We start from the raw sequence: 144,179 nt of genomic DNA on the forward strand, positions 1-144,179 counted from the left end.
TTACGGAACTGCATTTTAAACCATCAGCTCTTTCGGTCACTTAGAGAACCATCGCGCAATAACTTCAGATGAGATAGCAATTCAACTTTCTCTTCATGAGGATGTTCGAAACATCTAAGAAATAGATGTATTGCTTTTCTATCTGTTATTGTCTTTTCTTGCTGTGATGATGGTCTGAATGGACGAAACCGGTAGAGAACAAAGGTTTATTTGTACAGCTGATCATTAAAAATGCAGTTCTGTACGTTTATATTTGATGATCCTTGTATTGATCGATTGCTCGGCCTTCCCAACATAGACTTTCCCACAGGTACACGGTATCCGCTATCCTCCCGAGATTGTGAGTTGGGCTGTCTGTCCTTTGCCGATCTGAGACACTCTCTGATCTCCCTGGTCTGTTTTTATATCGCTTTTACGCCGTATTTTGGCATTATACAACCGATTATGTCCATGGTATCTATGGTAGAATGGTTTTACCCTAAATTTTTTCTCGTGATGTGTCATTTCGTCCGCTGTCAGATTTCGTGGCGCTTCTTTTATAGCTGGAGGAGTACCCATCGTTCCTCAGAACGTTTTCCATACAACACTTAACGAGCTAAACTTACAACTGGGTCGTGCATTTGGCCGTCCTCCTTTTATCGACCGACGTGTCTAGGTAACGGATTAGCTGAGCTTGGCTGTACTAAGTGGTTTGGTATGATGGGGAGATCGTTCAAGCATTACCATGAGGCAGAGAACATTGAAGATCTGTCTTAAGGCGGTCACCCGCAATCGACAACACCATCCAGTGACCGCTGTCTACAGATACTACTGATAAGTACCATGAGACGTATGCCACAGAACTGCCACCTTTTCGAAGATAACAGAGAACGTAAAAAAAGTGAGTAGGAGGAGATATGGAACGTCAACTCGATCAATGACATCGGTTTCACCTACGAATGCAGGATTTTTAAGATAGAAGATCGTTATAAAAGAATTCGGAGCCCGTCAGCTCCTATGTACGTCTCTCATACAGTTTTCGTTTTCTGGGCCGGTATTATATTCTGACAGCGAACGTTCTCGTCGTTTTTCCGACTATCTGAAGGCTGCGCAGTATTGAGGCTGAATCTCGCAGTCGAATGTGATGGCCTAGTGATAACGCGTGTGCCTGTAACTAGAAAGGCTGTGACATCGAATCCCAGAGCATCAAATGGCTCTTAGCACGATGGGACTCAACATCTGAGGTCATGGCTCTGAGCACTATGTGACTTAACATCTGAGGTCATCAGTCCCCTAGAACTTAGGACCACTTAAACCCAACTAACCCAAGGACATCACACACATCCATGCCCGAGGCAGGATTCCAACCTGCGACCTGAAGCGCCTAGAACCACTCGGCCACCACGGCCGGCTCCCACAGCATCAAATGGTAATGTACCTTCACACCGAAAACCAACTCCAACTGTTGAAAATTGTAGAAAAATGTTGACAGCAGCTTCAAACTCTTGAAAAACACCCGTTCGGAGTTTTTATATTTTGTTACGGAAAAGCAATGGAAATGGATTCTAACTGTGAAGATTTTCCATTTGTTATGGTGGGAGATGATGCTTTTGCTCTTTCAGAGTACATGACGAAACCATATACAGCCGGTCGGAGTGGCCGTGCGGTTCTAGACGCTACAGTCTGGAGCCGAGTGACCGCTACGGTCGCAGGTTCGAATCCTGCCTCGGGCATGGATGTGTGTGATGTCCTTCGGTTAGTTAAGTTTAAGTAGTTCTAAGTTCTAGGCGACTGATGCCCTCAGAAGTTATGTCGCATAGTGCTCAGAGCCATTTGAACCAAAACCATATACAGGATGGCAAGAGAAAGGCAGCCAGGAAAGAATGCTTGATTACCGAATATCTCACGCTAGAAGAATTGTAAAGAATTTTTCTGGAATAAAGTAATCAGTTCTTAGAACAACAATGCATTAAGTCTTCCAAAAGCAACATTTGTGACTTCTGTAACTGTCTCTTTGCACAGTCTTCTAAGAAGAAATAAAGGAAGTGCTACAGTTTATTCACCACCTGGCAGTTTTGGTGTGGAAGACCGAGAAACAGGCAGGGTTTCGGATGACAAAATAAATGTCTTCAGAGAGAGGGAAACAACGCAGGAAGAACCGCAAAGAATATATGAGATGAATTTCCAGTCCACTTTGTATCGGAAGTTGGTAAAGTGAAATGGTGAGAGCAGTATGAATAACTAAATATTGAGTGAAAAGACAAATGTAATTAAAAACTCCAAACAAAACCCTTATAGCTTTAGTTATTAACAATGTAGGCCATTAATTTTCAAACCACTTTGTATCAGATGTTGACAAAATGGTATGACAAGAGAAATAAATAAATTTCCGGTCAAAATACAGTTGTAATTACAAAATTTCCGACCAAAAGTCTTCCAGCTTCAGTTACGCTAGGACATTTTACTTAAGACTGTAGATATATTTTTCTCCCTGGCTTGTTCATGCCCTCCAAATACTTCATATGCTCGTAAAATATCCATTTCGGAACGTAGATCTCAGTTGTCCCGGACCCACTTTTTGTTTTGACCATTTTACAGTGCTCGCGATTGTATCGTGTTTTCATATTTGTCCATTTCCTTTCACACTCCACAAGCGGTAAACCAATTTTATCGGAAACTTCTTTCAACAAATCCTTCCTTTTATATCTGTCTTTGTATGCAGAATCAGAAGGATCCTAAAGAGGGTTTCTTCATTTCAATTTTAAGTTGGCTATTTAGGTTTTTATGTTGGTATGTAAGTAGGCTGTTTAGGTTTTTATGTTGGTAACGCCACGTAGCGCTCTGTATGAAAATCACTGACTGTGCTGTGTGCAGTCTGTGGCTGGTCAGCATTGTTGGAATATTCGCTATTGTAGAGTTGGGCAGTTGGATGTGAACAGCGCATAGTAGAGTTGGGCAATACGATTCTTTTTCCCGATTCGATTCCTACGATTCAACCTCACATTGCGAATCGATTACTACGATTCATTCACGATTCTTTCACGATTCATTCTAGTCTGCGATGGCACGATTCTTACGGAATGCAAAATGTTCTACATCTTACTCACAGATGGCTGGACATGTTTTGAAATTGTCAATGGGGTTAGAATCGAACTGTGTCATGATAAGATATGCCAGAAATAGTTTATTTATGAGTAAACATGCATATGACGTTACAAGTGTGATTCTCGATTTATACGAGTAATGCCTTAATTGATGAAAGGTCACGTTTGATTTGATTGCATCTATTGTTTTATATCAGTATGCCAGGAAAGAGGATTCGATTTGTGCGAAAGGTGATGCAAAATTACGTGGTATGCCAGTTTGGTTGTGTGGCTTGAACGTATCAAACTACAGACGTCTGTTTTATAGTAACAAAATCTAGCAGTGAGGCAGACGTGGTTTGGCTCACATCATCCTACGTTTTTCTATGCTAAGATGTCTTTCCAAGTCCACATCACCCTTGTAATTCATAACGCAGCTGACAGCCCTCCCACACAGCAAATTTAGCTTAGCTTTCATTTCTTCTAAATACAAAGAATAGCACGATAACAGTCGAAAACTCGAACTCGAAAATATTAATTAAAAAGCTTTTGTTTAAAGACGGTATTACACGCCGATCCGCCAAGAAAGGTATATAAAATTGCATTTTTACGAATGGAACTATGTAGGATATATATATTGTAAAATTGACTTCTTACGAAAGAATGGAACTACACTCCTGGAAATTGAAATAAGAACACCGTGAATTCATTGTCCCAGGAAGCGGAAACTTTATTGACACATTCCTGGGGTCAGATACATCACATGATCACACTGACAGAACCACAGGCACATAGACACAGGCAACAGAGCATGCACAATGTCGGCACTAGTACAGTGTATATCCACCTTTCGCAGCAATGCAGGCTGCTATTCTCCCATGGAGACGATCGTAGAGATGGTGGATGTAGTCTTGTGGAACGGCTTGCCATGCCATTTCCACCTGGCGCCTCAGTTGGACCAGCGTTCGTGCTGGACGTGCAGACCGCGTGAGACGACGCTTCATCCAGTCCCAAACATGCTCAATGGGGGACAGATCCGGAGATCTTGCTGGCCAGGGTAGTTGACGTACACCTTCTAGAGCACGTTGGGTGGCACGGGATACATGCGGACGTGCATTGTCCTGTTGGAACAGCAAGTTCCCTTGCCGGTCTAGGAATGATAGAACGATGGGTTCGATGACGGTTTGGATGTACCGTGCACTATTCAGTGTCCCCTCGACGATCACCAGTGGTGTACGGCCAGTGTAGGAGATCGCTCCCCACACCATGATGCCGGGTGTTGGCCCTGTGTGCCTCGGTCGTATGCAGTCCTGATTGTGGCGCTCACCTGCACGGTGCCAAACACGCATACGACCATCATTGGCACCAAGGCAGAAGCGACTCTCATCGCTGAAGACGACACGTCTCCATTCGTCCCTCCATTCACGCCTGTCGCGACACCACTGGAGGCGGGCTGCACGATGTTGGGGCGTGAGCGGAAGACGGCCTAACGGTGTGCCGGACCGTAGCCCAGCTTCATGGAGACGGTTGCGAATGGTCCTCGCCGATACCCCAGGAGCAACAGTGTCCCTAATTTGCTGGGAAGTGGCGGTGCGGTCCCCTACGGCACTGCGTAGGATCCTACGGTCTTGGCGTGCATCCGTGCGTCGCTGCGGTCCGGTCCCAGGTCGACGGGCACGTGCACCTTCCGCCGACCACTGGCGACAACATCGATGTACTGTGGAGACCTCACGCCCCACGTGTTGAGCAATTCGGCGGTACGTCCACCCGGCCTCCCGCATGCCCACCATACGCCCTCGCTCAAAGTCCGTCAACTGCACATACGATTCACGTCCACGCTGTCGCGGCATGCTACCAGTGTTAAAGACTGCGATGGAGCTCCGTATGCCACGGCAAACTGGCTGACACTGACGGCGGCGGTGCACAAATGCTGCGCAGCTAGCGCCATTCGACGGCCAACACCGCGGTTCCTGGTGTGTCCGCTGTGCCGTGCGTGTGATCATTGCTTGTACAGCCCTCTCGCAGTGTCCGGAGCAAGTATGGTGGGTCTGACACACCGGTGTCAATGTGTTCTTTTTTCCATTTCCAGGAGTGTATGTAGGTGAACTCAAAAAGCAAAAACCAGTCTAAATACAAAATTTCATCCTAATCGTTAGGACCGTTTTCGAGATACGCGAAATATAATACATAATCCAAGTGCTATTGCTCGTGTGTAAAGAAGGTGTGTGTGTTTTGCATTGCATCTGCAACAAATAAGAGGTACGTATTTATTCATCATACTTGCATTTCTTGATTTTAATCGTGTGTATTGGGAGCTGTGTACTCGCTGTATATCGTTTCTGTAATCACTAGTTCGTGTGTTACTCGCGCAAACTAAGCTGACGTCTGCGCGGTGGCTGATGGTAACGATAGTAAGTGGGGAAGTGCCTTTACGCTCGTTCCCGTCAGCTACCGCCAAGTGTCAGCTTGGTTTTCACGAGTAATATTACGGCCCACGAACTTCGTTTGTTCGTTCCGAGCTTCCTTTCTTCACACGCATCCTCCACTTGACTGCTATCTGGCGGTCGTAATCATTCGGCACGACTCGGCATGATTCGGAAGTTGCCTTCGAAGCATAGCGTACTAAGAATCGATGAATCGTTGGAACTTGGAATCGTCACAACTCGGAAACACGCAATCGTTCTTACGATTCTTTTGAACGACGATTCGTCCGTATCACGATTCGATTCTTACGATTCTTTATTTAGAGTCGTTCAAATGAACGACTCATTCACGAATCGCCACAACTCTATCGCATAGCGTTGCGCAGTTGGAGGTGAGCCGCCAGCAGTGGTGGATGTGAGGAGAGAGATGGCAGAATTTTAAGAGCGGACGATTTGGACATGTGTCCGCCAGAAAGAGTAAATTTGTAATACTGGATATCATGAACTGATATATATATATATATATATATATATATATATATATATATATATATATATATATATATATATATATATATAATGACTTTTGAACATTATTAAGGTAAATACATTGTTTGTTCTATAACAAAATCTTTCATTTGCTGACTATACCTATCAGTAGTTAGTGGCTTCAGTAGTTAGAATCTTTTATTTAGCTGGCAGTAGTGGCGCTCGCTGTATTGCAGTAGTTCGAGTAACGGCGATTCTTGTGAGGTAAGTGATTCATGAAAGGTATAGGTTATTGTTAGGCAGGTCCATTCTTTTGTCGGGATTTTTGAAAGTCAGATTACGTTGCACTAAAAACATTGTGTGTCAGTTTAGTGTTGATCAGAATATGTAAAGAGAGTAAAGTCTGAGTACGTTGAGTTTTGCTCAGCTGTTTGAAAAAAAATTCATTAATTTTTCAAAGGAGATGTTTCAAAATTTGTGTCAAAAGCTGAATTGTTGGACCTGTTGGCGACTCGTGAGTTTCCATTGCCGAAAGAAACACAGCAGACGACAAGGCAAAAGCGCAAACGCAAGTCAAACAACTCTGCTGTATTTTTGCTCGCTGACAATAAAATAATACAGACTCGAGACAAAACTTCGCTCAACCAGTTGTTCAGACTCGTGACTTCAAACAACTGTCGACAACAGTTGAAAACTAAGTCAAACTTCGAAGAAAAAACATTTGTCAACTGAGTTTGTTGGAGTTGGTTTTCAGTGTGAAGGTACCTTTACAGTGTATTTAGATGTGTAAAGATTCGTCATGAACGACGTGTGGTTAAAATTCCACTTTAAAATTAGGTTACCTATCCCAGATAAATTTACTAAGTTAGATTAGGACACCAAAATCATCGTAGCGGCATCCAAACGAAGGAAGTGTACCAATAACTATTTTTATTATTTACCAGAATCTAATGTTAACATCTCCTGGAGCCTGTAAATTGGAGACATGTTCTGGAAGCTTTGAGTGGCAAAGTCAGAACAGAAGGTTCCGGCTCGCTCGCCTGTCGCTTTAGAGGTGTGCACGTCTGAAGGGGGCATTCTCTGCAGAGAACGGCTGAGAATACTTTGCGGCGTCACCAGTATACAGCGTGTCTCTGTTCCACGCCTCACGCATCAGCTGTTGCCTGTCCTGGTAAGTGGAAACGCTGAGCTGGGAGCTGCTTCTACGTCTGACCCTATCTTAAACAACTTATATCTTCGGGAAAACATCGCTACCGCTTTTTAGCCTAATACGATGGGCGTTCAATAAGTAATACAACACATCTTTTTCTGAGAGCGGGATGGTTTTATCCTGTTTTCCAATACACCATATTATTCCGCATTCTTTTAGCTACAAATCTAAGTAATCTCGTTCAATCCGACGCCATTACGCCACCTTACTAGGAGGGTATGTATGCCCGCACGCTGCGACTCCACTGGTCGACGTCAGAGTCAACGTCTTGTTGCATCAGTAACCTCATCAGCATCCACATACTGCTTCCTGCGGAGAGCATCCTTCACGGGGCCAAACAGATGAAGGAAGGTGCGAGAACCGGGCTGTAGGGCGAATGATGAATAACAAAATGGTTCAAATGGCTCTGAGCACTATGGGACTTAACATCTGAAGTCATCAGTCCCCTAGAACTGAGAACTACTTAAACCTAACTAACCTAAGGACATCACACACATCCATGCCCAAGGAAGGATTCGAACCTGCGACCGTAGCGGTCGCGCGGTTCCAGACTGAAGCACCTAGAACCGCTCGGCCACACCGGCCGGCGACGGAGAGCATCACATTGAATAATTACTTCAGAGTCCCAGAGGTCCGACCCCAGGCTTCGCGGGCAGAGGGTGCGGCTTTAAACCTTTTCTTCATTGGAGAGGTGGTGTGGCGCCACTCCATGGATTGCCGGTTTGTTTCCTGTTCGAACTGGTGAACCCACTGTTCATCGCCTGTGACGTTATTCGACCAAATATTATCACGTTCAGTCTCTTAACGAGCAAGTAATTCCGTACAAATGGTCCTTCTATGCTTCTATTTCAAATGGTTCAAATGGTTCTGAGCACTATGGGACTTAACATCTATGGTCATCAGCCCCCTAGAACTTAGAACTACTTAAACCTAACTAACCTAAGGACATCACACAACACCCAGTCATCACGAGGCAGAGAAAATCCCTGACCCCGCCGGGAATCGAACCCGGGAACCCGGGCGTGGGAAGCGAGAACGCTACCACACGACCTATGCTTCTATTTGGCGGGGAGGAACCCAGCGGACACACGCCTTTGAGTACCCCAACTGGTGGACGAGTGTGTCAACGCTACAAACAGAGACATCCAGATGTATAGCGAGGTATTTGTTTGTGATCACGTCGAATTAGAGTGTCCGCACGTTCCAACATTAAAAGAGTCACAGATGTGTGCGGCCGGCCGTCACGCGAGCGATCGGATGGTTTGGCGCTATCTAGTTGTGATGATGACAGATGCCTCGCCCAATGACTCACCGTGCTTTTGTTCGCTGCCAGCTCTCCGAAAACATTCTGCAAGCTCCTATGAACGCGTTGTACTGGTTCTCCGGCAAAAGAAACTCAATTACAGCTCTCTGCTTTGAACGCATCTTCGATGCAGATGCCATTTTGAAGGCTACGTATAGGGCCGGCACCGATCGGAAAAAGAAGAGTTGCGTTATTTATTGGACACCCGTCGCACTTGTCGTATTTGCTTTATGCCACCTATAAGGAAAACGACAGTGGCTAAGAGACGCCACCAAACCTAAACTAACGCGAATATCAGTGCTAAATGTTCTACGCGCATTCAGAAGCGCATGCTACAGGCAAACGTTGCAGGATGACGCCGTTGGCTGGAGCGTCACATGGTTCACTGGTGCTTGCCAATGCGCATTGCCCCACTTCCCTCCTTGTTATGTGCACATCTTCAGTAATAAAGAAACATAGCTCACACACAAGTGCCGCCGAATAATGTCGGGCAGCCTGTCTCGGCCATCAGAAACTGGGGCTTGGCACATTTCTTTGTTCCATGAAGGCCGCCTGCGGTCGCTGCGGCAACTCCGTATCATTTTTTACCATCGAATGAAGACAACTCCTCTTGCACCTGCTGCTCCCAAAATAGTGTGCTCCGAGGAAATCAAGTTACTTTAAGAATTCAAGCAGTTCTCTGCGACCGGCAAAGGCAGAGGCAATCGCAGGGTATAGAATTGTCGACAACAAAGAGATAGAGAGCTGCATGCAGAGCGAATGGCGGTACTTGAAGGACACCTTTGGCAAGTGAAATGTAGCTCCCTCAGAGGGGAAACCCTGAATTAATGTAGCAATCTGTACATCCATAGTTTCTTTTTCTAAAGTTAGCCTTCTCAGGAATTTGGCACTTTTATATGCATTTCATTAAACAGTTGAATTTTTGGATATTGCCTTGCTTTCAGTTATTTTTCATGGTGTATATGCAAGTGTACAACGTCAGAGGGAAATTCGCAAATTTTACGAAAAGTTTGACTAACTTATAAAAGCTGAAATTTACTATGATCTTTTACATGAAAATCTACTGTATACATGGGGGCCAGTGTTTAAGCCTATTAGAGTTATAAAAACTAAAATGTCGAACACAATGGAAGGTAAGGAACAGAAAAAAACTATGTATGTTAGTGAAAAGGAAATTGTATAAAATATTATTATATTAATAATTCTAGACAAATATATTACCGATATTTGTTGCAGGAAGTTTTCTTTAAAATTATCAGTTTACGATAAAATTAGTTTTGACTGAATTTTGTAACGAAGGGAAAGAACATTCACTGCTGAAAAATTATAAGTGCTATCGTAACTGAGGCCTCATGGCTCACTATTGTACCGATGGTAGTCTGGTTCACCCACAGTTTTGATATTTGACATTGCTTTGGTTGGGTGGATATTATCAAAGAAGCCATGTATATGAAAAAAAGTGTCTCAATTAAATTGAAACACCTGTGGATCATCGCAGCGATTTTATTTTAAACCTTAAGTTGGTTGGTTGGTTTGTGGGATTAAAGGGACCAGACTGCGATGGTCATCGGTCCCTTAAACCTTAAGTAATACTATTTTTTCACTGTTATATGCAATAAATGTGACGTCTAAGTTTTTGCGAATTTAGCGAATTATAAGCAGCAAACAATAATAAGATTAAGTTTCGTTTGAAAAATGCATGTTTTGTTAATGACAGTAAAAGGTGCTTTATCAAACGAAACTATACCTGGGTTTCAGGAAGGCTCCTCCGTTTCCTGAGGTGCTATTCCAGCACTGTTGGAGAACCTCTGCAATGCCGTTCGAGTTTATGCAGAATGCTGAGTGAGCTGAGGCGTGAAGAGGAATTTGGATGACGAGAGGGGCGTGCTAGGGTGCAGTTGTGCAAAACCACGTTGCCACTCTCGTAAACATACTTGCCTAGTGAGCAGGAGACCTTGGTTCGAATCCCAGATTTATAACGACTTAGCTTTCGTCGCTTCAGTCTGCATATATACTCTACAGTGGCACGTCTATTCACTCGTACACATCTAAGCAACTGTCGTTCACCCCTATCATCTAAGGCCTATGGTGCACCACAGTTACCTCGGTGCCAGTTTTGGATAGCGTCATTTTGCCATGCACGGTATACGTCAACTGTGGCGGCACGGAAACACTTTACAGACTTAGCCATTTTGGACACGTTTCCGCCCCTGGCCCGATAGCTAATAATCGTGCTCTGTTGGAAGTTAGATAAATCGCCGTTTTCGCATTAGGACAACGACTCCACTGTTTTCCGTCGCCCCCCCCCCCCTCTCCACCCCCACACGCTTTGTATATATCTTCCACTGCTAGTACTGACACCTACATTCAGTGAGTGGTCATTGTGGTTACTACACGTTGACGTCGAAACAGGTGGTGGTCATATTAATGTAACTGGAAGGTGTGAAAGTCTTTGTATGTAATAGTGTGTATGTGCTATTTTACACCAAAGAGCGAAAGAAACTGGTAGACCTGCCTAATACCGTGTAGGACCTCTGTGAGCACGCAGAAGTGCCGCAGCACGACGAGGCATGGGCTAGGCTAATGTCTGAAGTAGTGCTGGAGGGAATTGACACCAGGAATCATGCAGGGCTGTCCATAAATCCGTAAGAGTACGAGGTGGTGGAGGTCTCTTCTGAACAGCACGTTGCAAGACGTCCCAGATAGGCTCAATAATGTTCATGTCTGAGGAGTTTGGCGGCTATCGGAAGTGTTTAAACTGAGAAGAGTGTTCCTGGAGCCACTATGTGGCAATTCTAGACATGTGGAATGTCGCATTGTCCTGCCGGAATTGCCCAAACCCGTGGGAATGCACAATGGACGTGAATGGGTGCAGGTGATCAGACAGGACGCTTATGTACATATCAACTGTCATAGTCGCAACTATACGCAGGGGTTCCATATCACTCCAGTTGCACACACTCTACACCATTACAGAGCATCCACCAGCTTGAACAGTCCCCTGATTACATGCAGGGTCCATGGATTCATGAGGTTGTCTCCGTACCCCGTACACGTCCATCCGCTCGGTACAATTTGAAACGAGACTCGTACGACCAGGCAAGATGTTTCCAGTCATCAACAGTCCAATGTCGGTGTTGACGACGCCAGGCAAGGGGTAAAGCTTTGTGTCGTGCAGTCATCAAGGATACACGAATGGGCCTTCGGATCGAAATCCCATATTGGTGATTTTTGGTTGAATGGTGCGCACGCTGACACTTGTTGATGACCCAGCATTGAAATCTGCAGCAATTTGCGGAAGGGTTGCACTTCCGTCACGTTGAATGATTCTCTTCAGTCGTCTTTGGTCCTATTCTTGCGGGATCTTTTTCTGGCAGCAGCGATTTCGGAGCTTTGATGTTTTACCGATTTCTTGATATTCACGATATACTCGTGAAATGATCGTATGGAATAATCCCCGCTTTACCGCTACCTAGGAGATGTTGCGTCACATCGCTCGTGCGCCGTTTGTAACACCAAACTCACTTAAATCTTGATAACCTGCCATAGCAGTAACAATAACCGATCTAACAAGCCGTATTCTGCCTGTTTACATATCTCTGTATTTGAATATGCATGCCCATACCCGTTTCTTTGGCGCTTCAGTGTATAAGAATTTAAGCCGTCGAGGAAGTTGCGTAAGAAGATAAACGGTCTTAAGTTTTGGCACCGCGTCATCCTTGTGAGAATCTTTCGATAAGATGCTTAGATCTTCTTGCAGGTGCTGTTTCTGGAACTAAGTGTCACACATCTAGATGCGGCAATAAAACCTAAAAAGTTTGATACTTTTAGCCTCACCCTTTATACTGTTGTCGTTTCGGGTTTGAACGCTAAGATAGATTTGCTGCAGTTTTCAATTCTGTTACAGAGAAATGCGTTGGTCAGGGAAAGATAGGGAAGTGGTTTTTTATTGCCTGCCTCATCACAGTAGTGCAGCTGCCAAAAGACATCTCGATCTCACTAGCGGTACCAACTCAATTGCCACGCCAAACTCCTTGATTTCCACCAGTTGTAACTACTGAAGGATCCTTCCTCTAAGAAGCAGGTTTTCTGTTCCCGATCCCTAACAGAGAGGGGTGCGACAACTTTTCTTTAAGTGGTACTGAAGTGCTCCTGACTCCTGATGAATAAGTTAAATTTTATCGCGAGTTTCCGTCTTAATTCATTTAGAACATATAGTGCTGTGGATTGAGATTACTCTTTTCGAAACACCTTGTACGTTAGATGTAACTAAACAGGCATTGTGTATTCCACCGGCAGATGTCAATTTGAAAAGTCATCTGTTAAACTGACCGCAAATTTCCAAACATCTTTAGGACGCTGAAATGCAATAATTCATCCAGTTATGATGTTATTCCACTAAAAGCACTGCTACCTTTTTCTACTTGATAGCACCTCCTTGAATTAGTTTTTTAATTAGTCGCACTCAGACTCTAAACTGCAATACACAGAAGTATCATCCAATTAAAAAAGTGGATATAGGAAGGTCTCATCCTTTCCTGGTTCTCAAGAAATTTTAAGAGGATAGCTTTTAACATAATGTTAAACCACTTTTCCGACAATAACCTATTTTAATAGCCCAGTTTGGCTTTTGTAAAATCTTCTCTGCAAGAAAGCAATATATGAACTCAGTAGCTCAGTTACAGTAGAAAATTGCCCCCTTCGCAATTTTTGCGTTCTTACCAATATCTTGTGGCGATAATAAAATTATAGCGGGGAATATGTTATGGCGGTCAGGCATCTACTACCACGAGTCGAGTCATAGAAAATAGGATCTAACATTACCAAATGGTTCAACACGTTAAAACTACATTCAGAGTTGAGAAATATTAGATATTGTGCCTTACAAGGTTCGGTACTTGGTATTCTCTTGTTCTTAGCCTACATGCACTATTTACCTAAGACAGTGAGGACTCTTCAGAAAGTGTGTGTTTGTTTGAATTTACAGCGGCTAAAACACATTCTGATCAGATACAGCCAGGAGAGCAGCGAAAATGGCTTACAATCAGTTCACAGCAAGAAGCGTAACTGTTAATATTACAACAACAAAAAACTCCTTTTCGCAATTCCAAACCAATAAAAATGGCTTACAGGTACTAAAAACGGACATGAATGGGTACGCGATGGACTAGGTTCTAGGTCTGAATCTCTTAGGCATTCAGATGGTTAGTAAACTGAGATGGCAGAAATAAATGTACAGCCGGCCGTTGTGGCCGAGCGGTTCTAGGCGCTTCAGTCTGGAACCGCGCGACCGCTATGGTCGCAGGTTCGAATCCTGCCTCGGGCATGGGTGTGTGTGATGTCATTAGGTTAGTTAGGTTTAAGTCGTTCTAAGTTCTAGGGGACTGATGACCTCAGATGTTAAGTCCCATAGCGCTCAGAGCCATTTGAACCCAAGCCAATAAATGTACAAGTTAACCAAACAGCTGAGTTCTGTCTGCTTGTATTGAAAAATCTATCTCGTTCATCTGATCTGCAGACAGGATCGTTGCATACTTTCTGTACTTTCAATCCCCCAAAATGTCTTATAACTAGAGAAAGGATTTTAGGGTGCATACTATGAACAGAAAAGGGAGGAAAAAGATTCTGAAAATACATAAAAAGGTGCAAATTGTGCTTATGAAATACGTTATTTGCGTTTAAACAGTCTACGTTAACTTTCTTTGCACCATTTACAATTTTCCGTTTTACAGGATTACACACTTCATTTTAATGTTTTTGTCACTAAGTCGCTGGCCCTTTGAGCTCAATATCTCCTTGAACATGAAGAAACTCGTTTCAACAGCTACAGAAACCAATGGAGCATATCTTGTCTGCATCCGTAAAGGATCCTTAAGTTTTTTTTTTTTCGAACTTGTCTTTAGCAGTTCCGTCAAGGATGTCCCTTACATTCACCAACTTCTTCCACTGTGCCTCCTTCTCCATACCTTCTTCTTCCAAACTCTGAATCACATCAAGGAAGTACTTGTAGTCATACACTGCAAGAGGTTCCAACTCTACGTCTTTCCTGTTGACAAATGTTGTGCTTGCTTGATGGGTGCTGTGTCCATCGAGTCTAGAGCACATACGCAGTGTTCGATTTAATCAAACTTTTCGTGCTATAGAATTGCGCAGCTTATTCAAATACACCAACTTGTGATGATAGGAAACTGTGGAAGTTGGAGCCCTGTCACCTCTTGATACAAAACTTAAAGACATGGAGCCTTTAGAAAAGCTTCTTCACGACAGCAATGAAGCCATTTATCTTGCAGTAATTCTCCCTGATCCTTTCAAAAAAAGGTGTAGACCATGTGCAATACTTGTCACATGGCTGAGGTTGGGGCACATGCTCTTCAATTGTTGGAAAGCCGAAAGCATGTAGCGTTCTTGATCGGCTATCACAAGCCTGACTTTTTCATATAGTTTACCCCTGGCCACAAGTCCATATATGAGTCGTTGAACGATTGCATTACCGTGTAGGCACTTGTCTTCTCGAGGTTTGTTGTACTGGATGTGCTGGTTTGTTCTGCTTCTTCGATGCTTGTCATTGATTGCAGTATTTAATTCGCATACAGCACATCGCAGAATGAAGCCTTCAGCTTCGATAAAGTGAGTCTTGAATTCTTCTGAAAGTGCACTCAACTTCTTAGCCTTGGACATGATTTTGTTGTGAAAAATCTGTTTTAGCGAAAAACTAACATGGCCAGCAAGACAGTGCACAGTCGAGAGGTAGGAACTGCACTAACTGAATACAGGTTTTAACAGATCCAGCATAACTCTTTAAATTTTATTTGACTTCACAACTGCAAGTTGATCGTTGTTCCTGAGGTTGACTATTGGTGCTGAGATTGGCCATTATTGCTGGGGGCGCAAGAATAGTAGCTCGGGCTTTCCATAAATTATATTTTAAAAATTATTGGACATTTTTCACTTCTGATTGAAGAAAATCTTCAAATAATGTTCAAGAAGATAAAAAATTCTGCCTAATGCCTTAAAAACGCAGATAAAAATGGGTGAAAGATGCTTAAGCACGGAACAGAAGAGAAAGGGTGCAAAATGTGGTAATCTCACAAAAAGGTGCGAAGAACTGTTCTTGTTTTGCTTCCTTTCTTTACTTATAATGTTCTTCGTTACTGCAACTAAAGTCGCAAAAATGTTTATTAAGAGTGAAGCACCTAGGATCCTCTGATTCTCATACTCACGTGCCAACACATTTACTCTCAAACTTAATTAGTGGCTAATAAAACTGGCCTTAGGATGAATTGCGGAATTTGAAAAAAAAAGAAAAAAAAAGAAAGCAAAATTATTTTACTTGTGTACTGAGTACCTGTCAGGCAATTAGAATTAAATGTCATATCTTGGTGCAAAATTCTGTGACAGGTTGCTGCTTGACATCAGGCAGGGAATTATAAATGCCCAGACATGCAAAGACAAAGTGAAAGAGTATCTTGTTAGTCGTACCTTCTCTAATATTTCAATATATTTGGACTCATGAACATAAGTTCCATTTATAAACTCAATGCTTCGTTTGAAGCATTACTTAAAAACAGCTACTGAGTAAAGGTAAGTGGAAGAGTTTTCCTGCTCATATGTCTACTAAGAGTAATGTAGAATATAGTTCCCATTCTTATTAGTGTGGGAAGATTAGCGCTACTCGTAAATAGTTATATGTGGACTTGCAAAAGTTGCCTGCTGTGGCTGCTTGTAATTGTTAATCTAGATCTCGACACTTTTCGCCTCCCTGGAAGCTCTCCTATTTGGTAGGTTTCGTGGAAAAAGATGTGTGAATGAATAAATGAAGAAAATGATTCATTGGATGCCATATTCCACTGAAAGAGCTATCCCAGAACATACTTGGCTTCGCAATTTTCCATTCATTTGATTAAGGACTAGGGTTAGTCTTCTCTAATTGTTACATTTTCCCAGCTAAAATCCCCCCTAAAGAGCTACATAATATGTGCATAATCACTCTTTCTATCTTTGTGTGTGTGTGTGTTTGAGAGCGAGAGAGAGAAAGATATATAGTAGCAGTACGAACTGACACCACCTTCATACCCAACGACCCTGCAGCTGATCAAACAACGCAAACAGCGATGAACGTTGAACGAACTCCAACCTCAATGGCACAACTGCCAGTTTGGATATTGCTGCCTCGTACGTCTTCACCCGCTCGTACGCGGATAACAGCTTCGATTCTCAAGTCATCCGGCTATAATTTTCTGTCCTAAATCTTAGAGACTTCAAACGTTTGGTAGAAAGCGTTTCTTGCTAGGCTTGACCGTTCGCCAGTGTAAGTGATCGCCCAATAGACAGGTTAATGGCTTGTGATGGCTCCACGTTCGTCGCTGGTGATCACAGGCTACACTTCAATTTTTCGCACGTCTGAACACCAGCATGAAGACTGTAATCCATGGTGACAGACTTTTTATGCTTTTCCCTTATGAAGACATTTAAGCCTCATTGCTTTCTTCCGACCGAAATACTCTTGTTGGGCTGGCACTTTTGGTAAATGCTTCCGTCGATCTTCACATAAAATGAACAGCGGTACATAAACTCAATGACACTTGACTCAGAGACGTGTACCTCTGAACGTGCAGCACATCGCCTCGATTTATGGAGTCAACGGCATGCAGAAAATGTTGAGGAGTCATCTTTATCTATGAACACTAAATCACCATCCACAACTAATGGATATTTTGTAACACAACCCCACACTCAAAGCACTTAAAATATCCGACTCTGAAACAAGAAAACTCTTCTGAAATAAAACAGGATTGTATTAGGATTAGTAATGACAGCTTCTTCACTCTCAACCCAATTTTAAACTGTAATCTTTAGTTGTTGAGAAACACTGAGAACCACAACGGAAAGTGAATCGGTGAAAAGGTTCACACGGTCTGAAAGCAATGGAATGTCTAATTCAATCGCTAGTCCACAGTAGACAAACGTTCTGCAATTTATTATTTCCAGAATAATTTACGTAATTTACAAATACACGTGGCTATGTATTTGTGACAGGAATACTGGGGTGATTGATAAAGATTTCCTTACCGATGATAAACTCAGTGGCTTCAATTCTGAAACCGGACTTTGCCTAGTAATTTGGAAAACATCTGATTCTTCTAAAACACGTACTCTCATTATTAAAATGAGGTAATAGAACACGAGACAGTGTCTATGCGTCACAAATCATTACACAAATTTCCATTGCCCAAATTAATCTGAATAATAACACTTTAGCATTTTCGCTTCTCCGAAACTTCTGCTGTAACTCCGTCGTAAGATACGGATGTTATTTGATGGAGTATCACTTGGTTTGTTGATATAAATGGTCTGCTGCCATGTCGGTTTCGTGTTCACTTAAGCAGACATAGTCGACCATAGCTCGCTCCATGGTTTCCTAAGAATACTGAGGAGTGAACTGCATGCAATAGACATTGGGGCGTAGTAACTCTCATTATGTCATTGCTCATATCAGCACATGAAGCTGCACGTCTTCAGTGGCAGAACAACACAGAACATTGGCAGTAACTGGCTAAAGATGTGTAGTGTGGTCCGACGAGTTGCGATTTGGCCGCTTTTCAAATGATAAAAGGTGTAGAGTGTTTTAAGAGTGTCTTTCGTCCCATTTCTTCGGCCCACCCATTTAGGTTGAAATGAGTCAGTAAGTCGCGTTTCGTAAAACACGATTTTGGATGGATGAATGAGTGAGTGAGTTGTTTTGAAACTTACGCTGGGAACCAGAGTCAACAGCATCCCATGTGAGTGCTGCCAACTTAGCTGTTTCAATTGGAGACTAGGATAGCAGGGGAAATGTTAGGCTCGCCGCGGCTATACTTCTCTGTGGCCTCAATATGACAGGTACATCCCCAGTTTCGACCGTTTGGGATGTCTATCGATTTTTGTGGTCGTATCGATATCTGATAAGTGGGAGAAGCTGTATTGGATTTTATTGTTTTAATTGAAGCTCGTATCAGAAGGATTTGTTAAATTACAACGTGTGTTCTGAGAATGTAAGCTGCTTCAGATACTGAGGATCTCTCGAAAATACATCGTTATTATTTTTTTTAACCTTCGCTTACTTTTCTAAAATATTGTAGGACCTTCTTATTAATGCAAGAAAAGTACCTTTCGGGTTGGATGGCAGATTTGGGGGAGGAGACCAAATATGGAGGTCATCGATCCCATCGGATTACGGATGGATGCAACAGGAAGTTGGCCGTGTCCTTTAAAAGGAACCATCTCGGCATTTGCCTGAAGCGATTTAGGGAAATCACGGAAAATCTAAATCATGATGGCTGGACGCGGGTTTGAACCGTCGGCCTCCCAAATGCGAGTCCAGTATGCTAACCACTGCGGCACCTCGGTTTTTTTTTTCTTAAATCTCATTTTCGTTCGTTGTACACCCGTTTCAGTTCGTTGTTGATCCATTAACTCAGTTTTTTTTATTACAGAGGGCAGCTAACCCTCTGACCGAACACGCTGAGTTACCGTGCCGGCGTTCGTTGGGTAAAGTAATACTCGATGTTATGTACAAGTAAGAGCGTTCACCGGAATGAGTTGTAAATAATTTAAAAACTAAGCATGGAAAACGCAAATGCTGGCAAACATTCAAAACAAGTTGATCACCTGGTAATAAAAACTAGGTACCATTCAGAAGCTAATTTAGTCTCAACCGTTTGTAAGGAATAAAAGAATATTTACGAGCTATATAGATATTTTAGCAGACCATTTTCTTAAAAAAATAAGAATATCTTCAGTTAAAGTACACATGTAGACGAAACGCATTCTGGTACCGATACAGGAATGTCCCTATTGCTGTTTTTTTCCCCTTTGTTTCAATTACTTTCAAGCGGAAGTAAAGTAGTTCATTTTTCTCGTAGTGACGTGTAATTTTTCGCATAAATTACAAAGTACTTTACACAATCACCACACTTTAACGTTGGGGGAGTTTATAGCTAGGAATGTTTCGATACATGGGTAAATAACGAGTATGCAATTGGTACGAGCACACTTTCAAACAAAGAAAACACAACAATAGTTTCCAAAATGGCAATGAATGTGCCAATTGAAGATATGAGTTGCTACTTTAACTTGTGTTTAAGAATGTGGCTACCACAGTGACAACAACACTCCGCATTTACAATCAATTTACCATTTCAGAAGCGTTACGGTAACACTACATTTATTATTCTGGTGTACAAAGCACGTACAATTTTGTATATGTAACCAGACATCATTATGTTATGTATATGGTCCTCAAATAGCCTTGGGAAGCCAGCCCTGACAAAACTCTACCACCTGGTGAGCAAGATGTATGAGACAGGTGATATACCTTCAGACTTCAGAAAGAATATAATAATTCCAATCCCAAAGAGAGCAGGTGTTGTCAGGCGTCAAAATTACCGAACTATCAGTTTAATAAGTCACAGCTGCAAAATAGTAACAAGAATTCTCTACAGACGAATGGCAAAGCTGGTAGAAGCCGAACTCGGGGAAGGTCAGTTTGGATTTCGTATAAATGTAGGAACAAGTGAGGCAACACTGACCCTACGACTTAGATTAAGGATAGGTAAACTTATGTTTCTAGCATTTGTAGACTTAGAGAAAGCTTTTAACAATGTTGATTGGAATACTCTCTTTCAAATTCTGAAGGTGGCAGGAGTAAAATACAGGGAGCGGAAGGCTATTTACAATTTGTACAGACATCAGATGGCAGTTGTAAGAGTCGAGGAGCATGAAATAGAAGCAGTGGTAGGGAAGGAAGTGAGACAGGGTTGTAGCTTCTCCCCGATGTTATACAACCTGTATATTGAGCAAGCAGTAAAGGAAACAAAAGAAAAATCTGCAATGGGAATTAAAACCCATGCAGAACAAATAAAAACTTTGAGGTTTGCCGATGACATTGTAATTCTGTCAGAGGAAGCAAAGGACTTGAAAGAGCAGTTGAACGGAATGGGCAGTATCTTGAAACTAGAATGTAAGATGAACATCAACAAAAGCAAAACAAGGATAATGGAATGTAGTCGAATTAAGTCGGATGATGCTCAGGGAATTAGATTAGAAATGAGACACTTGAAGTATTATATGAGTTTTACTATTTGGGGAGCAAAATAACTGATGATGGTTGAAGTAAAGAAGATATAAAATGTAGACTGGTAATGATACGGAAAGCGTTTGTGAAGAAGATAAATTTGTTAACATCGAGTATCGATTTAAGCGTCAGAAAGTCTTTTCTGAAAGTATTTGTATGGAGTGTAGCCAGGTATGGAAGTGAAACATGGACGATAAATAGTTTGGACAAGAAGAGAATAGAAGCTTTCGAAATGTGGTTCTACAGAAGAATGCTGAAGATCAGATTGGCAGATCACGTAACTAATGAGGAGTTACTGAATAGAATTGGGGAGAAGAGGAATTTGTGGCACAACTTGACGAGAAGAAGAGATGGGTTGGTAGGACATTCTGATGCACCAAGGGATCACTAATTTAGTATTGGAGGGCAACGTGGAGGGTAAAAATCGTAGAGGGAGACCAAGAGATAAATACACTAAGCAGATTCAGAAGGATGTAGGCTACAGCAGTTACTTGGAGATGAAGAAACTTGCACAGAGTAGAGTAGCATGGAGAGCTGCATCAAACCAGTCTCTGGACAAGGAAGACCACAACAACAACGTGGTCCCCAAATGAGTAAAGAGATCAAATAAAACAAAGTCAATAAAAAGATCAAATGGAATGAGACTTACCCACCAGTGCGCAACCGATTAATACACTTCTATTTATTAATGCTAATGAGACGCACGCAGTAATTTTGCATTTACAGATAGCATTTCTGAAATGAAAGAAGAAACCTGGTTAACCCATATACTTTCAAGCTTGGGGAAACTACTAGCGAGGATTTGGCTAAGCGGAAGGTACCAGGCCACCCAAAAGAAGACTGCAACTAAAACAAATTTGACTTACCTTCATTTCAAATTTTAACTTAAAAACTCCACAAGTAATACCAAAATAATGAAGCCTTTAATCATTTACAAAAACTTAACCAACTTGACCAAGCTGCCTCGATAACTTGAAATGAGTAATAATAACAGCAAAGTCGTTAGTCTGAATTCTTGTGTAATACTAGTTTTAATAGTTTCGTTATAGCAGTTCGGAACACAGTTCAGTGTTCGCCTCCCCTCATGGGAACAACTGTTAGATAACAGAACTGAAACAGAGAAAAAAATAAAACTGTTAAAGGGTCGCAAGACACAACTTTTAAATGCAAGTGAATATCATTAAAACCATCCTGACGCTAAACTGACTGGCTAAAACAGAGTAATTATTCAAGAAGAAAAATTGTTTCACATAAGGAAACTACTCTAATCCGGATGTCACTGACGATCAAAAGAATTGCTTAAAACATTAGGGTAGTCAAACCATTCAAGTTCACTAGTTAAAATCTTTTACAATGAAACTTATAGAAAAGTAACTGAAATCTTAGCACACAGGACTGTTGCACAAAGCACAACAGGTGGCGTAAAAGCTGGTGACTATACAATATTTCCGTAGCAGATGTGTTAAAAGCATTTACAATAAATTAGCAAAAGTGATAGCTGAGCATACGAAACTGTTTTTCTAAAGCACAATAGGTAGCTTAAAAACTGGTGACTGTTGAAGCATACTTTATCGCCTGTATTTTACAGCAACCGTACGAATGATGTTTCAAGTAAGGGACTCCAAAGACTAGAAATTTACGTAAATATATCGCTCTTATAAGTCGTCGCTCCGAGAAGGCATACTTCTAAAGCGATGGAACGGAACTTCGTTCTGTATGACAGCAGGTTCTTTGTGAAAAATATGAAAATGTTTAACTGTAGTACGCAACTGGCACACGATCGTTTCAACCACTTAACAACACGGTCCAAACTTTTTATGCGGCCGGTAATATCAAATACATCGAACAGATGTCTTTAATGCGAAAAAGGTCCGCCCCCGGTTGCTAAGTAGTCAGCGCGACAGAGTGACAATATTAAGGAACCGGGTTAGATTCTCGGCTGGGTCGGTGATTTTCTCCGCTCGAGGACCGGGTGTTGTGTTTTTCTAATGATCATCATTTCATCCCCATCGACGCGCAAGTCGCTGAAGTGTCGTCAAAACGCAACACTTGCACCCGGTGAACGGTCTACCCGACGGGAGGCCCTAGTCTCACGACATTATTTTGATGTGAGAAAGGGAATGAAATTTTAGATAAATCTCTTAGATCGCATTTGAATTAAATGCTGTTATTAACATGAAGTTGCTTACAAGACACTTACATCCGAACAGTTGCACTTGAAGAGAAAAAAGGGAGACAAATCAACTAATGAAACAAACGATGTGAACTCAAGAAAAGATAAATGATTTACAAAATGTGATACACATTAGCAGCTTCTTTGGCTGTAAGTTTACAGTATTCGTTTTTCCCACATAGTGAGCTGTCGGTACAAGTTATTCTCCTCATACACTGTCTTGTGGGTAGTACTTCTGTTTTATGGAGACAGTACAAAAGAAAAGAAAGACTATCTTGTCCTCGTGAATGACGAAAGTGATGGCCATAAACAATAAGTTATTTTCAAGACGCAGTTACATAGTTTCTGATGCTGACATACTTTTGAGAATGAGAGAGCTGTCGGTGATTACTTCGTATCAATATAGTCTTTGATAAAATAGCATGGTTATGTAATATGTATTGTTTACTTATGAACTACTTGTTTATCGCTCGTATGCTAAATTTGCTTCAGTTTGGATAGCTATTTTGAATTAGTTAGGGTGTTATGGAAGTGTCGATTGTAATTTAATGATACTCGGGATAATATTTAGGAATTTGGTACCTTCCTTTGGGAGGAGGGCACGTATCTTTCTTTGCTACTGTTTATAATTCGTTTCACAAAATTCATAACACAAAGCTGTATTTTATTCTTTTATTGTAGTGCCTGTTTCGGTTACAAAGCACCATCTGGTACCAAACTCGAACAAAAACACCTTGTGAAGGCAAAGGAATGCAGCTATAGAGATATTCCTTGACGAAAATGCGTTAATCAAGTTGAAGTTGAAAAAGAGCATTACACAGAATTAGAAACCGACAAGAAGGGCTGCATACGTGTAGGTGATGTATAACTGCCTAATGGCAGTCTGTTTCTAATACCGTGTAATGTCATGTCTCAACTTGAACCTGATTGACGAATTTTGTCAATGAATGTCTCAATAGCTGCATTCCGGTGTTTCCATATTCGTAATTTGTAAGTAGCTCTTCTTAGAGTTTCGTATCACATTATGGTCTGTAACCGAAACCGGTAGTACAATAAAAGAAAGAAATACAGATTTGTGTTATGAATTTTGAGAAAGATATTTGCACTGGTTGTAGCTGTCTGAAGAAAGTGTTTATAGTTCGTCCATAAAATTCATGAAAGTTCTTCTGTTCAGGTACAAAGTTTTGTATGTCAGGAAATTCATAAAAATATTTACGGTCACGTACAGTATTTTGCAGATCAAGAAATTCCTGAAAGTAATAATGTTCCTACACACAATGTTTTGTAATTTCTTCAAAATGAGTGTTGTTTAAAAGTATATTATTGAAATCCTTTATTGGTGGCTACTGACGTGTGGTATCTGCCGTGGCGAGACGAGGTAGTCCTTTGGCGAGACGTGATGGCTGTAGTCGATCTCAGAACCCTCGGCAGACTGGCATGGATCCGGACGACACCTACGCAGATGGCTGAATACACTGCGGCATACTCCAGGACAGGTTTGTCGAATTTTCATAGGGACATCAAGCAGCTCGCCGACAGTGTACATGAAACACTGGTACAGCAGTATCTGGGAGTATCTGTTATTATATTCATAATTCTACAAAATACATCAAATATTATTGTATGATTGACTGATCATGTACATTGGGGAACTTCGTTTTTCCTCTCCCTGCAGTTGGCAGGCCTACTTATTGCACACCGACTTTCGAAAGTAATATGTCAACGTCACTGTCTTCGCTGTCTGTGGGCTATAGCACAGTCCATTCGGGAATCTTCATGAATTTTAATGTTCATTACACGTGTCTCTGAAGTGGGAGTCATTAATTATCTCATCATTCTTTTTTTAAATTTTGTGGAACGCATACGTTAAGTGTGACGTAGCTGGTATTGTATTGCCCTGCGGGAGCGACCGCTAAGTTTGTTTACTGCGTTCTTGTGATCTTGTGTGAACGGGTTTTCGTGCATCGTACTGCACTCTGAGCTCATCCAAAGCAAAGGCTGTTATTGGATTAATCACCCGACTGCATCGAATGCCGAGCCTGAGTGAGGGAAGCAAATACTTCACTGTTTACTTCCTTATGCTCAAAGTTGGCTACTACATTGACTAGTTCATTTTGTTCCAGATGCCATCTCATCTGTCCACTCAGTAAACACAGGCACTGTCACTTTAGTACTGGGTCGCCGTTGCGCTTATTTCGCGTTTTAATTCTCCTTTCGTATTTTCGTTCCATATGGGAACAAATGTTGTTTATTCTCTCTCCACAGATCTTTTAGTGAAAACATATTTACATTATTTGGAAGACTCTTTGTGAATAAAAAATATTTCCTTTTTTATATCTTCCGATATGTACGGCTGTATTGTCTTATCAACGTATATGACCGCTGGCCTCATACTTACTGATTCGATTGCTGTTCGAAACAGTAGGAACACATGCATTGATACTTAGGGCATTATTGTTTTCATCTCACCAGTAACAAATTCTGACACATCCTAGTACTAACGGAAAGCGATGTGGAAAATCCGAAACACATACACAGAAGGGTGCACCCACAGACTCAAGGAATGCCTGTCACTTGTTTTTCAATTACATAGTACATGATTCTTGTCCCATACAGGTATAGTACTCTAACACAATGAATAAGCTACTGGTAACACCAACAATTACTTAAGTACTACAGTTACAAGAATTATAATCTTTGAACTCACAAATGTAAATTGGTGAAGTGTCACAACTCCAGAGTTGTGTAATTTTTACTTTTAATTCTGTATGTTTTGTGGGGAAACCATGAAAACACAGTTTATTTTTCTTTATGATTCATAGAAACTCATTTGCTGTCCCTATATCATGACACTATCATACCTCACTGCTTCAGGGGTAAATTACGTACACTTAAAGTTCGAATGCTGTGAGGAGTACTTTCCAGGATCTTGGTGCAATTTCTACACTATAGCTAGTTACGTTTTTTGTTCTTAGTTAGTTGTATGTGAATATAAAAACAATAGGCACAGAAATGAAACAAATCTTCCATTTTTTGCTGGTTTCCACTAATTTGTTTGAAACAGTCTGTTGTTTAGGTAAGAAACTAATCATCATGGGACTTAACATCTGAGGTCATCAGTCCCCTAGAACTTAGAACTACTTGAACCTAACTAACCTAAGAACATCACACACATCCATGCCCGAGGCAGGATTCGAAGCTGCGACCTGCGACCATAGCAGTCGCGCGGTTCCGGACTGCAGCGCCTAGAGCCGCTCGGCCACCGGGGCCGGCACTAATCTTCACTTTAATACAATTTCATATGTAGGTTACCAGACTAGAACTAAATTGACTACATTGTGTACAGTGCATTCAATGAATTAAAATAAGCTCATTGTTCTATGTTCTGGGTGCACTGACATTTCATATAAGAAATAGTGTATACAAAAGAATTGTCACTTAAATATATTAAATGACTCTACTTAGCAATTCTAAAATATTTACACACTTAAATGAGAAAACAGATAGTATTATGCAATGAGGCCCCTTGAAGTCATGGTGGGGGTATAGCCCTTAATTTTATTTGAGTCTGGGATAGCGATCAGCTAACTCCCTTCATGGGGCATCTAGACTAGTACGAACTGGGAAAAAAGACTTATGGGGTACAACTGCCGCGTGATTTTCGAAACATCGAATGATTTTTGGCTTACCTGAGAATACAAATTGTATTGCACATCGTCATCCAAACTGAATGGTTGTTGTGCTTGCACAGAATAAGTCGGGTGAATACCTGAATTCAGCAAACTGTTTCTTATAAACTTAGCCCTTGTTGCTTGGCAGATGTTGCCATTTGTTGTCCTAGTGTTTAGTAAATATAAAATCATAAATTCATCACCAGCTGTCAAATAATATTTCCCACATGAAAAATCAATCTCGGTATTCCTTTCACATAAAAAGTCTTGCACATATCGAGATCATTGAAGATCTCATCTTTTATGTCGCTATCCTCATTGTACCTAACATGTGTAAAGATTTTTTACTGTTGATGGCCCCAATCCATCGCACAACCTGGATTACGAGACTGAATGTGGTTTCACTTAATTTAACGATCCATTAGTAATGGGGAGCACTCTTGTGCGACCTGAATTACTCTTATTGCGTCGTTTTGTGGCTGTCAGTTTTGTGTCACATGTAACTACATTATTTATATTTACTGACGTATGGTTCTCATTGTTGGACTCTCACTAATTTGAGTAATGATTTTGCCTTGAATTCCCATGTTTACCGTTGTGGTTTGTGTTATAACCCACATTAAAACGATTATCACATCTTAGCCACTTGTTGATGGGTGGGGAATTTTTACTATTTGGGGGCCAGTCTTTTGTTACATGTCCTTGGTGCAGAGCTTTCCCTTGGCCGCAATAATTATCGTTCCTGCCCTGAGTGTTTGACTGGACGTCCGATAGAGTGGATTGTCTCACTCCATTGCCACGACTGTCTCTCGAATCTCCATGTATTAAGTTTGCCCAGGGTATATGCAGCAGCTTCTCCCTAATATTTGTCTATAGCTCAGCTGTCAATATTCCCAGTACACACTTGTGCAAATTGAGCCCATCCCAATACTACATCTTATTGTGGTGTTGCTGAAAGTATTTACACAAGTTGTCTTGCTTACTTTTATACAGGGTGATTCAAAAAGAATACCACAACTTTAGGAATTTAAAACTCTGCAACGACAAAAGAGAGAGCTAAGCACTATCTGTCGGCGAATTAAGGGAGGTATAAAGTTTCATTTAGTTGTACATTTGCTCGCTTGAGGCGCTGCTGACTAGGCGTCAGCGTCAGTTGATGCTAAGATGGCGACCGCTCAACAGAAAGCTTTTTGTGTTATTGAGTACGGCAGAAGTGAATCGACGACAGTTGTTCAGCGTGCATTTCGAACGAAGTATGGTGTTAAACCTCCTGATAGGTGGAGTATTAAACGTTGGTATAAACAGTTTACAGAGAATGGGTGTTTGTGCAAAGGGAAAAGTTCTGGACGGCCGAGAGCGAGTGATGAAAATGTAGCACGCATCCAGCAAGCATTTGTTCGCAGCCCAGGAAAATCGACTCGCAGAGCTAGCAGAGAGCTGCAAATTCCACAATCAACTGTATGGAGAGTCCTACGAAAAAGGTTAGTTATGAAACCTTATCGTCTGAAATTGGTTCAAGCACTGTCTGAAGCTGATAAGATTAAAAGAATCGATTTCTGTGATTTTATCCTTGCTCAAATGGAAACAGATGAATCTTTCGTTTCAAAGATTGTGTTTAGTGATGAAGCAACTTTCCACACTAACGGGAAAGTCAACCGTCACAATGTCTGTATATGGGGCACTGAGAATCCACGGGAAACAACTCAGTATGAACGTGACTCGCCTAAGGTGAACGTTTTCTGTGCCATTTCAGCCAATAAAGTTTTTGGTCCCTTTTTCTTCGAAGGTGCTACTGTAACTGGACTACAGTATCTGGAGATGTTAGAGAATTGGCTGTTCCCTGAGCTCGAACAAGAAGCACAACAATTCATATTTCAGCAGGAAGGAGCGCCACCACATTGGCACTTATCTGTCCGTAACTATCTGAACGTCAACTACCCGAGGCGATGGATCGGCCGCCAGGCACCCTGTGACAGAGCACTTCATCACTGGCCTCCAAGAAGCCCTGATCTTACCCCCTGCGATTTTTTCTTATGGGGGTATGTTAAGGATATGGTGTTTCGGCCACCTCTCCCAGCCACCATTGATAATTTGAAACGAGAAATAACAGCAGCTATCCAAACTGTTACGCCTGATATGCTACAGAGAGTGTGGAACGAGTTGGAGTATCGGGTTGATATTGCTCGTGTGTCTGGAGGGGGCCATATTGAACATCTCTGAACTTGTTTTTGAGTGAAAAAAAACCTTTTTAAATACTATTAGTAATGATGTATAACAGAAGGTTATATTATGTTTCTTTCATTAAATACCCTTTTTTAAAGTTGTGGTATTCTTTTTGAATCACCCTGTATTATTCAGGGTTAGAAACCTCTTTACAAAGTCATTCCTGAATACAAGGTGAGCAAACTTCCGTCATTTCTCCTTCGATGTAGGCTGCAGTAAATGGAATTTTTTGTTGCTCTGTCCAAGGTTCTGGAAGGACACGTTTAAAGCACTTTATAAATGTGTCAGATGACCCATAGATATTCACCTATGGAGAGTGAAATGAGACATCAGGACGGCAGTAGATTTGTTTAATTAGCTTCTTTATTCCAGCCCTCGACCATAGTACATTAGGAAGTGCTTGGCGAAGGCGTCCGGTCGCCTCTCGCGTGAAACAATAAATATCTGGCATTGCTGACAGCGCAAAGAGCGCCGCGAAGCATGGCATCACTCGAATGCTGCTCTCAGCGACATCTCCGGGTGTGACAGCGTGGCAGTGCAGCTAACAAATCCGCGAAGGCGGCTGTGAACTCCCTCCAGCGAGAAGGTGGCTGTCTGCTCCAGTGGCAGCTGCTCTTGTGTGTCAGGGCGGGCTACCTCGTCCCTTGGTCGAACAGCGGATCCCATACTGCATTCTGGGATATCACTCCAGGTGTCACAGACTCATGATGTGGGCTGTGATACTGAGACGAGAATATTTTAGTTCAAATGGTTCAAATGGCTCTGAGCCCTATGGGACTTAACATCTGAGGTCATTAGTCCCCTAGAACTTAGAACTACTTGAACCTAACTAACCTAAGGACATCACACACACCATGCCCGAGGCAGGATTCGAACCTGCGACCGTAGCGGTCGCGCGGTTCCTGACTGAAGCGCCTAGAACCACTCGGCCTCACCGGCCGGCAGAATATTTTAGTACACAAATGGCTGAGTACTTATACGCTCCGGACTATGTTCGTTTAGAGCTCGAGGCACATATTCTAAACCCTTCCGTGGTGACAAGTGAGGAAAGGCTTCCAGCCTTCCACTAATGTACTGCACCGTCGACCGTTGCTGTACTGCACCCAGATGGCTCTGCTTTGATCTTCCTTCTGCTGCTGCTTGCAGTATCTGGTCCACTGGAATCCGAACGATGGCTGTGTCTGAATTCAGTCTTGTGCTTTATCTTCTATGCACCGAAACAAGGGCTACGTTTAGCAGAACAAGTATCGCTGCAGTGGTTGGTATAACAATAGCCAGTGTTGTCTCTTTCCAGGACTGATTATCCCAATATGTATTTACATCCTGCACTAGGGTTTCCACAGAGATATCTCTCCTGTTGGTTCGGGATGCCTGTTTACAGGCTTCATTAACTGCAGCCCTAGAATTTCATTTAAGCTGGGTAGATTTATGGCAGGTAGCACTTCAATGGGCTCGTCTGGCCAATACAAACGAGGCTGCGAAATATTCAGGTGAATTATCCCTGAAATCGTGGTGGGCAGATGGAAAGTAGATCCCATTATCTCGCTCGTTGTCCCATTTACTAACAAACCACTCCTGTTTAATTCTAGCCTCTTTGTTGAAGTAAGCTGACCCAGCTTGAAACAACTAGCCACCGCTACCATCTTGTCAAAGGTCATGCACCTCTTCCTGCTGAAAGTATAATTCCGGCTTGATCACTTCTTTAGTGCCTTTCTTTACTTTCTTTTGCCCCATTAGCAGTTTCACTGCGCAGAAATCGTGCCCCTCTCTTATTACCACATTCGGACAGATGGAAATAAAAATACAGTGTTGCTAGGGCCTCCTGTCGGGGATACCCTTCGCCTGGTGCAAGTCTTTCGAGATGACGCCACTTCGGCGACTTGCGTGTCGGTGAGAATGAAATGATGATGATAAGGACAACACAACACCCAGTCCCTGAGCGGAGAAAACCTCCGACCCAGCCGGGAATCGAACCCGGGCCGGTATTTATGACACTCCGTCGCGCTGATCACTCAGCGACCAGGGGCGCACTTCGGACACATTGTAATTTCCTTCTACTTTTGCTTCCTCCATTTCTACACATTATCCCTCGTCTTTAGCAATCAATAATAGTCGCTCCATTTTACTCCTACAAAATTCTTCAATGTCCTCCATTTGACAGAAGTCACATAAATTACGTAGCACTTGTAACATGTTTATTTCCTTGCTGGTGGTATAGAAACGGAAATGTAAATTTTCGCTCCATCAGTTCTCACCGGTACTGTGGCTGTCTTGAAATGAAAAGGTAAGTTTTTGTACTTGGGTTCTAAAACCAACTCCAACACCGGTGGTAGTTCCTTCAGTACTTTCCTTGCACTTTCCAAATGCTGCTATGGCGACAATAAGAGTACCTCTAGCTAACCTCATACAGCCTGCTGCATAGCCTCCTGTAGTTCTGTTACTTTCCTTCGCATATCCCAAACACTGTCTTCTACGGACTGCACCCATTTTGTCATTACTGCTTCCCTATCTAAGACTTCTACTTCGGTTCGTAGTTTCCTAATACTCTGATTAACTGTTTCCTCTGTAGTTCTGGCAAAACGCATTCCTTCTCCAGTCGGTTGTCGTAGTAGTCGTGTGTTATTCACTACGTCTTCCTCTAAACTTGCAATCTGTGTAGTATGCCAGTCACTCACGACTTTTGCCCACTGCTTAACCTCTCCTACGGTATCGTTCACCCTTCGAATGTCTTTCTCATGAGCAATCAGCAGCACCAAATACTACTCTCGTAAGTCGACCTCAGCGTCGATCAAACCCTTCTTCCTTTGCGTACGTGGAATAAGCGCCAGTACATGGGTTATTTCACTCCTTAATTTCTCGTGTGCTCCATGTATTCACTGACATACCTTGGCATTGCATTTGAGTATCTCGTGCCTTTCCGTTCCCAGGCGGAATCTGTCGAATGCTTCTTCCAATTTTCTCACCTCGTTACGCATCTCCCAAGCGCTGAATACCACCTGTATCACCCAGCGATGACTGGTGATGACTACGTCTTCCTGCTTGGCGAACGGCACTGCTGCTTCTTCCAGGTGCTGGTTCCGTAACGCTCCCTCCCCGACGAAGATCAGTAGTCCCGTTATGAACCACATCAACTTGCCTTCTCTGGACCTCACCTACGGACAGGAATACGATTACACTATGTGTAGTGTTGGCTCCCATCATGCTAATTGAAATGAAATCAAGCCTCGTTTTGTATGAAAGTAAATTCTTTGTGGAAAACATGAAAATGTTTCACAATACTGCGGGACTGGTGTACGATCATTTTAACCACTAAACAACCCGGTTCCAACTTTTGATATTCCTATAATTTAAAATACATTAAATAGATATCTTTAATGTAATAAGGGAAATGATTTTTAAATAAATCTTTGTGAACACATTTGAATTAAAATGCTGTTCTTATTACCATAAAGTACCTTAAATGACACTCACATCTGAACAGACGATCGCCGAGAGAAAGAAGGAGACAGATCAATTAAAGAAATAAATGATGTATGCTCAAAAAAAGAGAAGTGATTTAAAGAAGATGATATACATTAGCAGCTGCTTTGGCTGCAAGTTAAAATTTTCGGTACAGATTTTTCTGTTTATACACAGTCTTATATGTATTACTTTTGTTTGCTGGAGACAATACAAAAAAATGAACCACTATTCTGATCAAGAGTTCAGTATCAGAAATGCTAAAAACATGTACAATAAACTAGCAAAAACTGACAGGTCAGCTCATAAAACTGTTTTACAAATCACAACAAGTAGGGTTAATATGATGACTGCACAATTGTAATTCCTCCTAACCAACTGCAAGAAAACTCTTGATAATATGACTGATAGTTTAAAACAAAAAGAACATATTACGTTTACGGTAAAACTGAAAATAATTGTATCTAATAGAATCTGGATCAGTTAAAGCATGAACCTTTTATTATATTATTACACGCCAATGCATCGGACACATTCGTTGCTCAGCTTTATCAGTACAGAAAAGTGACTTCTCTAAAAGGCTTAGATTAGCTCGCAAAACCTCTTGCCATCTTCTACGGCCAACGTGTTGCAGATTGTAAATGGCATCAAATCACTGTACACAGAACCGTGTACGCCCTTCGCCGACCGGAATAGTGGTACATCAAAAGACATTTAAAAATGGTGGAGACATGAATCTATACTGTAGTTACAAAAGATTAACCCTCTCATGTCAGTAGTCAGCAGAGCTTTATCATCACATCTGAGAGACTTCTGGTAACCCCAACTAAAATCATCACCACGCAGTTTGTAGACAGTTGGTGTCATTACGGCAGTGTTGAACATATGCTGACCCACAGAATAGCCGTCTTAAATGACTGGGGCGTAGGTGTGCGCTCCTGATGGCCGAGACTGCCAGAGACACCCCTACTCCGGTAACTCGGGACAATAATATGTTGCTAACGCCACGAATGATGGCAGGCGGTAACGTATGGTGGTAATTACAATCGATCAATCATACTCACGACAATAGAAACCTGACTCACCTGGAAATAATCATGTATTCAAAACAGCAACAAGTCACATTATTTCTAAGAATCATTAAGTGACAGCGACAAGGATACCCGGATGTGAGCTTCGTTCCATGAAAGGTTCACCAAGCTCAGACTCGATACGACCATGGAAGTCGATAGACATCCAAAGCGGCCGAAACTGGGCATAGATATGACATAGTGACGTCACGGAGAGCTATCACACACTGAACAAAGGTTAATGTGTTGTCAAACTGACAACGCATGAACCTGTGTTCAGTGTATGCCGCCTTTAGAATCTGAAGATAGTCATTGCGTGGCCGAAACCGGTTATGACAGTGTCATAAGAACGTGATAGCGTCTATAAACAAACAAAAATTTTTACAAAATAATCAATCACTCACTCCATTGGAAAAAGTCGTTTTTTCCTATGATGAGTTTGCAACTATAGTGGAGAATGTGTCGGGCATAACGTCCGACGAAAAGGAGGAGTTGTATAATATTTTAGTTAATAATAAGGAGGTATTTTCGGACAAACCTGACCGTGTACGTGGTTTTGAGTATAAAATTGAGACCATACCCCACGAACCACTTTTTGGACCAGTTTATCAAATACCAATAGCTAGCAGGGAGGCGTTACAAACACAAATAAACCGTATGGAGGATTGGAGTATCATAGAACATTCTAAAAGTCAATATAACAAGCCGCTTGATTTGGTAAATAAAACAGATAAGTGGTAGGATCGTAACAGACGTGCCCAATCTTAACAAGGTTGTGAAGTGTGAGACGGATCGTCCTGACTTTTTAGACGATGTTTTGCAAAAGTTCCGCAACATGCGATGTATGATAAGCCTCATTCTAACTTTTCGCTAGTGGCATATAGCCCTCGACTAAGAATAGCGATAACTGACAGCATCCCTCATTAGTGGGAAATGTTATCACTATAAATTTATCAAATGGTGGTTCAAATGGTTCTGAGCACTATGGGACTTAACTTCTTTGGTCATCAATCCCCCAGAACTTAGAACTACTTAAACCTAACTAACCTAAGGACATCACACACATCCATGCCCGAGGCAGGATTCGAACCTGCGACCGTAGCGGTCGCGCGGTTCCAGACTGTAGCGCCTAGAACCGCTCGGCCACTCCGGCCGGCTATAAATTTATCCCTTTCAGATTGAACACTTCACTGTCGGTGTTCATCCGAGCGCTTGATGTGTACTGGGGAAACAACTTGGCGCCAGAATTACGATCCATGTTGACGATTTGTTAATAGCAACTTCATCATGGGAAGAGCGTTGTGAACTATTAACAGAAGTATTTCAAGCACTGAGGCACGAGGGAATGACACTGAAGTTAAAGAAATGTGATTGTGTGGAAAAGGATGTATAATTTCTAGGCCATATCATAACAACTTTAGGAATAACTAAAGACCCGCGGCAATTAGAGGAGATAAGGAACTGTCCACCGGCAAGAACCAAGAAAAATTGCAGGTTTTCCCTGATCTTTGTCATTTTTATCGAAAATTTGCAGTAGGGCAAGTTTTTAATGACCCAGATTTGTGTGGTTTGTTAAAGAAAAACAGTGTGTTAGTTGGACAGAGAAATGACAGATAGCTTTCGTTAAACTAAAGGATCAACTTATAAAAGACATAGTATTACATCACTCAGATTAGACAGTATCATTTCACGTGAGAACCGACTTATGCCATTATGGTATTGCGGTGCAAATATTTCAAGAAACAGAACAAGAAGGGAAACAAAGAGTGTCGGTCCATTGCTTTTCCTAGTAGAACTCTGACAAAATAGAAGAGAAATTGTACAGTCTCGGAAAAAGACTCTATAGCTATAGTATGGGGATTTAAAAAAATTTAAAGGTGTCTTATGGGGACACGAAGTCATAGTGGATACCGACCACAAGGCCTTGACGTTTTTGAAGAATTGTCGGTTATTGCACGGTAGCTTGAAAAGATGGACATTGTATATACAACAATTTGATTTCGATAAGACATGTGGCGGTGGGGGGGGGGGGGTGTAGACAACTGTGTAGCCGATGCGTTGCCTAGACTGCCTTATGAACCTGGTAAATAATTAACGAGGAGGGTGCAGAAGATATGTTTAAAATAATGTACTTAAAGGATGCTGACATGGAAAGGAAGATAGAAAACGTGTGTAGAAGAACGTCGCTACCAGAACGAGGGCGAATGCTTGAGGTTGGTTAAAACTGAGTTTGATGCAAAGGATGAGAGAGGTGACAAATTGCGGAATATTACAAAATTTATGGTGGTATCCTGTGCCCACGAAAGAATAAAGATACAGAAGAGTGGCGTGTGGAGTGGTCAAGAAAATATGTCCAAGTGTTGATCGATTATTTTCATCTAGCTTTTGGCCACTGTGGAGCGAATAAATGTGTAGATAAGAAAGCTGAATCTGTATGTTTTGACAACAGCAATAGGAAGGTATCTGAAAGAATTCGAACATGTGATATGTGTCTAAAAGTTAGGGTGAAAACCTGAGTAGTCGTAGTCCTGTGCAAAGTATACAACTTAACGATTCTGGCAATGGATCTTTATGGTCTATTACCTAAAACAACTGGTAATTTTGAATACATTCTGGTCGTATTGTATAGGTTCTGGAAATTTGTAAATCTATATACTTTGCGTAAGGCCGCAGCTAAAGTGGTGTTTAGCAAATTTGCAGATAATTACTTCGTGAAAGCAGCAAAATCGAAGATGGTATTATCTGACAATGGACTGCAATTTATATCCAAGATATGGAATGAAGGCATGAAAGAAAGAGTTATAAGTCATTCATATCTCGGCTTACCATCCATCGAGGAATGCGTGAATTGGGTAGATACCAGATAAACTCTCAATCAGTTAAGATATTGGGTGTAGTAGACTTAAAGCTCTATCAGAGCAGAGACAAATAATGTTCTTCTGCCTGTAAATGATTGTAATTGAGGACTAAGAGAGTACATATTTTTATGAATGATAACACAATGTGGATTTCATGATAAAATAACGATGATAATATTTTTGTTTAATTAAATGAATGTTTAATTTGTTATATAACTTTTATTCAGAATATTACTTGTAATTAGTTTTAGGAGATGTATAGTGTATGTAACTGGTGACTTCAGATAAACTCAGGTTTTTATTTAAGTTGCAGATACAAATGTTGCAAAATGGACGCTAATTAATGTGCAGGAAACTAAATTATTACCTGAGAAAGTAAAAAATATTATGAAGTAGGTGCCTATGGACTTGGAGTAGGTGCAGGCACCCACACAAAAATGAATTCTGATGAGGACGTGCACGAGGCAGTGCACCAGTTATCTGTTGCTACTTTCAAGGAGAAGGAGGTTTATACAAGAAATGCTTATGAGTAGGCAGTGGATATGTGAGTAGTGTGGGGCAAAAAATGTAAATAGCAATTCAAATGTTTCTTATGTGGACACAATTAATGTAAATGCTGGGTGAAAAATCAGTACTTATAATGTTTAGTTTACGAGAGTTATGAATTTTATGTGGACACAGATTTTATAAATGCTGTGTGAAAATGTCTTAATCATTTTTAATTAGTGAGTGCTCATAGTGTTTAATTACTGACAATTGCTAATAGGTTAGTGAACAAATGCTTTCGTATTTTACTGTGTGCTTTACAGCATGTTCTTGGACTAAAAAGAATTCCTATATGTTCAATGTTTTTGTGTACATAATTGTTTTTTGTAACAAATTATTTTCTGCTAATCTATAAAATATTAGCGAACACTTTTCAAATGAGTAATGAATAGCATATTTCTGGCAGTGAAAAATAATTTATTAAATTTTAATTCCATTGTACAAAATGTTGGTTTATTTAGGGACTGCTTGTTGGGTCCTAAACGTTTCCTTGAGTCTGTATTTGCCAATATAGATCAGTGAAACGTGGGGCATGTGTAACGCAACAACTCAGTGCCGACATATAAATTTCTTCCTGCTTTATTAACTACAGTCTGGAACCGCAAGACCGCTACGGTCGCAGGTTCGAATCCTGCCTCGGGCATGGATGTTTGTGATGTCCTTAGGTTAGTTCGGTTTAACTAGTTCTAAGTTCTAGGGGACTAATGACCTCAGCAGTTGAGTCCCATAGTGCTCAGAGCCATTTGAACCATTTTGTTGTGTATGTTATTGTGATCTATACATGTCTTAGTAAATCTGCTGCGAGAGGACGCAAAATTTGTTTCATTGCAAGATCCCGCGTACGGTATGTAAATTTTGAAAATATGTCTTTGACGTTTGATCCGCAAAGAAGATTCCAAACCTAGGAGCTGAGATTACATAAAAATAATGCGTGAATGTAAGGCACTCCCTACTATACACTGACGATAGATGACAGACTTCACAGTATGCTGGTAACATTGTTTCCTTGTGTCTTTGTCCACGCCATTGTAACTGTTGTTGTTGTTGCGGTCATCCGTCCGAAGACTGGTTTGATAAAGCTCTTTATTCTAGTCTACCCTGTGCAAGCCTCTTCATCTCGACGTAAGTACTACAGCCTACATTCATTAGAACCTGGTTGTTGTACTCTAACCTCGGTCTCTCTCTGCAAGCTTTACCACCGCTATGTTATGTTGTGTTTGGTGGTGTGCGCGTAGGTGGAGAGTTAGTTTGCGCAGCAATCGGCGACATAGTGTAACTGAGGCGGAATTAGGGGAACCAGCCCGCATTCGCCGAGGCAGATGGAAAACCGCCTAAAAACCATCCACAGACTGGCCGGCTCACCGGAATCCGCCAGGTGGATTCGTGCCGGGAACACACCAATCTAACCTTCAGCATTCTTCAGCAGCATCCCTTTCAAAAGCTTCTATTCTCCTCTTGTCTGAATTACTAGAGTCTGCTGAAAAGTAATGTCTCCGAATCTGCCGCTAGAGGGCTTCCAATTGCAGCGTGTGACACGCCTTGGGTAACGTAAGTATGTCTGTGTGTGAGAAACAGCGAGCTGTAATCGAGTTTCGAGTTCGAAGACTTCGTCCACATATGGTGTACTCTTTATTTCGGCGTGACTATGCCAAACGAGACACGAGTGCTGCGACATCTGCAGTGATTAGACGCCTTCGGTTCAGTGTCATCGACCACCCTCCGGACAGTCGCGACTTGAACCCATCCAACTTTCATTTGTTTCCAAAACATTAAAGAACCCCTTGGAGTGCTTCACATTGGCAGTGATAATGTGGTACAAGCACAGGTGAGGTTGTGGCTCGTTCAACAAAGTCAAACATTCTAAAATTACGGTATCAACAAACTGCTCTGTCGTTGGGAGGAATTTCTTCACCGTCGGGATGACTTTGTTGAGAAATAAATACGCATACATGAAGAATACAGATGCAGAATGAAAATGATCTTTTTATTTTAAAAATTTTACGAGTTGTCACATAAAAAATTCGGAGGCATTACTTTTCGGCATGCCCTCGTATTCACTGTTCACATTTCACTTCCATACACCCTACATAAAACCTTTAGAATGGAGTCTGTAACATTTAAATTTATTGGACATGCATTCCTTGTTATTGCTGGATTGAATTTTATATTCTCTGTACTTTGGCCATCATCAGTCTTTAGCTGCCAAAACAGCAAAACTCGTCTATTATATTTAGCGTCTCTTTCCCTTACCTAATTCCCCCAGCATCGACTGACTTAGACTGCATTCTGTTACCCTCGTTTTACTTTTGTGGACATTCACCTTATAGCCTCTTTTCGAAGCAATGTTTAATTCGTTCAGTTGCTCTTCCAAGGCCCTTTCCCTCTCTGACACAATGTCATAGGTACACTTCACAATTTTTATTTCACAGGGGACTTTAATTCTCTTTTAAAATTTCTCCCTGGTTTCCGTCAGATCTTGCGAACTGTGCAGATTGTGTAACATCGCGGAGGGGTTAAAACCCTGTTCCCCCCTTCTCAACCACTGTTCCCTGTAATTTTCTCCTTAGACAATGACAACTGCAGTCTTGTTCTCGAACAAGTTACACGTGACCTGCTCCTCCCTGCTATTTTATCCCTACTCCCTTCAGAATTTCGAAGATTGTAGTCCAAGAAGAATTTTCAAAAACATTCTTCAAATCTACAGATTCTATTGACTTAGGTATGCTTATCTTCAGTCTGTTTTCTAAGGTAAGTCAGTGTTTCCGCAAGCGTTTCTATACTTCTACGGAACTCAAACTCATCTTCGAGATCGACCTCTATCAGTTTTTCATTCTTCTCCAGAAAATTCGTGTCCCTTTTTGCAACCATGAGTTATTACACTGATAGATTCGTAATATTCACACCAGGCAGCACCTGCCTTTTTCGGAATTGTTGTGAATTACAACTAAGTCAATATTCAGCCAGCCGGCCGAAGTGGCCGTGCGGTTAAAGGCGCTGCAGTCTTGAACCGCAAGACCGCTACGGTCGCAGCTTCGAATCCTGCCTCGGGCATCGATGTGTGTGATGTCCTTAGGTCAGTTAGGTTTAACTAGTTCTAAGTTCTAGGGGACTAATGGCCTCGGCAGTTGAGTCCCATAGTGCTCAGAGCCATTTGAACCATTTGAATATTCAGCCGTGAAATGTTTATATTTATTATCCGTTCTGTGGAGGTACCATCCAGTTTCAAACTGACAGTTTATGAAGGTCACACTGCGCAGTGCCGGACCTGCTCTCTGCCCGCAGCCGCTGCACCTGTTGCTGGCCGGCATTTCCGACCGGAAGCGGTCGCATGCCACAGCACGCAGCCCCCACTGTGCAGCCACCAGCCACGCCCACTTTCCCTGTGACGTGCCGCACTGCCGCACGGTCTGCACCGATTCCCAGAGAAATTATTACTGCTTTACGGCTTCCGTAAAGGGATGTGGAACAGCCGGATGGCAGCCACTCACACGCAACAACTTCCACATGTCTACTGTCTTTTTCCTTCCGCCTTTACGTGGACAGAACGCTGATTCGGAAATGGAGCTGCGAAGTTTCTTTCCGGATAACAGATGCCTTTATTTCCTCGCTAAAGAAAATCTCCAACACAGTGACCAGTGACTTCAGTTCATCGTGGATAATGTGCTGGTACTAAAACTGTCCCGCCATCATCCAAAACATTATACAGTGAACTATTTCGGTGGGAAATGGGTGACGAAGGAATTATCCTGGCAATCAGCTAAAGTGATTTAGCAGGACCACAGAAAATCTCTATAAGGACGATACTTTGGCAATATATCACAAAAGATTACAAATATCTTCGATGACCACAACGTAAAAACTACAGCACAAACTTATATATTGTATAAAGTGTAGCCATCACTCATATTCTGATTCTAGAATATACAAAATAACATGCTAGGAACGCTGCATCTTCTGCCTAGGAGCCGGCTGGAGTGGCCGTGCGGTTCTAGGCGCTACAGTCTGGAGCCGAGCGACCGCTACGGTCGCAGGTTCGAATCCTGCCTCGAGCATGGATCTGTGTGATGTCCTTAGGTTAGTTAGGTTTAATTAGTTCTAAGTCCTAGGTGACTGATAACCTCAGAAGTTAAGTCGCATGGTGCTCAGAGCCATTTGAACCATTTTTCTTCTGCCTAGGACAAATATTCCAAGTTTTTCACGCCAGGTAGACAGACCACATTAAAGCCCACACATTCAATTTCCATAATTTCAAATTGCAACACAAACACACAATTCAGGATACCCATTCAGAAATGTAGAGCAAATGAAGGTCATAAAATGGATTTGTTGAAGTAATTGGGCATATATGCAAGCCACGAAACACGTGAAGACAAAAAATTAAATGAAAAACAGGAAAGTGAATCAGTGAATTTCTTCAGATGCTGTGACATTATCCTTAAATAAGGGAGAGAATTAAAAATAATAATACACAGAAAGAAATCCCTTTGTAAATACATACGTAAGCAAATTATGATCCACACTATCAACAAAAATAACCTCTGCACGAACAAATGTAATATAACACCCTTTGGATAACTTATAGCGTTATCTCTGATGACCTCATGCAGGAATATCTTACTGAATGTTTCATTTTTATATGTTTGCTTTTTTGGATGTGTACTTTGCGAAGAAAATTCTGTGTGACGTTTAATATATGTGCGTTTTTATACAGGTGGACTAAAAGGGTACCCTAAGTAGAAGCATTTTTATTTTCAAATTCTCCTTTAACTCTGTACATAGCTCAATCATGAATCGCAAAATTCTGGGTGTTTATATTTTACATTAAAGGAAAAAGAAAAATGCAGCCCCTCAAACATAGAAAAGTCACGAATATATGACAAATACGGGGAAAACTCTGTCGAAAATGGGAAATCCTTTCTAGAAATGCGCCGTGCAGAAGATAAATAAAACTAAAATCGTGACTCGTAGCAGACAAAGCTATTTTATAAACAAACCCATTGTTTTTACTATCACGGACATCCACAAACATTTTCTAATTGGTATAATCAAAATAAAAAATAAATAAAGCTATATACGATCAGTGTGGTTTTGAAAACAGTAAGAGCTAGGGATCTCTGTACATAGTACTTTGATTTTCATTTTTATTTGAAAAGTTAAGCTTCAGCTACATTTAGTAAAACTTAGCGTTTTGTTAACGAAATAGTGATCATAGTCAGGCCTGCACACTTCCATCTGATCTCTCATATTACTTTCATTTCGAGTGATAAATATACGTAAACACACACTAACGTGCAGTAACGGTCTACTCAGTATCCACAACCACAACCATGCTCGTGCTCATGCCCGAAGCGGGACTCGAACCCACGATCCTAGCTTTTCCTGGTTTTCGTGCAATACCGAAACGAAGTGAGAACTTCTGCGGCATGGATGAAGCGCCTCTGTCACGGTTAAAGCTGTCTTTGTTACGCAGGCGTTATTGACTTAGGCTGAAACGACTTTGCTCGAATCTAGATACTTATAATAAGACCGTTTACTCTGTGGCTTGGAATTGATGAAGTGCCTATGCGTCGCGTCGTGAATATCTGTCTGCGACCAGATGCATGACAATGTCGTATCTAGTCAAGAACAAGTCTTGTTGACATGATGCTAACATTTATTTTCATTTAACATCGTTATTTATTATACACTATTTGATCAAAAGTATCCGGACACCTGGCTGAAAATGACTTACAAGTTCGTGGCGCACTCCATCGGTAATGCTGGAATTCAATATGGTGTTGGCCCACCCTTAGCCTTGATGACAGCTTCCACTCGCGCAGGCATACGTTCAATCAGGTGCTGAAGGTTTCTTGGGGAATGGCAGCCCATTCTTCACGGAGTGCCGCACTGAGGAGAGGTATCAATGCTGGTCGGTGAGACCTGGCAAGAAAGTCGGCGTTCCAAAACATACCGAAGGTGTTCTATAGGATTCAGGTCAGGGCTCTGTGCAGACCAGTCCATTACAGGGATGTTGTTGTAATGTAACCACTCCGCCAAAGGCTGTGCATCATGAACAGGTGCTCGATCGTGTAGAAAGATGCAATCGCCATCCCTGAATTGCTCTCCAATAGTGGGAAGCAAGAAGGTACTTAAAACATCAATGTAGTCCTGTGCTGTGATAGTGCCACGCAAAACAACAAGGTGTGCAAGCGTCCTCCATGAGAAACAAGACCACACCAGAACACCACCGACTCCGAATTTTACTGTTGGCACTACACACGCTGGCAGATGACGTTCACCGGGCTTTCGTCACACCCTGACCCTGCCATCGGATCGCCACATTGTATACCGTGATTCGTCACTCCACACAACGTTTTTCCACTGTTCTATCGTCCAATGTTTACGCTCCCTACAGCAAGCGAGGTGTCGTTTGGCATTTACGAGCGTGATGTGTGGCTTATGAGCAGCCGCTCGATCTTGAAATCCAAGTTTTCTCACCTCCCTCCCAACTGTCATAGTACTTGCAATGGATCCTGATGCAATGTGGAATTCCTGTGTGATGGTCTGGACAGATGTGTGCCTATTACACATTACGACTCTCTTCAACTTTAGGCGGTCACTCAATAGACGAGGTCAGCCTGTACGCTTTTTAGCTGTACGTGTCCCTTCACGTTTCCTCTTCACTATCACATCGGAAACAGTGGGACTAGAGATGTTTAGGAGTGTGGAAATCTCTTGTACAGACGTATGACACAGGTGACACCCAATCACCTGACCACGTTCGAAGTCCATGAGTTCCGCAGAGTGCCCCATCTGCTCTCTCACGATGTCTAATCACTACTAAGGTCACTGATACGGAGTACCTGGCAGAAGGTGGCAGCACAATGCACCTAATATGAAAAACGTATGTTTTTTGGAGTCTCCGGATACTTTTGATCACATAGTGAATGTTGAATAATACACCATAAATACACGCAAGTTGCTTCCACACTAATATGTAGATAGACATACGTATTTGGAATTACTTTCCTTGCAGCGTCTAGACGCACTGAAGTCATACTGTTGCTCTCGACCGACCCAACAGTCTCAATGTCACCAGCCCGTCTTCGATAAGTTCTTTTCGGCGCTCTTGAGGAGGTTGGATTTTAAAATTCATGCAGCCTCTTTCTAAAATTCCCTTCAGTCTCCTAGGCCGAGGGTGAGAAGTCGATAATGGTCTGAATAGGAACCGTTTTCTGGAAAGTAACCGATCTGTGGCATTTGAGAAAACGTGTTCACCAAGTTGCTGCAGCCTCCTATGTTTTCTTAGTCAAATATCAATGGTAACTGGCTGCGACTCTAGTTAGCACAATGTTTACAACCCTCTACCTCAAATAATAAAATTACGCAGTGCTAAAGCAACAGGAGACTTACAATATTCAAATTTCTCATTTATTTCATATCACATACTCTATTATCTGCCTCCAATGCGACATATACAAGAGTGATCAGCTCTTGGTTTTGTTTCCATCAGACAGTTCGTAACAAACGAATATTAACAAGTTTTACGTAAGTTTTCTTTGGTTCTTCCTCATATATGATGTGGAACATAGGATTACATCGACACACAAATTTGTTACATTTTTTGACACGTTGCTTGTAGAACAGCGACCAATACAGTACTGAGAAAATATATGCCAGTGTCAACAATCGTAATTTATTTATTATGCCTGCTGGCTATCAGTTTCGGTAGACAATGTCATCCTCAGGTCGCACTATTATCAAAAAATACGACTATATAGTTAGAATTGTGGCGTAAGAGCAGTTTACAAAATACAAGGTGTTCCAAAAAGAATGACCCGATTTTAAATAGCATTATTTATTAGGAAGAAGGGCTTAACACCAACAAATTGCATACCAAATTACTCAGAAAAGACAGAAGTTTATAAAAATCCATCATAAATGTTCAATATGTCCTCCATTGGCTGCACGGACGACATCTAGCCGATAGCCGAATTCATCCCAAACTAAGCATAAGGTGTCTTCTGTCACTGAAGCTACTGCAGCTGATATTTTGGTTTTTAGTTCATCAATGCCATGAGGTAAGGGAGGAATTTTTAGCATGAAATCGAATATGAAACGCCCGCTGAACTGCGGTCACTGGCTGAGTACGACTAAATTCAATAACACAACACGCCTTCTGTTGCATGGACGCCATATTGTGTGAGACTGGCTGCACGCTCAAGGTCAGAGCTCGTAGCGATATCTAGCGGATTTTTTCTGAAACTCTAGACCATGCCGATTACATCTAGCTTTGTTTCAGCTACCTAGTGACATTTGTCTCAATATCATTTCAAGTTAAAATCGGGTCATTCTTTGTAGGACATCCTGCATCATCTTTTATGACAGCAAACGCGTGGTACTCGTATTTGTGGACATTGAAATGTATAGGCGGCCTCTTACCCCTGGCACACTGTCGTCGCTCTAGCTTCCCAAGTAGGTGTGTCAAACACTAAATCAAAAGGTCAATGTTGAACTTTAAATAGATGTAAATTTCGGTCAGCAGTGATAAGAGTGCCTCCTATGTATGGAGCTTATCTTATTTGTTATTATTATTCTTCTCCTTTTTAGTTTTCAAAAAAGGATTAAAAGATATCTACAAGTAGCATACAATCTGAAAATTAAAATTCTTTTTACTTAACAGAATAGTCACCGCTGTAATAAACGATTAACTGCAAAATCACAAACGTGTTTAGTCAAGTTTACATTTTACAGTTGTAAACAGCTAAACACATTTACAATTTTGCGTTTTATCTTTCGTTACAATGGTGACTATTTTGTAAAGTAATTCTTTATTTTCAGATTTTCAAAAAAAAATGGTTCAAATGGCTCTGAGCACTATGGGACTTAACATCTGTGGTCATCAGTCCCCTAGAACTTAGAACTATTTAAACCTAACTAACCTAAAGACATCACACACATCCATGCCCGAGGCAGGATTCGAACCTGCGACCGTAGCAGTCACGCGGTTCCGGACTGAGCGCCTAGAACCGCTAGACCACCGCGGCCGGCTATTTTCAGATTTTATGCTATTTACAGGTATCTTTTACACGTTTTTAAGAGTTAAAAACAAAAAGTAATAAAAAATACGCTCTGTACATAGAGGGCACTCTTATCAATGCTGGATGCAATTTACATCCACATAAAGCTCAAAGCTGATTTTTTTGTTTTAGTATTTGACACACCTACTTGGGAAGCAGCGTGAGGACTGCGTCACAAGGGTAAAAGGCTAACTATACAGAGGTGCCGAAACATGTTTGGGTAACATGAAGAAAACAGTGTTTCCCATAAAAGGCAGAACCTATATCCAATTATTCCGCTTATCTATGTGTTCGCCCACTCACCTTGCGTTCCTTCCGTAAAGCGCTAAACACCGGTGACATCAGCTTCTTCTGCCTGCATCGCTAGTTCGTAAATATGTGTGTGGCTCTGTCACACTACACTAAGCCATGAGCCATTCCATAGTTTTCCAAAGACGTTACAAAGTACATATAGAGACATCATACCAGTGGGTGTTTCTGCAAAATCGTTCATATTTATCATACTAGCACCAGCTTTAAAAAAGATCCAAAAAAAGTTGAAGAAGGCATTTCCATTCTCGCCAGTTCGTATATTAAAAACATTATCAAGCTTAACACGACGGATTTCTATTTCAAATCCTCAAGCGGGTCAAATTTCTTTCCTTTCCTATCTGCATGTGCCACTTACAAGGCCTGTTCTATACCTTCCATCGGCTTCAGTCTGATAATGCATTTAACATACAAACTGGCGAGTGTTCTTCAGATCTATTTTAAGGCTGGCATTAGTACGGTGAAAAGAACAGTTTTTCACAGATAACTATTTGTGTCAAGTCTGTAGGTTTCCTTTGTAACATGTTTGGAGTGTTAAGGAGCGGCTGATGGCTCAGTGCAATCTGTCAGAGCCGGACACATGCTTTGGAACCTTCGGTGCACCGAGAGGAAAGTAATGTCGCTGGTGTTTACTGCTTTACGGAAGGAATGCTTTGGTGGATGGGTGGTTAGATGGGTAAGCGAAGCAGAGAATCTGGTATTGCCGTTTTTAAAGTAAGAGAGGACGTCATGTCCAAATAATTTTATTTGTTTTTGTATTTTGGCATTACGCTCCTTTGAAGAGCATGTTTATGTAGGATTATCTCAGACAGTCAAATGATGGGAGCCTGACTCCCGAAATGCGTAGCGATGCGTTGTGTTCCTAGTATTGATGGTTGTACCCTGAAATATTTATAACGATTGTTTCAACAACCGCTTCTTCCGGTCCTTAAGATAGGCCATATTATAGTGTAGATCTGTAGTTGTTTTCTTAATGCTATTTTTCATGGAACGGCTGCGTGTTTGAACGGAATGGCGTTCTATTGCCCTGAATAGCTTACCGATTAGCACCGAAGTTCACTTGACACTGGTTGCCAGTCACTAGTCACCACAGTAGAAGAGGATTTCTATGCCCGTCGGCCGTGACAGTAATTGCCAGTTACTTATTTGGAGGCCGTACTTTGAAGAACAAAGACAGCTGTTTACAAGGATACATATGTCGAGGTACGCCAGTAGTGGAGGCGAGAACTGGCCAAGTGCCTCCGCATTTCACAGCGATCAATGCGAGGCGGCTCTACAGCTGACGTTCACGAGGCCGCAGCAGTAATATCAAGTGTGCGCTGCAGTACCCGGTCGCTGTCAGACCGCAGCAAAGAGCGCACTGAGCCCGCGGGAGGTCGCTCATTCGAGCCTTCACGCAGAATTGCTAACAATGTGGCAAGTGGGAGACATGAAAGTCGCCGGTGGAGCAAGAGAGGCAGCGCGTGAATACGAACGGCTCGTCGAACAAATGATCCGCCCCCGGGGTGTCCAACGCTGGGGACTCGTGTTTCCTCGGGCGACGGCTGCCGCGCCCTCGCCAGATCGCATTTCAGCCGCTCCGTTCCGTTCCGGCCAGCGGCAGGCGTTCGTTTCTGCCGCCGCCTGCCCAGATGGTATCGGCGGCCGACCCGCTGGAGACGTGGGAAACGCCGAGAAGGCCGACTGGAGCGAGTTGGCGGCGCTAGGGAGTCCGCGTTGGCCCGTCCCAGCGCTTTCGAGTCTACCGTGCTCGGTGGGTGGCGAAGGCTACCGCTGCGCGCACCCGAGGCGCTCGTCTCTCTCTTAACACATTCGCTGCCACTGTAATTGGCCTTGCGTTGCCACCTAACCAATTTTTTTAATCGAATCTCAAACTGTATTGCTAAAAGTAATATAGGATGTATTTATTTTATAGGTAAAAGATAAAATTTACTCTGGTGAATCAAATTATTTTTGGGGCGCACTAAGACGTCAGTGACATACCAGGCCACATTCTGTAGCGGGTGGCCATGGACGCGCTAGTGCGTCTCGTTTATTTTTCCTGAAAATTGTGATAGTTTAGAGTACAGTGGAAACTCGATTAACCGTCATCTTCGGGACCGTGGTCGTGACGGTTGAGCGAGTAGACGGATAACAGAAACACTGTATTCCTCCAAAACATAACCTCAATCAATTATTTTATGTTTAGACACATATCACTCTCACAGTAATATAATAATATTTCGGAGCGAAAACAAATTAAACACGATTGTAATAGCAAATAAAACTATTTATTACATGATAAAACCCGTACAGTAACTACAAAAGTTGCAAAATACGTAATGTACAGTACTGTACTGTACTATAAACTTACAGGTGAAATAGTTTATCTAACTAGGAAATAGTCAGTCAATTTCTTCTGCCTTTCTGATGTTCGAGCTTCCATCGCGGAAATATTTCGTATTTTTCGGAGCAGTAGTGCCTGCGTTGCATTAGCCTCTTCTTGACTTTCAAACCATTCTAACACACTTGGACAGCATTGTTTCGGCCTCTGAATGACTAATACTTTGGATTCCTTCATGGTTTGAACACTCGTCTTCATCAGCCCCTTCTTCTTCTTCTTCTTCTTCTTTGGTGGCACTTACGCTGGCAACAATTTCGTCATCACTCAAAATTTGAAAACCCCCGTCCACTTTGTCACACTCTAACCACTCTGATACTTCTTCTGACATCAAATTTGTGCTGCTTTGTAAATTATTGCACAAATTGACCATCTCGTCAACTGTCACACACTCAGGTTCCTCCGATTCTTCACCTCTAGGTTGAGGCCAAATTTTATTCCAGCCGTTCTTGAGATTTGACACTGACAAATCACTCCATCCACTGACAACATTGAAAATGGCATCTTTAATACTGTAAGACCTCCAAAACTGTTTTACAGATGTTGATTCATCAGATGAGAGCAAACTTTCGTTAAATATTTTTCTATAATGACGTTTCATGTTTTAGATGATTCCCTGATCCATGGGCTGTATAAGTGAAGTTGTGTTTGCTGGAAGGAAGAGACATGTTTGTTGCCGTCATCACTTTTCATTTCACAAGCAGGGTGCGTTGGGGCATTGTCTAATAGCAATAGCGCTTTCTGTGGCAACTTTTTTTCAGTCAAATGTGCTCTAACTTGAGGTAGAAATTGTTTGTGAAACCAGTCAGAAAAAAATTGATTGATCCATCCAAGCACTCTTTTGGGCGTAGTATTGTGCAGGGAGAGCATTCAAATTCAAATTCTTGAATGCAAGAGCTTTTCTTGATTTCCCAATCACAAGTAGGGGTAGCCTATGATTGCTGGTCGCATTTGCGCAAACCATAGCAGTGATGCGATCTTTTTGTACTTTGAAACCTGGAGCAGCTTTTTCAGAGAGTGATGCTAATGTCTTTTGTGGTAAAGCCTTCCAATTAAGCCCAGTTTCATCACAATTGTAAACTTGCTCCCTAACAAGATTCAATTCAGCCATTTTTTCTTTAAATTGTTCCCGGAACTCAGGAATTACAGGGCTATCCGCGCTGAGTTTTTCTCCACTGATATCAAGTAGGCGAATGCCATGACGAAATTTAAACTTGTCGAGCCATCCGATACTTGCTTTAAAAGACGAGTCACCATTAAGTTTGTTGTTCATTTCAACAGCCTTGGCCATTATTATAGGCCCTGAAAGTGAAATCCCCTGACTTCTTGCTTGTGTAAACCATCGGTACATTGCAGTGTCCAATTCAACATATTTTGCAGGTTTCATTGTCTTTCTTGTTCGCATATCTCCATCCATGCTACGCATTGTTGATACACGTTGTTCTATTTTATCAGCATCACGTTTTATATCTTTAACTGTTGTTCTTCCAATACCATAGATCAGCGCTACACTTGTCGCAGTTTCGCCCTTTCTTAAGCGTTTTATAATTTCAAGTTTTTGATTTAAGTCCTAAAACAACACGTTTACGTTTTTCAGACATTTTATCAAGTCACTGTATCACACACACCTGCACTAAATACGGTCGTGTAAAACATTAGTCAATAAAGCTTATTCAAGTGGAAAACACGTAACACGGCACAGCCCGCTAGATACACTGCGACAATTACAGTCTTCTCGTCACAACTGGAAACCGATCCAGTGGTGATTGTTGACTCACAAGTGAGACAAAGACAAGAAAAGGGGGAGATGTGTTAGCACGTCAACTGAAGGTAATATTTTATGTACCATTCTACGGGGGGCGGGTACATTCACTTCCCACTACAATAGAGTAAATAAACAAAGCGAACGCGTCACTGCACCCTAGAGCATTCTGTTATTACAGTATTATTATGCTGTTACAGCAGTGACGGTTAACAGAAACTGACGGTTTAAAGAGTGTCGGTTAATCGAGTTTTTACTGTACTACATTTTTATTTTATATTAAAAAATAAAACGAAACATCCTACTGACAAACGACATATTTATTGAACAAAAAATATAATAGAAACAGCATTCAAAAACAAACACAAGATCTTGAAGAAACTTCTGAAATACAATGTATGTCAAATCTCAGAAACGATTCAATCAAGAACTTTACCGATTACACTCAAACAAATAAAATAAATACAAAGTTCAAGAATAGTACCTACACATAACTGTGGAAAAATAAGAGAACAACGGAAGTGCTATTTGCCTTTAGAGGTGGTGTATAACACAACAATTCAAACAATACCCTGCTTTATTTGGGCAATCTGGGAACTCGTAAATCGGGTCTGTTCGTTGTCCTTGGCTGGCGCATGATCTGCACTTTTTTCTCTGTGTTTTTGATTTTCCCGTTGATTCTCGTTTTACCACAACATGTTGCGGATTTATGACTGGCCGTTCTACCTGCTTTTGTGTCAATAGTGCTCTTATAATACTGAGTCCCAATTCTTGGAGGGCCAGTTTTGCGCCAGAATATTTATTGTGTAGGGCATGTGCGTTTGTCAGCATCATTTCCATAACGTGGATAAAAAGTTTCTTATACCAGCGTATGGTTTTTCGTTCCGAGAGGTAATATGATATCATCTGATCGTGCCGATCAACTCCCGACATACATTTATTGTAGTTTACAATGGCCAAGTGCTTAGATTTCTTCTCCTTTCTTTTGTTTTCAGCCTCGACCATTTCATTTGTAAATGCATTATAAATGTAGCAAATCTCCCTCTTATCACTCCACTTACGTATCATAACTCCTTCCACAAATCTGGCAATGGTTTCAGCTTTTCGTAATTTTGCCTTTTGCATTTCCTTGGATGTATCTTTCCTATTCGTCCTCAGAGTTCCAGTGCAGTGAGTCTTCTTATTCGGGAGCAACTTAGCCAATGCGAAGCTATTATTGTAATTGTCCGTCTACACGTGGTGACCAGCATTCAAATTTTTATCCAGTAAATGAAGAACAATTTTTTGCGCATGGCCTCTTCCTCCTATATCGTCCAGCACGCCAGTGTATACCGTGAATTTTACGACCTTTCCAATGGTAGTTGCCAAAATATAAAGCTTTATGCTATATTAGTGCTTTTCATTTTTGATGTATTGGCGGAAAAGTAATCTTTCACGCCAAAGGTTCATTGATTCGTCCAGTGACAGTTCCTGTCCAGGGTAGTACACTTGGCGCATCCTTTCATTAAAAATTGATAACTGGACGTATTTTATACAACCTGTCGGATGGTTTTGGTTCGCCCTGTTTTGGATTTTCAGAAAAAATGGAATGCACGTCGTATTAGAAGAAAACGATTTCATGAAATACTATCGACAATTCCTTTCACGTGAAATAAAAGGTCATTTTTCCAATAGCCCTCCAACTTCCTCAGCTTTACATTTCCCATGTACAGGAAAACTCCCAAGCACACTAATAATTCGCCAACCGTAACAGCTTTCCAACAACTTATTCGTGATTGTTGTTTGGTTCCCACAGAAAGGAATAATTCAGTTGCGTTTTGATTTGTTCCTTCTACAACATTCAATAGAAATTCGTCCGTCAGCAAAAGATGAAAATAATCTAAGGGAGTGTTTCCCGTTGGTTGAATTAGCAGTTTAAATGGTTCAAATGGCTCTGAGCACTATGGGACTTAACTACTGAGGTCATCAGTCCCCTAGAACTTAGAACTACTTAAACCTAACTAACCTAAGGACATCACACACATCCATGCCCGAGGCAGGATTCGAACCTGCCACCGTAGCAGTCGCGCGGTTCCAAACTGAAGCGCTTAGAAACGTACGGCCACACCGGCCGGCGAATTAGCAGTCCCTCATTTTTTATAAACGGGCAACTTATTATTCCAACTGGCTCGCTTTCCTGTGCAACACTCGCATCAGCTACGTTACCACTTGTTACCACTCCTGCCCTTCCCTGTCGCTTGGATTCACAGCCGTTTCTACAGTCTCATCTAAAGCAAACTCGGCTCCGTCAGACTCTTTATTGGATTACGACCCGTCTTCCCCACTGGCCAATTTCGTTTCCGAATCACTTTCTTCTAATATTCGTAATAATTCCGTATCCGTTAGTTTTTGTACGTTTATTGTGTCCCGTACTTTACGTTTCTTAGATTCTGAAGGGCCCGCCGTGTCACTATTGTTTTCAATTTTCAGTCCCACAACAGAGAAAAACTGCAGGGAAAAAACGCGAACCACACCCGTAAAAACTGAAAACAATATGTTCTTAGCGTTCCTGCGCAATAAACCACACCGAATGGCTGTGCCCGACTAAACCGCGGTGCCTCGCAACACCTGAGTCTCTCACCGCGCTAACGCGTCCACAGCATGTGCATCAGTATCGGCCGGTCGCGCTGGTGCGCCGGTGGCAGCGAACGTGTTAAGCCGACCTCTCACGGAACGTGAAAACGAACGTGGACGGGGAGCTGGTAACGTCACAGCTTGGAATTCCACTTTCCACTCCTCTGCGGGACGTGAAATGGGGAATCTGGCATATCAGATTCTTTCCTCGTGGGGAGTAACGGGGCTAATGAGAAGTGACAGCGTCTTATGTCACAGGCAGGACCCATGCGCCGTCATATTATGTTGCGTTGAACTACGTATCTGTTGTTTTTTTTTTATCGAACAGTACATGGTATAAATATAAGCTATTTCAAATCATCAGCAAATCGAGGATCTCCCTAAACGCTTCGTTTTAGCAACGAGCTGTTATAATAAAATGACAGAAAACTGCACACTGTACTTCCTATATCTGACGTTTTTAGTGTTGTAGCTTATACGCTATGAAAGTATAACTTTATTGTGCTATACCACAATGATGCTCTATGAAAAACGCGTCGTTTCGATACAGTTTCTCATAGTTCAATATCAAATGACATTTGTAGATAGTTACAGCTTGGCACACTGTATATCATATACGGAGACGTGGCTGCAATGTTGAACCAGTAGCTCAGTTTATGGCGCCGTGAGCCGGGAAGGCCGGCCGTATGGCCGAGCGGTTCTAGGCGCTACAGTCTAGAACCGCACGACCGCTACGGTCGCAGGTTCGAATCCTGCCTCGGGCATGGATGTGTGTGATGTGCTTAGGTTAGTTAGGTTTAAGTAGTTCTAAGTTCTAGGGGACTGATGAGCACAGCAGTTAAATAGTGCTCAGAGCCATTTGAACCATTTGAGCCGGGAAGAGAAAGGTAGTAGACTCGCGTTCAGATCCTTCCAGTCTCTTTTCTCACTTTTTCTTTTCTAAAAGTTTCTGAGTCTTTCTTCTTAATTTAATAGAAATACCATCTGCAACAGTCGATCTTATTTATCACCCAAATACGATATTTGATGCCATTTTTGTTGCATAGGTCAACGACTGGAATGTTTCCCCAGTGGCCAGAGATCTTAATGTAACTACCACTTTATGTCAGAAAGCAAGCATAAGCTACACCATGGAAGTTTTTGCTATTATGAAACTTTGTGTAACATATATATATAACTATCTCTTGGTTTCATGGACTGCCTTATGTTTCTGCCTTTCCGGTAAATATCTATTACAATGACGGCGTGCTGCTTTGAAAAATTCTTCTCTTCCAGTCAAATGAAATCACGAAACGAATGTCGATCTTGAAATGTATGTGATAAAGTACGTTATTTCAGAGTGATGGTAGTCAATGTCACACCGAGAATATGGAGATTATGCATGCGCAAACTGGCATTAGACGCTATAATTTAACTATATTGAATTTAAAACCTAAAATGAGATGAAGATTCAGTTTTCTTAACAAATAACCTCTGCTAATATGTATCTCATATCACTGTACAGCAGCATTCGCTGCTCATGCCACCGATGGGTCCAGAATCTTCTTCGTGATTTCCTCGACTTTCCTAACACAGTTAACACAGCTCTTCCGCGCCCTTTCTTTTTCCTAAAGAAACGGTGTAATTTATACGCCAGATACCGCAGACTTCCAATGGAGCTCTTAGGTCGTAAATCACATCCAGGAGCACGTTTCGTGAGTTGTAGCATGTCGTTTCCAGCGTGCGGCAACCACGACAGACACCACGTCTGGTTGTTTCGTGATGTGAAACACGTCCCGTGTAAGGACGGCATTAGTGCCGTCCTCAGAGAGACATTTTTCTGAACATGAAGCACACCAAACGAGAGGAAGACCCGTGGTGGTGAGGCGCGAATAGAGGAATGTGCTCCTTCGGCTCCTCAGGGACTTTCAACGCCACATCAGTGGAAGCCATATTGCTTGTTGCTCGAATATACATGATACCTGTAACAATTAAGCTTCGCGAGGTAAAACATCTGCTGAAAACTGGCAGGATAGGCACAGTCAGACACCTCTTAGGGTAGGTAACACAGACGTCGAGAGGGCTCCAATCCTGTCGGATTACCCGTAGCACAGTGAGTGGGACAACTGCTGAAACGCCCGTAAGGTATACGCATTATTCCCCAATATATGGGAGCGATTGAGGATACAACACGTCAATCCCAGCAGGGACATGGTTCATTTCTTAACCGCAATTGGACGGCGCCCCACGCATTTACCGCGAATTAAATGTAGGCCAGGTGGCTGATTGTGCCTGTAGAGTGAGAGAGACCCGAGAACTCATACTTCTTTACTGTGCCCGTTAGTCACAGGAAAGACGACTATCACACTTATACGACAACATAACACCATCACTTAGAGTCCAGACCATGTGGACTATCCTAACGACTGTGCAGACACACCATCTAGAGCACTGCCTAAAGAGAACCTAGAGTGACGGGAGTACAGGCTGCAGAGAAGACGAATGACTCCGCACACAATCGTAGCAAGACAGACGAGAGTAGCAGCGGTAGCAAACCACACGACAGTGGGAGAGGTATAGACGGACAAACATTGAATTGTTTGTCGGAGCGTCACCATAACAACTGTTCATCAGACAGCAGTATTATATTGTACGACAAATCTAGCAATAGAGGAAAGCCACGCTGCTGTGTAGAGTAACCTAACCTACATGCAGGATCAGGCCACCTGAAAGGCTCAAAGCACTGCTGAGGCCCTCGCACTTGGATGGAAAGCAGTAATACAATAGATTGGACAGGGCTGCCCAAGAGCGAGAGATTCAGCTTTTTTTTTCTCAGATACACCTTCCTGGACAGCATCAGTGGTGGTATGCCATAAATTTAAACTCTGTCCAATCTTCCTATTTTTTTATCTCCTTAACACATAAAATGTTAAATGAAAAGTTCGCACAATGGATGCACTAACCCTGGTGGTAACTCTGATGAAGAATCCATCATTACGTCTTGTAATGCATTGGGACCTACGGTGTTGGGGTGTCACAACATTGCGGTGATGAAGAGATGGGCTATAGTGAAAAGCCTTCTAAATTTAAGTTCAAAAAGAAGTACTGCTTAGGAACATTGAATTTATATTCTCTTCTGAATATTGAGAAACAGAAGGAATTGAAACTATTTCTACAGAAGACCCATATACAAGAAGAAACGTACACAAGTCTTAGTAGTCCATAGAACGAGGTTCTTAGATGAGAACGTAGTTGATACACAGTATTACAGAATTTATGAAGGAAAACCAGCAGTAAGAATAATGGAAAAGCCGGCCGCGGTGGCCGTGCGGTTCTAGGCGCTTCAGTCCGGAACCGCGCTGCTGCTACGGTCGCAGGTTCGAATCCTGCCTCGGGCATGGATGTGTGTGATGTCCTTAGGTTAGTTAGGTTTAAGTAGTTTGTAAGTAGGCTGTTTATGTTTTCTCTATGTAAGTAGGCTGTTTATGTTTTCTCTATGTAAGTAGGCTGTTTATGTTTTCTTATTGGTAACGTTACGTAGCGCTCAAAATGAAATCACTGGCTGTGCTGTGTGCAGTCTGTGGCTAGTTTGCATTGTTGTAATACTCGCCATTGTAGTGTTAGGCAGCTGGCTGTGAACAGCGGGTAGCGTTGCGCAGTTGGAGGTGAGCCGCCAGCAGTGGTGGATGTGGGGAGAGAGATGGCGGAGTTTTGTAATTTTTCATGAACTGCTTTATTTATATATGATGATATCAAGGTAAATACATTGTTTGTTCTCTATTAATATCTTTCATTTGCTAACTATCCCTATGAGTAGTTAGCGCCTTCCATAGTTTGAATCTTTTATTTAGCTGGCAGTAGTGGCGCTCGCTGTATTGCAGTAGCTTGAGCAGCGAAGATTTTTGTGAGGTAAGTGATTTGTGAAAGATATAGTTTAATGTTTGTCAGGGCCATTCTTTAGTAGGGAATTTTGAAAGTCAGATTGCGTTGCGCTAAAAATATTGTGTGTCAGTTTAAGCACAGTCATTGTAGAATAGTTCAAAGGGGACGTTTCATATGTCGACCCTTAGCCTAGGATACCTCACTGGAATCTTCTGATTTTTTTCTTGTAGTTTGTGTATTTAGTGTAGCTTTTGTTTATTGCTAGCGCGTAATTGTAGAGAGAATCTCCTTTGTAGTTGTAGCCTTTCATTGTTGTACAGTAAAACAGTTGTGGCATGCATATAGATTTGCACCAAGTATTTCGCAGCTGTAATTAACTAGATATTATTTTCAGTGTTATGTTAATGTGTTCTCTTATTTTTGATCTTCAAATTGTGTTTTTCTGTGTTGTCGTGTGAAATACTGTGACAATAATGGCGTGTGAAAAACGTAATACTAGGCTCCAAAGTAAACTGAGAAATGACAGTGAAGACGAAGGCAGTGTGTTAGCGCCGCAGAGTAATGAATTAACTAATGTTCAAAGTAGTAATTTGGTAATTGTGCATAGGGAAATGGAGCGGGCGGCAAACAATGGCGGGGACAGTGAAACAATTAGTGAAGAGGGAAGCATTATCGATCGATCGGTCGGCAATAGCTCGCCTCAGGAAGCCGAAATGACACGACACGATCTCGCAAATACTGTAGATTCAGGTTTTGGATCCTCACCGTTTTCTCAAATAAGTCAAGACACATTTTCCGCTTGTCAAAATGTGAATGTTTCCGGTGTAAATTCACTGCCGAAAAGCACTGAGGAACATGTTTCAGACACCAATGCATTGTTATTACAATTAATACAACAAATGGGACAAACACAGCAAAAGCTTCAAAAGTTAGACACAATGGAACAAAATCAGAGACAAACACAGCAACTGTTAGACACAATGGAACAAAATCAGAGACAAACACAGCAACTGTTAGACACAATGGAACAAAATCAGAGACAAACACAGCAAAAGCTTCAAAAGTTAGACACAATGGAACAAAATCTTAAAAAGTTAGACTCATTGGAGCAAACTCTTGAACGAACACGTGAGGATTTAACTGCTGAGTTACATCACATTGAATCGAAATGTCAAAAAGTCTGTAATGACGTAAAAACACAAATTTGTGAGCATTTCCAACCTATTTTTTCGCGTCATGAAAATGCACTACAGAATCACGAAGCAGCCATAAAAGAACTGCAAACTATTGTTCATGAAGATCATGAGACCTTGCAAGCAAAATTTGACTCAGTTGCATCTACCGATACGGTTATGCAACTTGCAAAAACTCAGGAAAACTTAAAGGTCACAGTAGACACGATTTCAACACAAATGGACACTCTGAAACTTGGTTCAGAAAAACATACAGAGGAAATAATTTCACTATCGAATAAAGTAGCCGAACTTTCAGATCAGTTCACTAACTTATCTACAAAGGTAGATGATGATCTGAATGACACAACACCTGTAGCCTTCACTGACACTGAAGAGTATGAACAAATTAGAAAATTCAAACAAAATCAAAATCAAATCAATACACAGTACAAAAGAGAAATCCGGGAAGTGCAAGATCAGTTGGCACAAGTAGTACAAGAATTACGTATTTTAGAGGACACTCGCGCCCCAATACGGGAAGAGGGACATACAAATACGGAACAGACACAAAATAACAACACAGGGCACTTCGGAAATTGTGAAAGAAGTTGGCAAGGTACGCCGAATTTTGAGATGGAACCGCCGAAACGACGTAACAATGACCGACATGCGACTTGCCGACATGATGATTTTGACTATAAGCTGTTCATTACTACACGTAAATTCAAAACGTTTAAGAATTCTGCCAACGACATTCATCCACAAGCATGGCTCCATCAATTCTCTCATTGTTTTCCTCCCAACTGGTCGTTGGAACACAGATTAGAATTTATGTGTGGCTACTTAGAGAATGAACCAGCTGTAAGAATGCGATCGGTAATTCACGATTGCCACAGTGAAGGAGAGTTTTACCATGCCTTCCTCTCAGCATATTGGTCTCAAGCCACACAAGACCGTGTAAAACATAGTATCATAATGATGAAACATTTCGAACAATCTGAATTCTCCAGTCTTGTGAAATACTTTGAAGACATGTTGCACAAGAATCAGTACCTGTCAAACCCATACAGCCCCTCAGAACTCATCCGCATTTGCTTACTCAAATTGCCTGAACATTTACGGCATATTATTTTAGCAGGACGTTGCAAAGACGACATTGAAGCCTTTCAGGGACTGTTACAAGAACTGGAAATTGACACTGACAATCGCGGAACGCGAAAACAGGAACACAACAATTACAGGTCACATCTGTCACAATTCCGTGACGACAGAAACGATAACTGGACGCGACAAGGCTATTCTCACAACACAAATCGTGACCGAAACAGGCACCACCCGTATTACAACCGTTGGCAGAGTAGTAATAATTACAGGGAAAGATCACCTCTCCGCGTTAATGACTATTACAGAGACAATCAGAGAAACAGACAATATGGGAACCAAAATAATTATTATTACGGGAGACAGAATAACTTTAGACGCAACGGACCAGCGCGCAGTTACGATTCAGGGAGAAATTCTCCACCATGTGACCGACAAGAAAGAAACTATGGAATCTACCGACATGACGACAGACGATATGATCGTAACGACAGACCTGAATTGCATCAGAACTGGCGGGATTCAAACAGAGCAGGGCCCTCTCGTCACGGTGAATTTGTAGAAGTTAGGTCTCCAAATCCCAATAACGACGCTCGCCAACAAAGAGACAATAGGCAATGACTCACACCGCTGGCAGCCACAAAACGTTCTTATGACACTAACGATGCAGCTGCCGTAGCTAGTAATTACGTAAAAATGGAAGACATTAGGGACATCTTACTCCAAGAACACGACGTAAAACATAACAACATTGCATATCCTGTGGTTCACATTACAGTAAATGACATAAAATTTACGGCAGTACTTGACTCTGGCAGTCCCATTTCAGTAATCAGTGAAACAGCTTTTAGAAAATGCAACAAATCGAACGATTGCCCCACACTTCCGTTACGTAAGATTAAATTACAAGGTGCAATCTTTGGAAAAAGTGTAGATGTACGCCAACAAACCAACTTAGAATTCTTTTGTCAAAGCCACAGCTTCTCTACGAACTTTCTCATTGTTCCATTATTGTCGACGGAAATTATATTGGGAGTAGACTTTTTGAATGAATACAAAGCAATCTTAAACTTTCACGATGCTGAAATAACTTTAGAAAAAGAAGGTAAGTCAATAGCTTTGAAATTTGAAGATTGGCTCTCAAACCATGATGAGGAAATTAATCGGCTTTACGTTCTGTTAGACAACAGTTCGGAATTTTCGACGGAACTTGACACTAACAATCACTCTGCAAGTACTGACAGGGGTGATATCGACGGCGCATTTGATACTAATGAGTTAATTCAGAATAAAATTCAAACAATTGAGAATTGTAATGACACTGATAGGCAGGACCTTTTTGAGATTTTACAAGCACATTCCACAGTTTTTACTCACAAAACAGGAACAATCAAGGGATTTCAATACCAATTTCTTGTTCGTGAGCATACTAAATTTTGTGTTAGATCATATGCAATTCCAGCACATTATAGGGACCGTGTTAGAACAGAAATACAATCTATGCTTGACGAGGGCATTATTGAGCCTGCAGTAAGCTCATACAACAATCCGTTACATGTTGTTGAGAAGAAAAATGGATCGATCAGGCTTGTCTTAGATTCGAGACAAATCAATACTATCATTATTCCTGAAACAGACAGGCCGCAGACGATGGAAGAACTTCTTCAAAATTTTAATGGTGTAAAAGTGTTGTCTTCCATTGATCTCAGATCCAGCTTTTATCAGATCGAACTTCATCCAGAATGTAGAAAATACACAGCTTTCCTTTGTTTCGGCGTTTGTTATCAGTTTCGGAAACTTCCTTTTGGTTTGAACATTTCTTCAGCAGCATTCATTCGCGGGCTAAATTCCATATTACCTGAATTCTTAAAACGTCACATCACCTTATATGTAGACGATATTCTGATAGCAGAAGCTTCATGGGAACAACATAATTGCATCCTCAACAGTTTGTTACGTAATTTTGCAGAATCTGGAATTACAGTTAACTTGGAAAAGTCTGAATTCGGTAGGACAAAGGTGAAGTTTTTGGGACATATTATTTCTTCTGAAGGGATTCAGCCGGATCCTGAAAAGTTAGAAGCAATCAGAGCCATTCCAGTGCCATCCACAAAAAGACAAGTCCGCAGTTTTCTAGGTCTCGTAAATTTTTACCGTCGTTTTCTGAATATGCAAATTCTAGCTACACCAGAACTTTGTTCTCTCACTGGAAAAAATACTATTTGGAACTGGGACGAACAAGCACAGTTGGAATTCAATTCGTTGAAAGAAGCGTTACTTCAAGCGTCAATCTTAGCTCATCCAGATCTGTCACAAGATTTCTGCCTTAGCACGGATTCTTCTAAAGTCGGTCTTGGTGCCCATTTATTTCAAGAAGCCATAGAAAATGACACTACCATTCAGAAAACCATTGCTTTTGCTAGCCGAGTGCTAACAAAATCTGAAAAAAATTATTCCGTTACTGAATTAGAAGCTTTAGCTATCGTTTGGGCATTTAACAAATTCCGTTTCTTTCTTTCTGGTAAGCACGTAAAAGTATACAGTGATCATCGTGCATTACAATTTCTTATGTCTTCAAAATTAAATCATGACAGGTTAAAACGTTGGGCATTGTTTCTGCAAGAATTCCGCTTCACAATAGTCTACATTCCCGGTAAGGAGAACATTGTTGCGGACGCACTGTCACGCGCACCGGCTGGGCTTGAGAAAAGTACCACAGAAGGCAACCTCGAGAAAAATTTCAGTATTCTTTACATTCAGAAAGTCGCCTTTGAAAACTTCATCACCACATCTTTAAAGGACATTGCTCATGAACAAGATAAAGATCCGATTTGGAAAGACATCAAGAGCAAATGGCATGAAAAGACTCACACTCAGATTCGGCATTATTACCTGGTTAGAAACAACATACTCTTCAAACGCTGCACTGTTGATGACAAGCTATGGGTACTTTGCATTCCAGACGATTTTGTTAATAAGCTCATTTGGTACATTCATTTCAGCTACGCACATTTTGGTCCACGAAAATGTTATCATATTCTTCGAACGACTTGTTATTTTAACAATATGGAAAAGAGAATTCGAAGAGTCTTGTCTATTTGTAAACTTTGTCAAAAGGCGAAACCATCTACTATCTCACATCGTGCTCCGCTGTTTCCTATCATTCCTTCTAAATTAAAAGAATTTGCTGCTGTTGATCTCTTGGGACCGCTTGTCAGAACATCTAATGGATTTTCGTACGTTCTAGTCGCTGTTGAACTTACTTCAAAATTTGTTTCTTTCACACCGTTACGTAAAGCCACTGGACGGTCTGTATCCAACGCCTTTGTTAAAAACTTCTTACATGAAGTTGGACACGTTAGTAAAGTCATTTCAGATAACGGACCGCAATTTAGATCTGCAGTTTGGTCACGGATGCTTCGCAACCATAAAATCAAACCTGTTTTTATTTCATTGTACTCACCACATTGTAACCCCTCCGAACGGATTATGAAAGAAATCAATAAGCTTTGCAGGCTTTATTGTCACAGAAAGCATCAGCATTGGGACAGATATTTACACTTATTTCAAAACGTGCTGAATGAAATGCCTCATGATTCCACTGCTTTACCACCTACTCTTGTACTGAAGAATGAAGAACCACCGAACAGAATCAGAGAACTTGTACCTTTCCCAAATACACGTAAACTTCGACACAAAGACATAATTGATTTGGCTCTTAAAAATATAAAATCTGCAGCAGACAAAAGGAGAAAACTACACGGTAATGCAAATGCAAAGAAATTGTATATTGGTCAGAAAGTTCTCATTAAAGCTCATTCATTGTCACATAAGAAGAAACACTTGAGCCACAAATTCTTTCTAGTTTACAATGGACCTTACAGAATCCGACGTATACCACATGATAATTGCGTTGAAGTTGAAACTCTGCGTACTAGGAAGAGTAAAGGCTTACACCACATTTCACATGTAAAACCGTTTATTGAAAGATAATCTGCTTTTTAACTTTGTCTTTGCCATAAAACTTTTCACTTCACATTTCTAGTATACTTTGTCAGATTTAGAATCTGTTAACATGTAACAATGTTTGAAGTGAAATATCCAGTCTAGAACCTAGGGAACATTTTTAAACAGAAATTACGAATGCATTGTTATAATGAACAGACGACACAGTGTTGTTAGTTGTACATTCTTGCTTGTTAGTTGCACGATTACGTAACGACTATCAGGCTTACATACTTAGGACACATACTGGTACTGCTAATGAGATTTTAATGCAACATTTTGGTTTACTTGAAAATACATTCTGGGTTTAAAGTACTTTCTGTGAGATACCAGAGGACACAGTGGTTAGTTTATGTGACAACTACACGGTTTTATCACGACGCTACTAACGAGTGACAATTTACAATGTTGCTTTTGCGGTGTATCTGTTTTATATCTGCACAGTTTTCTAAATTCTTCTGGAAAGAAAAACATGTTTTAGTAGTAACTTTTGTGGTATAGCAACAATGAGACAGCCTTTTTCGTGGCACAACATTACGTTACTGTACAGTACTTTCTTCATCACGCCAATAAGCATTATAACTACGATATCTATACGCAAAGCATTTCACTTTTGTTTATCATGAGGTAAGTACATTGGCTTCTGCAGAACTTAGCTTTCGGAGGACGATAACTACGACACTTCCACAGAGATTATGTTGCAACAAGACGCACATTTAGCGCTACAGGACACGCATTTCAGTGATTAATTTTGTACTTAAAACATTTATTTTTAAAGATTTTTGAATTACAAAGAAAGTTTTCCGTGATATATTTCATTCCATTGGTGTAATCTGTAACACCTGAGGGTATAATTACATTAATCCTCGGGGGGGTACACGCTTACTTTGTGTACCATGTGTGTGGCAACCACAAGGAACCCTAGCTAATATGGTATTTGCTTATACAACTTTACACGTCGGTACCATATTTCTCTAACACAGAATTACACAGCTATCTGATTATTTGACAGAGAAACAAACATTCTTTTTACTACGTCAGTGACAGATGTTTACGCAATTACAGTTGGATAACTTCACACTTATGAAACTGTATTTTGTCTGTACTTTGTGAAATGTTCATATTTTTTCGGATTCATTGTGATACTATGAGAGCTTTGAGATATTTGGTATGGGATCATGATTTTAAAGTACGTTTGAGGTAGATGACACTATTGAAATGAGCAGAGAATTTTTTTTACGTTTTGAAATTATTGGAGGAAGTTACGACGATTTTAAGATTTGACTGAAGTGTTATGATGTTATTATTACGACGACGATGTGTACTATGCTGTTGAGGTATGTTTATGATAAATAAGCTGATGCTATATGAGGAATCTGATTATGCTATGTAGCTATTATGATGAAATATTGAAGACGTGTTGATGAATATGAATATGTATATGTGTAATAAGGTAAGGAATAAGGAGTAGGGGTTAGGGACTCTGATTTATGAAAAGGTTGTTGGAAACCAAGAATCGTACTTTAAGAGTTATGAAATGTGTGTGTATATGCATGAATGTATCACAATGCCACTGAAAATTTTTTTGGACACTGTTATATTTATAGGGTTTTGTTTCTACAGATTTGCAACGCTAATTCTTGACCTGTGAAATATTTTTATATGAGACTACCACGGTAGCAGAATCTCCTGTCGTAAATATTTCCGTACGAAAGTTAAGTGACCACCTGCACGTAATGCGTCGCGGGCACCCAGCTGTGTCAGACGCCTGGAGAAAAAGCCATTATTGCGAGCCCTTTTCAGTGGCACCGGTAGCACAAAAAAAAAAGGGGAGGCCATTATCCTTGGAAATATTCTTACATCTGCAAACCTGATAATGACAAGTGTCTTTCTACGAGAATTGAGCGCTACTGACTTACGAAGTGCCACATAGCTATTGAATGATGTTTTTATGCTTTGGTTTGCGTAATTGCTTATTTCATTTGATATCTGGTTTCCAGCTGTGTTGCAGCATTGCTTTTATAAAATGAAATGCATTTGCTAATGTGAACACTTTCTGTCAACAGATCTATTAAATAATTATTTTATGATCCACATTCTTTAAAAAAGGAGCACTTGGACAGGAAAGAACAATAAGAAGGAACTAGTAACTGCATTCATAATTTTCTTTTCAAGTAATTGGTAAATTTTTGGTAGAATAACTTCTTGTGGTGCACCACTTTAATTACATAGACATTAAGATGTGATTATACATTTCCCTTATCTGCATTGTTATCTTTAGTGTACTATTTTTTCTGCTTGAGCTATGTCATGTTTAGATATAAGCTGCTGTTTGCCAGGCATAGTGCTACTGAACTTTAATTTGTGTTACTCTGCTAAGCCAGATTTTTCTTGTTTTGTTTTGTTTGCTGCTCATTGCCTTATATTAGTTGTAATTTATGCTGCTTGCTTTGCCTTTTGTATTTTTTATCATTGCTGTTTGTATTAATTGTTTTGTGCTGCTGCATTGCCTCGTCCCTTAGTTTACTATCTGAGCTCAGTAGATTTAAGTTAGCTTAAGAGGGGGTAGACTATATAAGAAACTGACTATGGAGAATAGGTAAAGAAATGCATTGAGAAAACAGGTTTAGGTAGGATTTTCTTGGAAATAAATGTTGAGGTAAGAAATGTATGAACATATAAATACAGAAAGCATGCTTAGATAGAATTTTTTTTGGGTGGAAACAAAGGATGAAATAAGAGGAAAGATATATGAAGTTTTGGGTTGGACTGCAGTACCACATGTTACACTGAAAACGAACCCTGTCCTTTCCCTTTTGTGTTATCCCACTATATGTTTGTGTACCCTTGTGTATTTGTTTTCTTCCTGTCTCTGTGTAGTTTCATAGAATTTTTTCTTCTTTTAATATTAAGCTACATTCACTATGATGAGGAACACTGTTATCCTCAAATATAATTGGCATTAATAATATGTTATTTACCTTATAAATATGCTTACACATTATTTATTCTGTTTAATGCTCATGTGTGAAGTTGATGTTTCAAAACTTATTCTGATCTTTTATGTATGTACTCATGTCATAATTCCTGTAACACTGACGTATATGTCTATTTCTATTCTTTTGTAAAGCCTGTGTTACTGCAATTGTTATCTATATTGCTATGTTTTTAATGATGTATTTTGTACCTTTGTAATTGTATTCTTATGTTATAAAATTGTAATTGTTACCAGTTCTTCAAATTAAGTTACATTTCACTGCACACGTTTCTGTTGGTCATAGTATGTGGACAATATGTGAGAAGTAGGGACTGTTAGTGTTTGCACGTGTGTTAATGATTCAGCAAGGGACTGGATAACAGCATTGCTGGTTCTAAGGACAATTCCAAAAACTTTGTGAGTGCACAAGTGGTGGTTATGGACTTGCTACATTATCCGCAAGACTCTTCGATGGTGATTGTGCACCTGCACAGTCGCAGCAGATGGCTGCTGGCCATCTCTACAAGGACTACAGTGGGTCTACCTCTTTGATGATCCATCAATACCATTATCTCTACAAGGACTGCAGTGGGTCTGCATCTATGATGACCCACCAACGCCATTATTTCTACAAGGACTACAGTGGGTCTGCATCTTTGATGACCCACCAATACCATTATTTCTACAAGGACTGCAGTGGGTCTGCACCTCTGGTGGCCCACCAATACCGTAATCTCTACCAGGACTACAGTGGGTCTGCTCTGTGATGACCTACCTACCAATATTCTTCAAAACTTCGAATGACTCTGCTGTGGGTTTGCTCCATTGTGGCCCATTACCTGTCAGCATGTAAAGAGTCAGCACTGTCTTTCCGTTGGAAGGACAACACTACTTCTTCAAGACTGCATGGAAATCCACTACTTCCGTGTGCATTTTCTTCTACTGCTCAGACTTTGAGAAAAAACACTGCTATTCTACTGTTATGTACGATTAGGACTGTCTTTATGGACTGTGAGAAAATTTTAGCTTTTGACCAACATTATATCAATAAGTGTGTGCATTTGACATGTTTGTTATTGTAATTATGAAAAATTTTATCAAATCATTATTGGGCACTGCCCAACAAAATTTGTAAAATTTTTTGTGGGGAGCATGGGGGCTATGTAAGTAGGCTGTTTATGTTTTCTCTATGTAAGTAGGCTGTTTATGTTTTCTCTATGTAAGTAGGCTGTTTATGTTTTCTTATTGGTAACGTTACGTAGCGCTCAAAATGAAATCACTGGCTGTGCTGTGTGCAGTCTGTGGCTAGTTTGCATTGTTGTAATACTCGCCATTGTAGTGTTAGGCAGCTGGCTGTGAACAGCGGGTAGCGTTGCGCAGTTGGAGGTGAGCCGCCAGCAGTGGTGGATGTGGGGAGAGAGATGGCGGAGTTTTGTAATTTTTCATGAACTGCTTTATTTATATATGATGATATCAAGGTAAATACATTGTTTGTTCTCTATTAATATCTTTCATTTGCTAACTATCCCTATGAGTAGTTAGCGCCTTCCATAGTTTGAATCTTTTATTTAGCTGGCAGTAGTGGCGCTCGCTGTATTGCAGTAGCTTGAGCAGCGAAGATTTTTGTGAGGTAAGTGATTTGTGAAAGATATAGTTTAATGTTTGTCAGGGCCATTCTTTAGTAGGGAATTTTGAAAGTCAGATTGCGTTGCGCTAAAAATATTGTGTGTCAGTTTAAGCACAGTCATTGTAGAAATGTTCAAAGGGGAAGTTTCATAAGTTCTAAGTTCTAGGGGACTGATGACCTCAGATGTTAAGTCCCATAGTGCTCAGAGCCATTTGAACCATTTGAATAATGGAAAACATGCCAATGTCTGGAACAGAATTTTATGCAAGCAAAAAGACTGTAGACAGTATAGCAGAATTTACGTAGAAATCAAAAAGAATGTGCATGTCAACAGTAAAGTACCAAAATAAAAGTTACAACATTATAAATTGCCAAGCACTTAAAAATGAGGATAACGGAAGAAATCTGCAGAAAGTAAATCAGTTTTTGGAACTTTTAGAAACTGAAATCTCCAACATACATAAAAACAACGTTAAAATACTTTTTGGCCACTTCAATGCCCAGGTTGGGAAAGAAAAGAAATTTAGAATATTGTAAGCGAATATCCAGAATGTGGTAAAAGGCAGATCGATATGTAGAAAATGATGTCCATAAATTTTTGCAAACTGTCAAGAAAATCCAAATCTTCGATATCTCCAAATCCGAACCTAGGAGAGTTGCAACTGTATCAAACAACCATATCCGAAAATCATATCATATAAATTATAAACGTTAAAGTAAACAGAAATGGGGAATTCGATTCAGATGATTATATTTCTAAGATTAAAATACGATCTCCCAGCGAAAACAAAAACAAAAAAAGCGAAGAAATTAATCAGATGCCATTAATGGTAGTATTATAACAGAAAAAAAGAAAAATTTAGAGAAGAAACTGAGACAACAAAATAGGGCGATTGGCATGAACTCTAGGCACAAATTACTAAAGTAGCAGAGAAAACTTTAGGAGTGGCCAAGAATAAAAAAACACATGTGGGGGAATGATGACTGTGAAAAAGCACTGGAATAAAAGGCTCCTAAATGGAGACAATGAAGATGTTCAAAAAAGAACAACACTTAGAAGAATCCATAAAACAAAGAAAAGAAACATCAAAAAATCCGAAAAACAAAAGAACATTTGAAAAAGTCAGTTTATGGAAATACAATAAAATTTTACCAAATTAATACAGAAGTTTTTGCCATACTTCTAAACATGTATTTACAGTTTATCAAGCAGGAAATATTTGTTTCAAAAATGAAATTGGAGAAATAGGATTAAATAATAATGAAAATTTTGAAGTAGTAGCAAAATTTTGATGGGCTTTTAAACTGTCCAGTTCCAACAGTTAAATTGGAATTCTCAGCATTACCACAAAGTCTGGAGGAATATTTCCTACAGATATTTCTCATCAAAAAAGTAAGAAAATAATGGAGCCGTCTGATCAATCTAAAACAACGAAGTGCTGAAGATTCCATTGCAATTATTGAAATGGTCAAAATCAAAGATTATAAATGACCTACAACCGCTTTTTTGAGAACATCTGGAAAGCTGAAAAGGTTCCAGAAGAGTGGAAAACAGCGTTAATCCTCCAGCTACACAAAAAGGGAGATAAACACAATGTCAACAATTACAGAGGAGTGTCACTTCTTCCAGTAGCATGCAAAATATCATCAAACATTCTCTTGGAAAGAGGGCAGAAACTTTAGATAGCGACTGGGAGAATATCAAGGAGGTTTTCGAAAGGGAAGAGCCTGCACAGAACAGATTTTTAACCTAATATCAATAATTCGGCACAGAATGTTAAGTAGCAAACCTATAATAGTACCATTTATTAATTTCAAAAATAATTTGATTTTATGTATGTTTTTGGATAGGGTCCACCTCTAGCAAAACACAATCTTGTTTTTTAACCCAAACATGTTTCACTGCGTTGCAGCATCTTCAATGGGCTTTTATTTTTCGTCTGTTAAAGATGAAGAGTGTCCTTTGCTGTTTGTATACATGTAGCTATTAGTTTTTAAATTGTAATTACAGATATTTGAAAAAAAACACATAAATTATGAATTTTTGCCTTTTTACCACATGGTGTGGTTTTTCTGATGTGTTGTATTTCTACAGTGACCGTTTTGTTCCACAGTTTGTCATCTGCAACCACTTATACCCTACGGTAGATAAACTGTTAAGCCAAAATTACGATTTGAAAACTTGTTATTTCTATGTCTGAAATTATTTACTTCTGTGTGTCTGTGTGTGTGTGTGTGTGTGTGTGCGTGACAAGGGAGCGAGAGAGAGAGAGAGAGAGAGAGAGAGAGAGAGTGACAGTAGGTTTTAGGATTTTGTGTGTGTGTGTGTGTGTGTGTGTGTGTGTGTGTGTGTGTGTGTAGGGGGGGGGATGGGGTGGTGGGGGAGGGAATGAGAGCTCTGTAGGTTGGTCTTGTCTAATAATTCTTTGAGGGCAGGGAACAGAGTGCCATTGTAGACAGCTGTGTATTCATTTATCACTTGTTTGCCTTCCACTATGGCTTTTTGTATCTGATCATTTTCTTCAGTTATTAGTTTTTGTGGGAGGCTGTTGCTCCATTTAAGAATTTTCAAATCCGTATTATGTTTGTTGGGTTATGTTTCTTGTCCATGAGTTGTTCTGCAAATGGGGAATGACAGCTGTTACTTTTTAATGCTCTTCTGTGTTCTGAACACAGAAAACAAATATTTCTGTATTTCTGGTGGAGGAAATCGACAATAGCGTGGATTACAGAAATAACGAAAGATATAGAAAGAAACATCAAAGAATAGCAAATAACAGACAGAAATCTTTCAAGAACAAAATTTTAAATTTAGAAGGCTTTCAGTGCAGAAGGAATAAGAAATTTGGTAAAGCGTGGACAGAAAAAATGAAAAGACAACATGGGGTAAAATGAAAGAGTACTGTAAAAACAGAAAAAAATAAGGAAAGAGGAGGAACTGAAGTTGTTACGTGATAATAGTTGGTCAATAGGAAAATAGAAAAATGAAGAGAAATATTGGGTTAGTGAATAAGTTGGTAGCGTTTTCCATAAGATTTATAAACATAACACATAATAGACACTTTAGTCATCAATAATATATTCTCCTTCACTATTTACAACAGTCTGCCAACACTGGGGCAACTTTCCTATTCTGCGATTGTGGAAATCACGTGGTTTTCCATGTTCGGCGGGCATTTTCATCCGGAAAGGAAGTTACTTGATGGCTGTTCGATAGAGATCGGAAAACGTGTAAATATGAGGCGCAAGATCAGCCGGAGAAGGCGGGAGCGGAATGGCTTCCCACTCTAACTCCTATATAGTCTTTTGTGAGTCTAGCAGAATCCAGTCGAACGTTATTGTGGAGTAGTATCACTTCACACAGTCATCCTTGTAGTTGTTCCTGGATTTCGTCTGCAAGACGACAATAGCGTGGATTACAGAAATAACAATAAATGTCAACAGTGATGGTTACACATCGAGGAAGCAATTTGGAATACACAACAACGTCGCTGTTCGCGTAAGATTATCTTTTGTGTATGCGTGAAGCATTATGTACCGGGAGTTGCTGCTTTGTTTCTGCTCAGCCATTCCTCTCTTTTCCTTATGTTAACATAAATACACTATTTCTCTTCACCAGTAACAATACAGGATAGGAATGGTCAGTGCTGTTCACAAGCCAATTGATGACGTGCAAAGAAGAGGTGCACATATGGCTACCCACTGATTTTTGTGATTTTGGCTGAGAGCATGTGGAGCCCATACACCCGATGTTTGAACCTTTCCCATTGAATGAAAATGCTGCACTAGGGTGGAATGATCACAATTCATCACATTTGCCAGTTCTCGAGCACAATGACGTAGATCATTGTGGATTAATGAATTTAAATTATTCTCATGTTCGCCCCTGGTAGCTCAGTGGTCAGCACGACGGAATATCATACCTAACGGCCCGGGTCGGAGATTTTCTCCGCTCAGGGACTGGGTGTTGTGTTGTCCTTCTCATCATCATTCTATCCCCATCGACACGCAAGTCGCCGAAGTCACGTCAACTCTAAAGACTTGCACCAGGCGAACGGTCTACCCGACGGGAGGCCCTAGCCACACGGCATTTCCATTTAACTATTTTCATCAGACACCAAAGGTCTTCCTGCACATGGATAGTCACTAATGTCAAAAAGATACTCCTTAAACGAGAAAATCATTTTCTTGGTGTGCTCTGTCCAATGGCATTATCACCATACACGCAGTAAACGTTTCTGGCTGTCTCCTCTGCTGGTACCCATCTACTGAACTCACCAGAAGAATATATCGAAAATGTTCTGATTTATCCACCTGGCGCTCCATTTCCTAGCGTCCACAACTCCACTCACTAACTCCAAATGAAAGAAATGACAATATGTAAACTCAAATAGCAACAGTGAACTACATATAAAAAATAACGATCGATAAATAAAGGCATAGCAACCGGAATACCAACACGCACAACAGAAACGCTGCGAACTTATGCACCAACCTAATAAAATAAAACAAACACCAAACGAGGTTTTCATCGTGACTGGTGCATGCTCATAAATGAGCTGGTACACCACACAGAATGTGCTCCTCGATGCAGGGTACAGTCACAGCACTCTCCAGTGGCAGTTGTCGGCTGTATCTGGCGTGCCAGCCACAAAGTTTGTTTACGAAAATGGACGGAAGTAAAATAGCTATTTTAGCTGTGTTAGCGAACGTCGAAGATAAGAGGAGAAAATTGAGAAGAAGATGGTGAGCACTTCGTGAACTAAATAACGAAGTGTTGCCCACGTTCAGAAAGGTTTATTGGCTTTTTTCCAGTCATGAACTTCGGCTAAAGGTATTTACCTTTCCAAAATCGTGGGAAAGTGCCTTCACTGTGTTTCTCCTGACAGTTATGGAAAAGAACGAATATCAATTGTTCTTATCTACATTTCAGGGTGTATCACTTAAAACTCGCACTGCAAATATTGCGGAAATGGAAAGTGATATTGACATGGAGTTTTCACGGAGCTGATTGTAATAATATTTAGAAAGTCTATTTTTTGTGCAAACATGAACTTTTTTAAATAGTACACTGCCTATTTACATTAACAAACTAAAAGTAGGGTAAATTAGAATGACAGTGTTGTTTGTTCCAGGATTCTAGTACGAGTAATTTATGAGATATCTTAATTTGAAAAGTTCCCACACCGACATTTGTTTGTGCTATTCAACCTGCGTAGTTAGTAAGTACTATGTTGTTATTTTTCCTTGTGTCTTCTTTGAGTGCATTGTGACTTGTTAGTCAGTTAGAGCGTGACAGTCCAAGCAGTAGGTCACGATTGAACGATGGGATTTACCAATGCATAAAAAGCCGACATGCTCATGGTGGACGGACAGCGTAGGAAGAGTACTTTTCACCCTTCTATGGTCTATGCAGCAAGATATCTCCATAAATGTCAATCATCTTGGCAGTTATTTATCAACCTGTTCAACGAGTTACACGAAAGTGGTGGAGTAACACCTAGACAACCTAACAGAAAGAAAAAAGTAACGGCAGAAGAGGGGCAGATTAACGTTCTTGCTGCTGTTGCAGTTGATCTAGCTCTCTCGCTATCGCACGAGGAATTTGCTTATGTCAGGCTATTGTCCTAAGTATACTCTATGCACATGGATACCGTCTCTATCACATCTCTCTCCATCAAGAGTTGCATGGAAATGATTATGAGAATCGTCTTAACTTCTGTGCATGAGCATTAAGACAGGATATTCTAGATGTATCGTATATCTTGCTTAGTGATGGAACCACATCACGTTGGCTTCGTTAGGTGCAACGACAGCGTCCACGGAGTGTAAAAATGTGGTGTGGGATAGTGTACCATCGCCCGTTTTTCATAGATGGAAGACTGAACGCGCACATGCATCGTAGCCTGTTAGCAGACATCTTCCACGGATGCTAAAAGACGTTCCTCTGCAGTCTGGGAGGAGCCTATGTTACCAACATGATGGCTGTTCCGTCTATAGTGCACAAAGTACTACAGCGTGTCTTCACGAATTGTTTCCAAGTCGTCGGACTGGACACAGGGGACCTGTACTTCCAATGGTTCAAATGGCTCTGAGCACTATGGGACTTAACTCCTGAGGTCATCAGTCCCCCAGAACTTAGAACTACTTAAACCTAACTAACCTAAGGACATCACGCACATCCATGCCCGAGGCAGACTGTAGCGCCTAGAACCGCTCGGCCACTAGGCCAGGACCTGTAATATTGCCGGCCCGTTCTCATGATTTGGTGTCTGTAGACGTTTTTCTGTGGGGAACGCAGAAACAAGCTGTTTGCAAGGACATACCAACTGCACCCGATGATGTGCAACGACGTCTTATTGCAGCCTCCTCAGACATCTCCGCTGAAACACTAGCACGCGTGAGGCAGTCATTCCGTATCAGAGTGGAAACGTGTATTGCCGCTGCCTGTTGTCATTCTGAACACAACTTGTGACGATCAGTTGTCTCGTTACTGATCAGAAACCGCATAATTAGTGTATGCACTTGTGTTGTTCTTTAGTGTATGCTACCACAGGAACTGTACAAGTGTCGGTGTGGAAAGTACCCAAAATACGATATCTCGTAAATGACCCGCACTTCAGTCCTGCAACAGCACTTCAGTCCTGCAACAAATACCACTGACATTCTAGTTTACCCTACTTTTAGTTCGTGAATGTTAGTAGGAATAGTGCCGATAAAAAAGCGAACGTACACAAAGTCCGGCAACACTTCCAATTATTTATTGCACAAGAACCAAACATTGTAAAAATATCATACATATGTCATTTTGAAGAGAAATCATGAAAGTTTTTTTTATCATGTATACCGCCACAGCGTAGTTTGGTAATTGGCCGATAGTGAGCGCTAGTCGCAAACATGGCGAGTTCAGGTGCGGAGTGAGCTTTCTGTGTGTTGGAGTTCGACAAAAACAAGTGTGCTGCAGCTGTTCAATGGATGTTTAGTACCAAGTACGGTAAGAAGCCACCAACAAGGAAGGCCATTTATCACTGGCACCATAAATTCGTTACGACGGGTAACTTGTGCCCGGCAAAGAGGAGCAGATGTCCCAGTGTGAGTGAAGTGAATATGGAGCGAGTACGAGAGGCATTTATAAGGATTTCACAGAAATCGGTGCGTCGTGCATCCCGTGAAATTGAAATGCTCCAAGGACAACATGGAAAGACCTGCGACAGAACCTGTCTGTGAAACCATTCAAATTCGAGCTAGTGCAGAAGCTCAATGACGACGACAAAGACATGCGTTTTGAGTTGCAACAATTGAATGAGGATGGGGATGGCATTGTTGATCGCTTAATTTTTAGGGGAATGGTTCAAATGGCTCTGAGCGCTATGCGACTTAACATCTGAGGTCATCAGTCATCAGTCCCCTAACTAACCTAAGGACATCACACACATCCATGCCCGAGGCGGGATTCGAACCTGCGACGTAGCAGTAGCACGGATCTGGACTGAAGCGCCTAGAGCCGCTCTGCCACAGCAGCCGGCTAATTTTTTGCGACGAAGCCACTTTTCACATTAATGGGAAAGTTAACAGGCATAATTATCGAATCTGTGGTACAAAGCATCCACACGAATGCATTGAATTTGATCGTGATTCCCCAGAGGTAAATGTTCCTTGTGCCTTGCCACGTCGAAAACTGTATGGGCCATACTTCTTCGCCGAGAGCACTGTCACTGGGTATTCCTATTTGGACATGTTGCAGCAATGGCTGATGCCTCAAATGCAATCGGACTCTCTGTTCATCTTTCAGCAGGATCGGGCTCCACCCCATTTTCACCGTGAAGTTCTTGGGTACCTGAACACGGAACATCTGCATCGATGGATCGGCAGTGCTGCAGAAGGGAACAGCTGTTTCATGAAAAGGCCTCCGCGATCACCAGATCTCACTCCGTGTGACTTCTTTCTGTGGGGACACGTTAAAGATCTGGTGTATGTACCGCCTCTACCACGTGATGTAGCAAAGCTCCGGGAGAGAATACGGGAAGCGACTGCCACAGTCGACGATGCCATGCTGGGACGGGTATAACAAGAATTCGATTACCGTATTGACGTCTGCCGGATCACTCATCACTCATGGTTCGCATACCGAATGTTTATGAAAAAAAAAAGTCTCAGAGTTTCTCTTCAAAATGCTATATGTATGTCATCTGTACAGTGTTTAATTCTTATGCAATAAATAATTGAAAGTATTCCCGGAGTTTATGTACACCCTGTACTTAGTAAGTATTACTACAGTCTGTTGATTGGCTAACAGTATGAGCCCTGTCTACCAGTCCATTCTGTGAAAACCGCTTATGAATAGCACCTTTTCATTTGAGCAATGTTTGCAGTGCAGTGTTTAGGTGATATACGCTGTGTAAATGTAAAGACCTACGTGTTATTTCCCATCATTTGCCATAAAAGATCATACCGAAACCTATGCAAAGAAAGTCTGACTCTGTCTTGCAGACATGGGAATGCTCCGCAGCATGGAATTTCATCTTACGACATCAAAAAACACGACCAGCTCCACGTCCAATTTCCGCTTTCAAAATATTCTACAAACCATTTAGAGTGGCAGTTTTCACACAGATCGTCAACGGCACGGAACCGGACGTCAACGACAAGGGTTCTCGGGAGGAAAGTTTTGACGTTGGCGATTGTGGCAGGGGCCGGCCGCTGTGGAAGAGCGGTTCTAGGCGCTTCAGTCCGGAACTATGCGGCTGCTACGGTCACAGGTTCGAATCCTGATTCGGGCATGGATGTGTGTGATGTTCTTAGGTTAGTTAGGTTTAAGTAGTTCTAAGTCTAGGGGACTGATGACCTCAGATGTTAAGTCCCATAGTGCTCAGAGCCATTTGAACCATTTTGTTTTTTATTATTGTGGCAGGAGAGGGAGAGAGGAGGGGTGTCCTTCTGCTAACATCGGAATTTAACCTATTTTAGGCTCGTCCTCTCACGTTATAGAAATAGATGTTGCACTTTTGTGTCTTCTTAATCTCTATTGTAATGTTTGTTTCGTTTCGTGAAACGTTGCAGAGGCTGCCAGAGAACTTGGAAATGTTTCTCTTCAGAAGTGGCGGCCAAATAGCTGAAATTGAAAAATGATATAGGTTTTATGATAACTGCACAAACAGAAGCCTACACTGAGCATAAACTAAAGCATGAAACGTGGACGTAATTTTCAGTAAAAGAGCTTATTTTAGTACTTGAAACCTTAGCTCGATTTTAGAAGAAAACAAAGCACGTATGATAAAGTAAAATGGTGGTATGAACTGATACAACGTTATGAACCTAGCTTTTGATCTGAAATGTGCCTCTAGGTACTGAATATGACCCATTAATAATGCATCATGAGATCAAAGAGAAATCCATGGAGATGGAAAAGCACAGGCAAAGCGTAAATACAGAGGAAGGTCACTCGAATGTAGCGTAAGTGAGTTTTTAATTACATCTCTGACTGCAAACCTCACGACATTCTGCCTCAGAGTGTATTAAAATTGGGTCCTATGGGCTAGTTTGTGCAGGACAAATATATTTATCTGTTGCCTACACTATCTCATAACTTGCAAATAGGGAGCTCGTGTGGTGGAAGCAAATACGCCGTATCTGCCATCGTACAGTTGCCTCAAGTGGATTGCTGAAAATTTCTTACAGAAAATAAATGCAACCGCTGTAAGCATGTGTAACGTAGCCCAGGAGCAAACTGGAATAGGCTGTAAGTGAATGGAGCACGTTCAGTATAAAACAAAAATAAAAACTACCAACGCCCAGGTATGTACTTATTCCAATCCTCTATTTGTCCATCTCCTCCTTCCCCCTCTCTGTCTGTCTATTTCTTCCCCCCCACCCCCTTCTCTCTGCACGTTATCATCCGTGCCTCACCAGGAGGTTGGTGGTCCTTACCCCCACTGTATTTATTTCAAGATTGTAGCTCTTGCGTGTGCGAAATTTGACTGAAATCTTTCCAGGGGTTTAGGATGAGCTTTTAAACCATGCGTTTTTGTCCCATATGCACATGTTAAATATGTTGCAAACAGAATTCACAGTAGAGAAGTAAAAAATTAGAACGACATAAGTGACGGGGCATCTCAGTATTTGATGTCATATCTTCTGAGCTATGTGTTGTCCAATGACACACATATCAAAAAATTTTTTGCATCACTACGGTTCTCGGAATTCCTGAAGATAGACGTTGCCTGTGAATATTGTATCACAGACACAGTCTCTTTGACTGTTCAGAGATGTCACTAAACCTGCCCAAAGTTGTAAACAACAATGTAAAAATATTGTTCAAATGGCTGTGGGCATTATGGGACTTAACATCTACGGTCATCAGTCCCCTAGCTAGAACTTAGAACTACTTAAACCTAACTAACATAAGGACATCACAACAATGCATGAGCAGCGCCTATTAGACGGAGCGGGTCCGACAGCCGATCAGATCCAGTCATTCTACCAGGAAGGAGGTACACGGCTCGTGTTGTCTGTAGTCCAACCAAGCCTAGACGGCCAATACCGTGGTTCGATCGCGTCCGTATTGTTACGTTGTGCCAGGTAGGGTTCTCAACAAGGGAAGTGTCCAGGCATCTCGGAGTGAACCGAAATAATGTTGTTCGGAGATGGAGGAGATATAGAGAGACAGGAACTATCGATGACATGCCTCACTCAGGCCGCCCACGGGCTACTACTGCAGTGGATGACCGTTACCTACGGATTATGGCTCGGAGGAACCCTGACAACGACGCCACCATGTTGAATAATGCTTTTCGTGCAGCCACAGGACATCGTGTTGCGACTCAAACTGTACGCAATAGGCTGCATGATGCGCAACTTCACTCCCGACGTCCATGGCGAGGTCCATCTTTGCAACCACATCACTGTGCAGCATGGTACAGATAGGCCCAACAACGTGTCGAGCGGACTGCTCAGGATTGGCATCACGTTTTCTTCACCATGAGTGTCGCGTATGTCTTTAACTAGACAATCGTCTGAGACGTGCTTGGAGGCAACTAGATCAGGCTGAACGCCTTAGACACACTGTACAGCGAGTGCAGTTAAGTTGGGGGTTCTCTGCTGTTTTTGGGAGGCATTTTGTGCGGCCGACGTACGCCGCTGGTGGTCACGGAAGGCTCCGTAACGGCTGTACGATACGTGAATGACATCCTCCGACGGATAATGCAACCATATTGGCAGGATATTGGCGAGGCATACGTCTTCATGGACGACAATTTGCGCCCCCATCGCGCACATCTTGTGAATGTCTTCCTTCGGGATAACGACATCGGTCGACTAGAGTGGCCAGAATGAACCCTATCGAACATGCTTGTGATAGATCGAAAAGGGCTGTTTATGGACGACGTGACCCACCAACCACTCTGAGGGATCCACGCCGAATCGCCGTTGAGGAGTGGGACAATCTCTACCAACAATGCCTTGATGAACTTGCGGATAGTATGCCACGACGAATACAGGCATGCATCAATGCAAGGGGACGTGCTACTGGATATTAGAGGTACAGGTATGTACAGCAATCTGAATCACCACCTCTGAAGATCTCGCTGTATGGTGGTACAATTGCAATGTGTGGTTTTCATGAGTAATAGAAAGGGCGGAAATGATGTTTGTGTTGATCTCTATTCCAATTTTCTGTACGGGTTCTAGAATTCTCGGAACCGAGATGATTCAAAACTTTTTTTGATGTGTGCATATTTTTATTGGTACTTTTGGCAGTATGTGTGGATACTATCTACAAAATGTGTTGTGGATAGAGCGTCAGTAGCAAAGAAGTAATAAATCTAAATGTCATGCACGATGCGACACTTTTTCACGCGTCTCAGTGTTTATTTCTTCATATAGCCTGAACTATGTATCGTGCAATGACATATTTTTGCTGGTACATTCCATGCTATTTGTTTACACTGTCTGCAAATGTGTCGCGAATACAGTTAGTAGTAGAGAATTAATAAATTAAAACGTCATGCTTCATGCAGCAGTTTTATTGCATGAACAGCGAAATGTATTAAGCGATAAACTTTTTCCTTTCATCATGTAGTGGTTATTGACAGCTTGAAAAAGCTTTTCAAACGTTTGAAATTATGTTTAATGTTGGTTGCAAGTCTCTAAGTGCTCTCATTCTCAATTTCTGAATGAGTAAGTTGTGGGCATTCGGCGTTCCATCCGGAGTGAATACGACTCACATGATGGTTCCGCTTTGATCCGTACTATTCTGTACTATCCACTATGAATCCGTATTTATTAAGATCACATATTTTGTGGGACCTCTTACCTGATAATATTAAGGATGCCCATACTATTATTTTGCTCTGCACACTACATGGTGAGATTAATCACTGTTTAAAATACGAGCTGTGATAGGAAAGTAATGTGACTGACAACATTGCAAGCGATATGACAACACTCTGTTGTTCTTTCTGGGTAGACTGGTGTGTTCATCCCTCCCAGATGCTCAGTCCGAGTTTCAGCCCCGTACAGCAATCACATGATTTTTCAAAGCGCCATCAGTGAAATTGTGTTTTTGTTGTGTATTACGAAAATGGAACGGCAGAATTTAGATTAACGTTATGCCATCAATTTTTGTGTTAAATTTGGGGAATACGCGAGTGTGGTCTATGGATAGTTGAAACAGGCATATTGGCAACATTCCTTATCAAGGCACAAGTTTTTCGCTGGCATAAATTATTTTTGGAAAGCTGAGAACACAATGAAGATGAACCTCGTTTAGGGAAACCTTCAACTTCAGAAACCGACGAAAACATCGACTGTGTCCATGATCCTGTGAGATTGTTACTCCAGGACAAATTGTCAACCAAATGTCTTACAAAGATGTTCTTGAGAGGTTAGGGAAAAGAGTAAACCGAGTGAACCCGGACATTGCAGGCAACTGGATGCTGCATCATGTCATGACAACGCCCTATGTCACACGGCCACTTCCATTACGGAATTTTTGTCCTCAAAAGGCATTCCTGTTGCCTTTTAGTGCTGCTATTAAGACTGGGAACAAGGGATCCATCGTTGTTCAGCTGCAGGAGGGAACTACTTCGAAGGGGACAACGTTATTGTTAGAAAAAGAAAAGGTAGATTAAGGAATCAGTTTCATTACATTTTTCACACACCTCTTATATCAGCAGTTAGTGGAGGAGGGAGAGGGGGCATCCAGTACCTCTGATATTTCATTTATAACATATACTTCTTCGACTCGTCCGGAAAGCCACGAGTGTTAAATCAACGCCGCTTCCGGGACGGACAGTTACGCCGGCCAGGATCGAATCCACCCGGCTTATTAGTGATAAGGGCCCGTGGGTTGGCCAACTTGGATGTGATTTATAGGCGATTCCCCACATCCGATTAGCGAATGCTGTTATCGAAGTTACGTCTCAGTTACACGATTCGTAAACATTTAGGAAATCTTTTCCACACTTCCGCATCTGTAACATGACACGCAGACATTTTGGATGTACACATACGTCTCGGGGTGTGACGGGATTGCGACAGGAAGGGGAACCGTCCAACCTTCAAATTAACTATGTTTTACATTCGTTAATAACTTGGCGATCCTGCGCAGTTGCGGGAGAATGGCACCAGAAAAATAAGAAGACAACATGCATTTCTTTAAAACAAACACTTACTCCAGTTCAATGAATGGAAGACACAGCAACGATCTGCATCAGAGCAGCACGTCCTTGAACTGCCGGATTTCGTCTGTTACGTGTTGTTGACATGGCATTGTGGGATAGGAAAGTGTGGAAGCAATTCAGGAAAGTTACGTGACTATCAATTAACCATTAACATTGTGTAACACATCTTCATCGAAAAGTGAAGCCACCTCACATAAAATGTCATCAGTTTATTGTATGTTTTACCTCGATTCGCCACAAAGTGAAAAATCTTTGCACAAGGCCATAACGCAATTTTATGATATTATCATATTACAGCTGTTACTGATTAATGAGTCATACGAATATAATCTTCCATGTGAACATTACGATTTTAATGGTATGTGTTATGTTTGAATAACTAGCGAGAATCGGTTACATAAACGCGTCAGAATCTGCTTGTCTTTCGACGGGTAATGGTCCGGTCTTTTTCAGTGATGAACTGTAGCTTAACCGTTTTTCCCATTTTTGTTTCTTCAGTTCACCTCAAGGGGGTGCGATGGTAGTCAAAATTTTCGCATATTTCACAAAAAGACAATTTTTATTCATATAAAACAGATGAGGCAAATTTTGTTATTAAAACTATGTAAGGCTACGTCAGTTTTCATGCGTCCCGCCAAGAATTCCTTTACTGCACTAAGTTCTTTAGCTAAGAGTACCACTTGCTACCTACGTCGTCAAACAAGAACTAACGCTTATTGAGTACGAAGATGGAGAAGGAAGGAAACGAAGGTTGGAACTGGGTGGAACAACGTTAATTAGGGCTGGACGAAAGGATGTATCTCAGAAAATTCAAACTTCGAGGCCGCCAATTAAAATCAAAACATTGAAACAAAAGACTGTCAACAGCGTATCTGAAACGTAAATGTGCAGAGAAATTTTCCTATCTGCCACAGCAACATCGTAACATCCGAAATTCGCCAAGGAAGAACAGTAAACGTAAGTAAACGGATCTGCTGCTGAGTGGGGAAACAGTGTCAGCAAAGCACTGTTTACCTCACTCAGCAGCAGATGCCTGGGTCTAGTACTGTGTGGCCCTAAGTGAACAGTGCTAGCGACGCGTACGTCCACTGAATTTTGGTAGGAAAGGTTGGCGGTAGTGGCGCCCTGGCCGGCCCGTGTGACCGAGCGGTTCTAGGCGCTTCGGTCTGGAACCGCGCGACGGCTACGGTCGCAGGTTCGAATCCTGCCTCGGGCATGGACGTGTCTGATGTCCTTAGTTTAGTTAGGTTTAAGTAGTTCTAAGTTCTAAGGGACTGATGACCTCAGATGTTAAGTCCCATAGTGCTCAGAGCCATATGAACCATTTTTAGTAGCTTCCTGACTGCTAGTCACTGCCCTCCAAGTCAGAAGTACGGAGCTTCCATGGAGTCTGGGGAACGGCTCATCCGCTGTGTCGCTCTACGTCGACTGGTGTGGATATGGAACCGTGAACTGGTGTGGCGGAGCTAGCTGCCCAGACCGGCGTCGGATGCTGGGTGGTCCATAGCGTGATGGACCCAATGTTGTGAAGTGTGTTGCCAGACTGCGCATAACTATGCTAGAATCAGAGGGTATCTATAATGATTAATAGCAAATTTATTGTGCCGATACACTGCTTTCAGGCTCGTTCGAATCAACACCCCTACGTCTTCATGACGTGGAAAGACTCCGCAGACCGGCCCGCGGTCGCATGGCCTTTCTACAGTGTCACGACGATTGCGTGGTTGGCCCGGTCACTTTGCGGTGAACACACAGGTCCGCTTGTGAAACTACATATTAGTGCCTATGTACTACCTGCTTCCCTCACAAATTTAGTGACGGTATTACAGATCATTTGTTTTTGGTCATCAGTCTTCTGGTTTGATGCGACTCGCCACGAGTTCCTCTCTTCTGCCAATCTCTTCATCTCATGTAAGCACTTGCACCCATGGTCCTCAATTACGAGTTGGGTGTATTCCAATCTCGATCTTCCGCTAGACTTTTTAATCTGTAGAGCTCCCTCCAATGCCATAGACGTTATTCTCTGGTGTCTTAACACATATCCTATCATCCAGTCCCTTCTTCTTGTCATCTCCATATGCTCTTTCCCTGGTCGAAATTTCGGAAGACCGCCTATTTTCCTACCTTTTAGTCCACCTATTTTTCAACGTCCTTGCCGGCAGCTGTGGCCGAGCGTTTCTAGGCGCTTCAGTACGGAACCGCCCTGCTGCTACTGTCGCAGGTTCGAATCCTGCCTAGGGTATGGATGTGCGTGATGTCCTTAGGTTAGTTAGGTTTAAGTACAAAACTGGCCATTAAAATTGCTACACCAAGAAGAAATGCAGATGATAAACGAGCATTCATTGCACAAATATATTATACTAGAACTGACATGTGATTACATTTTCACGCAATTTGGGTGCATAGATCCTGAGAAATCAGTATCTAGAACAACCACCTTTCGCCATAATAACGGCCTTGATACGCCTGGGCATTGAGACAAACAGATCCTGGATGGCGTGTACAGGTACATCTGCCCATGCAGCTTCAACACGATACCACAGTTCATCAAGAGTAGTGACTGGCGTATTGAGACGAGCCAGTTGCTCGGCCACCATTGACCAGGCGTTTTCAATTGGTGAGAGATCTGGAGAATGTGCTGGCCAGGGCAGCAGTCGAATATTTTCTGTATCCAGAAAGGCCCGTACAGGACCTGCAACATGCGGTTGTGCATTATCCTGCTGAAATGTAGATTTTCGCAGGGATCGAATGAAGGGTAGAGCCACGGGTCGTAACACATCTGAAATGTAGCTTCCACTGTTCAAAGTGCCGTCAATGCGAACAAGAGGTGACCGAGACATGTAACCAATGGCACCCCATACCATCACTCCGGGTGATACGCCAGTACGGCGATGATGAATACACGCTTCCAATGTTCGTTCACCACGATGTCGCCAAACACGGATGCGACCATCACGATGCTGTAAACAGAACCTGAATTCATCCGAAAAGAATAACGTTTTGCCATTCGTGCACCCAGGTTCGTCGTTGAGTACACCACCTCAGGCGTTCTTGTCTGTGATGCAGCGTCAAGGGTAACCGCAGCCATGGTCGCCGAGCTGATAGTCCATGCTGCTGCAAACGTCGTCGAACTGTTCGTGCAGATGGTTGTAGTCTTACAAACGTCCCCACCTGTTGACTCAGGAATCGAGTCATGGCTTCACGATCCGTTACAGCTATGCGGATAAGATGCCTGTCATCTCGACTGCTAGTGATCGGGCCGGCCGCGGTGGTCTAGCGGTTCTAGGCGCTCAGTCCGGAACCGCGCGACTGCTACGGTCGCAGGTTCGAATCCTGCCTGGGGCATGGATGTGTGTGAGGTCCTTAGGTTAGTTAGGTTTAAGTAGTTCTAAGTTCTAGGGGACTGATGACCACAGATGTTAAGTCCCATAGTGCTCAGAGCCATTTGAGCCATTTTTTTGCTCGTGATCGAGGCCGTTAGGACCCAGCACGGCGTTCCGTATTACCCTCCTGACCCACCGATTCCATATTCTGCTAACAGTCATTGTATCTCGACCAACGTGAGCAGCAATGTCGCGATACGATACACCGCAATCGCGATAGGCTACATCTGATCATTATCAAAGTCGAAAACGTGATGGTACGCATTTCTCCTCCTTACACGAGGCATCACAACAACATTTCACCAGGCAACGCCGGTCAACTTCTGTCTGTGTATGAGAAATCGGTTGGAAACTCTCCTCGTTTCAGCACGTTGTAAGTGTCGCCACGTTATCTTCGTGGTGTAGCAAATTTAATGGCCAGTAGTGTAGTTCTAAGTCGAGAGGACTGATGACCTCAGACGTTAAGTCCCATAGTGCTTAGAGCCATTTGAACCATCAAGTCCTTCTATAGTATCAACTCCCTAACGCTTTGATTCTTTTTTTTTTTTCATTCATACGGTATGCCTTTAATGTAGCGTAAATTGGTTTCTAGGATTTTTTGTACCATTCACTCTATAAACATTGATTTTATTCTGATGTACGCTTACATCTCTTTTGGTTACCATTTTCTAACATCATATACAGGGTGATTCAGTTCCCCTACCTATGGGTTTTAAGCAACCTCCAACGCCTCCAAATACCATACGCAAAATTTTCAGATTCTCTCAATTACTACATCCAAACTCTTAGCCATGCAGTAAAATGAACAGGACCTCTTGGTAGGAAATTTAATTTATTTAAATTTTGTGCTCGGGTATGTTTTCGCTAGAGACCGTAGTTTTCTACACTTAACTACATTAAATTTCCTACAAAAAAATCCCATTAATTTTTCCTGTATGACAAATAGTTCGCCCAAAGTGGACGAGACGATATGAAAATCTCGAGTGCAGTTTTTGAAAGCGCTGCAGGTTACATAAAACTCATAGGTAGGGGCTGCTAAATCACTCCATATAACTACCGGCGTTTTGATAGTGGAAAGAAAAATATTTATTTTGTTAGAAACTAGAAATCAAGTGGTGGCTGCACTGAAACTTTCGTTCAGTAGCCACAACTTATAACATAACTGAAACACACACAAATTCTTTCCATACTGTGGTATAGCACCTTAACAGCTAAAAACCAGTAACTAGTTGTAACGTATTTGTCACTTGTGGGTATTTAGAAGTACCCGAATTGGCATTTCTTGCCTAATGTCATAACAAATGATGTAGCGTGGTTGTTAATATCCTTAGTTTTCAAGATGTAGGTTCTTGTATGCTAGAGATTTTGTAAACGCTTGTCAACTGTTACCTGACGATCGAACAAGATGATAACTGCTAACAGTAATAATCACCTATTAGGGTAACGAAATGCAAATTTTACGCATTTTGCATTTGAAATTATACTACCAACAAGCGACAGAAGAAGTGTCACACTTTAAATAAATTTTGTTACGTGTGAGACAGTTGATGATAACTTCCTTATAATCATGGAATCTGGTCTCATTGTGTCTCGACACAAGCTTTGATCAAAGCTTTGGAGAGAACGAAACGGAAGAGACTCTACCGGCTTAAGCGTATGCATAACTAGGGCAAACAGAGGAGGCCTACATCATGATCTAGTATCCGCGCATGGATGAAGCATCTAGCAGCGTTACTTGCTCCTCATTAGCAGACAATGGGCGGCGAAGAGAAGCGCTGATGTAAATGCAAAGGCAGGGACAGCGCGTGACACCGAAGGACGGGCGTGACGTAAGGACGCTCATAAAGAGGGCCCTAATTACCGCTCCTTATTCCTACCGGACGATTAGGCACGTTTGTGATGAAAGGAAAGAGTAGAATACGTATGGAAAGAATTTAATTGCAGTCTGTACGACGTAATCAGTGACACTCTGGAATGGGACACCATAATAATTGTCTGGTTCAAATCGCTCTGAGTACTATGGGACTTAACATCTATGGTCGTCAGTCCCCTAGAACTTAGAACTACTTAAACCTAACAAACCTAAGGACATCACACAACGCCCAGTCATCACGAGGCAGAGAAAATCCCTGACCCCGACGGGAATCGAACCCGGGATCCCGGGAGTGTGAAGTGAGAACGCTACCGCACGACCACGAGCTGCGGTCTAATGGTCTGGAACAGCTTCCACTTTCTGAGGTTGACTAATAAAAGCGGATGTAAGCATCAACACTACTGATAAGTTATCTAAAACAACAATAAGGAACAACCTCATTATGAACATAAAGTTAAAGAAATTCGACAGCGCACGGAGGCTTACCGGCAATCGTTCTTCCCGCGAACCATTTGCGACTGGAACAGAAAAAAGGAGAAGTGATAGTTGTACACAAGACACCTTCAGCCACACACCTCAACGAAGATTTTGGAGTATAGATGTAGATGTAGATCAGTGCCTGTGATGCGGTGGTAAGAGTGTTAAAATCGCGAAGACAACACAGGATGTCGCAGCAAGAGAAACAAAAAGCCAGTAGTTTAAGCGTTTGGCTTTTTCACTGCACTTGACAACCTGTCTTCAATGATTTGTTTTCAGACAGCTCTGTTTTCATGATACCAGAGCACATGATCGTTGCTTCCCGAATGCGTTGTAGAGTTTCACCACGACAAGGAGCATCATGCTAGGATCGCATCTTTGGTGATCGATGGAGGTGTAGGTTGAAAGTTGTCTGTTAGATTGCAATTTCGAATATTTAATTTGCTGCTTTCACTATTCAATTATTTTCGTGTATTATTTACTGCAGGTTTACACTGCGAACATGTTTCTCTGTACCAAGTTATCGATCACCAATAGCCTGGTTATACAGGATGTTCGGAAATTCACGTTACAAACTTCTAAGACTTGCAGATGAGAGTGAGTGAATAATATATTGAGTTGGAACCCATATCCGGAAACGTGCCCTTTCCGTGCTGCAACGATTTAAAAACATGTTGGCAGTTTAGCCAGTTTAACAATTAATTGATTACCTGTGACTCAGTTCACCACTTGTTTTACAGTTTCACTCTACAACAGCCAAAAAAATTGCTAGTGTACTGGTTGATAGGTTCACTACAATGTGGTTCAGTACGGCCTCTTCCAATTATGGTGTGCGGCTTCCTTGGATCTCTACACACAGCTGCTGGAGGCGAAGATACCACTTCTCGAAGCCGTTGCGTAATTGCGGCGAAACTGGGATGCGAAAGAATCGGATGTTGTGGAGAACGATCTTGACAAAGGCGACTAGCTGCTCTTCCATTACCTTGAGCTCTGCCGTTCAGAAGGATCATGTCGTTGCACTCTGCAGACGTGTACTCAATCACGTTCTTCTAACACTCACAGACACGTGAATGAGGCTCTAACCACATCAGAGAGGTAGGACAACGTCAAATGACATGAGCCTATCCGTCGTAACCACCCCCGCCATGACTACCCTATTGTATACTTACCTCGTAAACATGTTTTCAAAAGGCTGTAGCACGGAAACGGTGTGTTTCCGGACATGGGTTGCTACTCAAAATATTACGTACTCTTTTCCCTCTACAAGTTCTGGAACTTTACAACGGCAATTTCCAAACACCCATGTATGTGGGTGAGCCGGCCGCAATGACCGAGCGGTTCTAGGCTCTTCAGTCCGGAACCGAGCTGCTGCTAAGGGTCGGCCGGAGTGGCCGAGCGGTGCTATGCGCTTCAGTCAGGAACCGTGGCACCGCTACGGTCGCAGGTTCGAATCCTGCCTCAGGCATGGATGTGTGTGATGTCCTTAGGTTAGTTAGGTTTAAGTAGTTCTAAGTCTAGGGGACTGATGACCTCAGATGTTAAGTCCCATAGTGCTTAGAGCTATTTGTATTTGGGTGCGTCTGCGAAGAATTCTGGAAGTATTCCATGAGCACCGGCTGTACCGTCCATTCAACATCCAGACTTACTGAGAAACTTGCGTCATGAGTTCGAAGAAGGCGCTCTTGTGTTCTGCGTGCTGGGGGAGGGACGTGTTTTAAGGTCTGATGCCAATGGTTGCTGTGTTGCTCTACGGTGAGGTAATGATATGTAGCTTTGCTGTGTGCATGAAGTGGCAACTTGAAGCAGCTGCAACTTTCAGTGGTTGGAAGTGTCTTTGTGAGGAGCTTATGTTATGAGGTTTGGTATAGAATCTGTTGGCTGTCAGTAGCCAGAGAATACAATCTGAACGTCTCCATGAAAAGGAGAAAATCAATGGCATTTTTAGGACACCAGACCTTGAAAATTAAGATTGGTATTGAGAGGCAGATCGTAGAGCAAGGCAATACATCACGATATATTACATACAGGACAAATAATGAAATACGAAACAAAAAAAAAATGTCGCGTGACTACGGCCTCCCGTCGGGTAGACCGTACGCCTGGTGCAAGTCTTTCGATTTGACGCCACTTCGGTTACTTGCGGGGCGATGGGGATGAAATGATGATAAGGACAACACAACACCCGGACCCTGAGCGGAGAAAATCTCCGACCCAGCCGGGAATCGAACCCGGGGCCTTAGGATTGACATTCCGTCGCGCTGACCACCCAGCTACCGGGGGCGAACAAATACGAAATAAATTAGATCTATTTAACTATTTAAACATAACTGTACGCAGAACATTGGGAAAGAAAGTCCATAGACATACTCTGCGAAAGTTCTGTAAGGTTATGGCTATGCCAGCACTGCCCAATGAATACGAAAACTGTACGTTCAAGAAGAGAGATGAAATGAGAATAGAAGCATATGAAACGAATTTGCTTACATACGGGGCTGAATATACTTTGATGGATAAAAAGAGAAATGATGACGTCCGAGAAGAACTGAGTGTATAAAATATATGTAACTGACATAATAAAAAAATATCATTTAAGACGGAAAGAAAATATAGACTGTATACCAGATGGAAGAATCGCTAAACCCTACAACAAAATAAACCAAGAGACAGAAGATCTTTAGGAAGACCAATGAAGGGATGGCTTGACAAATTTGAAGGCGACGGAACGGACCAAAAGGTCCAATCCTTGATGTAGATGTAAGTGTGGATCTGCCTTTGAGTGGCAAATTACCCGTTCAATATCCTCATATATTTTTTCCATGTCTTCATCTTCGGCTCACTCTTGCCCCACCTTCCTATTCATAACGAATCCTATCGTCGTTATACGGTTTTCTGCTGCTGTTGATATTATCGTACTCTCATCTGACCAGAAATCATTGTCTTCTTTCCATTTCACTTCACTGGTGCCCCTGTACATCTAGATTAAGCCTTAGAATTTCCCATTTCAGATTTTCTAGCTTCCTTCCTACGTTCAATCTACTGTCATTCCACGCTTCGACTCGTAGAACGTTATTCTTTGGTGGGTATTCAATGTTTTTCTCGTAGTGACCGCCTCCTTGCAAACATTAAAACGTGGTAAACAGCATGGCGCAGAGTGTAGGAGACCCAGCCTTCGGAGTCAAAATCATAATGTCCTTAGTGGGGGAACAGTGTATGAACAAAAAGTCGGGCAACGGAAAACATGCTATGCCATGAAAAAGGACGCGTTCACAGCTAGAGACGCTGTACCAATAGCAACATATCGTCGAGACGCGGAGAAGGAGGCTTGCCAGCAATTCAGTCCATCGCGGAGCCACCCAGGTCAGTCGCAGCAACCACCTATGCACCGTACACGCGGAGCGGGGCGACATAGCATAGTATACGGCGCATGCGTCGCCGGCGCGAAGAGCGACATCGTGACGTGGGACGAGGTTTACTACGTATCGTCTCTCTTGCATGTTTATCTTCAGGCATTTTTTGGTTTGTGATCTATTTTTCTTACAGCGTACTCGGTTGGGCCACCGCGGCAAGTGCAATGTAATTTGCTCTTGCTAGTGGGTCTATATAGAATTCCCATACATTGTATCGGCTTGCTTTGCTACCCTGATTTTATCGAAACCGATGTAACGAAGCTCCAACTGTCATAGAACGCTTAGAGTATACACTCCTGGAAATGAAAAAAGGACCCATTGACGCCGGTGTGTCAGACCCACCATACTTCCTCCGGACACTGCGAGAGGGCTGTACAAGCAATGATCACACGCACGGCACAGCGGACACACCAAGAACCGCGGTGTTGGCCGTCGAATGGCGCTAGCTGCGCAGCATTTGTGCACCGCCGCCTTCAGTGTCAGCCAGTTTGCCGTGGCATACGGAGCTCCATCGCAGTCTTTAACACTGGTACCATGCCGCGACAGCGTGGACGTGAACCGTATGTGCAGTTGACGGACTTTGAGCGAGGGCGTATAGTGGGCATGCGGGAGGCCGGGTGGACGTACCGCCGAATTGCTCAACACGTGGGGCGTGAGGTCTCCACAGTACATCGATGTTGTCGCCAGTGGTCGGCGGAAGGTGCACGTGCCCGTCGACCTGGGACCGGACCGCAGCGACGCACGGATGCACGCCAAGACTGTAGGAACCTACGCAGTGCCGTAGGGGACCGCACCGCCACTTCCCAGCAAATTAGGGACACTGTTGCTCCTGGGGTATCGGCGAGGACCATTCGCAACCGTCTCCATGAAGCTGCGCTACGGTCCCGCACACCGTTAGGCCGTCTTCCGCTCACGCCCCAACATCGTGCCGCCCGCCTCCAGTGGTGTCGCGACAGGCGTGAATGGAGGGACAAATGGAGACGTGTCGTCTTCAGCGATGAGAGTCGCTTCTGCCTTGGTGCCAATGATGGTCGTATGCGTGTTTGGCGCCGTGCAGGTGAGCGCCACAATCAGGACTGCATACGACCGAGGCACACAGGGCCAACGCCCGGCATCATGGTGTGGGGAGCGATCTCCTACACTGGCCGTACACCACTGGTGATCGTCGAGGGGACACTGAATAGTGCACGGTACATCCAAACCGTCATCGAACCCATCGTTCTACCATTCCTAGACCGGCAAGGGAACTTGCTGTTCCAACAGGACAATGCACGTCCGCATGTATCCCGTGCCACCCAACGTGCTCTAGAAGGTGTAAGTCAACTACCCTGGCCAGCAAGATCTCCGGATCTGTCCCCCATTGAGCATGTTTGGGACTGGATGAAGCGTCGTCTCACGCGGTCTGCACGTCCAGCACGAACGCTGGTCCAACTGAGGCGCCAGGTGGAAATGGCATGGCAAGACGTTCCACAGGACTACATCCAGCATCTCTACGATCGTCTCCATGGGAGAATAGCAGCCTGCATTGCTGCGAAAGGTGGATACACACTGTACTAGTGCCGACATTGTGCATGCTCTGTTGCCTGTGTCTATGTGCCTGTGGTTCTGTCAGTGTGATCATGTGATGTATCTGACCCCAGGAATGTGTCAATAAAGATTCCCCTTCCTGGGACAATGAATTCACGGTGTTCTTATTTCAATTTCCAGGAGTGTAGGGGAACATGGTTCTGGCTTCTCCTCTCCCATGTCGCTGCGTCGCTCTTCGCGCCGGCGACTGACGTGTCCTACACCGCCTCTCTCCGCGGGTACGGTGGGCCAGTGGTTGCTGCGCATCACCTGGGTGGCTCCGTGTTGTACTGACTTGCCGGTAAGCTTTCTGCTCTTCGTCTCGACGAAATGTTGCTTTATGAACAGCGTCCCACTTTTGTTCTTTGGTTGTAGCCCAGTCCTTGTTACATGGTACTGGACGTTTTCCATTGAACATCTTTTTTTTTTCATTGTACATGAAATGTATTCGCACTTGGGAATACGAACAACAGTCAGTTTTACAAGGTGATGACGGAAATGAAAAATTTTGCCGGACCGGACTCAACCCAGAGTTTCCGCCTTACGTGAGCGTTCGCCTTAATCGCTTTGGCTATCCGAGCAGACCCAAACTTCCATACGTGGTCGTTCCTGCATCACAGCCTGCACTCGTACACACATTATGTAATTCCCGTACAGGGGAGTTTGGGTCTGGCTTTGAGTCGTCCACGGATAGCCAAAACGTTTAAGGTTCGGGTTCCGGTCCGGAACAAAAGTTCACTGTCGTCATTCCATTTTACGACTGTTGGTTGTTCGCATTCGCAACTGAAATTGATTTCATGTACTTCATAACGGCAGTAGTCACCACAGTACCTGTTTGTTTGGACAGGCATGTATATCCGAAAGAACATTGCGTCGTTCTGCTTAACAGAAAGTGAGAGAGATGGCGCAGTTGTTAGCATACTGGACTCGCATTCGGTGGACGACGGTTCAAACCCGCGTCCGGCCATCCTGATTTTCTGTGATTTCCCTAAATCGCTTCAGGCCAATGCCAGTATGGTTCCTTTCAAAGGTTACGACCTACTTGCTTCTCCATCCCTCCCTAATCTGTTGAGGCCGATGACCACGCTGTTTGGTCCCTTCCTCCAAATCAACCAACCAAGCATCTTGACAATATAGGCACTGCAATATCGTTTTCATTTACTGATTACACGCTCTACTGGCCATAGCTCTGACGTGCTTTTACATTCTCCTCCATGTTGTTTACCATGTTTTAGTACCTATAAGTACACTTGTGTTTTTATCCATTATCATAATTAGGTGCTTACGGCTCCGGTATTACTTTGACGTATAAGGATTCAATCACTATCAGTGTTAATTTCTTGTTGTTTATATATGTAGATGTTTTCCGTCGCCCAGCTATTTATTAACTGACTATCCGCCTACGGACATTTGTTTTTAACTGTGGAGGCTGGACCTACTATATTCTGCGCCATATTTTTAAGATGTTTGAATATTTATAAGTACACTTGTGTTTTTATCTGTTTTTATAATTAAAAGCTTATGGCTCCTGTATTACTTTGGTGTATAGAGTTTCAGTTACTATCTGTGTCTGTTTCATGTTGTTTGGATATGCACCTAATGATGCAGCTGCAGGTCACGCAACCGTTAGTGCCTTAATGAAATTGGTTAAAATAGAGCTGTTTGCAGAGTTCTTTCCAAAAAATATTTCAAATCAGATTCTCGTTTAATTCATATTTCTATTTAAACTAATCATGCCGACTCGAACACAGTATTTGGAATACGATAACTTGATATGAAATATATTATTCGCCGTCAGAAGTTCGTCTTCGGCCTGGAATATCATCGACTGGAGTAGAATTGTTTTAAGTGATGAGTCCTGCTTCGTTCAGATGCCTATTACCAGCGAAGATGTGTCTGGAGACAATCCGGACCGCGGTGAGGTACCAAACTCACTGTCATGCACTATACGGCCTGACAACCAGGAGTGATGCTCTAGGATACCATTACATTTCATTTGGTTGTCATTTGCGGTACCCTTATAGCACAGGGGCACGTGGGCGATATTCTATGCTTCTTTGTATTTCTCTTCAAGGAAAACCATCCGCGCTCCCATTTCGGGAAGATAATGTCCACCAGCGGATAGCGAGAGTTTCTACTCCTTGTCTTCGTGCTGCCGAAGCATATCTTTGTCAGCAAGGTGCCAGATCTCTCCCCAATTGAGAACGTTCGGAGCATTATGGGCAGTTCCCTTCGACGAGCTCGCGAAAGTGTCTTGCATTACTTCATTTATAACAGTGCGACTTCTACGGTCGCAGGTTCGAATCCTGCCTCGGGCATGGACGTGTGTGATGTCCTTAGGTTAGTTATGTTTAAGTAGTTCTAAGTTGTAGGAAACTGATGACCTCAGATGTTAAGTCCCATAGTGCTCAGAGTCATTTGAACCATATGAACTTCATTTATATGCGCTTAGCAACGACGCTTGTAAGATTCTGAAACTAGTGGTAAACGCCGATTTTAAAGCCAGACGATGTTAATGTCTTCCGTTAAATGTCAGAATCATTCTCCTCATATGACTTTGTCTACGTCACCTATTTCAAGTAGTACAAGTAAGAAAATATTGCAGAAGATAAATAGTTTTCCATTGTAATAAACTCATTCTACGTGGTCCAAGTTCACATTTTCGCGGAATTACTCTAACTTCAGCTAAAATATTTGTACGTTGCAAAACTAAATTCGACTCAAATGCCTTACACTTACTCGCCAACCAGAAATTATAGCTCAGTGCAACACCAGGTTCAGTAAACTGATGCACCCAAGACTTTACCACTTTCTCACCGGAAAATACCCAACTGACTTATTAGGCTCTGTAATTATACTACAACAGTAATTTCATATGTAGGCATTGCATACGAACTGTAGAATTTAATAGTGGCGTGGCTTCCAGCTCTGCATATTCCTGACCTAAACTGGCTTTGCATCATTCCAGGTCGCAGATACTGACACCAACAATGTAATCGTACTTACAACTTCATTGTTTTTCACTTGATTTTGTAATCAGTGAAATATGTCTCATGACTTCCGAACATGAGAGGTTTCATTTCGTTCCTCCTGCGAGATTATTTTTCCGTTCAGTAAGCTTTATCGTTTCTCACCGGCGAAATACGTCAAAATGCGGTCAGTAATCGCTCCACAAATCGTTATTAGTTCTGTTAAGAAGATTTTATTTTCGTTGTCGTAGGTGAAGAAACTTTATTTAATCTTAAAACGTCTTAAGCAGAAACGTTCACAAATTTACGGAATAATGACAGCTTATTGTTCAGGTAGAAAAAGGTTTCAAAACAAAGTCTGCACAGTCTGGGTCAGGTCGATCTTTTCGTCTGACAGCACTGCATTATAGTTTGCCTAAGATATATCACACACTGTGACCTTGTAGCTGAGTAAATCATTAGTTGAAACCGAGTTCAATATATAAGGTATGGTACTGCTAAAAATACAAAAAGATTAATAACCGAAGGGGAGAATGTTTGTTCTTGCCTACATCCAATGAGAATTAAAAGCCATACACACAAATTTTTACAATCCTACGAGTACTTTGAACTTTATTATTGATGTTGTCCTCCTATAATTATGATTCTTTGTTCACAACCAATTAAAATCTGCAGAAGTGGCAGGATTTAGCTGAGTGGTCAGCTTGAGGGAATGTCAAGCCTAAGGGCCCGGGTTCGATTCCCGGCTGGGTCGGAGATTTTCTCCGCTCAGGGGCTGGGTGTTGTGTTGTCCTAATCATAATCATTTCATCCCCATCGACGCGCAAGCCGCCGAAGTGGCGTCAAATCGAAAGACTTGCACCAGGCGAACGGTCTACCCGACGGGAGGCCCTAGCCACACGGCATCATCATCATTATCATCATCATCATTGAACACGGTAGCGGTTGATTGCAAACCCGTCGCTTTACAACTACACTGTCCTACCACTTGTATCAAGCACTGTTACCGACTTCTATGGTGTAATATGTGAGGTAAAACAGTTGACTAAAATACGATAGCCGGACCAACATGACCTACATCACAACGTGAATATAAAATTGTCTTTTAATCTCTGAAAACGGTGTCATTTACTATTGCTACGTACTATGTTTTGCAAGCAAAATACATTTACACAATCCTCTAAACATACTCAAATCTTTTTTCAAATCATGTAATCGGGAATGAATTTGACTTCTGAGAAGAAGGAAGTGCCCTCCGCTTTGTATCGCACTTCGTTTTCTCCTGCCTCGTCAGTAGCTTATTCGGTAAATCTGTAACGTTGCTGCTTAAGATGTTTTAAGATTAAATTAAGTTCTTCAGCTACGATAACGAAAATAAAAGCTTCTTAACAGTACTAAATAGCGGCTTGTGAAGCGATTGCTGACCGCATTTTGCTGCGGTTCGCTGTTGAGAAGGGATAAAGCTTACTGACCAAGAACTAACCTCCCTAAGGGAACGAAATGAAACCTCTCAGATTCGGAGGTAATGAGACTTGTATTTCAGTGAATACAAAAGCAAGTGAAACGAACGATGAAGTTGGCAATACTAGCACACTTTTGGTGTAAGTATGACGTTGTAGTATCTGGGGTCTGAAATGATGCAAATCCAGTTTAGGTCAGGAATATACAGAGCTGGAAGCCTCGACACTATTAAATTCTGCAGTTCGTATGCAATGCTTACACACGAAATTACTGTTCCAATATAGTCATAGAGTGTAATAAGTCGACCGGGTATTTTCCGATGAGAAAGTGGTAACGTCTTCACAGCATCAGTGTACTGAAGATGGCGTTACGCGGAGTTATAATTTGACGATTCAGTGTAAGGCGTCTGAGTCAAATGTTAAGTTTACAGCGTTGGCATATTTTTCTACATAGTTGACGTTAGAGTAATTACGGGAATACGTGAACTTTGACCACGTAGAATGAGTTTATAGCAATGGAAAACAGTTGATCTGCAAAATTTTCTTCCTTGTTCTACTTGAAATAGACCAAATCGTCTTGAGAGAATGATTGTGACATTTAACGGAAGTCATTAACATCATCTGGCCTTGAAAACGGCGTTGACCACCAGTTTTAGCATTTACGAGCGTCGTTTCTAAGCGCAAGTAAATCAAATAATGCAAGACAATTTCTGTTATGAGGCAAGGTATTATCAGTTAATTTAGTTTCAGTATAATTTACGAATAATTCAAGAGCTCAGGTGGAAACCCAGTTCTAAGCAAAGAAGGGAAAGCAGAAAGGTGGAAGGAGTATATAGAGGGTCTATACAAGGGCGATGTACTTGAGGACAATATTATGGAAAGGGAAGAGGATATAGATGAAGATGAAATGGGAGATACGATACTGCGTGAAGAGTTTGACAGAGCACTGAAAGACCTGAGTCGAAACAAGGCCCCCGGAGTAGACAATATTCCATTGGAACTACTGACGGCCGTGGGAGAGCCAGTCCTGACAAAACTCTACCATCTGGTGAGCAAGATGTATGAAACAGGCGAAATACCCTCAGACTTCAAGAAGAATATAATAATTCCAATCCCAAAGAAAGCAGGTGTTGACAGATGTGAAAATTACCGAACTATCAGCTTAATAAGTCACAGCTGCAAAATACTAACACGAATTCTTTACAGACGAATGGAAAAACTAGTAGAAGCCAACCTCGGGGAAGATCAGTTTGGATTCCGTAGAAACACTGGAACACGTGAGGCAATACTGACCTTACGACTTATCTTAGGAGAAAGATTAAGGAAAGGCAAACCTACGTTTCTAGCATTTGTAGACTTAGAGAAAGCTTTTGACAATGTTGACTGGAATACTCTCTTTCAAATTCTAAAGGTGGCAGGGGTAAAACACAGGGAGCGAAAGGCTATTTACAATTTGTACAGAAACCAGATGGCAGTTATAAGAGTCGAGGGACATGAAAGGGAAGCAGTGGTTGGGAAGGGAGTAAGACAGGGATGTAGCCTCTCCCCGATGTTGTTCAATCTGTATATTGAGCAAGCAGTAAAGGAAACAAAAGAAAAATTCGGAGTAGGTATTAAAATTCATGGAGAAGAAATAAAAACTTTGAGGTTCGCCGATGACATTGTAATTCTGTCAGAGACAGCAAAGGACTTGGAAGAGCAGTTGAATGGAATGGACAGTGTCTTGAAAGGAGGATATAAGATGAACATCAACAAAAGCAAAACAAGGATAATGGAATGTAGTCTAATTAAGTCGGGTGATGCTGAGGGAATTGGATTAGGAAATGAGGCACTTAAAGTAGTAAAGGAGTTTTGCTATTTGGGGAGCAAAATAACTGATGATGGTCGAAGTAGAGAGGATATAAAATGTAGGCTGGCAATGGCAAGGAAAGCGTTTCTGAAGAAGAGAAATTTGTTAACATCCAGTATTGATTTAAGTGTCAGGAAGTCATTTCTGAAAGTATTCGTATGGAGTGTAGCCATGTATGGAAGTGAAACATGGACGATAACTAGTTTGGACAAGAAGAGAATAGAAGCTTTCGAAATGTGGTGCTACAGAAGAATGCTGAAGATTAGATGGGTAGATCACATAACTAATGAGGAAGTATTGAATAGGATTGGGGAGAAGAGAAGTTTGTGGCACAACTTGACTAGAAGAAGGGATCGGTTGGTAGGACATGTTCTGAGGCATCAAGGGATCACCAATTTAGTATTGGAGGGCAGCGTGGAGGGTAAAAATCGTAGGGGGAGACCAAGAGATGAATACACTAAGCAGATTCAGAAGGATGTAGGTTGCAGTAGGTACTGGGAGATGAAAAAGCTTGCGCAGGATAGAGTAGCATGGAGAGCTGCATCAAACCAGTCTCAGGACTGAAGACCACAACAACAACAACAATTAGAGATGTCCGATATTTACTCGAAAAGGTTTCTACTACTTAGAAATGGAAAGAACTAAATAACTGCATTTTACGGTGCAGTTTGCACAAAACGTAGCAAGCATTTGCTGCGAACTAAATATTTACCTGTTTTTGAGCAACTGCTTCTGATGACCAAAAACATTAAATGCTTGCTTCAAGCACGTGTGTAGCAGCAGCAGAACGAAGAAGTTAGTAGTGATAACGGCAGTAATAATCGAAGTATTTGGCAACTTCGTATTCTGCAATAGTATTTCTCTACCTAAGAAATTTCTTGAAACAGAGAAAATTTCAAAATGGATATGGTAATGGATCGATATACTTTCATTATTTCGTTGCTTTTCCCAAGACCGCAAAGTCATCTGAGTCTACACGAAAGGCACATAAGTGGTTTCCAGTCCGGGTTCAGCGCAGAAGTATTCATTCTTACATTTCAAGCCCTAGCATATGCACATCGGGCCATAAATAATTATCATTTTTAATGTCTCTTAATGTGCTGTCAACAACAGCGATATGTGTCATTATTTTTGTCAAACATGCACACATCTCACTACCAGTGAACAAACAACTCGTCGATGGAAATAACTACGGTAAGTGACGGATTCAATTCCCAGTCAGGCAAAAAAATGTATCCTCATTTCAAATTCAAACACTCGCTGCTAGTGAAAACATATTAGTGTCTAACATCTGATTTTACTTAGTTGAAAATGAAATGGCTCTGAGCACTATGGGACTTAACATCTGTGGTCATCAGTCCCCTAGAACTTACAACTACTTAAACCTAACTAACCTAAGGACATCACACACATCCATGCCCGAGGCAGGATTCGAACCGGCGACCGTAGCGGTCGCGCGGTTCCGGACTGAGCGCCTAGAACCGCTAGACCACCACGGCCGGCTTTACTTAGTTAATAACCTGTTTACGCGCTGGGCTCGGGCTCCGTCACAAGACCTCACATCATGGCACTTTGATTTAAACACTTGAAAACTTTGTTACTTGAAGCCACGCGGAAGCACCCGAGGGGTCTGTGGCGCTGCAGTCATGGATGGCCTGTGCGGCTGGTCCCGGCGGAGGTTCGAGTCCTCCCTCGGCCATGGGTGTGTGTGTTTATCCTTAGGATAATTTAGGTTAAGCAGTGTGTAAGCTTAGGGACTGCTGACCTTAGCAGTTAAGTCCCACAATATTTCACACACAATTGAACAACAATTGCTACTTGAAGTTAAGCGTTTTCGTGGTTAGTTGACAGTGAGATATGGGTCTTGACAGAATGACAGGAGGAGCACAAGAGTTTTCAAGTTTATATGTACTAACTGATACTGGTGAAAATTTCGACATTTCACGATTATTTGCGCCTAGTCACCAATGACGAATGTTTCAGTGATCGAGTCTCGATCGGAATGAAGGGCTGTCCGTGTCAATTGTTAAAAACCATTCAAAAGCCAAGATCTACAACTACATCTACGTGATTACTCTGCTATTCACAGTAAAGTGGCTGGCAGAGGGTTCAATGAACTACCTTCAAGCTGTCTCTCTATCGCTCCACTCTCGAACAGCGAACGGGAAAAACGAGCACTTAAATTTTTCTGTGCGAGCCCTGATTTCTCTTATTTTATCGTGATGTTTGCTTCTCCCCATATAGGTGGGTGCCAACAGAACTTTTTCGCAATCGGAGGAGAAAACTGGTGATTGAAATTTCGTGAGAAGATCCCGTCGCAACGAAAAACGCCTCTGTTTTAATGATTGCCACTTCAATTCACGTATCATGTCTGTGGCACTATCTCCCCTATTTCGCGATAATACAAAACGAGCTGCCCTTCTTTGTACTTTTTCGATGCCATCCGCCAGTCCCACCTGATGCAGATGCCACAAAGCACAGTTATACTCCAGAATAGGGCGGACAAGTGTGGTGTAAGCAGTCTCTTTAGTAGACCTGTTGCACCTTCTAAGTGTTCTGCCAATGAACCGCAGTCTTTGGTATGCTCTACCCACAACATTATCTATGTGATCGTTCCAATTTACGTTATTTGTAACTGTAATCCCTAAGTATTATACAGCCCTCAGATTTGTGTGAGTTATTGCGTAACAGAATCTTAGCATATTTCTTTCAGCACGCATGTGAATAATTTCACACTTTTCATTATTCAGGGTCAATTGGCACTTTTCGCACCATACAGATATCGTGTCTAAATCATTTTGCAATTCATTTTGGTCGTCTGATGATTTTACAAGACTGTAAATGACAGCATCATCTGCAAACAATCTAAGACTGCTACTCAGATTGTCTCCTGTGTCGTTAATATAGATCAGGAACAATAGAGGGTTTATAACGCTTCCTTGTGGAACGCCGTATATTACTTCTGTTTTACTCGATGACTTTCCGTCTATTACTACGAACTGTGACCTTTCTGACAGTAAATCACGAATTCAGTCGCACAACTGAGGCTATATTCCATAGGAACGGAGTTTTCTTAGAAGACGCTTGTGAGGAACGGTCTCGAAAGCCTTCTGGCAATCTAAAAATATAGAATCAGTTTGATGTCCCCTGTCGATAGCACTCATTACTTCATGAGTATAAAGAGCTAGTTGTGTTTCGCAAGAACAATGTTTTCTGAATCCGTGCTAACTATGTGTCAATAAATCGTTTTCTTCGAGGTACTTCATAATGTTCGAAAACAGTATGGTTCCAAATCGACGTTAGCGATATGGGTCTGTAATTCAGCGGATTACTCCTACTTCCCTTTTTGGGTATTGATGTGACTTGGAGCAATTTTCCAGTCTTTAGGTACGGATCTTCCTGTGAGCGAGCGGTTGTATGTAACTGCTAAATATAGAGCTATTGTATCAGCATACTGTGAGAGGAACCTGACTGGTCCCCCCCCCCCCTCCCCCACTCCCCCCCCCCCCCCAAAAAAGATAATTTATTCAAGACATCCGGTTTCGTCTTATCTGTTATCTTCAGGTCTTAACCTTTTTTTTTTAGTAAAACACGTTCGTTTTACGCTGAACCTCGTTCACAAAATGTTAAATGGATAGAAGTCAGCACATTACAAACTATAGTCATCTCTAAAATAGTTAAAAACACACAATGGCTGTGGGTACTTGGCTTCAATTCTGATGCGAAACAAGAAAGTTCGTCATGTCTTTGAAAGTTCAAATATTTGCACAAATAATTGCTCAATCATGAGTACAGAGAAATTATTGGTGATACGATGTTAATTTTGATGTTTCCATAAAGTGCTTGTCGCTGTTAATCGCGTTGCTTTTAAGTGGTTAGTTCAACATCCAGTTTATAACAAACTAGTCGTATCAGGAACGACGTTTCAAAGGTGTGGGAAAATCTTATAAAGAGCAGAAATACTTCAAATTGTCAGAGAACTTTAGAGGTCCAGATATTGTCTCAAATATTTTGTTCGGAAAAAGAATTTATTTTGCATAAAGATTGCTAGAATGACTTATGTGGCAGAGTTAGTTAACTGAAATTCTAATGAGTGTGGTAGTGGTTGTGAAGTGTCACTTACTATAACCTAATTGAGTTTACAGGCGTTAAGGACTGTCTCATCTCCAACGACGCGTTTTCTAGTATTTGCAATGTGGTGGTGTTGATTTATACGCGGACCAATTGCCTTAAAGAACAGTGTTGTCTAGTGATATCTTGTGTTATTCATTTTGTATAGTCAGACTACTGTACTTCTATGTTGTGTGAGCTGCATGCATATCATGCAAAACGCTATTCAGGTCGTTCGCATACTTTTGGGTATGACAGCACATTGTGTGTTATGTATTAAACTGGGGACCTAGAAACGAAAGAGAGGCTTCGTCCCGTCGTAGCCCTCAGTGGTTCGCAAGCCTACAACAGGTCACAGCAGTCCACCCACCCCACCGCCGCCCCACATTGAACCCATTAGTTACTGAGCGGTTCGGCTCCCAGTGGACTCCCCACCCCCCACCCCCTTCCCCGGGGAGCGTCTCATACCAGACGAGTGTAGCCACAAATGTTTGCGTAGTAGAGTAATTGTGGTGTACGCGTACGTGGAGGCTGTGTTTCAAAAATGGTTCAAATGGCTCTGAGCACTAGGGGACTTAACTTCTATGGTCATCAGTCCCCTAGAACTTAGAACTATTTAAACCTAACTAACCTAAGGACAACACACACATCCATGCCCGAGGCAGGATTCGAACCTGCGACCGTAGTGGTCACGCGGTTCCAGACTGAAGCGCCTAGAACCGCTCTCCCACAGCGGCCGGCCAGACAGTGTTTGCGCAGCGATTTCCGACACAGTGTAACTGAGGCGGAATAAGGGGAACCAGCCCGCATTCACCGAGGCAGATGGAAAACCGCCTTAAGAACCATCCACAGGCGGGCTGGCACACCGGACCTCGACACTAATCCGCCGGGTGGATTACTGCCGGGGACCGGCACTCCTTTCCACTCGGGAAGCAGCACGTTAAGCCGCGTGGCTAGCGGGGCGGTCTATGATTGCAGATTACATTTATCGATATCCGTCCCATTTGGATAACTCCTTAGTGGTGCGTCGTTCTTTTGGTCTTAGAGTGTACATGGAAGGAATTGTTTACAGGTGAATGGGAAAACCGTAGGAACATCAGTTAGGGTTCCGGAGAAATTAGGAACACACGAGACAATAGTGACTTCCTTTGTAATTAGGGAGGAACAGGGAGGAAGGTCGACACTGAACGTCGCGTCATTCACGAGGCCATTATTGACAAAAGAAAGTACAGAATTCCAGGCTCCTTCGGTATTGCGGCCAGTCAGGATAGAGTAGTTGGATTGTTGAAGAAACCATCAGTTAAGGGAAATCACAGAAAAATAATCAATATAGCTAGACAGAGATTAAACCACTCCCTCAACTGAATACTGGTCCAGTTTCTTAACAACTCCGCCAACTTGCTGTGCACTGCAGTTGAAATTGTCTTTTTGTTACTGACGGGCATCACTCTTGCTGCAAGATCTACGTCATAGACGCGGTCCTGAGGTTACAAGCTCCACTCGGTGTTGCCAATTACATCTCTGAGTAGGTGACAGAGATGATAAAGAATGCCACTCTTTGAATATGAATGTATGGTTCAAATGGCTCTGAGCACTATGGGGCTTAATATATGAGGTCATCAGTCCCCTAGAACTAAGAACTACTTAATCCTAACCAACCTACGGACATCACATACATCCATGCCCGAGGCAGGATTCGAAGCTGCAACCATAGCGGTCGCGCGGTTCCAGACGGAAGCGCCTAGAACCGCTCGGTCACAGGGGCCGGCTGTGAACGTGTACGTGTCAGTGATATGCCTATATTCTGTTCTTCTGTTTAGTTATTACCTGTATACAAATTTGTATTAGACACTGCAAATAAGTATAATATTCGCGGAAACTATTGCAGACCTTATTATCGTGTGAAATACTGATAGTCAGCCAGTCCCACTTCTTTGCTTCAAACGCAGCGTACATTCTTCATTTAAGGGAAATTTCATAACAAATACAGATACCATCAAGCGTACTAACAACAGTGAGTTCATGGATGAAAATTTCATAGTTTTACTGTACACTACGTTATTAATTACTTCAGCCATTCGCTAACACCTTTGCAACTTACATTCACTGTCTATTAAGTCGATTAGACTATGAGATGGTCATCAGGGAATTACGTGCAGGTTTTGTTCTTAAACATCACACCTTTGCTCTGAAACACAATTTCAGCAACTTTTAGATTGGCGCTGCATATTATAATAAGAATAATTTAATGAATTTGAACAGGTATTTACACAAATAGATAATTCTCTTGAAACATCCATGGTAACAATTTCTCTATGCCTTGAACGTGTCACCGTGCCTGAACACAGATAAGAATAGTAACTACCGACTGCTGTTTTTTTATCTTCACAAATACCCCTCACGTTGTGACTGTTGGTATATCTTCGTTTACGATCTGTTCGACATCTTCTGTTCCGGCCATATTTAAAATTAATATCAGTACCACGACAAATAAATTGCATGTAAATTTTAGTCATGAATTGTGTGTGAAGAAATAGATTAACTAAATATTTACAGAGATACCAAGTCTTGATTTGTGCTACGTAGTTAAGAATGTCAGTAGTTGGAAACTGTTCTACTTTCTGTGGTGTGCTGCAGGATGGGGAACTGTCGACTTTCTGATTCAGTCTCTGCTCTTTCAGCCAGATTTAATTTGCTGTAGCAAATTGTTCACTAGAAAGGACATAATTTGTTACGCCCTGTTGAACTATTACACTCCTTCAACAGGTCGTTTCCGGTTTCCAGTTTAGTAGCAGGCAGGTTTTGTCCTACACGCCTAGCGACCCACATCAGTCGGACATTTTTGTTCTGCCCACGGAGATATTTCCCGCGTTGAGTAAGAATACTTGCGCCAAGCTTTCCTAGAGGTGGGAAGTTAATACTTGTACTACATTACTCATTATGATTGTTACTAATGTGTCGGCAACCGCTTTTCATCGTGTGACAAAGTTTCTGTCAGCTTGATAATAGCTCCTTTAAGTGCCAGCATAAGTTTATGTCGGACTATGAAGGAAACGTTTCCATCATAACTATCACACTAACAACACTAACACGACAGAACTCTCAAACATTATTACCGCATGAAATAGATGTGATTTTTCTTGTTTGCTCCTTTTTCTCTAATATCTGCGTTCTCCGTGTAGCTAGCGTTGTTATATAATTCAGTTGCCCGAATATAGCCTTGAAAACTATAGGGTAAAATATATATACACTTTAGAGAAACTTAACATGGGTATTTCAAGATAACGTATGAAAGAGCACAGATGTATATTTAGCATTTTATTCACACACCAAAAAATAAATAAATAAATAAATCTTAGACCTTACTGTAAAAACTAGAGATCCCAAGAACTGTTCAAAATGATGACCCCCAAACTCAATGCAGGAATTACAATGTCACGTAAACTTTTTCTTGTCTCTCTCAAACATGCCTGTTGTCTATAATATAATAATAGAGGCAGTTAGGACCCTAGCAACAAATAACTCATCAGTTTCTTCAGGCGTTTCACGCAGCCTTTCTGTAATCCCACAGGAAAGAAATCCATGTAGCAGAAATTCCGCGATCGCCATGACACAGTACCTCCCCTGTTAAACCCATGCTGAAGGTATTAATTGTATTGGTGCCCACTGACATATCGATGTAAGATGGCGAATCATAGTGATCAAGTCACGTCTGACGGACAACAGAAAGCACAGTCCGGCAGCATATCTATTATGAACATCGGTTAATATTTGGACAGAACGGTAAGACTCTGTGGAACGACGAGCATTTCTGAAGATGTCCAGCACAACTCTAGATGAATCTTAGGAACAAGAAAAAAGGTCCCGCCGGAGGTTCGAGTCCTCCCTCGTGTATAGATGTGTGTATTTGCCCTTAGGGTAATTTAGGTTAAGTAGTGTGTAAGCTTAGGGACTGATGACATTAGCAGTTAAGTCCCCTAAGATTTCACACACATAAAAAAACCGGACCAAAATCATACAATCACGAACATTCACCAGTTGCTAAGACATCTGATTTTGAAATCCTTCATTGTCTGAACAAATACGACTCTGTTAGCTGATCCTGTACGATTGCAGTCCACCAGCTGTTAGAAAATTGTTGCTACTGATGTGAAACGAACATGACATACCAGCTTCATAGCTCCTCAGGTGTCTGTTGTGTCGCTGACAACACTATCACGGTTGAATGAGGCCTTATCCGCGATTAATAAAAACTACTGGATGTGCAGCACGGAAATACTACGATAGATAACCGAATGGGAGAACAGGATCTTTGGTTCAAAATACTTTGGTCCCATTCCTTGTACAAGCTGTTTATTATTGGAGTGTATTGCTTCTCCAAAACTCTGTGTACTATATTCTTCAGGGTATTTATTTCACTGGGAAGTTAAGGGTTATCACCGATCATTCGTCTCCTACACGATCCAACGCCGTCTCCCGAAATTTTGCTGCTCCAGCAAGTCTCTGTAGAGAATTTCTCGTGCTTGTATCCACGATGACAAATTTCTTTCATTTAGGATAACACCAGCTTTCTGTACAATGCGTTCTGCTGCGCCATTCAGCGTACGCCTTCGTGTTTCTATAAGGAGTAATGTTCGATCAGGTTAGGTTCGGTTAGTGTTGTTTTAACGTCCCGTCGACAACGAGGTCATTAGAGACGGAGCGCTAGCTCGGGGTAGGGAAGGATGGGGAAGGAAATCGGCCGTGCCCTTTGAAAGGAACCATCCCGGTATTTGCCTGAAACGATTTTGGGAAATCACGGAAAACCTAAATCAGGATGGCTGGAGACGGGATTGGACCGTCGTCCTCCCGAATGCGAGTCCAGTGTGCTAACCACTGCGCCACCTCGCTCGGTAATGTTCCATCATCCACGACCACTAGTGAACTACAAACAATCGTAAATTCCTCCATGGACATACCAGAGACGCTTAAGTATTCTTCGAGGTAGCATCGCCAACGTCGACGTAGAATAACGTTGTTTTCGTGAAGCCTAAGCAGTTTACAATCACAGGCCGCACAACCGTCTCTTATGCCGCGACTTCGTCTCTTCTGACATATTCATTTGCAGTCGTTTGTTCCTTATCTCACGATACCTAACCTAGAATCCTCTAAATTCTCTACAATTTCAATCCTAAGAGTTTTAGCACCCTCTATTTTTGGTTTGTTTATTTACTTCCTAAGAGATAAATTTTCGGTATCTCCTTTTTTTTTCTTTTCCATATTGACCTCAGTAATTATTAAAACATTTTCCCTCAATCTGAATTATTGTTTGCATGTATTTGTTACGTATTCTCAGTCTAAGGAGTCACTATGATCCTAAATGCGATAAATTCTGCATTTCATTTATAACTGGCCACTGGAATATCATCTTTATTGCGTAACGTACTATTTAACTGGTGCTTGTCCCAGTGCAGTGTACAGTGGACTGTTCATAATTCTTTAGTCTGGTCCCTTCAACCCCCACAAACTAACCAACCAACCATAATTCTTTGTATTTGCGCATCCGTTTGGATTCTACCGTTATTACAGTTCAAAATCATTACACTAATTTGTATCGCTCTACATTCACGTTACAGCTGGCTGACACAAGTGTTGCAGGAAGATCACTTCCAACTCCCGATTCGCGTGTGCGGGAACCTGTGGGTTGGGATCTCCAGTACCACAGTGAGCGCTGAGTCAGGATGCTTTCTTAACAGAACATTATTACTTGTTGCCTTTCATACAACACGCCGATGTCAGCAGCTCACGAGCCGGACGAGGTTACTAAACAGCGTATGACGTATAATGATACAGCGGAATGCTACGGTGGCACAACGGCAGCTACTGGCGACGATGCCCTTGCTGGTACATGTCAGCTGTCAGGTCTACAGCCCAGCGAAGCTCCGTGGCTGGGCTAGCGTATACCACCCACAGTCCTGAGGCAGCTGACGTTAACGTCTAGTCGCCTCATGGTGACCAGGAAGCCTAGGAGACTGAAGTTTCATTCGACGGTACCCACGGGATATCCTCCCACTGGTGGATCAAGCTCGAAGAAAGTAATCTTCAGGGATAGCTGACGACTTGTAGATCATCAGATTCGCCTTACTGGTGGCACTCGATGAGGCGTTAGTAGCTCAGCGACATATTCGAGTGATAACTGATGTGGAGATTACACCACTTTACACATTCTCTGTTAATTCCTAGACACAGTGTTTGGCGACCGGTAAACACAGAATGTTCCGAAACCTTTCTCAGTCGTTTGGGTAGTTATGTGTGTATTGGGAGATCAGGTGGGTGGGTAGCTCTCCAACTAGGACATAGGCGAAATAGGAAAATTCCTGAGGATAAAATGTCGTACCATGACTCAGTACTGGTACATTGCAATGTTTCTGAATATTCAGGAGCAGCTCTTCTGCACTAATGTGCCCATCTTCTGCTCGTAACAGCTTGTCGAGGGAACTAAGTAATTTTTAATTACGGCTGCCATTCAGGTAGGTTTGGTTCTTTGCTGGCAGGATTTCAAAAGAATTATCGGGTAGATATTGCATGGGGCACTTTAGATTATCAGCAGTAGTCCTCGTTATTGGCACTGGAAGCCAAAATGTCACACTGATTCCCTTTTAGCAGTATCCTGCTGTTTTATAATTTCTGTCGCTGTGCATATCTTGATCGTCTTGCTCAAAGTATGTCGTGATAGCTACGACTGGGTCCCACAATGAGTATACCCAGCGAAGCCCTACTTTCTGAAAATATACATAGTTTGTATGGATGACCTGTCGGCGTTCATTTTCGTCTGTTCTCAACAGAAATATGTCCATTTCAAATGTCCCCTCAGTATTTTGGGTATCCTTGGAGAAGCAGACTGTAACCTGTTCCTTTTGCTACTGGCCCAGCTTTTCTGCTGTCATCAACAAAATGGTTCAAATGCCGCTAAGCACTATGGTACTTAACATCTGAGGTCATCAGTCCCCTAGACGTAGAACTACTTAAAAACGTAAGGACATCACACACATCCATGCCAAAGGCAGGATTCGAGCCTGCGGCCGCAGCAGCAGTGCGGTTCCGGACTGAAGCGTCTAGAAGCGCTCGGCCACAGCGGCCGGTTGTCATCAATAAATGAGTCTTCTTGCCCAGCAATAAAGATAGATTATCCCTTAAGTCCCCCATTTCATCGAATTCTGGTATACTGCATAGCTTTCGCTTTTGCCGTTAGTACCTCCTACTCCAAACATCCTCCTTTCTTTTCTTCTTCGGTCCATTTCTTGATCTTAGTGCTTACGACGGGATATGCACAGACTATGCTCACTTGTCATGCTACAATTTCTTTCTTACCCTCTCTCCCCTTTTATAGGGCTGACACCAGCAATTGTCGTAAAGTATCTGGTGCGTCCTGAACCATATAGGTTTTCTCTTTGATGTGCAAGGGCTCGTTAACACCACCCATTACCCTACAGAATGTATAGGCAACTTGGCAATCTGTTGTCCCATTCACTCCTGCCGCTTTAGGGCCTTCATTTTCGTCTTTTGCGCTTGACATCGTACTGTATGTAAAGTTTTCACAAAATTTCGCACTGATGCGTCATTTCCCCCACTGTGGGTTTCACTATCTTAAGTGGTGATGGCGCACTATCTTGTAAGGCGACAGTCACATTTTAAATATACACTGCAGCTGAATAACAGAACAGCGTATTCAAATCATTATGATGACTGTTGATGTAGTGACTCAACATATTCCCTAATGTTTAGTGAACCCTTCCCATTGTGCTGTTGTCTTACAGGTGTAACGAATTTTTAAAAATCGACTGATTTGCTTTATCAATTTGGAGATGGACTTAGCTCCTTGGTCTGCAATCACCATCTAAATGGCTCTGAGCATTATGGGACTTAACATCTGAGGTCATCAGTCCCCTAGAACTTAGAACTACTTAAACCTAACTAACCTAAGGACATCACACACATCCATGCCCGAGGCAGGATTCGAACCTGCGACCGTAGCAGTCGTGCGATTTCGGACTACAGCGCCTAGAACCGCATGGCCACAGCGGCCGGCCAATCACCATCTCTGGAAGACCATATTTTAATAACCAATTACAACAATATCTTGTAACATGGTGTCAGACATTGATTGGAATAGCCATCGTTTCTAAGAATCACAAAGATTGACCTATTTTCATTAACATATTATGCCCCTTCCAGCATTTGCCCAAACCGATCTATTTCATTAATATGTTATGTCTCTGGCAGCATTGGTCCAGAAGCACCAAAGACGTCTAAGCCAATCATACGAAACAGTTTGAAGGCCTCTGGTAATCTCTGCCGTGGAAAACGTTCACGACTTACTCCAGTCCATTATGTGTATGGTACACAGTTTGCCGCACAAAGACTTTCTGAAGGCATACAATCCACATGGTGCAGTCGCAATGGCTGTCTTGACAGTCCCTAACACAAAGAAAGAGAGCCAAAGAAAATTAATTCAGTAATTTCACTTGTATATTCAGGTTGCCTGCCTCCGATATCATTCGTAGTAATCTCAGACCAAACATATCATTAATTAAAACTTCATAAAACCAAAACAACCAATTTATGTAATTATATCAGTTTTCCCAGCCAACGGATACCATTGATGAGTTGGCTGCATGGAAGATCATTGTTTGGAGAGAGTTGAATAAAATCTTATGTTTATCATTTAATTAAGAATGACTGACTTCTGTTGAGTTCCATTTAAAATTTGAGATGAAGCTACTTCATGGCAGAGACACACTACTCCTCTCTCGTTTGGGGAACTGGGGCCCAAACATGTGCCCCAACTTGATGGCCACATGACTACAGTGTCCTGTTGGGCCGAGGCTGTGGCAACGGTTTGCTTCCACCACCTGTTAGGTTGGTTATGCGAGCATATTTGCTAACTGTGGATGCACTCTAAGGTGTACTGTCTGAGATTACAAACAAAACGGCGAATTTTTTCTCCAGTCACATTCAGTGCTAACTCTGTTCGCCTTCACTTCATAGATAGTAGCAGACCAGAACGCGCTGTCTTTTGATATACAAGCGTTGTCTTCCATCACCTTGGGAGAAGCCTTGTGCCGTCCAGTTTGGTCTACATTACTCACAATAGGAAGCATACCGCAACCATGTGCATACACACCATTTGCACCCTGATTATTCGGCATCACAACTCCACTGATCATTACTTGTTAAGATTTGCCGTTCGATGCCTGGAACATTTCTGTTCTTCGTCATTCATTTCAACTGAACATTTCTTATTTTCTCTATGGAATGGACATACTCTAGTTTTACTTTTCACTATGTTTCAAAGTGCGTACATTTAATTACTTGCTGTAAAGCAAATTGGCGACTAGCCAAATCACACAGAATTGTGAGTGCTCGCTATAAAACGCTGTGCCAAGAATACCACACATTTATTTCTTTTTCTGCAATATTTCCAAAGCTAACTGTATTGCTTGACTGTCATTGATGTATAGCTTCCCATTAACCCTTTTCTGTAACTAAATTATCAAAAGTCGGTAAAGAGAAGAAGCTCAATGTCCTTCAATATCCAGCCACCTAAGAGTAAAAATGATTATAACTTGCTGTTTGATAGGGACACTATGGTAGACAGTATATTTCTCCATTCCAACTGCAGATCAAGTTACACACTTCGCGACCCTGCAGGACCCTGTGACAAGATTCGACTAGGTTTTATGCTCGCCAAATCCTCCACGTAGTCCTGATCACATGTCTTTCACTGCAATTATCTCAGTTCTTGATGATGGCCGCACTTGCACGAGCAAGTAGTAGAGACGGGTTGCCACCTCTTTCCCACCGGCTACAAGCTGTATGTGGTGATGGTGTAGGTGGTGACTGATGTACTGCACTGTCGGAAAAAATCTGTAACACAAGCAGTGATGGATTTACCTATAGGACGGCATGTTTTGCTCTGTACTCATTTTAACCTTTTACGTTTTAAAATAACTGCGCTTACAAACGACAAAAATTTTTAATATCCTTAAACAACTTGCCAGTTTAAATAAGCCTTAAGAACCAAATTCGACAATACAAGTTTGGAAATGTACATAGTTTACTTGGTGACTGAATAGAAATTTAACATTGGGTTTCTATCTGGTGTCATCTTCATGATTGTTCAAAATATTTTGAAGTAAGCTGCCAGGATGGCAATCTACAATACAATATTTGATATGTTATTATTCCGAGAATGTTGTCGGCTTCCCCATGAAAATACCGGGACCCATGAAAAGCTGTGATAAACTAATCAGCAGTTTCTTAAATACTCTAACATGTGTGGGCCTCAGTACGTAAAATCCTACTCTACTTAAATTCCTTGTAGAAATTACAGGGTAGCATCAAGTCAACCCCCCATTACTGTAATTAATGTGAAAGCTCTGTGGTCTTCAATATCTGAACTTTGATTTAATGACACCCGTTTAACAAAACATGTTGATATTGGGAATGTTTTAGATTTTTAAACACATGTTTATACAAAAAGTACGTAAGCAGAATATCTAAAAATTTGTGATATACACTTCACAACAGTTTCAAAATTTTATTTATTCATTTACTTAGTTACTTTTTTTGACGAAAAAAGAAAAAGAAACCAACTTTCGTTCGTCTCATATATTGCGCTGCAGTCTGCACAATATCAAAGTTCTCACTTTGTACAATCGAATAGTATGTGACATTGCAAATCTTATATTAATCTTCTTAACTAAGCTTTTTTCTTCGAGGAAAGGTAATTTTTATTTTATGTTGGAACAAAAGGTGCATTTGCGTGTCGACATAACAGCAGTGTCCACACAAATGACAACACACCACATCAAGTGCCATCAACTACTTAAACTTTGTAGTCTTCCTTTTCTGCCCACAGAAACCGCTAAAATGTTATGAGAACGAGTGGGATAAGGGTCGACCAAGTACACCTCCCTGCATGAAATTGCAAAAATTATTTGCTTTTTAAATTAGAAAGACGATGTCAAGAATATTCAGAACATATTTGCGTCCCAGCTAAAATTCCGTCGACGCGGGAAACAGAAGCCAAAAAAAGGGACTCTCCCGTGTTCTTTGCGAGAAGTATTCCAGCCGGCAGGTGTGCTTCTGCTGTTCACTGACAACAGAGAAACAGGCGACAATGAAAATAAATTATTCTGGTTTGTCGTTCGTTCATAGCACAGTTACTTCGAGTAATCCGAGCAGGTCAGTTAATCGCTCCGTGTTTAAAGGAAAAATCTTTGTACTCGTGTGCCGTGTTTAAAGTAAATAGCTTTGTGCTCATGTGAGGTGCAGTACGATTGGAACTAGATACAGTCTTTCTTTCTTTCTTTCCTTTTACAAATTATTTCTTTTGTTTTGATTGTTGGTTGACAATTTTGTAAGTTCATTAACATGAATAACAGTGAAAAAAGCAAACGAGCAAAATTAAGTGGGGCGGCATTTCGGAAATTATCGAAGGAAAGGCGAGAACAAGAAACCAATGTTCTAAAAATGACAGAGTAGATAAATTTTTCGCAAAAAATGTTGCTGGTTCTACTTCAAGTTCAAGTAGTACAGACGATATTTCTGGCACTGAAGCTGTTGTAAAAGAAGTAAATACATCCGAAACGAAAGTTAAAAATAAAGTAAAGCAAATTGTTCCTGATTTCGAGTTTCACGTAAAACTAAGGATCGGGTCAGACATTTCAAAAAGAAATAGCCTCGTTAGTGATGATCCTGCAGAATGGTGTGTCACTGAATCAACAGTCGACATTCTCTTACAACGTGGCATTGATCAAAATTATAACGGTGATTTTTCTAATTCAAGAAGATCAATAGGCGATAAAACCAGATATTTGAACAAAAATGTATTTTACCGTAAACTTTTAAATGGTGAATCCACATTCCGTGATTTTCTAGTATACTTCTGTAGCACCAGTGCTCTTTTTTGTGCACTATCTAAATTAATTTTTGTCTGTCACATTTATTTATGTGTTTGCTTGTATATGGTGATTAGGGAACGATTCTGTTTCCCTCATGGGTAGCTCCACTCCCAATCAGAACCCTTGGAGGGGCTTGCTGAAACAGACTGAAGGCATACAACGCATATGACTTGGCCACAGTGACTGTCAGACCAGTTCTATCGCAGAGAAAGAAAGCTAAATAAAATCAGCTTAGTAATTTGAATCGCAGATTCGGGGTGCCTGAGGTCTTTTGCAGTATGGATCTTCGATTAAAAAGTCATAAAATAAAATCAGCCAATTTATATAAATACATCACTTTTTCCTGGCCAGCGAATGCCACTGATCATTTGTCAGAATGAACGATCATCGATTGGAGGGGGTGAAAAAATTTCTACGGTTACTATTTAGTTAGTCTAAAAAGCACACAAAATAGCGAAATTCTGTAAAGTATGGGGGCCGTTAAATTTAAAATTTGAGGTGAAGCCTCGCAGTAGAAGAGTTACGCTAATTGATCCCTCAAACAGAGAACTAGTGTCCAAACAGGTGTTCCGACTTGAGAGCCAACAGATCGTGCCACCCCACAACGTTGAGGCTGCGGCAATGTTTACACCAACAACCCCTGTCAGGTTGGTTATGTTTGAACCTATTTGCTACCTGCAGATGCACATTACGGTGCAGTGTCTGAGTTTACAACTTACGCATCAAGTCACTCTCCAGGCACATTCAAGTGCTGCTTCTGTATGCTTTGCAGATAGTAGCAGAGCAGAAGTTACTGCCATTTTATTACACAAGGCATTGTTCTCTGTCTCTCTGGTAGCAACGCAGTACTAAGACCGCCCAGTTTGGTCAGCATTATTTATGACTGGAAGCTTATAGGAATCACATTAATTCCTGCAGTGCGATCACACCGTTCGCACGGTGATTATCCAACATTGCAACTCCTCTGATCGTGGTAAGCTTTGTCGTTCAGCACTTTCCTCTCTATTCGTAGATTTTTGGCAGCATTGCTTATCTTCGTGAACCACGTCAATTGAACATTCATAACTCTCTTTAGGGGCTGGATGTATTCTGCTTTCCCACTGTCACTTTTCTTTAATTGAACTATCCATGAGGCAACGAAACACCTGAAACAAGGAGAAGCCTGATGCCTGCACGTTCCAGAAACAGAAGATTAACAGGTGGGTGTAATTTCTCGTCTGACATGGAAACAGTGGTAGGCAGTACATTACCCCCATTTAAAATTGCGATCCAGGTTCTTTACGTATAGTGACCTGCTTACATGTTCACCAAAATATTGTTCAGTTACACAGTGTTCTTTTGTTCTATAAACTCCATGTCTTGCCAATATATGATCATGTGCCTGTTTCAGTACTTCATTTCACAATATAGCTGACACACAATGTAAGATCCGAGTTTTGTTTGTTTACATAACAGTTTGATGTGCACAATGAAATGTGGTTGCGTAGCAAATAACTTCCTAACTGCATCAGCTGCTTGCTCCTTTTGCCACTCCGTAGAGGTAGAACCAATTTGTTGCCTCAAACCGACTTTCTGACTTAAGCATCGGCATTTCCGTGTGATATGCTGGGTTGATAAACAACCTCAAATCAAATTCACTAAATTTAGTGCCCAGCGTGCTAACTGACTTGATGGATCTTTTAGTCCTAACAACGATCTCAAAACTACACAATCCATTATGACCTTGAATTTTCTTCTGTACACATTACATCGAAAACATTTTATGCCATCTATGATTCTCAGCATCTCTTTCTCCACTGCAGAACAATTCGTTCCTACTGTGGTCGACTATCGTGAAAGGAAAGCATAGGTGACTGAATGTTCTGCCCCATCCATTTCCTTATTTAATAACAGGCGAGTGTATGATTTCTCACATCACATGGTAGGTCGTATTCCTTGTCATAATTTGGGAAAACTAACATTGGTCCAGTTGTTAACAATTATTTCAACTGACCGAAGGCATGTCTGCACTCCTTTGACAAGTGAAACTTCGCTGTTTTCTCCTGCTGTTGAGTGAGTGGTCACATTATTTCCACAACTTTTGGCACAGACTTCAAATAATAATACTACAGGCAAAACAAAGACAGCAAATCTTTCTCTGGTAGACCCTGTGGTGTCACCGCCGGACACCACACTTGCTAGGTGGTAGCTTTAAATCGGCCGCGGTCCATTAGTACATGTCGGACCCGCGTGTCGCCACTGTGTGATCGCAGACCGAGCGCCACCACAAGGCAGGTCTCGAGATACGGGATAGCACTCGCCCCAGTTGTACGGACGACGTAGCTAGCGATGCACACTGACGAAGCCTCGCTCATTTGCAGAGCAAATAGTTAGAATAGCCTTCAGCTAAGTCAATGGCTACGACCTAGCAAGGCGCCATTAGTAACATTGCATGTATCTAAAGAGTCTCACTTGTATCGCCACAATCTCCAGATGTACCAAAAGGATGGATTAAAGTTAAGTATTCCAGAAGCTACGTACTTTTCTTTATAGCATTCATTACGTATCCTGTTTCAGACCTCACGCCATCCAGCTTTAGCTTTGCGCGTGCCTTTCGGCTTCCTCTCATTGTGTCTAGGCTGTCTTGTCTAGACACAACAGACCCTGTACAGATTTTATTACACTGGGGTCTGTCCAGAATCACTACTAACCAATTATGTTCCCTAAATACTATACTTCTTCTAGTACGCGCTCACACTTTTCTGAACTAAGTCTTAGATGCCTGACGCACAACCACTGAAACATTTCAGTCAGTCATAATGTGTGCTGTTCCACGTTCTTCTCAAAGTCAGTTATTACTTGTAAATACAGTACACATTTCTAGCTTTTTGTTCCCACAATAATCAGTCTGAGATGTACTGAAGTAAGACTGGTTTGTTTTTATAATCAAATGGTGTTTACTGATACTGACAACGTATAACATCTCTACAGAGCCATAGTAGAAACAAAACATAGACCCTGCTTTACTGATCACTCTGAGGTAGGGGGAAGAAGCCAGCCTAAGGAGATAATTGCCGCGTATTTTTTAATTTACATCAGTTACAGTTAACTGCAAATACCACCATTGGCACAGTGAACGTACCATTTGCACTGTGTCTTACAAAATGTACTCAAACTGACGGCCATCAACCACAATGAAAGCGTGACATCGACGAACAAGATTCTGACGCACCCTGACAAATATCCCTTGTGTGTTTCGAATCATGTCACAGGCAGCTTCGATTCTGGAAACTAATTCCATCTCCGTTTCCACTGGGGTCTCATACCCAAGTGACTTTAGATATCCCCACGGGAAATAATCAAGGGGATTCAGGTCAGGTGACCTCGCAGGTCATGGAATAGGACCTCCCCTTACCGTTCAGGGACCAGGAAATACAGCACTGAGATGGTTGTGGACACCCACACTGAAGTGCGGCGGTGCATCGTCATGTTGTATCCACATTCTCTACCGAACAGACAAGGTTACGTTCTCCAACAACTCAGGTAGAACTCTTTGCACGAACCTCGAGTACAGGTGGTCATTCAGACTTCCAAGTAATCAGGCTCGTCATCGTCTGCATCTACATGGATATACTGAAAATCATATTTAGGCGCCTGGCAGAGGGTTCATTTAACCATCTTCACAATAATTCTCTGTTATTCCAATCTCGTACAGCGCGCGGAAAATACGAACACCTTTATCTTTCCGTGCGAGCTCTGATTACATTTATTTTATTATGATGATCGTTTCTCCCTATGTAGGTAGGCGTCAGCAAAATATTTTCGCATTCGGAGGAGTAGGTTGGTGATTGAAATTTTGCGAGAAGATTCCGCCGCAACGAGAAACATCTTTGTTTTAATAACGTCCCTCCCCAGTGACACTATCTCCCCTATTTCTCAAAAACACAAAGCGTGCTGCCCTTCTTTGAACTTTCTCGATGTATTCCGTCAGTCCTATCTGGTAAGGATCCCAAACAGAGCAGCAGTATTCTCAAAGAGGACGGACAAGCGTATTGTAGGCAGTCTCCTTAGTAGGTCTGTTACATTTTCTAAGTGTCCTGCGAATAAAACGCAGTATTTGGCTAGCCTTCCTCACATTTTCTGTGTGTTCCTTACAATTTAAGTTGTTCGTAAGTGTAATTCCTACATATTTAGTTTAATTTACGGCCTTTAGATTTGACTGATTTATAGTGTAATCGAAGTTTAACGGATTCCTTTTAGCACTCATGTAGACGATCTCACAATTTTCGCTATTTATGGTCAATTGCCAATTTTTGCACCCTACAGATACCTTTTATAAATAGTTTTGCAATTTGTTTTGATCTTCTGATGATTTTACTAGTCGATCAACGACAGCATCATCTGCAAATAACCGATGACGGCTGCTCAGATTGTCTCCTAAATCCACATGGGGAATGCTAGAAATCACTTCCGTTTTACTTTAGTTATTTATTTATTTACACGTCAAGTTCCATAGGACCAAATTGAGGAGCAAATCTCCAAGGCCATGGAACGTGTCAGTACATGAAATTACAACGTAAAAGTAATAACAGGTAAAAAAAATGTTTATGAACCCAAAAAAGTAAAGCCATAAGTTTAAGTAAAAGCTATCAACAATATAAAAAAAGAATCAGCTTAATTTTTCAAGGAAGTCCTCAACAACTGTATTTGATCCTAAATACAGTATAGTTCAAACTCATTCCTCTATTTCTGTGGCTGTATACTTCATGTTACCTTAGATTCTCATTTTATGCTGTTTCTAGCGCGAAATTCAGGAATTTAATTTTTATGACAAAGTCGACAGCGAGTGTATAAAATGTATTTTTAAAACCGTATCCCTATCTTCAATGACACACAACATAAAAGTTAAATCCTAAAATATACGCTGAGGTGACAGGTCATGATATACTTCCTAGTCGTGGCAAACTTCCTGTTGCCTGACACAGTACAGAAACTCGATATGGCATGGACTCAAAAGGTCGTTAGAAGCCCACTGCAGAAATATTGAGCCATGCTAGCTCCGTAGGTGTCTATAATTGAGTAAGTGTTCCTGATACTGGATTTTGTGCACCAACTGACCGCTCCATTATATCCTATAACTCTTCTATAGGATCCATGTCGAGAGATATGGGTGTCCACAGGCATTCACTTGAATGGTCCATAATGTTCTTAAAACCTGTCATAAACAACTGTCGCCCAGTGACATGGTGCATAGTCATCCATAAAAATTCTGTTGTTGTTTGGAAAAATGAGGCCCATCAATGGTTGCAAAAGGCCTCCAAGTAGCCGAATAAATGATCGGTTCACTTGGACCAGAGGACCCAGCCCACTCTACGTAAACACAGTCCACAGCATTATAGAGACACCACCAGCTAGCACAGTACTTTGTTGTCAACTTGAGTCATTGACTATGTGGGGTATGTACCGCACTCGAACCCTAGCGTCTACTTTTACCAACTGCAGTCGGGACTCTTCTGACCAGGCCACGGTTTTCCCGTTCTTTAGGATCCAATTGATATGGTCACCAGCCCAGAAGAGGCACTGCAAGCGATATCGTGCTGTAAGCAAAGGCACTCACGTTGGTCGTCTGCTGCCATAGCCCATTGACGCCAAATTTCGCCGCACTATCCTAATGCATACGTTTGTCGTACTTCTCACATTGATTTCTGCGGTTGTTTCACGCAGTGTTGCTTGTCTTTTAGCACTGACCACACTATGCGAACGCCGCTGCTCTCGGTCGTTATGTGAAGGCTGTCAGACAATGCGTTGTACTCGGTGAAAGATAATGCCTGAAATTTCGTATTGCGGTACACTCTTGACACTGTAGATCTCGGAATATTGTATTAGGTAACGATTTAAGAAATGGAATGTCCTCTGCATTTACCTCCAGAAACCATTCCGCATTCTAAGTCTCTTAATTCCCGTCTCACAGCCATAATCATGTCTGAAATATATCCACTTGAATCATCTGAGTACAAATGGCAACTCCGCCAATGCACTCCTCTTCTATACATTGTGTACACCATACTACCTCAATCTGTACATGTGCATATCCGTATTCCGTGACTTTCGCCACTTCAGTGTATGTTGCTCCATTTACAAGTATTGTGAATGGAGCAACGATTTCGTACAATATCTTGATAGTGGATGCTTGCATGGTTAAAGATAAAAGCAACGGTATGATCACACTGAGAGGACCACCTGATGCTGACTGAACGTCTTGTCGTCCTCTGTGTCAATTGGATGTGACGTGGAGGTGCATGGAGCTACCACATCACTATCCTGGCGATTGTCAATTTGCCAGACCTTAGAGAAACTACTTTTCATTAATGTATCTTCTCAAGATGTCTTACTACGTGAGTGCATCCCATTCTAGACCGAGAAAAATCCTTGCGAGGTCTGTACATTGAACCCACATAATCCTCAAGGCAGTGAGACATGCGATCGAAGAAGGACACGTTTTTATGAACACTACCGAAACTTTTTGAAACTGTAGTCAAAATCAAATGAAACTACATGGTTCCAGAGACCTTTTTCAAGTCTCAGATATCTATGATGCATTTATGCAAACTGAAGCAGTGCATGAAAATTTGTACCAAACAGTTTGAGTTTAGGGGGACGAACTTAGCTGAGGCTTTAATGGGAATTTGGATTGAGGAGAGAGGCGCGATAGGGTAGGCTGCGCAGATGTGCAAAGCTACTGTGCGAGGATGGCCTAGCGGTTAGCGTTTCTGCCTAGCGAGCAGGAAACACAGCGTCGATCCCGGCCTAGGTACAAATTTTCATTCATCCCTTCAGTCTTATAAGTACAACATAGTCAAAATGTTTAAAGTCTCATGTCCAACACAAGACACGTAATCCAGAATTAATCTTTCATTCTGCGAAGGAGTTTTCGCTGATTTGGAGCTTCGTGGCACGTTAAAACTGTATGACGGATTGGGACTCGAAATCGGAACATTGATTGCCCGCGAGAGGGACGGCTCTGCGTTCGAGTCCCTTCGCGAAACATCGTTTTAATCTGCCATGGCATGTTATATACAGAATCGTGAAAAGAGTAATGAACAAAAGCACCTTAGCAGCAAAATTACGTAATGGTGGTTAAGTTCCTTGGGTATGGAACTCTTAACACCAGCTACTGATGCTTCGGAATGTCAATTGAAATAAAAAATAGTGTAAAGTTAGAGAAGGGTAACCGTGTCGGGAATGGAGCAGTGGTGTTCTAGGGCTACATACTAATATTGAAGACAATTGAGATTTCATTGCAATCTAAATCAAAGTCAAACGTATGTGTTCTTTTTAAACACAAATACGAGATAGTCACCCTTTCGTCTCGTAAACTAATGGCTCTTAACCTCAATAAAGGTAGAAATGAAATATTAATCGTCTCACACCACTTTGTTTGTACACATCCGTTGTCTGATCAAAAGTATCTGGACACCTGTTAGTGGACATTAATGTGCAGTGTGTCGACTCTTCATCCATATGATAGCTCGAACTCTGCTGGGGACACTTTCACTGAGGTGTCTGAATGTCTGTGAAGGAATGGCAGCCCATTCTTCCTCAAGAGCCGAAACCAGAGAAGGTAGTGCCGCTGGATGCTAGGGATCTGCAGGAAAGTCGACGTTTCAATTCATCCCAAAGGTGTTCCATTGGGTTATGGTCGAGGCTCTGGGGAGGCGAGTCCATCTCTGAACTGTTATCGTCCACAAACCATTGCTTCACATATACTGATTTATGATAGTGTTCATTGTCGAGCTGAAACAAACAATCATCGTAGTATCCGAAGTTTTTATCTACTGAAAGCAGTACACATTGCTGTAAAATGTGTTCATACCCTTCTACACTTAGCGTTTTCTTGAGGTCACTAAGGGGACTACACACTAACCTCGAAAAATATCCCCACAACGTAACACTACCTCCTCGGTACTTCACTGTTCGCACAACACATGGTGGTAGTTGGGGTTCTCGGGTCATTTAGCATATCCAAGCCCTTCCATTGAGTTTTCACGTGTGTAGCATGATTAATCCCTCCAAGTCACTTGTTTCCATTCATCCACCGTCCAATGGCATCATTCTCTTTACATAACTTCAAGCGTCACACTTAGCACTGTCTACGGAAATATGTGGATTATGATAAGCTGACCGAGGTTTGTACCCCATTTTTTTAGCACTCTAAGTACAGTCATTTTGTTATCTGGACTGCTGGTAGCAAAAAAATGGTTCAAGTGGCTTTGAGCACTATGTGACTTAACTTCTGAGGTCATCAGTCCCCTAGAACTTAGAACTACTTAAACCTAACTAACCTAAGGACATCACACACATCCATGCACGAGGCAGGTTTCGAACCTGGGACCGTAGCGGTCGCGCGGTTCCAGACTGTAGAGCTTAGAACCGCTCGGCCACCCCTGCCGGCTGGTAGCAATATTCGACGGCCTTTATCTGTCAGTACATGAGTTCTGCCTAATCTTGGTTTGACTGTGATTGTTCCTTCTCGTTGCTACTCGTACTTCACAATCAGGTCACCAATAATCGGCTTTGGCAGCTTTATAAGGGTTGAAATGTCCCTGATATACACTCCTGGAAACTGAAATAAGAACACCGTGAATTCATTGTCCCAGGAAGGGGAAACTTTATTGACACATTCCTGGGGTCAGATACATCACATGATCACACTGACAGAACCACAGGCACATAGACACAGGCAACAGAGCATGCACAATGTCGGCACTAGTACAGTGTATATCCACCTTTAGCAGCAATGCAGGCTGCTATTCTCCCATGGAGACGATCGTAGAGATGCTGGATGTAGTCCTGTGGAACGTCTTGCCATGCCATTTCCACCTGGCGCCTCAGTTGGACCAGCGTTCGTGCTGGACATGCAGACCGCGTGAGACGACGCTTCATCCAGTCCCAAACATGCTCAATGGGGGACAGATCCGGAGATCTTGCTGGCCAGGGTAGTTGACTTACACCTTCTAGAGCACGTTGGGTGGCACGGGATACATGCGGACGTGCATTGTCCTGTTGGAACAGCAAGTTCCCTTGCCGGTCTAGGAATGGTAGAACGATGGGTTCGATGACGATTTTTGGATATACCGTGCACTATTCAGTGTCCCCTCGACGATCACCAGTGGTGTACGGCCAGTGTAGGAGATCGCTCCCCACACCATGATGCCGGGTGTTGGCCCTGTGTGCCTCGGTCGTATGCAGTCCTGATTGTGGCGCTCACCTGCACGGCGCCAAACACCACCACTGGAGGCGGGCTGCACGATGTTGGGGCGTGAGCGGAAGACGGCCGAACGGTGTGCGGGACCGTAGCCCAGCTTCATGGAGACGGTTGCGAATGGTCCTCGCCGATACCCCAGGAGCAACAGTGTCCCTAATTTGCTGGGAAGTGGCGGTGCGGTCCCCTACGGCACTGCGTAGGATCCTACGGTCTTGGCGTGCATCCGTGCGTCGCTGCGGTCCGGTCCCAGGTCGACGGGCACGTGCACCCTCCGCCGACCACTGGCAACAACATCGATGTACTGTGGAGACCTCACGCCCCACGTGTTGAGCAATTCGGCGGTACGTCCACCCGGCCTCCCGCATGCCCACTGTACGCCCTCGCTCAAAGTCCGTCAACTGCACATACGGTTCACGTCCACGCTGTCGCGGCATGCTACCAGTGTTAAAGACTGCGATGGAGCTCCGTATGCCACGGCAAACTGGCTGACACTGACGGCGGCGGTGCACAAATGCTGGTGTGTCCGCTGTGCCGTGCGTGTGATCATTGCTTGTACAGCCCTCTCGCAGTGTCCGGAGCAAGTATGGTGGGTCTGACACACCGGTGTCAATGTGTTCTTTTTTCCATTTCCAGGAGTGTATATGTTACTCAGTTGACATTCAGTGACTAGTCATTGTTCAAAGTCGCTGAGCTGTTTCTGCTATTATAACCCGCTCCTCCCCCGCCACTTTTCACTCTGGCGGGACCGCCTCTAGTGTTTTCTAGTGTTCAATTCTGCATTATACAGAGGTGTCAAGGTACTGTTGATCACTTGGTGTATATCCAAAAATACAATTAGGAACTCACTGTAATGCATATTGACCAGCGTGGTAGGCACGAAAACTGCATTAATAATCACTCATAGAATGAGCACCAAACAATCCTTTGTGAGTCATCAGTCTTCTGACTGTTTGATGCGATCCGCCACGAATTCCTCTCCTGTGCCATCCTTTTCATCTCAGAGTAGTACTTGCAACCTACGTCTTCAATTATTTGTTGGATGTATCCTATTTTCTATCTTTCTCTACAGTTTTTATCCGCCACTGCTTCCGGTAGTACCATGGAAGTTATTCCCTGATGTCTTAAGAGACGTCCTGTCATTCTGTCCTTTCTTCTTGTCAGTTTTTTCGATATGCTCCTTTCGTCACCCATTCTACGGATAATCTCCTCATTCCTTACCTTATCAGACCACATAATTCTCTAGCACCACATCTCAAATCCTTCTATTCCCTTCTGTTCCGGTTTTCCTACAGTCCAATTCTCACTGAAGTGCTGCTCTCCACACGTACGTTCTTACTTCTCTTCGCCAGGAATGCTCTTTTTGCCAGTGCTAGTCTCCTTTTCTTGTCCTCCTTGCTCCGTCCGTCAAGGCCTATTTTGCTTCCAGGTAGCAGAATTCCGTACCTTCGTCTACTCAATGATCACAGATCGTGATATTCAGTTTCCCGCTGTTCTCGTTTCTGCTACTTCTGACTGCCTTCGTCTTTCTTCAATTTAATCTCAGTCCATATTCTGTACTGATTAGACTGTTGACTCCATTCAGCAGATCGTGTAATTCTTCTTCACTTTCAGTCCGCCCACGGTAGCTGAGTGGCCAGCGCGACAGAATGTCAATTCTAAGGGCCCGGGTTCGATTCCCGCCTGGGTCGGAGATTTTCTCCGTTCAGGGACTGGGTGTTGTGTTGTCCTAGTCATCATCATTTCATCCCCATCGGCGCGCCAGTCGGCGAAGTCGGGTCAGATCGAAAGACTTGCACCCGGCGAACGGTCTACCCGACGGGAGGCCCTAGTCACACGAGATTTATTTACTGAGGACAGCAACGTCATTAGCGAATGATTGACATCCTTTCACCTTGAATTTTAATTTCTCTCTTAAAAGTTGCTTTAATTTCGTCATTCCTTCTTCGATGTAAAGATTGAACAGTAGGGACGACAGGCAGCATCCCTGTATTATACAATTTTTAATTTGTGCGCTTCATTTCTGGTCCTCCACTCTGATTGTTCGCTCTCTGTTCTTGTACATACTCGTTTCCTACACGCACCATTTTACATTGCCTAACTCTTTTTCTAGCCAACAAATTCGATGGAAGTGTCTTGATTTTTCTTTATTTTTCCTTCCATTATCAACAGCAGCGTTAGAACTGCCTCTCTGGTGCCTTTACTTTCCTCACAGCCAAACGATCGTCCTCTAACAGATCCTCAATTTTCTTTTCCATTTTTCTGTATGTTATTCTTGTCAGCAACTTGGATGTATGAGCTGTTAAGCTGATTGAACAATAATTCTCCCACTTCTCGGCTTTTGCAATTTTGGAAATTGTGCGGATGAAATCTGATGGTATGTTGCCAGTCTCATACATTCTACCCACCAATGTGAATAGTCGTTTTGTTCCCTTTACTCCATTGATTTTAGAAATTCTGGTGGAATGTCATCAAGCCCTTCTGCCTTGTTCGATCTAAAGTCTTCCAAAGCTCTTTTAAATTCTGATTCTAATACTGGATCCCCTATATCTTACCTAACGACTCCTGTTTCTTCTTCTGTCACGTCATCAGATAAGTCTTCCGCTTCATAGAGGCCTCAGTCTACTCTTTCCACCTACTCACTCTCTCCTCTGCCTCTAACAATGGAATTGCCATTGCACTCTTAATGTTACACACTTTTCTTTTAATTTTATCAATTTTTTTTTTTTTTTTTTTTTTTACTTTTCTATATGCTAAATTAGTCCTTTCGACAATCATTTCTTTTTCGATTTCTTCGCATTTTTCATGTAGCCATTTCGCCTCAGCTTTCGTTTTATTACTACTCATAATAAAAACAGACTTTCCCCCTAATAATTATATTCACGGCTGTTACTGAGATTGTACCAGTAGCGAAAACAACGCGCTCTGCCGTTACCTTTCGATCACAACAAATGGTTCAAATGGCTCCAAGCACTATGGGACTTAACATCTGAGGTCATAAGTCCCCTAGAACTTAGAACTATTAAACCTAACTAACCTAAGGACATCACACACACCCATGTCCGATGCAGGATACGAACCTGTGACCGTAGCTGTCGCGCGGTTCCAGACTGTAGCGCCTAGAACCGCTCGGCCACCCCGGCCGGCCAACCACAACAACTTATGTCAAAACTGACGTCGCTGACTCAGCAGTGTCAATATTTCGACGTCAATAGTCGATGCCTGCAAGTACTCGTGATCTGTATGAATAAACGCTGAGTAAGTGCTCTTGGGTCCCTTTGAAATTATAGATAGTTTAAAGCTCTTAACTGAAGAGAGTGATGGGGATCGATACTAGTTTGGCACAAAAGGGTTTCAAAACTAGATCATACATCCTCTGGAATGTCGTTCGTAAATATACCACCAGTGCATTCATTTCACCGTGTCAACTGATTCTGAAAGGCGAGGCAGCTGCGAGAGTGTGTTCTTTCCAACGGGCGGCTGTCCAGCTGTCAGTATTTGACGAGATTTTTATGTCTGGGCATCATGCTAACTAACACTCATTGTCTACCTTTCCGCATGGCTACCGTCCTACTGCATTGCTTACCGCTGACCGAGACGGCCTGCCCTCGCAATTTTTGGCGCTGCCGAACGGGACCGGAACCTGTGGCTCGTGGGAAGGGCCGGCCACAACAGCGCACCGGCGACACCGAAGAAAAAGACGACAGGCGCGCCTAAATTTCACTTTCTGAACCTATCATTACGCCAAAAAAGATTTCAGCGACAGCCCACCACATGAGATACGGCTGCTGATGTTGTACGTTGTCGATGACACATAACCAGCTGAGTCTCGTTATACACCTCGTCCGTCAAGCTGTTGCATCAGATAACTGTTCCTCTGACAAACCTTTAAAGTTTTTATAAGACCTTGACTCCACTATTTCGTCATATTTATCGTACAAGATATAGATCTTGTTCTACAGTGCTCTGCCCAAAGAACAGTGCTTTGACAGCTTCTCCTCTTGCCATCATTATTTTTCTTTTGCGATGTGAAGAACCTGTTTTAATATTTAATGTCAAATGGTACCTACTCAGTCCTCTGCTCTACATCTATTAACGTGTATTTTCCAACAGAGAGAGGAAAATTTCTTGATCTTACTTTCAAACACTGTTTTTAGGCAAAATATGATATTATTTTTTGCAACAGTCAAGTTTTTACGTCAGTGGATTATTTCCATCTTCTTGCCAGCGAGTGGATTCTATCTCGGAACGGTGGAAATAGAAGTACTGTAAATTCCTCATTGACATCAACATTAACCGCTTCATTGGACACATACAATTTGCCAGACGCAAATTTCTTCAGATGTGGGAATAGATGGAAGTCATTGGATTGAAAAAAAATTGGGAGCAGGGGGATAGATGTTCTTTCACTTTATACCTAATACCACTTAGGTTTGGCCGGCCGGTGTGGGCGTGCGGTTAAAGGCGCTTCAGTCTGGAACCGCGTGACCGCTACGGTCGCAGGTTCGAATCCTGCCTCGGGCATGGATGTGTGTGATGTCCTTAGGTTAGTTAGGTTTAATTAGTTCTAAGTTCTAGGCGACTGATGACCTCAGCAGTTAAGTCGCATAATGCTCAGAGCCATTTGAACCATTTGAACCACTTAGGTTTGCTGCTGCCAAACAGTGTTAGTGGGTAGCAGCATTGGTTTGCTGTAACATGAAATTGTTATTCAGAGCACGGTTTTCCCCACGTGATTTTTCACCAGATGTGTAGTGGCGGAGCTAATACATCGCTACTACTAAGGTTATAATGTCGATTGCTGCGGAATTCTTCAACATATTCTAAGTTTGATATAACAAGAGAGAGAGAAATCTTGTGTCGACAAATTTAGAAAGCATCGCGCTTGTTTGTCATTTTGTCGCACGCTATCTTGCGAACCATGGATGAAGTGTAGCAGGCAGTCTTCATATTTCTTGGTTTAAAGAAAGCGTTTGACTCAGTGCATCACTCAAGGCTCTTAAGAAAACACGTTCGCAATTATGTGACTGACTTGAAGATCTTTCAAGGAATAGAACTGATTATATTATTCCGAACAGCGAGTGATCATCACGGACAGACGGACAGAAGTCACGAGTGCCGCAAAAATGTGTGGTAGGATCGCTCTTGTTCTTTAGAAGTATGAATGATCTTAAGTAAGGGATGAGAAGCCATCTGCGGTTATCTTCTGATGACGCAGTATTGTACGGGTAGTATCCTTGTTAAGTGACTGCAGGAAGATGTAGGATGACTTTGAAAGAATTTCTGTTCGATGTGATGATGGGCAAGTTGCTCTAAATATGGGAAATGAAGTTAATGTGTATGAGTAGGAAAAAGAATCCTGTAATGTTCCAGTACGGTATCAGTGGTGTGCTGTTTGCCACATATATATAGACTATATATCCAAGCTTAAAACTGCAACGCGATATGAAATTAACGAGCAGGTAACGTCGGTGTTTGGGATGGCATATCATCGAATTCGGTTTATCGGTAGAATTACAAGTAAGTGTAACGAGTGTATAATGGAGACCGTAATCAGAAACTTTACGCGAGTCGTTCTTGAGTACTGCTCTAGTGTTGGCGATCCCCATGTTGTCGGATCCAAGAAAGGCGTCAAAGGATTTCGGAGGCATCCTTTTAGATATGTTACCGGTAGATTCGATCTACACATCAATATATGAAAATGAACTATGAACTCAAATGTGAATCCATGGAGAGAAGAAGTTCTTTTCGGTAAACACCGTTGAGAAAGTCTGGCGGTCCGTCATTTGCGACGGACCACAGCACGATCCTAGAGCCGCCAACACACATCTCATGTGAGGATCGCAAAGGAAAGATAAGAGAAATCAGCGCTCGTACGGATGAATATAGACACTAGTATTTCCGTCACTCCATTTGCGAATGGGAGAGGAGAGAAAACGACCAGCAGTGGCCCAGGGTGGCCTCGTCTATGCTCCGTACAGCGGCTACCAGAGTACGTATGTAAATGCAAGCTTCATCCCTACCTTAAAGCTTGACGCATTTCTTTCTTGACCTTCAGCTGTTATTGTTCCCTCTTGATTCCTGCTGATATTGTGCACTAACGAAAATGCAAACAGTTAGATCTTAAACGAACGCTCCCAGACTGACGGTCCACAATCTGGTGTATGACACTGTTCTTGAACATATTTTCATGATCTACGTTTCTGAGTTACTATTTCGTTCTACCTTTGTATCTATTTTAATCTACATCTATATGAAATACTAGAGTTGTTTAGATCTGTCACAACCTTTGAAATTCCTTTATTGTATGATATAATACAATTAATTTCAATTTGTAGGCCCATTTTCTCCTTGTCAAGTCCATTTTCAATTCTTTTTTTTCTGATGCGATAAGTACAATCATCTCCTTCTTCCCTGCAAAATCTGCTCGTGGATTATTTCTTTTATTTCTGCAATCATTACCGCGGTTTTCCGCTGTACAATTGGTCATCAGTTATTGTCATACTGATGCATAATAATTCTATAAGACTAGTTGTAAGAAAAGTGGGGATAATGGAAAGTAGGTCGTCAAAATGAGTGCGAGAAGTACCTGTAAACGACAGAGATGGCCTGCCTCGATGGTCTCACTGTTATCTCCTTTGAAGATGTCGGTGGGGAGAGCGCTGCATGTTGTCTCGAGTGGAGAGTCAGCGACAGATTTTGAAGTAACTTCAAACGTTCCACAGGGACGTGTGTTGCGACAGTTGTTCATGTTGTAAATTAATAACATGGCGAACAATAGTAATAGTAAGCTCAAAATTTGCAGATGATTCCGTTATGCATAATGAAGTAATACCAGAAAAAAAGATGCGCAGATGTTGTCAGATCTGGACAAGAACTCCAAAATGATTGGAAACTTGCTTCAAATACCCAGTTGCGTAAAACTGTGCACATCACAAAACGCAGAAACGTAGTACCCTATGAACACGTTATCGCTGAGTCACACTTTGAATTAAACAGCTCAAAGGATTACCTAGATTTAACAAAATTGCGAGGGAAGCACATTGGTCGAGTCGTAGATAAAGCAGACTACACTTCAGTTCATTCGTAGGATACAGGAAAAAGACAGCCAGTCTATGAAGGAGATATCTTACAAAGCGCTCATGTGACCTACAATACTGACCACGTATGGTACCGTACCTTACTGAACTAGTTGAGATTCTTTAACATTTAAAACGAAGGCAAACGACGACATAAAAATACTGAAAAACCTCAGCTTAGAGGCCATTAATGACACATGCCAACTATCCTGGGGACGCCTGCTTACTAAGTTCGGAGAACAACAATTCAGTGAATAATTAACGAATATGCAACAGCTCCGAACATATCTTTCCCGTGGGGACACTTAAGACACTGTAACTGCAGCAAGCACAGCAACATTTTCCTCGCACCGCAGCTGCATGAAACAGGAATAAACACTAATAAGGGAGGCTGGGGTATAATCGGGGAGCTAAGGAGAAAGCTAAATAACGATGACACTTTTTACTGTTGAGACTTCCAGTTTATTTCAGTGAAGGACAAACAAGGCACGAAAAATGTATGTGAACTCTGAGGACTTCTTTTTGGTGGTTTACATTATATTTATTATAACTCAGCACTGTGCAATATACGTTTATACCCCACACCTTAGGATAAAAGTAGGTACTCCGTGGGGCACAAACGGGCAATGTTATTATTTTCATCTGAGGCATGGACACACCGCTACTCACTCAAGTCATCTTCAGTACAAACATTACAATGCTCATGGATCCATTTGTCGCACTTTAAATAGTTTACCCAGTCATCTGATTTTCTGTTTGACGAGTAGACCCCTTTGAGAAGCAGACAAGGTGCTTAATTCTCATGTCCAGAAGAGCTGTTTGACTTACACGTCTTCAGAATCTTCCTGTTCTGTTGTAAAATCTAGATTCGGAGTCCTTGAACAATTTTTTTAACCTGTCGGTAAGAATGCTTTTGTTTGCATTGAGTTCTTTTTTATAGGGATACTCCGTGATCACCGCGCATTTTCCTCTTCACGTGATTGATGATGGTTTCTCGCAACGAGAAACTGACTGTACACCGTCCGGTGCTTCAGTGAATGAAGACATTACACATTGATCGACGGACCAGGATGTGGAGAAGCAGTAACTGACCCCCTTGTGTTCCGGGAATCTGGCGTTGCTCTTTCTGTTGCGTTTGACGTTGCAAATTCCTCTTCACCAAATGTATTTGCATTAAGCGGGAAAATACATTTAGGTCATTTTGCGTTGTTGCTGCTCTAGTATATGCAAGTCCGAACAAGTGAGCTATTTGGTACCGGGTTGGCACTCTTCCCAGATGGCTGTTTACCCATGTCTTAATTCCCTGACCGTATAAAGCTCTGTCGCATCTCAAATGAAAATATATCTCTTCAATAGGGGATAATTAATTAGATTATTAGTGACAAAAATAGTCTCAACAATGCACAAAATAATTGTAAATTCTGTATATAATTATTAAATTCTACGAATGAATGAAAAGTAATGCCTAAACCTTCGTTAATTGGGTTTGGATGGGAATATTTTAATAAATCAAACGCAGAAATAATCCTTAGAATGTTATCTTATATTACCAATATTCACTTCTCCACATAATCACCAGCCAATTGGATACATTTCTGCCAACGATGAACAAGTTCTCTGAAGCCGACACGAAAGAAGTCGACACCCTATTTCAGTCTCACAGTTTTCTCAACGTCTTCATCAGAAGCATAATGACGTCCCCGCAGATCGTCTTTCATTATCGGGAAGTGATGGCAGTCAGACGATGCTAAATCTGGACTGTATGGAGGACGCCAAACGGTGGTGAGATTCAGTCTATGAAGTTCTGCTGTGGTGGCACTTGAAGTCTGTGGTTTAGCATTGCCATGCTGCAGAAAATGTGGCCCACACGTTCTTGTGAAATTCCGATTGTGCTTACAATTTCCTTCTGAGTGATACGACGATCGTCCTGAATAAAAAAAAAAAAAAAAAAAAAAAAAAAAAAAAAAGTTCAAATGGCTCTAAGCACTATGGGACTTAACATCTGAGGTCATCAGTCCCCTAGACTTAGAACTACTTAAACCTAACTAACCTAAGGGCGTCATACACATCCATGCCCAAGGCAGAATTCGAACCTGCGACCGCAGCAGCAGCGCGGTTACGGACTGAAGCGCGTAGAACCGCTCGGCCACAGGGCATCCTGAATCAATCTGTCAACATTTTACTTGAGAAACTCGGTGGTTGCTGTCACAGGACGTCCAACTCTTTGTTTGTCATGCAGGTCAGATGTTTCCGCGTCAACATCTTTAAACTTACTCGCCAGCGACGCACAGTATTCATATCAACACAATCACCATAAACTGCTTTCATTCTCTGATGAAAGTCCTTTGGGGTGACACCCTCTGCTGTCAAGAATTCAATGACTGCTTAAATCGCATTTACCGACCATCTGCGCAGCCTTCCATACTTTACACTGCAACAACACAACCGTTCAATGGTAAGGCTGGAGCTGTAGAGAACAGGTTACGAAACAAGCCAGTACCTGCCGCATATCAATGCAGCCAAATGTTGAAGAGTTACGAAGGTGGAGGCATTACTTTGCTGTCAACCTTCTTAGTTATTAAAATTTGTACAAACAAGTAGCGTTAAAGTCATATACTTCTTACATCACACATACATATGTAACGAAATGCCGGCTGGAGTGACCGAGCGGTTCTAGGCTCTAGAGTCTGGAACCGCGCGACCGTTACGGTCGCAGGTTCGAATCCTGTCTCGGGCATGGATGTGTGTGATGTCCTTAGGTTAGTTAGGTTTAAGTGGTTCTAAGTTCTAGGGGACCGCTGACTTCAGCAGTTAAGTCCCATAGTGCTCAGAGCCATTTGAACGAAGTCATACACTACCAAGCGCCAAGGCGGTACAGAAGTTGCCGGCATGATGTAATGAAAAAAAAAATGGAGTGAGCAACTCGTAATGAGAAATATGAGGAGGGTTCCCCATACCCGATTTTACCAGAACTTACCCCATGTGGTACTGTGGGATGTTCCCACTGCCGTGGACGTCACAGCAGTCTGCAAAGTGTGATTGTAGGCATGTATGCAGCTGTACGGTGAACATCGCGATAGCTCAACACACTGTCGAAACCCGTCCATAACTTCCGGCTGACCGTGGCGATACAAGACCAGCGTCTAGGTAGCTTCGTGCCGTCGTTCGTGACTTCTGTGTCGCCAGTGCTGCCTGTACACTTACGGCATAGCAAAGCAGGCGACCATCACAGGTGTTAATCGCGGATTCTCACAAGTCTTAGGTACGTTGCAGACTGACGTGTCCTCAGTACCTCGCTAGGTGTTTTTCATGCGACGGCCACTTGTTTCCGACAAAATCGATTTTGAAATTTCAAAGTACCTCCTGTACCCGTAAAGTCAGTCATGTTTCGACCGAGCGAGCATGGTGCAAGGGCTAAGGCCACGGCTATCATGGTTGTGGTGCAGGTTTAAAACCGTACCCATGCTCCTTTTCTTTTTTTTTTTCCTATTTCATCTAGAGAATATCATTAAATAGTATATCAATAAAAATCATTTAAAAATAGTCATTTTCACCATAATTATTTCATTTATAAATCAATAGTTACATTACACTTGCTTCAACTGTTTATTCCTTTGTGGTTCGTAGTTAAAATTCCAATTATTTGGAGAGCTCCAAAAATTACTCAACCATGGACGAAGAATTCGAGATTCATACGAAAATGCTCAATCCTAATTTTCATCTCGATCAAGCAATTAATACCAGTCAAACCAACTGCTAATACCAACTGAAGTACAACAGATCCCTTGCGGAACAAGAAGCGAAAACTGGTTTGAACAAGATTAGTCATTCCTTCACAGCACAGTATATGCTAGCTGTGCCAGGAAAAGCATTCCCTTATGTTTTCTTATGAATGCAAGAACCATCAGGTAAATTTTGTTGGAATGTTGAAAAAAGAGTTGATGGGTTAACGCATAAATTAAAAAATATAACTGTAACCTGCACGAAATAAAGGAAGGTCACGAAAATACTGCACGAAAATTTTGAAAATGTCATTATTCCGTACGTGGGACAAGAAAAATTTCTTTACGTTATTGATTCGTGGGGAAGGAAGACTCTTTACGATCGAATCTTTGTAGATGAAATACAAGCACTTACCTACACCATAGAAATCATCCCAACCAAATGAATTCGAGTTTGTCAAACTTTCGAGTTTTTGCTTTTACAGTCAGGTTAAATTTTTCACGAAAAAAGAATTAAAATGCTCTCGGATTACTAAACACTAATAGAGAAATTCGGGTAGAGGAAAGATTCCATAAAAATACGTTATTTAATATTGGGTCGATTTAGCGCACATGCTTTCACAGGAACGATTAAATACGCGTGGTTTGCATCGAAGAAAGCACAGTCTCTTTGAATTTAAATAAACTATGTTTTCCTGTATCACTGCTAAGAAAGCCATATGCTTGGAAAGCAATAGCTTCCGCGTGATGCTCTACGAATTTGCATCTGCAACAAATGCCGTCCAGAATTCTGTTCCTAGTAGAGTAAGTGATGCAAGTAGTAGTCTGTAATGTATCCTGCAGAAAAAAGAATACACATTTGAAATAATTGATTTATTAATGAAATTACTACGGCCAAAGCGACTGTTTTTGAATAATTTTGCGTGATATACAGTGTTTAATGGTATTATGCACGATGAAATAGAAAAAAAGGTACACCCGTGGTATCTGGACCCTTAACGTCAGCGTGATAGTCCGAACCAAAGCTGCTGCGCTACTTTCGCCTTATCGAAACATGACTAACGTTACAGGTATAGGAGATACGGATAAAATTTCAACATCGATTTTCTTGAAACTGAGGGTCCGTAGTGTGAAAACCCGCTAACTAGATACTCAGGACAGGTCCCTCTACAACATATCTAAGGCTCATTAAAATCTGTGAATACCAGATCTGTTGATCCCTTCTGAAGCTATTCTCGCATCTAGAAACTTTCGCTAAACGTGTAAAATCGATAGCACCAACTCCCTTTGATCAGCAGTACTGTATTTGTTATTGAATTTTGTAGGATGAGTTCTCAAGTCGCGTCAGTCTAAAACCTGCCAGATCTGTATCAAATTATTAAATCGTTTCCATCATAAGCTTCAGCTTACGAGAACGTTTCTACGTAAGGCTAAGAGTACGATGCAAAGTCCTATTAAATCCTAAAAACCAATACTGCATTCATGTTGCAGAATGACCAATAGGACCCTTTAAAACCTAACGCCACGAAGTGGAGTAAGTTGGTGGCAGTTTCTCAAGGCGGACATCGCTAAAGTGGGACTTGACATATTGTTCAAAGATTTTACAGTAGAGTGTAGCATCGTTGAGGGCTGTGTTATTATTTGTGTTACGGGATAGTAGGCTACTATCTTTGGTAGATGAAGACAGCTACCTTTAATCAGAGCCTTGTGAAAGTATTCAAGGAACAGCTTTACGTTTGACAAACCATGTTTGCTGCTGTCTTTTTACGCTCGACAATAGCGCATTTGACTTTATTTCCAGTTTCGCTTATTCACATACATGAAGTGAATGTGTAGTGCTGCAGTACTTACGGAGTAAGGAGCGAACGGTAGGTACTCACGTTGGTTAACAGAAGCTGCTGGCCACCTGGCGCTTCCTAAGCCAGTGAGATGAGGTGTCGATCCAGAAATCGCTCGTCACATCAGCAAAGAGATACGTAGGAAATATACATTTATTCTGGTGGGAGTCAAGAAACTGTTAGTAATAAATACTTGCTAACAATTTTTTTTTGCCACTCAGATATTAGGCGGAGTCTCCGGGCCATAAATGCTGTCTTTGAGTAATTTTGTAATGTTTGGACATGCTGATATTAATAAATAAATAAATAAATAACTTTGCCATAACCTAAGACATATGATCACATACTAATTGTACCGAACCGGCCGGTCTGGCCGAGCGGTTCTAGGCGCTTCAGTCTGGAACCGCACGACCGCTACGGTCGCAGGTTCGAATCCTGCCTCGGGCATGGATGTGTGTAATGTCCTTAGGTTAGTTAGGTTTAAGTGGTTCTAAGTTCTAGGGGACTGATGACCTCAGATGTTAAGTCCCATAGTGCTCAGAACCATCTGAACCATCTAACTGTACCGATTGTACGCTCAAGTTACGGACTGTGCGCCATAATCGGCAGCCGTCGATAGGATGACTTTCGATCCACTCATGCGGTAGACCATTGTCTCATACCGTTAATAGATAGCTAATAATCATTGTGAACAAGTTCATTTTCCGGTGTTTCATAAAGAAACGGGTTATAATGGCATCCTGTGTAAAAATTATTTGCCCAAAGGAAAAACTACTGCTCGCTTCTTTATGTAAAACATAGACAATAGTATTGCATTTTCAGAACCCGAAGCCGCTGCTGCGGCTGTGCAAGGGGGCGTGAAACTATGAGAGCATCTCCACATAACGGGTAGGAATAATTCCTACAAGGCAGCACGCTAAGTCAGTTCAAGGACGGACTACCTTAATTATCGCATAACTCTGGTGGAAAAAGTGATCAGTTACCTGTATGCCCCATATACCACCATCTACGGATTCACTGTCACATGGCTGTAATCCCGAAATTTCAAGGGTTATTTACTTGTATCTGGTTGTGAACCTTATGTAATTTGTTCGAATAGCGTAAGAAGTAAGGAACAATCTGAGTAAATACAACATAAGTAAAGCACAATCAATTTTCTGATCAGTCATTCACTGTACGGATCACATTTGAGCTTTAAAATGATACCATCGCATTGTCTCTACGTTTTTTAGCTAGTTTTGAAGCAGTTCATTTTACACTTCTCTAGAAACCTGGAACAGCTGTTGTTGTAGGCATATGTGGGCGAATAGTAGGAAAATATTTTCTTTCGCTCCATGACCACCGTGTTGCAGTTGGACAAGAAACGAATTACGGCGGCCTTTAGGATACGCACAGGAAGCTGTAGTTCGACATGAGTTTTAGGCAGAGGCCACTGTCCGGAACAGGCCTGTGCTTACTCTGTGTCGCGGTGCTCCTGTTGAGAAAAAAGATGCGTAGTTCATGGGCCGGAAGACGCCTCCAATCCACAAAAACCCGTACCGTTTCCGTATAACTGTGCTCATTGGGCCGACAGATGTTGGCGACACACGAGTATGTCGCAATATCCGCAACGCTACTGTTGCGGCGCTACGTGCTTTCACCTATGTTAACTGTATTTACCTATCCTTTTTAAAACACAAAAGCCACTGAAGGATTGAAAGTGACAACAAACACTCTCATAAATACGAAGTCACAAAACGCCTAAGAATCAGTTTATACTCAGTATGCAATCTTCTGTGGATAAAAGAAGCTGTTACTGTTTCATCTTGACCAAGCACCTCCCCTGTAGCATTTTTCACTAACCTGAGGAGTGGCAGTCATGTAGAACACACGAATGTATGAATTCTTACAGTTTCTGCCTATACTACCCGAACAGTGTTGGGTCATCATATAAACAAATTGCTGCTTTCATCGCTTTACTTTTCTCTAAGTTCTTATTTAATTTTATAGATTAGATATCCTGAATGGGACCTGATAATATTTCTTATAATGCGCAATGGAAGATCTTATCTCACTTAAATCATATAATGGAAAATTAGACTATGACACCCACCTTTAACTATGAAAATCTATCTTACTGTTTGACTTGATCATAACATATAAAACCTGGGATTCCATTCAAATGGTTTTCTTGCAAAGTATCACGCATACATGGAAATTGCACTCAGTAACATAAGGTACATGCATGGCCACACTTTAAATAAAGGAAATAACTTTACCAGTGTATCAATACTGAATATTTAACTTTCACGGAAGACTTTTGTTATTGAAAGAGACAGTGTGGTTGGGGAAGGCGTGGGTATGCACACAAAGAATATAGGTTTTAAGATAAAAAATTACGCAATTGAACACTAGTTCATTTATCAAAAAAATAAAAATTAAAGCGAACTTCCACTGTCGATAGCAGCTAAGAAGCGTACTGCATACTTAGCAGAGAAGTCATGGCTGAACGCCAAGCAAGAGGCTGGAAGTTGGCAATACTCTCTTAGGATTTAAAGGTTGGCTACAGCGTGCGAACACAAGCTCTGGAGTCTTAAGATATTGTTGTCGCGCTTCGCAGCGCACGGATTAATAAGTGGCAGTTTGGAAACCAGTGTAGGAGAACGCCTGCTGTGGTGCGCACGTGTGTTGGGTGAGAGGTCGTCGCCGAACATCCGTAATGCCTTGTCCGCCAGCAGCGACACAGGATTTGGTATTGAGTTGATATTTTTTTTTAATTTGCAGCGCGCTTATTAATAGAGAAAAGGGTTTGTGTATGTGCATAGCAGCAGACGGTAATTTTGATAATGATAGGAGTTGAATTCTTAAGGGAAACCATTGTTAGGCGAATAGATTAAGTATTGATTTCTTTTGTAATTGTCAGGGAATTGTTTCACTATGTATTTAATTGAGAAGTATTTCAGTCTGTCTCAAAAATTTTATTAATTTGTAATATTGCTTTAATGCCACTGGAGGCAGATCTACATACGAAGTGATTGCTCAAAGAGCTTCTAGTGTTTTGTTAATTGAATGAGAAAGAATCGCTTTCAGAATATAGTTTTTGAAATAAGGGGTTATCATTTATCGAGTTTAGATTTGACCAAACCCTTTCTCTTGAATTATATGTAGTTGTAGTAAGCAGCAGCAGCCGCAGCAACAGCAGGAGCCGCCATACAGAACATGCATTGCACTCAGCATGAATGATAGGTTTTTGTTTTTGTTTTTGTTAAATAATGGAAAGCAGCAGATCAAGCAGTGGCAGCAGAAAGACCAAGTAAGTTATTTGTTGCGCACAGGACGAATAAAAAAAAGTATAGGCGGTCTCTGTAATAGTAAAGTTAACAAGAGTACAAACACGATATTTTCAGTAGAAAACACGAGATAAGAAGATAGAGCTCACGACTTTCAAGGCTGATCACTAAAAATATGTTACATCATGATAACCAAGGAAGATAATCCACACAAATAGATACTCGTTCTATTACGCAAGTTTAGAACTGCCTGATGAGATGAATTTCGATGCATATTGAGTAACACATGGCTGAACATAACTTCTGTGCACACAAAGCAAACCCGTCTATTCTGCGAGAAAAATCAATATAAATCTGGAAATCTACACTTATATTACATTAGTGCTGGCGGGACAGGTATTTACTGAAGATTAATGAAAGAATGAACTTGATTTATACTACTGGTTACGTGAAGTCATGGCCGAACAAGGACACCAACCTTCACAGTTTCCACAGGTCATTAAAACAACAAAAATTTAACTCCATATTTTATACAATTATGTTTCACGAAGAAAGGGGAAGACAAAATTAGAAACGAAGTGATAAGAGAAGGGTTCAGTAAGCAACTAGTAACTCAAAAGACAGTCCAGTACAAAGAAAAATTGAGCGAACTTGTATTTCATATGCCACCACAAAGAGTTCTTACACTAATAATGGATTATAAACAACGGAGAAAGAGAAGTGTCAGAAGACCGAGGAAGAGATGACGAGACCACAGAAGGCCCTAGGCCTATTCCTGGGAGGGCATAAGAAAAATAAAAATACGTTTTATACATGTCGCTGTAACACTAATACAGAAATAGCAATTAGGACACATTGATTTCCAGCCCTAGGAAATCAGGACAGATTGTGTACTTTGTTACCAATGTGGGAAATAGAGAGAGAGAAATATTTAGGATATCTACTATCTCAAGTAAGCCGCTCGAACTGCCGCGCGCCTTGACCCGCCGCTATCGAGATTCGTGGAGGGGCGCCAGTCCCACATCGAATCCGCAAGGCGAATTGACAACCAAAGAGCGTCTTTCACTTGGATAACATAAGACGCAGTTAGATGGCGGGGACACAAATTTCGTCTAGGCGGACGACAGAAGGGCATCTGGCCACCCTCTACACACTGTTGCCAGATCCGAAATTATACATGCCAATCCCATGGAGTTACTGTATAAAGGCCAGTTATTGATGGTGCTTTTACTCTTAGACCACGAAATAATTTGTAGGTACTTTGCATCATCCGGATATACAAATAATAAATTTCACGATACATTTAACAAACAAAATATAATAGAATTTTGAATATTAAATATCTTTATAAACTACCACTGCAGATTACATCGTAGCTCTCTATGCGATTGGAAAAGGTTCAGACAATAGATTAATATGTAACACACACTGGTGATTACTAGTATAAAATTCTAATTGAAGGTAATTCAAAGAAAAGATATAGTTTTAACGATAAATTTTAGTCTACAAATGTGGCATTTTCTCCTAAATATTAATAATTTATATAGGACAGGACGAGTAAGACATTGAGAGATTTGTCGACAAACCACAACTTTACCTACACCTAGATCTATTGTAGCCACAGTATTCTACATTTGTCCATAGTGGTATGAGAATGACTCAGCAATATCAGAGTCTACATATGCCTAACCTTTTACTCGCGTATTCACCCACATACACATACAGCACAATAGTTTCACACATCCATTCCCTCACTCTCTACCCACCCTCACCCTATCTCTTTGAATCTCCTTCTTCCATATTTACCCTACACATCCCTTCCTCACTCTTTCTCTGTCGATCTCCTCCTCCACCTGTCTCCATCCATCTCTTCCTCCTCCGCCTCTGTCCATCTCCTCCTTCTCCCCATATCCCTGTCCATCTCCTTATCCCCCTCTCTCTGTCCATCTCCCTCTCCCCTATGTTTCTCCATCTTAATCTCCTCCTCCTCCTTGTCGTCCTCCTCCTCTCTGTCTATCTTCTCCTCCACCTGCTCTCAGTCCATCTCTTCCTTTCCCCTCTCGCTGTCTGTATCTTTCTATCCCTTCTCACTGTCGATCTCCTCCTCCCCCTCTCTCTGACCATCTCCTCCCACCCTCTCTATGTTCATATCCTCCTTTCCCTCCATCTCTGTCAATCTCTGACTCCCACCCCTATCTCTCCATCCCTCCTCTCCTTTTCTCTGTCCATCTCATCGTCCCCCTCTCACTACACATATCTTCTGAAACCTGTCTCTGCTCAGCCATGCCTGTCAGCAAGTATCCCAATTGGAACCTATTCCATTACTATGTGCACAACAAGTCAGTTATTTATCTCAGCCTTTCCATCTCCACCCCTATTCACATTGGAGCAAGGTGGTTGTTATGCCCCATAATATTTGTTTCTAGATAATAAGTAGTGTGTGTCAGAAATTTGGATGAAATCGATCCATTAGATTAGGAGGAGGTCTGTAACATACACACATACATCCAGTTTATATATATACTAGTTGTGAAGCCCATCATTGCCTGGGAATTCATTTATTCCATTCTTCTGTTAGTACATCTCCCCCTTCTTCCTATTTCTGTCCATCCCCCTCCTCTCTCTGTCCATCTCTACCCAATTTCTGTCTACTTCTTCCTCTCTCCCCCTCTCGCTGTCCATCACTTCTCTTCTCTCTGTTCATTTCCAATCTCCTTATCTCCTCTCTCCACCTCATTCTCCCTTCCACATCCACCTTCTGCTCCCCCTCTTTCTGCCCATCTCCTCTTTTCCTCTTTATGTCTATCACCTCCTCCTCACTCTCTCTGTCCATCCCCTCCTCTTCCTCGCTATCCATCTGCTTATCCCCCTCACTCTGTTTATCTCCTCCTGTTCCTTTATCTGCAAAACTTCCCCTTCTGTTGTTCTGCTCCCTCTCTCTCTGTCTCTGTCTCTCTCTGTCTGCACCTCCTCTTCCCTCTCTCTGTGCCTAATTCTTATTCTTCCTTCTCTGTTTGTCCATTTCCTCTTCTCCCCTTCTCTTTGACTGTCTTCTGCTCTCCTGACTATTTGTCTGTCTCCTCCTCCAATGTCTCTCTGTTCTACTCCCACCTGTCTATCTCTACATCTACATCAATACTCCCCAAGCCACCTCATTCTGTGCAGTGGAAGCTATCTCTGGTACTACTAACTGATGTCCCCTTCCCTGTTTCATTTGTGAATGGAATGTGGAGAAATGATTGTCAATAAACCCTATATTAGCTCTAATTTCCCGAATTTTCTAATTGTGGTCATTTCTCTGCCCATCTCATCCTCCCCCTCTCACTATCTATTTCCTCCTCCACCCTCTATCTGATCAGCCATGGGTATGCCTATAAACGCCCAGAAATGCATTCCAATACTTCCTGCACAACACATCAGTTGTGCAGTGTGAAGTAGATGTCAAGCATTTCTAAAACTTTTCATCCCCACCACCACCCCTATAGAAGCTAGAAGGTTCTTACTCCCATAGTAGGTCTTCTCAAACAAAAAGTAGAATTTTTCCTAAATTTGACTGAAACTAATCCAGTGGTTTAGGAGTAGATGTGGAACAGACACACAGAGCTACAAGGTGCCTACGCCCTGATGCCTTTCACAGGCATAATAAATTATTAAATACAGGTAACTTCGCTTGGAAGTGTGGGTGAACACTTTGTCTCTCACGAAACTTGCTTCTCAAGATGTGAACTTTTACGTAAGCTGTTTAAAAACCTGTGCAACAAACAACTATGGGTAATAGAGCACCTCATGAGGAACAACTTTAGAGACAAAATGTTCGCTGATGCTTCCTGGAGACAATAGGTGTTGTTTTATTGAATATGCTGGCCCACAGGTGATGAAATTTCGCCTGAACTATTAGTGAGGTCTACTAAATGGGTGTGTTCCTTCTGTGTACTACCTACCTCAGTAATTTGACAAGAGTGATTTTCAACTAGAAAAACCTTAAGAATAAGTGACTGTAAGCGGAGGAAGGCATTTTAGGAGTTTTTATTATCAGGACTGAAACGCCCGGAATATTCCATGTCTGTATGTTAAATTTCATTTCAGGATATGTGCATATTGGACGTTAATAAGGCAACGAAAGAATCTGTCCTCATCTATCAATGCGTTAGTTTCCAGGTTTGTGTAAACTAGACAGAGTACAACAATTAGACACAGTTCAAAGCAAAGAGTGACCCAAAAGTCATCAACATTTGAAAAGTCAATACTTCACGGAATAAAGTTGGTAGAGATGAAAAACTGACACACTTGCCTGAAACGACGTGGGATTTTATTGAAATCAAAACAAAGTGCACAAAATGACCAACCGACTGCGCTTAATATAATACAAAAGCAATAATTGACATAAGAATTGACTTTCAGCGAAGTTGATGCTCTTTATAACCAAAGCTCATCGCGTCGACCCTCATTCATCAACAATACCTGTGGTGCAGTGACAATGTTATGAACAGCACTGTACAGCATATCAGTAGGTGCGGCGAAAAATTGCTGTCGGATGTTGTTTCTTAGCGTCCCTAATGAGGTCGGACGATCGCGACTCAGGTAACCCCACAACCAATAATAACACAGACTGAGGTCGAGCATGGTGTAACAATGTATGCAATACTCTAATTTGGGTGTGACGAATTGATATTGTGCTGAACGGCATATAGCAATTGAGAGATTTTGTTTTATGGACTCTTTGTGAAAAAAATGGAGAGATCGGACATGTGAGAGGAGGAGAGAGATTGTATTTTTGTGATACGCCATTACGGCGTATAGTAAATGTTCAGATAGTTTTTTGCACAAAGTAAAAACCAATAACC

The sequence above is a fragment of the Schistocerca serialis genome, chromosome 6 (assembly GCF_023864345.2).
Source record: "Schistocerca serialis cubense isolate TAMUIC-IGC-003099 chromosome 6, iqSchSeri2.2, whole genome shotgun sequence".
NCBI classification, from domain to species: domain Eukaryota; kingdom Metazoa; phylum Arthropoda; class Insecta; order Orthoptera; family Acrididae; genus Schistocerca; species Schistocerca serialis.